General features: G+C 37.2%; 6 protein-coding genes, 2 long non-coding RNA genes and 2 pseudogenes across 20 annotated transcripts; 3 read left to right on the plus strand and 7 right to left on the minus strand.

The window, feature by feature from the left end:
- Positions 1 to 25614: 25614 nt before the first annotated feature.
- LOC147507282 (uncharacterized) lies at positions 25615 to 28508 on the minus strand. Its single transcript, XM_086601379.1, has 6 exons — positions 28342 to 28508; positions 28141 to 28290; positions 27451 to 27933; positions 27272 to 27362; positions 27000 to 27195; positions 25615 to 25955 (listed from the first exon to the last, which is right to left on the minus strand). The coding sequence occupies exons 1-6, from the start codon at positions 28506 to 28508 to the stop codon at positions 25615 to 25617; spliced, it is 1428 nt and encodes a 475-aa protein (XP_086457505.1).
- Positions 28509 to 35592: 7084 nt separating this feature from the next.
- LOC147507283 (putative LRR receptor-like serine/threonine-protein kinase At3g47570) lies at positions 35593 to 37784 on the minus strand. Its single transcript, XM_086600000.1, has 2 exons — positions 36314 to 37784; positions 35593 to 36194 (listed from the first exon to the last, which is right to left on the minus strand). Exons 1-2 carry the CDS (start codon positions 37782 to 37784, stop codon positions 35758 to 35760), a joined length of 1908 nt encoding a protein of 635 aa, XP_086456126.1. The 3' UTR covers positions 35593 to 35757.
- Positions 37785 to 37852: 68 nt separating this feature from the next.
- Positions 37853 to 38994, minus strand: LOC147507284 (uncharacterized; annotated as a pseudogene).
- Positions 38995 to 39832: 838 nt separating this feature from the next.
- Positions 39833 to 47617, plus strand: LOC147507285 (NEDD8-activating enzyme E1 regulatory subunit AXR1-like). Its single transcript, XM_086600002.1, has 14 exons — positions 39833 to 40468; positions 41127 to 41299; positions 41401 to 41564; positions 42533 to 42643; positions 43149 to 43228; positions 43423 to 43573; positions 43679 to 43772; positions 44713 to 44801; positions 45189 to 45262; positions 45358 to 45520; positions 45980 to 46065; positions 46625 to 46708; positions 46797 to 46977; positions 47071 to 47617. The coding sequence occupies exons 1-14, from the start codon at positions 40431 to 40433 to the stop codon at positions 47152 to 47154; spliced, it is 1572 nt and encodes a 523-aa protein (XP_086456128.1). The 5' UTR covers positions 39833 to 40430; the 3' UTR covers positions 47155 to 47617.
- Positions 47618 to 48371: 754 nt separating this feature from the next.
- LOC147507286 (protein RRP6-like 3) lies at positions 48372 to 54879 on the minus strand. The gene is given in 14 exon segments (XM_086600001.1): positions 48372 to 48650; positions 48947 to 49602; positions 49844 to 50342; positions 50409 to 50436; positions 50439 to 50534; positions 50537 to 50689; positions 50692 to 50899; positions 51428 to 51466; positions 51556 to 51740; positions 52437 to 52557; positions 53178 to 53264; positions 53653 to 53736; positions 54399 to 54497; positions 54575 to 54879. Coding segments are annotated over 14 exon segments (2469 nt in total). The 5' UTR covers positions 54716 to 54879; the 3' UTR covers positions 48372 to 48577.
- A 3671-nt stretch (positions 54880 to 58550) lies between these two features.
- Positions 58551 to 82040, plus strand: SS3 (starch synthase 3). 5 transcript variants are annotated; one of them, XR_015217601.1, is made up of 17 exons: positions 58551 to 58840; positions 59104 to 59167; positions 59260 to 60588; positions 63702 to 63916; positions 64237 to 64507; positions 66007 to 66182; positions 67011 to 67118; positions 67722 to 67831; positions 68323 to 68428; positions 68648 to 68818; positions 69866 to 69994; positions 76644 to 76766; positions 77450 to 77632; positions 78146 to 78277; positions 78370 to 78481; positions 78924 to 79047; positions 81673 to 82040. XR_015217601.1 is itself a non-coding variant. In XM_086599999.1 (16 exons), the coding sequence occupies exons 1-16, from the start codon at positions 58712 to 58714 to the stop codon at positions 81809 to 81811; spliced, it is 3498 nt and encodes a 1165-aa protein (XP_086456125.1). In that variant the 5' UTR covers positions 58551 to 58711; the 3' UTR covers positions 81812 to 82040. The 5 variants fall into 5 exon arrangements, 1 of the variants encoding a protein (XP_086456125.1); XR_015217602.1 differs by having other exon boundaries at positions 78159 to 78277; XR_015217603.1 differs by having other exon boundaries at positions 76647 to 76766.
- Positions 82041 to 82475: 435 nt separating this feature from the next.
- LOC147507288 (uncharacterized) lies at positions 82476 to 93013 on the minus strand. Its single transcript, XM_086596225.1, is given in 8 exon segments — positions 82476 to 82773; positions 82776 to 83442; positions 83444 to 83591; positions 83742 to 84087; positions 89220 to 89512; positions 89627 to 89747; positions 91303 to 92243; positions 92499 to 93013. Coding segments are annotated over 8 exon segments (3090 nt in total). The 5' UTR covers positions 92992 to 93013; the 3' UTR covers positions 82476 to 82692.
- A 4034-nt stretch (positions 93014 to 97047) lies between these two features.
- LOC147507289 (uncharacterized) lies at positions 97048 to 100602 on the minus strand. Of its 8 annotated transcripts, none has more exons than XR_015217611.1 (7): positions 100283 to 100602; positions 100106 to 100204; positions 99074 to 100019; positions 98749 to 98940; positions 97751 to 98109; positions 97556 to 97635; positions 97048 to 97176 (listed from the first exon to the last, which is right to left on the minus strand). It is a non-coding gene; the product is annotated as an uncharacterized LOC147507289 (long non-coding RNA). The 8 variants fall into 8 exon arrangements; XR_015217608.1 differs by having other exon boundaries at positions 99074 to 99274; positions 99832 to 100204; XR_015217612.1 differs by having other exon boundaries at positions 98749 to 98932; positions 99832 to 100204.
- Positions 100603 to 115112: 14510 nt separating this feature from the next.
- On the minus strand, positions 115113 to 117267 carry LOC147507290 (UDP-glycosyltransferase 76B1-like; annotated as a pseudogene). The gene is made up of 3 exons (XR_015217604.1): positions 116410 to 117267; positions 115711 to 116151; positions 115113 to 115672 (listed from the first exon to the last, which is right to left on the minus strand). The product of XR_015217604.1 is annotated as a UDP-glycosyltransferase 76B1-like (transcript).
- On the plus strand, positions 116116 to 116920 carry LOC147507291 (uncharacterized). The gene is made up of 2 exons (XR_015217613.1): positions 116116 to 116254; positions 116374 to 116920. It is a non-coding gene; the product is annotated as an uncharacterized LOC147507291 (long non-coding RNA).
- Positions 117268 to 121896: the final 4629 nt, after the last annotated feature.

The following is a 121896-nucleotide window of genomic DNA, read 5'->3' on the forward strand; positions in this document are numbered from 1 at the left end:
TTGCATTATTGGATACCATACAAAGTAGATGGAGTAACTCCATATCCCACTCCACGAGCATGCCCATTAGGATTAGGACCTAAAACTTGTGAGAGGGCATCTCCTCTTCCACATTCTATATCACAGTCTATTTCATTCAACTTATCCTATAACAACAACAACAGTACAACAACAACAATAATAAAAAATAGAACTAGAGTTGCATGGAAATCGAATAAGCATGCCTTTTATCTTAGAAAATATTTTATGAACAGTGAACGGCATACTATTTTCTCTTTAGCAAACTCATTTACTGGTTCTCCATTTTTCCTCTTGTGGCCTGCAACCCATATAGTGCCTCTTGTAACAGGCTTACCAATCTTACCCTTTTTACGACTTTACAAAACAAGTAAATAAAACATTTCACATATATATATTAAGTACTCTTAAGGGGAAAAATCTTCACAGGTCAAAAATAGATCATTCAATTACCAACTCATCTTCCAATTTTGCATAACCTTTACGACTACAAGTATGGGGCATCTTGTGGTGTTGAACTGCCTTCTTCCCATTTTCCCTTAGTTTCTACAAAAAAATAATATATGAGTCTTGATATGCAAAATGGATTTTATAACCCATATAATGTATGATGAATACCTTGTATCCTTCGCGTGAACAATTTGCAACAAATGCTTTCCAATCAGGTAGCTTTACATCTGTTGGGCAATGCGCAATTCTAGCTTGGTCAATATCATATGCATCATAAATTCCTAATCTCAATTTTGTTTTGAACCCACGCCAGAGCTTCCCAATAGACTTAAAAGTCTATTTTCTAGCACGTTCTGGTGCTACAAAATGTCGCTGTAAAAAGATGCATAAACAAATATTACTATATTTCTTTAATAATATATAACTTGCCATGCAAATAAAGAAATTTACCTTTATAACAGTCCACATTTTGTCCTTAATCTCAGGTGTTACTTTATGCCAAGTAAAATAGCCAATTGGAGCAGCGATCCCTTGCTACTTTGCCCAAGTAACTACTGTATAAGTTCGAATTAGGACCTATAGGTAGACCTTTTTCATTAAAGTCAAGCACAAGTTTTTTTGAGCTTTTTGGATCCAATTGATTCAGTTTTGTCGGCCCCCTGGTGTTGGTTGGCTGAGGATCATTCGAACCTTCTAATGCATTACCTTATCCTTCGTAGTCATTTTCATAGTGGTTTTCCAACCATTCGTCATCTTCCATTTCTAGGTCATGATTTCCATTTTGTTGCTCACTTGGTAGCTTTTCCATATCCTGATTTTTATTTGGTTGATCCCTTGGCAACCTTTCCACTTCTTGAACTTTCTTACCATAAACTTTATTTGGACTTTTGGAACCTTGTACATGACAAAATAAATTGGTATAATATACTCACAACCACACCTTAATGACACAATCACAACCGAAGCATAACTATTTTTCTAGGTGGAAATTAACAATATACACAAACCTGAATGTGCACGTCCACTTTTCTTAGATGCTTCTACAAGTGCTCTTTTAAACTTTTGAACCTTAGCTCTTGCCGCTTTTTGGTACTAGAAAATCAAAACAAACAAAAGAAAAAAAAAATACTACAAATACAAAGACGAATAAAAAAATTGAGAGAGAATCAAAATATCTTACCAGGGTTAGTTCTCTAGTCTTTTCCTTTGCCATTCTTCACATGCATTGAAAAGATTAGAAAATACGTATAGCAAAAAACAAAACAATCATATACATGGCACTTAGGTAAAATAAAGTACATAATTTGATCATTACCATAACACAACATGCCTTGCACTATTATAAGAAGCACTCACAAAATAGAATAAAGTCAATAACTAAATAGACAAAAACAAAAACCACATAATAATCAGTCTAAATGGACAAAATGAAAACAAACAGACCCAATTACACTCTATTTTTTTTTGTAGCACCCAAGTTCCCTCACAATCTTGACGCTTATAGACTTCGCCTTTTACGTCACCTTCGATGTCATTAACTAGCTCCACACTTGCAAAAGGTGGTGGTGCAGGCACATTGTTAAGGTCCTCCTCCGTACTACATTCAAAATCACGGAATCCACGAAAAGGTGCTTTCAAAACCACATACCAACTGCTGTCATGTGATTCTCGTGAGTAGAAAACTGGTTCAGCTTGGGATGTAAGGATAAAAGGGTCTTGCTTGTGTGTTAAACTTTGATGCAGATAAACTAACGTGAATCCCTCTTCTACTTTGATCCCACTTCCTACGTTTGCTCAATCACAATTAAATAATGGGTACTGAAAAACACCATAATCTAGCAAAATTATATGTTTTATCACACCATAATATGTCACATCTTCCTCGATTTGTCTGGTGTCTTTAGCACTTGCCCTACACAAGCTACTAGATGACAATGACACTCCAGAGTTTTGAGTTCCTTTTTCTCCATCCTTTATGTGGAAGCGGTAGCCATTTATCAAAAAACCTTTATAGCTCCAAGCATCGCAACGAGGTCCATCAGAGAGCCAATCCAACATATCAGATACATGTTTGGTTTTTTAGTCATTTTCAATCTAAAGACAAACAAAAATTAAGTCAAAGTCTTACATCGATTAAAACTTCTATAAATTTAGATAACAAAACTTGCTTCTTCACCTCAAGCTTAAACCACTCACTGAACGTTTCAGCATGTTTTGCTCCTAAAGCACCTTCATATCTTTGTAAGCGAGGTTCCTTGCGGATGAGCATTATATATATATATTTTAAGTTGTCACATTAAACATATTAACTTACTCAATATACGGCTGAACTTCCTCGAAATTGAACAAAATGCAACGATGTGCTGTTTCAACCATGTTTCTTGTTAATGTAATAATTGTCCCCTTCAATAGTGGCTTACCTTCAAGAATACTGGATTTTGTGGACTCATCATTATAGTCTTCATTTCTACTTGGTTGGTCATTATTAATATCAACTCGCTTCATATGCTCGTAAAAAAATGTTACACTCTCTTCAGCCAAGTTACATTCCGCCATGCACCTCTCGGGCCTTGCATGATTCCTTACACTTGCTTTCAAATCCTTTATATACCTATACTCGATAAATAATCAAATGTTTAGAATGCAACACTCTACAAACTAAAAGGTGTATCTTTTAGCTAAAATATATTGTAGTAATAACAGGGAAATATAAAAAAAAAATTAATACCTTTTAAAGGGATACATCTAACGAAATTGCACCAGTCCTCCAAGGCACACCTCCCGCCATTGTCACCAAGTTCGGCGTTTTTTTGAAAAAAACGCGTTTAAAACCAGAGATATTGGCAAGGTGTCTTGTTCCAGGTTTAAAACCGGGTTTTTAAAAAAAACCCGTTTTAAACGTTTTAAACTTAAAAAACGTTTAAAACCCGAGATTTTGAAAATCTCCCGTTTAATTTTTTTTTTTTTTTTCTAAAAAGAAAACACGAAGAAGAAAAAGGGGTTTTGGAGTTTACCTTTTTGAAGAGTGGGCGTTAGATTGACTTATTGAGACAGTTTTATTTTGTTTTGGACTATTAATAATTAATTATAAATTTTAAAGTTATTAACTTATTTGTAGAACTTGATTATGCCATTATGGTTGGTAATTAGTAGTATTTTATTTAGAGTTAGTTTTGGTACTGAATCTAAAACTTCTAGTATTTGGATGAGTAATGATAATTTGAAACTTTCATGTATTTGAATTTTCTTTCATTTGTATTATTTTTATTTTTATTTTATGTGTCAATTCTTTTTCCACTCTTATAAAAAAATCAAATTCTTTATCTATTATATTATTTATCATCGGTTTTTACCGTTTCTTTTACGTATTATGCGTGATATTATGCGTTTTAAACTTCGTTTTACCGCTTTTAAACCCGTTTTTTATGCCCCACGTTTTTTTTATGTTTTTTCCGTTTATTTCCCGAGACGTTCCGTTTAAAACACGAACTAAGTTTTTTTCAAATACACCGTTTTAAACCCGTACCGTACTTGGTGACAATGCCTCCCGCACAAGATGAAGCGTCAAGTGTACCATAATGTCAAAGAAAGATGGAGGAAAATATCTTTCTAGTAAACACATTGTCACTACAACTTCATCCTCCATTTGTTCCATTTTTTTCTTATCAATAGTCCTTTGACATAGTTCATTAAAGAATGAACAGAGTCGGAAAATTGCATTCCTAGGCCCTTTTGGTAAGAGATTCCGTAAGGCCAAAGGCAACAGTTGTTGCATTAATACATGGTAATCATGAGATTTCAAGTCATATATAGCATAGTCAAACAAGGAAACACGGTATGATATATTGGAACTATACCCATCATGCAACTTCAGTGCTTTCAACCTTTCACAAAAAATTTGCTTCTCACTCTTTGATAAGGTGCATTGTGATAGGGTGCAAGTCAGGTCTTAATCCCATTCTGTATAGGGTGCAAGTCAGGTCTTAATCCCATTTCTTCCAAGTCTTTCCTAGATTTAAGGTTATCATTTTTTTTTTTTTTTTTTTTTTTTTTTTTTTTTTCAGATTCAACAAAGTTCCGAGCAAACTTTCACAAATGTTTTTCTCTATATGCATAACATCTAGATTATGAGTTAACAAAAGAAATCTCCAGTATGGTAAATTAAAAAATACAGATTGTTTCTTCCACAATTTTGCACCTCCAGTTTTTTTCTGCTTACCTTGTATGCCCTTTCCACGTTTTTTTTTTTTTCCCCAATCATCTCTCAAATTCTTTTCTGGATCTTTGCCCTAATCATTTTCTATAGATTTTACCTGAGTAAAAATCTCATCAGACTTCAAAGGAACTGGCTTAGCCTCGTGTTCTTGCTTCCCATTAAACCAACTTTTCTTCAAACGATATGGATGATCATCTGGAAGGAACCTACGACTTCCCATGTAAGAGAATTTCATGTTATCCTTTAGCCAATCTGCACATGTATTAACGCCACACCTAGGACATGCTAATCTGCCCTTTGTTGCACATCCAGCTAGGTTTCCAAATGCTGGAAAATCATTAATGGTCCACATTAAAACATACCTTAATGTGAAAGTGGATTTTTCGGTATGGGTCATACGTTTCCACGCCATCTCCCCACAAAAGTAGCAAGTCATTAATCAGTGGCTTTAAATAAACATCTATGTCATTACTTGGCTGGCTAGGACCGAGGATTATCAATGTCAACATCAAATACTTCTTTCGCATGCACATCCAATGAGGTAAGTTATATATTGCCAAAATGACTGGCCAACAACTATACCTCGAGCTAAGAGTGCGATGAGGATTGACACCGTCAGCAGACAACGCTAGTCGAAGATTTTGTGCTTCATCACAAAAAGAGGGCCAACTTCTATCAATATGTTTCCATGCGGGACTATCAACTGGATGACGCATGTTTCCATCAGTACTCTCATTGGATGCATGCATGTCAACTATTTTGCCATTTTGACAGACTGAAACATCCTCTTGAACCTTGGAATAATAGGAAAGTACCTCAAAACCTTTGCTGGAACCTTCTCGTGTACTTTTTTTGTATGAGGATAAGTTTTCCATTATGTAGTCTTGCACTTTCGATAGCTCACATCATTTTTAAAATCACCAATGTATAACATGCAATCATTTACACATGCGTCGATTTGCTTATAATCCAAGCGGTAGTCAATAACATGTTGATATTATGAAAAAAATATAATGCGATAAGATAAATAATTAATTGGTCCAACTCAACTAATTAATGCATAATATTCAAAATATTTAATCAAAACTAATTAATTATCTCGAAAGATTAGCCATTGCACTTTCGACATCGTTTTGTATCAATGTAAAAGACACAACTTCCATATCAAGTGCTTCACCGTGTGCAAATTGCCAATTGAAGTCGCTCATCCGATACTCTAGTACATAGGGATGTCTATCGGTCGGGCGCTATATCCCTGGGTTCTTCTCCCCACCGCCTTCCTCCACCGTGATTCTACTTCCCTCGGTTCTTCTCCTCATCGCCAATGTCGCCTCCTGTGTTTGTCAATCATCACCCTCGAAAGGTTCAAAATGATCTATATAAAATTTCAAGAATTTAGGTAGGTTTTGTTTTTTTTTACTAAGGAGGGTTTATAATTGAGAGAAAAGTTGAAAGTGATTTAACCGCGGCTTTGGTCCCGTTATATAGAAGTATCACGCTGTGTTCAACACCACGCGGTTTTCGTGGGCTTAAGCCTGTCAGTTGGGCTTTTTAATGGCGGTTTTAGGAAAACCGCATGGTTATATGGCCGGTTTATCCAAAACCGCGTGAGTTTGATGTCGAAAATTTGATGTTGCTCCCCGGTTGTTTGTGTTTTTTTGGTAGCTCTCCTAAAGATGCTCTTAACTTCTTTCTTTTAATAACAATCATTAATGCATTTTACGTTTCTCATGGCTCGCCTCTAGGTGGCGTTTAGTCATAGCCATTGCCGCAATTGTCGAAAATACTTAGTGCAAGTCTGGCGGGGTTGACTCGATCGATGAAGTCGAAGTTAATTAAATTACCAATTCAATGAATGAGTCACATGTTGGAATGTCGATGTGGAATTTAGTCATTATGATTAGATTAGTGATTAGTCAATAAAATCTGCCAAGCAAAATGCTTAGAAGACCATCTCATAATGATGGACCCCCTGTAGTTTACTAGGAGTTTTAGTATGCATCATAATGATGGACCCCAGATTTTATTTTTGCAGTTAATCTACAACTACTGCAACTGATTTTAATTATTTGTTTTGGCCAATATGTCAAGTTCGGTTGCAAATTTGTATTTTAAAGCTTAGTTTATAGGTAAGATGTATGAATAATTACATACACAAAACTGAATTATCGGTAATATAATCGCTACGCCTCTTCCAAGTGTGTAGCTTTTATTGATTAAGAAAGACCAACCAAAGAACATTTAAATTCAAAGAAACCTTTCATTGTTAGCTTAAATCCCACTTCATTCCAAATAAGTATTTGGCCAATTAAATTCATTTTACCGCTATGTGTTTGACTCAAGTTGACTAGCTATGCAATTTGCCTTATTTCTAAGTGTTTTATAGATGTTTGGTTTTAAATTGAGAGATATTTATAAAGACCCATTTCTATATTATCTTTGTCGACTGATTTTGCTATATGATTAAACCGTTGCTTTACTCAGAATTGTGCAATTGGACCTATACATTTAGTGGCAATTCTACCATTTCACAATCGTAATGATATATATATATATATATATATATAGGTTTGTCTAGGGTGCCACTCTTAGAGTGCCACCCTTATCTCACTCTTCATTTGAGCCGTCCGATCGAGCCCTCTAGATCTGAAAATCTAATTCACCCAATTTACCGATATTTACCGATATTTCCCGATATTTCAAAATTTTCCTCATCATCTTCTCTAAAAAAAAAAACCGATCTTCACCAAAGAGTTCAAACCGATCTAACCAAAAAAAAAAAACCGAAATTTAGATTCTCTCTCTCTATCTAACCAAAAATTAAGACCAAGAGACCGATCTAACCAAAAAAAGAGACCGATCTAACCAAAAAAAGAGAGGGATCGACTAATCTGAGCGATCTACAAAAACAACCATATATTTGCTTTGTCGATTTGATTTCCATCTCTTCTTTTGCTGCGGTATGTGAACTTACTGGTCTAATTCACCACATCTAATTTAGATCTGTTTTCCGTTTATGTTGTTAGGTTCTAAAAAGGTTATTTTTTGTTGCAGCGGTATATTTGGTGGCTCAGTACGCTCGCGTTGAAATCAAAAGGTTAGAAGCGGTACTGATACTTCCTTTTTCTGATAGCATTTCATATATCTTTAACTTATATTAAACTGAACCTTATTCGTAATAAAATTAAACCAGTAATATTCTTTTTTGTTTTAAGAATGTAAATTTACTTATGAAGTGGATGTGATTTAACTTGCATCTATGTCACATGACTAGAAGCAACAACTAATAACTGATAGAAATATTGGATTCGAGCATTTTGCTTACTGTATTATTTGGAAGATCCAAATGCAATATGACTAGAAGCAACAACTAACCTATCCAATATCCTTGAATACTTTCACCACCCCCTATTTGTATTAGCTTTAGAGTCGTTTTAACTGCTGCAACTGCGAAGCTACTCTTATGCTTAGCAGTTCAAGGAGCTAAATGTGTTTAATTAGGTGTTAGCATATTTGATGAACTCTGTGTTTAATTAGGTGTTAGCATATTTTGATGAACTAAACTTCTGTCGAGTTCGTCGATTTTGAATTCTCGTCGAGTTTTGAATTCTGTCAGAGTTTTGAACTCTGTCAGAGTTCTAAATTTTGTCAGAGTTCGGTGAACTCTGTCAGAGTTTTGAATTCTGTCAGAGTTTTGAATTCTGTCAGAGTTTTGAACTCTGTCAGAGTTCTAAATTCTGTCAGAGTTCGGTGAATTCTGTCAGAGTTTTGAATTCTGTCAGAGTTTTGAACTCTGTCAGAGTTCGGTGAATTCTCGAGTTTTGAACTCTGTCGAGTTCTAAATCTGTCGAGTTCATTGAATTCTCGTCGGAGTTTTGAACTTCTGTCGAAGTTCGAATCTGTCGAGTTCTAAATCTGTCGAGTTCTAAATTTCGGTGAATTTTGAATTCAGCCGAGTTTTGAATCTCGTCGAGTTTTGAATTAAATCGAGTTCTAAATTCTGTCGAGTTTTGAATTACGTGGAGTTTTGAACTCAATGGCGAGTTCTGAAGTAGCATATTTGGTTAACTCATCGTTTTTTGAACTTCTGTCGAGTTTTTAACTCACATCGAGTTTCATGTTTAAGTTATTTACACCGCTTTATGTACATTGGGATTTTTGACTTGTTTAAGTTATTTATATTTTTAATTTTTTGATTTATAGAAATGGAGACATAGACATCAATGTTATGTTTATCCAAGTTCAAAATAAATAAATCATTAAATCAAACAATGAAGTTATGAACTTATTGTCTCTCTGTTGATATCACTAGATTTTTATTTGAGGCCATATCGACCGGCATCGCTTGCTTTTATTCAAAATAAATATATAGCTCTGTTTTGAATTTAACTGTTCTATCTTTCTATCTTTTTTTTATATATATAATGTTATGTTTGATTCAATTCTTTTGAATTCTAGACACCCATTTTGTACTTTCCCCCGTTGATATCACCCATTACGTTGATATCACCCATTCTTAAAATGAAGTTAAGAATGCATGAAAACCAAAATAAAAGGTGAACCTAGCTAGTGGTCATCCATCTAACACAAGTTTCACAAGATTTCGAAAGTATAACAAAATTTATATTTTTATAGAGTATAGCGGATATATATAGATCGTTCCGTAAGATCCACATCAAATGATATCAAAGTTTTGCATTCACCAAACTCAGGAAGGATAAATCAGTTGATAATCAGAGAAGTGAAGTTAGACAAGCTCTTTGTGACACCATTTAGAATGGTGTAATAGGAAATAAATACAAGCACAAACTTCACTTCTCTATCTAGCTTGCAGTTCTCTAAGGGGAGTGAAGCGAGGTCCCTCCTCTATCTAGAGGGAGGAGTGTAACGTCTAAGAGTATGATCTACTTTTTCTTTTGATAGCTCGATAGTGAAACCTGAGGTGCATTAGTATGAGTTAGTTGACCCGCGTAAAGGCGATCCATCTTGATGGCCAATTCCACGATAACGAGAAATAGAAATGAATGGTTCGATGTCTGCGCCGTTCTCCCCTCTTCAATTCCCAATGAACAACATGATCTTGACCTATCATTTGTTCCATTTGATCGATCGATACTTAGTTAACTCTTTTATCTTGATGTTCCCACGATACCTAATCGATAACGAACTGAATGGCTTTTTTAGGTCCAATTCCATCAATTTTGGTTGAGGCAATTCTTACTTGTTTATCGGGGAACTGATCTAGCTCCTGAGATATATGACATTCGGATCCTTCCTTTTACTAGTCTTCTCGGTGGAATCAAAAATGGGTTGGTTGTCTCCTCTCACTTCACTCCCCCGGAAAGCAAGGGAAAGAGATTACATCTCTAAAACCCTTGCCTTCCACCTGTCTGCCGTTATTTACTCAGTTGGAGGCTTATTCCGCACTTCTCTAACTAAATAAGTGAGAAAGTGCTCTTCGATAGGTCTCTCCAACCTCGTTGTTGTTTTTCTTATTTATTTATTGAAAAAAAGGAGAAGTCGAAGTTCCAGTCTCGGTTGCGTTGTTGACGTGGGCTAGTTACCTAATGACCTCAAGGCTACGCTTGCTCCGTAGCTACCGCATCTAAACAAGCATAATTTGTCTAAGCTCTATCGGTTTAGGGATTCCGATAGACTTTATCCTTAGAGGCACTTTTACCGTTATATATACATATAAGGATATATGTGTTCAAAAGTGCAATATCCGAAAGTGCCTTCAGGCACATTCTTTTAGTTGTTATTCGTGAGTTGTCTTAAAGCAAGGTTTAGCCGTCCGGACCGAGTCAAGTGAAGCCGAAACAGGCTTTTTGGCTTTGTCATTCTTGCAAAGCGTAGTTGGAGTAAGCTTTGTTGTTATTATGAGTCCTATTCAAGCAAGGCGGGGGACTCGTTAAGCGTTAAACTGTTAGGTTATCTTGTGTCGTTCTTCCCGTTGATGCGAAGCTGTATACCTCGATCTTCTTTCTGGTTAGGGAAAGAAGCTCCTGGTTTTTAGGTCATCAAGCTCTCGTTCTTTATAGACTCAATTTCTCTTGCTTTCGTGTATAAAGAGGAGTGAAACGAGAGAAAGTAGCTTGCCTGATAAAAGTAAATAGGGGGAGAACCTATTATTTCACAAAAAGGGATTTTACGAAAGAGAGCCTTCAACGTCTACCCTATTCTACTCCTCAACTCGTGCCATCCACGATGACTTCAAAATCTTAAAAGCCCGGAGAAAGGCGGTCATGACTTTTCGGTAGCTAAAGGACGACCCCACAATCACTCTTTTCGTCGTAATGTGACCGGGAACGTCACGGGGATCTTATATCTTATATAATCGACCGATCTGGATCTGTATGTAACCCATGCCGGGGCGCTTCCCTAGTTGAGCGATGGTAAGCAAGGGAGGGGCGGCGGAACAAAGCTCTTGAGAGCGAAGATAAAACGAAGCTACTAACTAATGGAGAATGGAGAACTATGCTTATACTTATAGGTCTTGAGATGAGAAGTTTTCTCATAACTCTCTCTAAAGCACTAACTTCTTAGGTCGATAGAGCAAAACGACCCTTAGGGGGGAGAGAGCGCGACTTAGATTAAAAAGAGCTTACAGACTTAGGCCCGAGCTCGCAGCTCCAACTCTAACAAAGGGGAGGGCGAACTATATTGCAGGAAATGAATCACTACTCACAATAGGAAATCGCCAAAATAAGTATAAAAAGATATAGTATCGCGCGCACTCTCTAAACCATAAAGAAAGAGAGAGTAAGCTCCTGCATTTAGCCTCATTCATATAGGCCTTCCTAAAGGTCGGGCTTAAGCCGGGCGTTTTGCTACTGGCGGATGGAAGTTGCCAAGAGTTACGTTCACCATGGCGGAGTGATCCTCTTCCTATTGATCAAAAGCGCCACACGTTGGTTTAGAATTCTATTCTAAGGGCACCCCGGCATCTCAAGTGATTAGGCAGGCTTTCAAATAAATAAGCGAACTTCGCCCGAGGGCTTTCAAAGTTGGTTTATTGATGCTTGATGACATACCTTGATTGCTAGCAGCAATATTCCACAAAGCTTTAAAGGCTTTGAAAAAGTCCCACCCTTAATAAAAGCTTATGGCCTAAGAAATTCTTTTAAGTTTAGATGTTGTAAAATTTCAACTCACACGCCACAAACTAAAAAGAGGTTACCCGACTTGCTAGTTTTCGAATCACACATGTCTTATATTGTCTTTCTCTTATGCGGCGTCGACTATTTTCGTTTACAAATGTGCTTCTTTTTTTCGATGTTCATTATCTCCATGGCGGCTTTAAAGTTTTACATGAGTCGTTCTCGCAAAAGTTTTCCTAGTCGATTTCGTGATGCTTGAATTAGATTGGGTTTTTTTGTTAGTGTGTGGAGGGGGGATTTAATAGAGGAGTATAGTTTGCCTAGATACATGCACACCTTAGATATAGATTGGCATGCACACGCCTTATTTCGTTTCTTTGTTTTTCCGTTGGTATTGCAACAATTTGAATTAGTTGAATGTCTTATTTTTAACTCCTATTTATTTTGTAGCAATGCCTCAAACAAAGAATCTGAATGTGAAGAATGCAGCAAAAGTGTTTTCCGCGGGTGCTAAGAAGTTGTTAGGTGGGGAGTAGTAGTTCGGTCGCGATGAGGAGCCCGAGAAAAAGAGAGGAAGGAGAACAACCACTTGGCATCAGTTAAGTAGGGGATCGAAAAGCGGATGATCCCAAAGAATGTTGTAAGTGGTGTAGAGTTAGGAAATCAAAAGAGAAGAAAGGGGACAATTAGAGTGATGTGATGTATGTAGATGTAGATTTAGATGTAGATGTAGATGTATGTAGATGTAGATGACCATGGCGTAAATATGGATCGTGGGAAGAGTGTAGTTCTAAGTCATGCCGATAGTGAAAGAAGAGGGTGTTGATGATCACGGAAGAGGAGACCGAGGAGGAGGGGAAGAGGGCGACGGATGGGTCGAGGAGGAGGAGGATGACGAGGATGACGAGGAAGTCCATGTACTGTACCTCCGGTGAATATTGTGAGAAAGTCTAACAATGACTTGGAGTTCAAGAGGGTGTTTATGGAGGTGGCCCTGTGTGTCACATCTATTGTATGACTATGCATTACCGCGTGGCTCGCGATGTTTGGGAGGGGCAAATAATATTATCATATAGTGTCTATTAGTATTTAAATTTTGTATTCTGAAACTTGTGCATACATTAATACTAAGTTTTGTTGTTTTAAAGCGAGCGGGGTGTTGAAGTGCCATGGGCACCTCAACAAGTTGGTACAATGGGATATCGAGGAGGAGAGTGTTCGAGACTGTTCTACTTTTCACGTGGAGCTTCAAAGGACCGGCTTATGTGCTCACAGGTCTTAGGTGTATCTGAGGCATCGATCCCGTGTTGGTCTCTGCGTTTGTGGAGAGGTGGCATCCAGAGAGACCAACACGTTTCATATATGCCGTGGGGCGAGATGACAATCACGTTGGGCGATGTTTCCCAACTCTTAGGAGTTCGATCGAGGCAAAAGCGTTGGCCGACACGATTTGACCTTGAAACGAACAAAAGACTTCTCCACAAAAATCTTGGCATACCCATGGATAAGATAGATCGGAGATGAAATCCAATAAGTTCACTTCAAAGTTAGGATGGATTTCTTGATGAAGCGGTTCTTTGGGAAGGTAAGAGATGAAGATTTACGTGATGAAAATGGAGTTGTTGTGAAGAAAGCGTCAACCCAAAAAAGAGGTGCAGTTTGCTTTGAGAGCTTATCTGTTATTTTTCTTTGGATGTACCGCCTTCACCGACATCGTCCGAACTGCGGTTCCGTTTGTTATCTGAGGCGCTTTGAAATTTGCGAGATCGGAGACTACGGCGGGGGTGCAACCTTTACCGGGCTTACTTATGCGGGGTCTTGGGACTGCCACAAGTGCCAAGGTGAAGGGTGTTTCGAGGCTATTTCACTCTCCTACGTATTAGTTTTTTGTTTTTCTTTCAATGTCAATTTTATCTATCTATTACAATATTAACTTCGGTGTCTATATTAATGTAGGCATGGATTTATGAGTACTTCCGGTGTTGGGCCATACCCAAATGAGGACTATCATTTGAGCATGTCCCGATGCTAATAGGTACTCGATTACTCGATCTTTTTATGCTAGCACAACAAATGCATTGAAGTATACCCGAGCCACCATTGATAATATGACTTATCTTGATGTAAGCATTTTTGTATGTAAATAGTTTTATTTATTAATTAATATTATTAGTATGTGATTAATGATTAATTTCCTCGATCATATGCTATTTGGCCGGGTTGAATGGTATCCCTATGTTGAAGTCCGAGCTACGGCGGTGGATGAAATAGCATTTTTCGAGGATTTATATGCTTTCTTGATAATGTCGAAGCGATTACAATGTTCGCGAGGGTTGTCGTCGATTGGGTCATATGCAGTTTTGTACCCTCGGATCCCCAAAACCAAAGACCTCGACCTTGAACTACTTCGGACGGGTATGATGTGAAATTTAATATTGCGTCTTCCCTCTTTGGAGTAATTGGCGAGAATCACTTGATTCAACTTGAACAACGGACCCATTCCGTCTTATCCATGGGAGTGTGTTAGTAGATACATGAGTTGAATACGAAAACAATAGTCATATGAGAATGATAAACCCGATCATCTTAGTCACTACTCCCTACGAGTCTTCCATATCATAATCGGTGAGTTAATATCTTACAACGTTAATTTTTGTTTTGTTTTGTTTTGTTTTGGTATTTTATAAATGTAAATGTATATACTAATGTAGTTTTGTGTTTTAATTTTGGCGGACACCCGTCGTCCGATGAAATTTCGCTTGCTCAATCAAGGCCCGCAATTGGGTGGATCTGCTTCCAGAGGATGCACAGAACGAGTTCATGGAGGCATACAATTTGACCCGGTGCAAGTTCATTGGCGGACGATATCGTGAAGGAGCATAGGATTTAGGTATGTTGAGTTTGGTTAGTTTAGGGTTTAGGGTTTAGTGGCCATATATCTTGTTTTTGGTGTGTTGAGCATAGGATTGCAGCTTGTGGCCATATATCTTGTTTTTGGTGTGTCCACTGGGCAATGAGTGGAATGGGAGAGTCTCATTGTCCTATATGTAGGTGTCCATATAGTCACTTCCCTAGTATCTGAGTCAATTGCTTCATTTTTTGCTCTTGAAAATGTTGAGCATAGGATTGCAGCTTGTGGCCCCCAAGAAAGCATATACATAGATAAAACTCATACACAATACACATATGAAGAGGGAAAATTGGAGAAAAGATAGAGATTATTAACTTCATATGATTTAGTTATCTCTAGCACCACCACTTTTGAGTTTGAAATAGACACCCGGCTGTTCAATGGCATCAACAATAGTGTTTTATGCTTAAAAGGAGGAACTTAGCACCTTTACACATTAGTTGGATCTTTTCTTAGTAGACATATAACGACAAAGTTTGAGGACTTGCTAGGGTCTTAGAAAACATAGCTAGTTTGGCAAATTGTCATTCTTGATCCTTAAATATGATAGTGTTAAGTCTTGATTAGGTCATGTAACAATGGTGTTTCTCATGATCAAACAATTACTTAATGTATTTCTGGGGTCTAGAGTGTAGTTAGTCTACTCAATGTGAAACCGCCACTTCTCATGGCGATAATTTCCCAAACTATGAGTTTGATATTTTTTGGACAATGGCATATATATGAAAATCTTAGAAATCATGATTTTGCATTTGAAATTTGAATTTTTATGTTATCTTTGTTTGTAGCTCGAAATGGAGGACGGTGATGAAATTGATGCGATCTTTGCACCCATTTGGGGGTGCTCTTGGCGGTATAATAATAGCATGATGAAAGCCGTAAAATTTGGTAGGGAAAAAGGTTGTTGATAGAGGTCTTTGTCGAAGTCTGTTATTTTTTCGGTTTTGTCAAAGATTATCTTTAAGGTATAAATTACCAAAGAAAAGGGTTAAGACATTTGTAACTTCGATACCTCCATATGGTTTTATGTTCTTGAATGGTTATTGGTTGTCCTCTCATTTGTCATTTGCAGTGAATGTGGTTTCATTTTCTGCATCGCCGGTTCTTTTGTTTCACTTCTATCAATAAAGGTTTAAATAGCAGAAGATATTTTGATCCCTCTTGCTAAGAAAATAAGTGGCCTCGGAAAATATATGCTAAAGTTGAACCAAACCTGTCTGTGAAATGATAATTCAAACAATGACCGGATATATACTGAATTACTGATCCCATTAATGGTGAAAGCTTATATGTATTGCCGATCTTACCCATTGTGAAATCTATCTCTTGTTTAGGTAGAATTTACAAATCGAGCGTTGAATATACTTTCAAATTTATTTTACTTGCTTCGGGTAACCTGTATACAAATTGGTTGTCTAATTTCGTATCTTAGCGAGCATGAGCCATGCATTGCTTGATCGGTTGAAATGCTTACAGCAATGTAGTAATCTAGCAATTGAACTTGCGTCATGGCGTATCGCGGTCCGTTTGGACTTCGAACTTGCATTAGAAAACGGCATGGCGTGTCTGTTTGGACTTCGAACTTGCGTCAAAAATGGCGTGTCTGTTTGGACTTTGTCCCAAACGGCATGGCCACACCGCTTGACACTAAGGCCAAAAGTTATGTGGCCATGCCGTTTGGGAACAAAGTTCAAACGGTTCCAAAGCGGTGTGGCCATGCCGTTTGGACTTTGAACTTTGGGAAAAAATGGTTTGTCTGTTTGGACTTAGTCCTGCCGTTTGGGACCCAACGGCATGGCGAACCGTTTGGACTTAGTCCCAAACGGCATGGCCAAAATTTGGACCGTTTGGCCTTAGTACCAAACGGTGTGTCCCATGCCGTTTGGGACTAAGTCCAAACGGTGTGGCTTTGCCGTTTGGGGACAAAGTCCAAACGGCACACCATTTTTGAAGTTCAAAGTCCAAACGGCATGGCCGCACCGTTTGGCCTTAATTCCAAAACGGTGTGGCCATGCCGTTTGAGACTAAAGGCCAACGGTCTGGCCATGTCGTTTGGACTTTGAACTTGCAAAAATAGAGTGTCTGTTTGGACTTTGTCCCCAAACGGCATGGCCAAAAACCGTTTGGACTTAGTCCCCAAACGGCATGGCCACCCGTTTGGTACTAAAAGGCCAAACGGTGTAACCATGCCGTTTGGGACTAAGTCCAAACGGTTTGGCCATGCCGTTTTGGGACAAAGTCCAAACAAACACGCCATTTTTTTTTATCCAAATTCAAATCCAAACGATATCGCCGTACTAAGTCCATATCGTTGATGTTGATGTTTTGGCAATTTATCAGTTTGGTTTGTTTGTGTTGATGTTCATTGATGATCATATGAGTTGAGGTAAATTTGTTGTTGACAAACGTTGGCATTATACTGGTGGTATAGTATCTGCATCAATACATCATATCAACTTACGGAACAAAATTGCAAGTGGGCACGCTTGTGTAACAACAGTAACATTTATAATAAGCACATCAAAATGCTTTATGCAATCCCAAATATTATTGTTCTGTATTACAACATTTAAGCACATCAGAATGAATTAGCAACAAGCATAGCCTGCCTGCACCTAGCTTTGGCTTGTTCAAGCCTTTCACTCCAAGTTTCAGCTCTCTTCAACTTCTCCACCTTCTTTCAACACTTCTGCTTCTTCTCTCGCTCTTTTCACGACAATTTCTCCCGTTATAGCTAATAACTCAATTTTGGCGCACTTTCTTCGAATGGTGCATAGTCAAGGTGGCAGTGATACTGTGGCATCTTGTGGAACTCAGAGCGATAAAAACATAACCGCAGAGAATGATGAAAAGATCAAGATCGATTGATGCAAAGTCGAGGGGCGGAAACGAAACGGATGAGTAGGCAGTATTTTTACCTAAAGCAAAGCTTTGCCTCCGATTCTCCATTTCTCCTTGAGCCATACTTCTCTTTTCTACAATATCAATGAGATTAGAACTTCGGTCTAAACCAAAGCAATATTAAAATTTGAAAATAAAAGGAGAAAGAAGTTATCAAAAAAGCACCGGTCTATCATTATGATGTTTCCTATCTAGAGCCTAGCTAGCGGACAACATTAGATACTATCCAATGGAATGATGCAATGGAACACAACCCTCGACCGCAGTTCAACTTAACAACACTTGATAAAACTCTAACAAGGCTGCCATATCTAAACCACTCTTAACAAGTCCGGACATCAATGAAGTCCATGACGCCTTGGATAAAAATATCATTAGAACTAGTGAACATTTAGAATCAAAGAGTTTTGAATAAATCTATACTTACAATCGGCCATTACGTATTATTTTTCTCCCGACAATTTCTCGAGTCATGGTTAGCAATCAGTCCACATCTGTGACACTTTCTTCCTGAATTGTTTAGGGCTATCTCTTTGGGGGATTTCCATCTATCCGCTTTCTTCTTCCCCCTCCCTTTTGTTTGAGAAATGTTGGGATTCAAAATCAATAGCTGAAATAAAGACCGAATTAAAATAAATATTTATATCAAATTAAACACCGAATTAAACACTAAATTTATATCAAATTAAACATTCAAATAAAAAAAACTTGTGATGTATTAACCGAAGGTATCGAAGGCTCTGCAACTGGAGGCTCTGCAACTTCTGCGTCTCCTTTGTAGGAAGTCTCATTAAACTTTGAAATTTCAATAGCCATTTCACCAATCTTTTCAATAAAATATGAATAACCCTCAAAAGTATGCGATGCATCGTAAGCCACTTGAGAAGCAACCTTGATAGAATGAGCCACTCTCAAAGGTTCATTTGAGACATTCCCGACCACAAATCCAGTATCAAACTCCGCTCTATAAGTGTTAGACTTTTGCATCCACCGCGTCAATCTAAAATGGTTTGGAATCTCTTCAATCCCGTGGCGCATAAAACCTTTAAGATATGACCACAAAGCAAACCCATAAACTGAAAAGTACTTGCATTCATGATCTCCTCTAAGGTTCCTCTATCGAAACTCACTCTCCAAACTGAATTCTTCAGCCGGTCTCTCCATTTCACCATGTAGCTTCGGTTTCCATACACATCAATTTGTTCCCCATCAATTTTGTACTCCATCTTTGCCTTTTCTAGTTGCTCTTTAAATTTATTGAATATTGAGATCATTATAGACCTTCGCGGCATGCATAAGGATGAAAGCATCGTTAGGCACAATCCGTGAACTATGCTTTCGGTCGCGTAATCGAGAATCTCTTTCTTTCCTAGCAAGCAAAGTCAAAGACTTCTCATTACCATGTACAAACTGCATAAACGTAGTCGTCGAATTGACAAACCGGTCATAATGAGCATTCATCGATTCACTTCGACCCGATTAGGTGTGCATACCACAAAAAGGTGCCACTGATAACAAGGAACCCATTTCTCCCGCATTGAATATATCTCTCATCAACCAAGGATTTTCAGACAACTCATACTTCTCAATGATTGTACACCATCTTCTCTCAAAATCAACAATCCTATCTAAAAGAAATAGTGTTCTTCAACTCGGTTACCAATGTCTCAAATTTGGTAAATGACATCTTCTCTTGGAATTTCTGCATAATATGCCAAAGACAAGAACGATGACGAGTATTAGGAAACACTTTGGCAATGGTCATCATCGCTCTATCCCGGTCGATTGATGATTGCGGTTGGCGACGACCACCCATGGCTGCAAGCCGGGCCTTAAATAGCCATATGAATGTATCTTCGTCTCATCAAGCAACAATCGCTAAACCAAACTGAATCGGCGATAATGATGGTTGACTCCGATAAAAGGGGCAAAAGGCATGGAATATGCATTGGTACGATATGTGGTATCAAAAGACACAACATCTCCGAAATATTCATCGCGCATCGAGACCTCCCATGAACCCGAGAAAAAGTTCACCCCAGTCCCATTTTCATCTAAATCAATAGCGTAATAGAACCGGGGATCCTCGGCAGACTCTTCGCATAAAAAATATTGCGGCCGGCGGCTTGCATCACCTTCTTTAGGCATCTTTACGGTCAAACCATAATAATGGTTCCAACAATCTTTCGTGTAAACCCAACTTCCTCTCCATGGAAAAAAAGATGCCACTTTCCCAACAGATAAACCATTATCACTAAATATCTCGGTCAAGCACTTCACGCCGGGCATATGTTTGTTAGTTTTCATGCAAATTCTCTTCGATGGGGTCACGGGACCGTGACTATGGTCATTATGAGCAACGTTGACCTCATATATCTCTTCATGCATTCTTTTTTAATAATTAATTCTAGCTTAGCAACCACACCGGATAGTTGATGTATTTCTTGATCGGACTTCATCTCTCTTAGGAGTCTTAACCCTTCACGTGAGCAAACCAAGAAACAACCACTAACCAAATCCACCTGATTTTGTTGCTTAGAAGTCGTCCGAACACGAGTCTCAAATCCCTCTTGTTGACCATACTCTTTGTAATAAGTCTTTGCCTCTCAATCAATACTTGTAAAAGTCATTCCTATATAAGGAGCAGCTAAATGTTTTGCGTGCCTTGAGCGGGGGCTTTAGTAGGCGAAGACCCAACTTCGCCTTCTTCCGATATTGATTGATGTCTCTCGTCTCCATTTCTATAAATCGAAAAATTAAAATATAAATAACTTAAACGATCAAAAATCCCAATGTACATAAACAGTGTAAATAACTTAAACATCGAAACTCTGACAGAGTTAACCAAATATGCTACTTCACCGAACTCTGTCAGAGTTCAAAACTCTGACAGAGTTCACCGAATATGCTAGTTCACCGAACTCTGATAGAGTTCAAAACTCTGACAAAGTTCACCGAATATGTTAGTTCACCGAACTCTAACAGAGTTTTAAACTCTGACAGAGTTCAATATGTTAGTTCACCGAACTCTAACAGAGTTCAAAACTCTGACAGAGTTCACCGAACTCTGACAGAGTTCAAAACTCTGAAAGAATACGGCATGAAGAATACGACAGAGTTCACCGAACTCTGAAAGAGTTCAAAACTCTGACAAGATAACGGCATGAAGAATACGACAGAGTTCAAAACTCTGACAGAGTCAAGTTCACCGAATATGATACTTCATCGAACTCGGCGAGTTCAAAACTCCGACGAGAATCACGGCATGAAGAATACGACGAGTTCACCGAACTCCGCCGATCATCTGACGAGTTCAAAACTCTGACAGAGTTCACCGAATATGCTACTTCAACGAACTCTGACAGAGTTCAAAACTCTGAAAGAGTTCAAAACTCTGATAGAGTTCACGAACTTCGGCGAGTTCAAAACTCGACGAATCACGGCATGAAGAATACGACAGAGTTCACCGAACTCTAAAAGAGTTCAAAACTCTGACAGAATACAGCATGAAGAATACGACAGAGTTCACCGAACTCTGAAAGAGTTCAAAACTCTGACAGAGTTCAACGAACTCTGGCGAATCTGGCATGAAGAATACGACGAGTTCAAAACTCGACAGTCAAAGTTCACGAATATGATACTTCAATCAACTCGACGAGTTCAAAACTCCGACGAAATCACGGCATGAAGAATCTGACGAGTTCACGAACTCACGGAGAATCACGAGTTCAAAACTTTGACAGAGTTCACCGAACTCTGGCGGAGTTTACCGAATATGCTACTTCAACGAACTCTGACAGAGTTCAAAACTCGATAGAGTTCATCGAACTCGGACGAGTTCAAAACTCGGCGAGATCACGCATGAAAGAATACGACAGTTTCACCTAACTTCGAAGAGTTTTGAACTCGGCGAATCTGATGAGTTCAAAACTTCGACGAGTTCACCGAATAAGTTACTTCAAGAGTCAAAACTTCGAAGAGTTCAAAACTCGAAGTTCAAAACTCGATAGTTCAATTCACCGAACTCGAACTCGGCGAGTTCAAAACTCTCACGAATCACGACATGAAGAATACGACGAGTTCACCTAACTCTAAAAGAGTTCAAAACTCGGCGAGTTCACCGAATATACTTTACTTCAACGAACTCGACAGAGTTCAAAACTCGATAGAGTTCACCGAACTCCCGACAGAGTTCAAAACTCTCGGCGAATCTGACATGAAGAATAATGACGAGTTCACCTAACTCTAAAAGAGTTCAAAACTTCGGCGAGTTCAAAACTTCGGCGTATCACGCATGAAGAATACGAAAGAGTTCAAAACTCGAAAGAGTTCAAAACTTCGACGAGTTCAACGAACTCCTCGGCGAATCTGGCATGAAGAATCTGACCGAGTTCAAAACTTCGGCGAGTCAAAGTTCACGAATATGATACTTCATCAACTCGACAGTTCAAAACTCTGACGTAATCACGGCATGAAGAATCATGACGAGTTCACCGAACTCGAAAGAGTTTTGAACTCGGCGAGTATCACGACAGAGTTCAAAACTCGACAGAGTTCACCGAATATGCTACTTCAACGAACTCGCCGAGTTCAAAACTCGAAAGAGTTCAAAACTCGATAGAGTTCACCGAACTCGACGAGTTCAAAACTCGACGAATCACGGCATGAAGAATACGACAGAGTTCACCAACTCCGGCGTATCACGACAAAGTTCACCGAACTCGACAGAGTTCACGAACTCGACGACTATCACTGACGAGTTCAAAACTCGACAGAATCACGCATGAATAATACGACGCGTGAAGAATCGACGAGTTCACCAAATTGTCGCCTTTTTAACGAGGGTATTAATCATAACTATAATCATAGCAACCTAAATTAAATCAAAATTCAAGTTTTTATGGTATAATGACAATCCAAGTGTCAATTAAAGCATTATTAATAGGCAAGCACCATAACCAAATGTGCACTATAGTTGAAGTGCCAAATGATACCTGTCAGAGAAGAAGAAACCTAATTGCCAAATGATGAGAAGAAGAAGCCGAGAGAGCAGATGGATAGAGAGAGAGAATCTAAATTTCGGTTTTTTTTTTTGGTTAGATCGGTTTGAACTCTTTGGTGAAGATCGGTTTTTTTTTTTTTTTTTTAGAGAAGATGATGAGGAAAATTTTGAAATATCGAAATATCGGTAAATATCGGTAAATTGGGTGAATTAGATCTTCAGATCTAGAGGGCTCGATCGGACGGCTCAAATGAAGAGTGAGATAAGGGTGGCACTCTAAGAGTGGCACCCTAGACAAACCGTATATATATATATATATAGTTCATCCCATACCTGAATTATGCATTTCTCTATTAAGCTGTTTTACCAAATGACCTTACTACGTACATCGACTTCAACTCGATGATCACTTGCCAACACCTTAGTTTCAAGAATAATTTTTCAATTGTTATGTTATCCAATTACTTGTGTTTTCCTTATTAAAAATGTTACATAGTATTTACCTATTTTCAAATGCTTTCAATGAATTAGTGACAAAAAAATTTAAAAGAAAACTACTCTTCAATCTTCATCACTAAATAAGTTGTTTTTTTTTAGCGTATTACTCTTCTCGGGTTGCCTACTTCTCAATCTCCTTTTCCAATATAATAAATGATTTGATGGGATTTTTACATTGGTGTTGGTTGAGTGATTGTGGTATTGTTAGATTTGAATTTTTAGGGTTGCATGTCATAGCTCGAGTATATTATATCTGACAAGGACTTTGGACAATTTCTAACTTGAACAGTAAGTTCATGCGTTAAACGTTGTAGTTCATTTTTGTTGAATATTTGTTTAGTGAAGCAGTCCTGTAGTAATATTAGTTACCAAAGAAAGTGAAGGTATGGTGAAACTTTAGGAATATTATTATTGATGGTCAATTCAGATGTTTTTCATTTGTAAAATTCCAACATATTCGCAAAATGTATTGTTTATTTTTTTATTTTTATTTTTGTATTTTTGTATTTTTTTCGTGGGATTACTTCGACACTTCTATTTTTCGACACTATAGGGGAATTTCCTATTCTTCGACACTCCTATTTTCATTGAGCTGCCTACTTATCAATTTTTATTTTTCGGCTCTATAGGGGAATTTTCTATTCTTCGACACTACTATTTTCATCGAGTTGCCCACTTATCAATTTTTTTTTCCCATCACAATAAATAGTAAATACATGTGAAATTTTAAATCACATTATCTATGATGTTTCTTTATGGAATCTGTACCGAAGACACGGGCATTAACTAGTACTATATGTAGGGCAGAGGAACGGGTTGGATTTGGGTCGAATATGGCTATATCCGAATCTGAACCCGATTAGTTTGACAATATCCAAACCCGAATCCGAATAAAACTGAAATCTTATATTCAAACTCGAATCGAACCCGACCAACCAGATCGGATAACACTAAAAATGCAAAAAAAGCCCAAAAAAATGTATCTGAATCCGACCCGAATAACTAAACGGATATGAAAATCGACCCGAACCCAAACTATTCAGATTCGGGTCAAACCCGACCCGATTCCTGCCCTAACTATACGCTCTTAATTGGTTTTTTTTTTATTAATAAGATTTGAATTTTTAAAATATTTAGTTTCAAACTAAATTAAATATCCAAATTACTTTACTTACCCTCATAGAATCAATATTTATTCATTATATTATTGAAAAAAAAATCAATATTCATAACTCTTAATTCTTAGAAATCAAATTTCACATTTGGTTATAACTAAGATTACTTTCCAAAACAAACCAACAAATCTTACCACTCAAAACCCTAACCATTAATTCATTCCATAATTAAACCAAATCTCCAAATCAATAAATACCAGAAAATCTCGAGAACAAGATTTACCAAAAAAAAAAAAGGGGGGACCACAAAATCAAGGGGTTTTTAGGTTTTGGTCCTCCTAATAATAGGGTAATTAGGCTTTGGTCCACCAATGATCGATTATTAGGTTTTGGTCCTCCTAACCGTGAGTTGACCGTGAGTTGACCAGGTTGACTAACGATGGACGTCCGCCCAACTCACATATTTTGCTATTACCTACAATACCCTTGACGTGCCTTACACATGACTTATTGGTTTTTGAATAAAAAATATAAGACACATGTCAAAATCTGGACAAGTAGCCGTTGGAATTCAATTACACCAATTTTCTAATTTCTGAACTAGCCGTTGGAATTCAATCCTATAAGTAAGGTTGTCCATTCAATCCTAAAAGGGAAATAGAAGAGATGAGAGAAGATGGGTGGAAGTGAGGTTGTTGCAGTCGTTGCTGCTCCTAAGGTAAAGTTAGGTTAGTTTAGAATGACTAAAACCTAAACGATGATATTAATAGAAGGACCAAAAGCTAATTTATTTTACTGTTTTGCAGGTTTGTCAATTGTGCTATGAAGAGGGCCATTATACTTCAACATGTTCATACTTTGGCATTCACTGTGATTATGCACCTTGTTGTGGCTTTATGAGAGTTGTGTTAGGTCACACAAATCAAGGTACTACGCAATTCAAGTATCTTAAGTGTTCTCGTCCTAGTTGTAAGTTTGTGAAATGGATATACTTCGACAAAGAGGTATACCACCAAGTTTGTAACCTCTGTAAGGAACAAATTGGAGTTTGTGAAGAGTGTGAGTTGTGCACTAGTTGTCATCTTCCTAATACTTGTGTCAAGAGTGCGTGAGAGTTGTGAGGAAGAGTGCTATGTGTAAGTTGTACTAAATATAGTATGTTCTACTGTGGGTGTAATCTGTGTGGATGTAGTGCTATCAAGTACTCTATTCATACCCTATAAATAAAGTTGTCTGCTTTTACATATAAAAACATAGCATTGTACTATATAAGATTCTTCAAACAAAAAACACAAAAACCATAGCACTCCAACATAGCATTGTGATAAGATTCTTGAAAACAATAAAAAATAAAAAATAAAACAAACAAAATAACACTCCAACATCTTGTGATGTGAGTGATCTCACTGAGTATGACTTAAAGGCTCATAGACGCAAGGAGCAGATGTATTCCCTAGTGTACTTGGTGTCTGAACATGACCACCATCATCATCCTCTCTACCGAACCAGTAATGAAACCCCCTTGATCCTCTTTTTCCCCTTGGCGGTCTGCTTCCCCTAGGTGCTCTCCCCCCTCTCCTAGCTCTTGGCACTTGTTGCCTAACATCTTGTTGATTAGCATTATTCTCCTGATGCTCTTGGTGCTCTTGTTGCTGCTGATGATGAACATGGTGCTCTTGCTGCTCAGCTTGGTTATGCTGATCATGCTCTTCTTCTTGGCCTCCATTTTGAGCCTTTTGTTTGACTAATCAAGATTTAAGAAACATTTATTGATGCAATCATAATTTAAAACAGATGACAATAAGTCAAACATAATTTCATTGAAACACAGTCCTAATTAATAGGATAATTCCCTCAAACATTCTTCATACAAACATAGCATAATAACATTAAAACATACCCTATACATAATAGACCCCTACAACAACATTCATCACTCAAGCATTTTTCACTCAAACATAAACTTAATAGACCTTACTTAGCATAGACATAGTTGATCACAAACATAAACACTACTTAAATTTTGGGAGCACAAATCCCTTAGCCTTTAAGGCTTGCGCAACAACTTTCTTTGGTATGTTATGGTGTTCACCACCATGAAGGCCTTCCTCCTTCCTTTTAGATCCATGATTTTTCTCCCAATTCAGCTTAACCATGTGATCCAACACCATTTTGTGTGAACACTTTGGATTAAGGTTTATGAATTGTCTACATATTTCAGCTTGTCTGGCAGAGAAATTGTTGTAAACACCAGGAAGGATGAGATCTTTTAAGTGGGGTGGGTCCAGTCCAACAATGTCAAGTCCCTTTCTTTTACCTTCTACTTTCCCTTTCCCATTGATATGTGTGTGAGAGATATGGAAACGAGAGAAGTGAGAAGTGTGTGAGAGGTATGAAAGTAATGTGTTGGTTTTATAGCCCAAAGTCAAGTATAGTCTTGGAAAACAGACAAGTTTTGAAAACAGGTCATGCTTATATGTCTAGTCTAGTCTAGTCTAGTCTTGGAAAATAGGCAAGTTTTGAAAACAGACCATGCTTATATGTCTAGTCTAGTCTAATCTTGGAAAATAGACAAGACATGGATATTTGTGTAGGTTTTGGTCTCCTTTGAAAACAGAAAACAAACAAAATCAGACAACTTTATTTATATAAAACTCTAACTTTAAAACTCTAACTCAAATAGAAAACAGACAAAATCCCAATAGAACTCCAACTAACCAATAGAAAACTCCTAACTAACCAATAGAAATCCCAATAGAAAACAAACAAACATGTTAGGGCTTGTTACCTCTTTTGCTTGGTGATGAGCTTGTCTCCTTTGTAGCCTTCTTGCAAGGTCTTGCATTATGTCCTACTTCACCACAATTCCTACATTTTATTTTGTCACTAGCCTTTTCTTCATCATTTCCCCTTATCCTTTGTTTCTTTGGCCTCCCTGGTTTTCTCTCATTTGGAGGAGGTAGTACAACATTCTTAGGTTTAATCTGTTTATAAAAAAAAATTAGAATCATATTCATTTAGATAACAAATAAATAGAACAATGTAGATTCAAATAACAACCTTGTCCCAGTGTTCGTTATTGGCAATTGGATAGATATAGCCTGCATAAATTGCTCTGAATGACTCCACAGTGTAGTAATGACTGCAGCACCTAAAAACAAAACAATTTACAAAACAATATAAGAAGATAATATGAAATACTATAAAACAAAACAATTTACAATAACATAACAACTCACTTGGCCCAACTCTCCTTCTTTGGTCTTCTTGGTCTTATCATAGCTATTGCATGGACACAGGGTATCCCTGTTATTTGCCACACAATGCATTCACATGTCATATTAGTAATGTGCACAAGGAAGGTCTTCCCATTCTTGGTATTGGTGGCCAAAAACTCATTTGGTGCAACTCCTGAAATCTTATACCTATGATACTTGGCTTCCAACTTTTCAATTACACCTTGTACAGCAGGTACCAAATCACCCTCACTTAGTCCATCACCTATCTCTCTTCTATCATACGTAAGTGACATATTTGTCAATGTATACTTATCCATAAACTGCATCAGTGGCTTGTCTTTGATCTTAAGGATCCAAGAATTAAAAGATTCACAACAGTTACTTGTGACAGCATCAGTCTTTGGTGTTAGATCAAAATATGATCTAACCCATGTCTTTCTAGATTCCTTCTCCAACCATTTTTTGGATCCTTGTCTGTCTGCTCTATTGAATCCATAAATGCCTCATGTGTAGTTATCATGTATGCTTTAGCTGCTCCCCAACATAAACTCTCCAAATAATGACCTTTAAAGATAGTCTTAAAATTCTTGTACATATGTCTAAAACAGAACCTGTGATTGAGGTGACCTAATGGTGTGAATATAGACTATAATATGAAAAAATCAAGTTTAAATATATGATGTAATATACCTGTGATATGCATATGGGAAGTTAGTTACAACATCATCAATGAGACCCTTCTGCCTGTCAGATATAAAAGTGAGTTGTCCTGTTGGATGCTTGTTCAAGTGGGGCTTAAGTAAGCTCAGCATCTTGTTCCAGGTAAACTTATTCTCACCCCTACATATAAAGATAGCAAGTGGAAAAATGTCATTCATACATCCCCCATACTTGCCCTTAAGAAAGCAACCATCAAGTCCAATGATTGGCCTACACCCATTCACAAACCCATCTAATGATGCCTTGTACGCAACAAAGAAACCCACAAACTCATCTACAGAATCCTTGTACCACTTTACAATGCTGCATTCATTCCTTTCCAAAATTTGTTTTTTCATTTATGAAATCACCATGTACCCCTCTTCATAATTACCATGCATTTTCTCTAGCAACATGATCCTTGCTCTCCAAGCAATCCAATAAGATATGTGTACACCATACTCACGATATATCTCATTAAACAAGTCAACTGGAGCAAAGGTTGGATGGGCCTTTGCAAATGCTTCCAATTCATTAGCAACCCAAAGAGCTTTGGCTTGCACAACTTTGTTCTCCTCATCAGCTTCACAAGTATGGATGTCATTATACTTCCTGAGCTTCACTGTAAGCTCATTTATCTTCTTGCTACATTTCACAAACCACTTGCAGTCCTTATCTTTACAAATAACAAAATACATTTCCTTATCATTCTTTTTCTGTTTGAAACTAAACATGTGGGAGACTACCATATCTTTTATAAATTGTCTACACTCTCCAATGTGTCTCCATTCCATATTTGTTTTCAATTTCAAGTTCTTTTTGGAGACTGTTGCTTCTGGGTTATCAGTCCTCTCAGCATCTTCTTCCACATAGCAATTTCTTGTTGATATCACAAAATTGTTCATCTCAGTATCTTCTTCTTCATTATCTGACACTAGTGAACCTTCTGAACTCTGACTTGAATGGACATCAACAGGATCCTAATCGTCATCTTCTTTATCAGATTCAGGATCACCCAAATTAAATGTATCTTGACTACAAGGGCCAAATCTAGCAACCACCTCAAACTGTCTATCATTTTCATCATCTGAGCTATCACCAAGGAACATATCATTGTTTCCATGTTCAACATCATGCTCAAATGCCTCACCACTCTCAAACAAATCATTGAATTTAGAAAGAACTTCTTCCACACATGCCTGACTACTCCCAACAACTTGTTGATCAACAACAGTTGGTTCCACACCATCTCCATCCTCACTTTGACTTTCAAAGCCAATCTCCCCCCCCCTTGATCATCCTTAAATCCTTCATCCAATGATTCATCACTTGCTTCCAGAATTGGTTCAACATTATCTTCATCACTCTGACTTTCAAAATCTGAGAAATTAGACTTGTTTTGTAAAAAAGTCTTTGGAATCCCATCTTTCAGCAATACTACTCTTCTAGGAAGTTTTGCATTTGGTTTTTTGGTTTTAGTCAGAATAGGTTGTGAAGTGGACTCATCATTTGGTTTTGGTTTTTTGGTCAGAATAGGTTGTTTTGAGGGAGTGGTTAAGTCTACAATGACATTTCTAGTTGACTCATCATTTGGCATAGGTTGTGTAGTGGTTAAGTCTACAATGATATTTTCACTTGACTCATCAATTGGTGGACTTGAATTAAGTGTGGACTCATGTGTGGGCATTGAATTAGGTTCATGTGTGGGCATTGAAGGACATACACCCATGACCCTAGGGTTTGTCTCCCAATCTTGGGTCATTCCTTGCACATTCTGGTAATCATAAGACACAAACAGATGGAATTTATTGTCACTTTCAACCATTATGTTCTCCCACATATCCATAAGTTGTTTGTCAAGATCGGTGGACACAAATACCCCCGCTAAAATGCATTGAACAGATGACACCTTTTTCCCCGAACAAACATCCTAATTTCCTGGATGAATTCCATCCAATTCAACTCATCTTCTTCTACTAAATATACTCTCCTCAATCCACCAGAGTACTCCTCCAAACCAAATAAACCAGGCATAGTATTTTTCCATGAACCTCCCAAATGAATAACAAATTTTCTTTTGTCATACCACATGACTGAACCAAAGCAAAAACACAACATTTTATATAATAAGGAATGGACATAAACATCAATAAAATACGGGGAAACTGAAATGCAAATCCACTATTCTTAAGTAATTTTTTAATGGCAACAACATGGAGAATCCCTCATTTTAAATTAAATAACATAACCAACAGACAAAAAAGGTATAACCATTGGAATAACAAAATACGTAATATTTACAGACCTAATTAGGGTTTAAATATTCAAAATAATCATTGACATGCAAATTAAACATTAGGGTTTAAATATTCAAAATAATCATTGACATACAAATTAAACATGCAAAAGAAGGAGCATTGACAACGTACCTAACCAAGTTTGCTTATTTTTTTTTATATATAAAACTCCAACTCCAACTCTTAACTAACCAAGTTTGCAAGTTTGTTTTTTTCTTTAATATATAAAACTCCAACTCCTAACTAACCAAGTTTGCAATTTTCCTTCGAAGATCCAAACTACGTCAATGAGAGACTATTAACACTTTCATTCTCTCTGTGTGGAAAATGACAGAATAGAGAAATGAGAAGGGACAGAAATGAGAGAGAGTGAAAGAAGGAAGAGAAATGGCGTGAGTTAGTAAGTTTATTCCCGCCAATTTTATCGAGATCCATAGTTAACACGTGTTTTGATAACAACGGCCAAGATCTAGAAGATCTTACCCGTTAAAAAGTGACCACGTGTCTCATCACATACCGTTGAATTGGCATCAAATTACAAAATTGGAGATGGTCAACTTGGTCAACATTGACCTCATAAGGGTATTGTAGGTAATAGCAAAATATGTGAGTTGGGCGGACGTCCATCGTTGGTCAACGTGGTCAACTCACGGTCAACTCACAATTAGGAGGACCAAAACCTAATAATTGATCATTGGTGGACCAAAGCCTAATTACCCTATTATTAGGAGGACCAAAACCTAAAAACCCCCAAAATCAATCTCTTATCTCCTTACTCCCCCACGTGTCACAAACTAATCCCGCGTTAAAACCCTAAAAAATTTCGAAAATCAAAATACACTAGCCGCTCTTTAACAACGTTTTTGTCTCATTCATTCTTTCCATTTATTTCCCGCCTTTTATTTTTCTCCATCCTTAAAACCCACCAACCAACTCCCATCTCATTTCTCCCTTTCTCTTCTTCTTCTTCTCCAACCCAACTCAGAATGAACCGCCGAGTCAGAACCGGTTCGTTTAACAAATACTTAAAACCAGGAGCACTAGCCCAACTCCGTGACTCAAAACTCAAGACAAGATCTCAAAACTTTAAAAAACCCACTCTCAAAACTCTCTACACAATCATTTCAACAACACCCGCTTCATCAAATGAGTTAGATCTTAATACAGTGATGGGTTTACCTTGTTTTTCTAAAAGGTTTTGTAGTACACCAATAAATTGTCCACAAAGGAAGAAGCTTTTTGCGTCCAAGTCGTTTTATTTTGCGCCGCCTAGTCCTGATTCGCAGTTGGATGTAGATTTTCTTTTTGGTCATTGATTAGATTTTAGTTTAGATCTTTTTTTTTTTTTTTTTGTTATGTAACTTTTATGTGAAAAAGAATAAAAAATTGGTTATGAATGAATAATATTGGCTCAAATTTATGATCTTTGATGCTTTATTTTATCAATTTATGTATGCCCCTTTGTTCTAATTAGGCTAATTTGCTATTTTGGTTGTTAGTTATTTGGTTTTATTCGTTGAATTGCGGCGATTTATTGATTACGAGCAATTTGGGCATTTCATTTTGGTGTTTGTCGTGTTGATGATTATGCCATTTCCCCTAATTAGAATTGTTTTGGTTAGTAATTAATTTAGAGTGAGTGATGAAACAAAATTGTCAATCTTAAATCGGTAGTTTTGTTTCCTTTGACGATATTGTCATAGTTTTTTGTAATTGTTAATCTAGTATTCTATGAATTAATCATTGTTTTTGTAGATTTGCGGCGATTTAATTTGTTATGAGGAATTTGTGCATTTCATTTTGTTTGTGTTGTTGTGAGTGTTTAGGCCATTTCCCTTGGTTAGATCTGTTTTGGCTAGTAATTAATTTTGAGAGGGCAATGAAAGTATATCTCAATTGGGATTTGGTTGTTTTTGATGGTTCATGAATCTGGAATGATGGTTTAGTGCATAATAGTCATGTTTATAATACTTGTTTAGTTAGGAAGTGTGTGTTTATTATGTGATTCTATCTTGTTGACAACCTTGCATTGCATGGTCTATTATATTCTTTTTTCCTTTTTAGATTATTTTGGTTCATAACTTAATTATAATACAATTGCGGTGAATTTATTCCCAATGAGAAATTTGTGCATCCCTTTTTGGTATGTTCTTATTGATTTTCAACTACTTGGTCCTAATTAGGCTAGCTTTTTTAATCAAGTCAGTTGTGTACAATTTAAGGGAAATCTCAGTTGGGGGCGTGTTTGATTATGATGTGTTTTTTCTGTTAAAGTATTAGAGTTGTTCTTGTTGATGTGTAATAAAAGTTCTGACTGCAAAAGGGGTTTTGAATATGCTAGGATGCTTATTGGATTAGGAGTAATTTAATTAGGTTATGTTTTATATTGTTTACCTAACACTAGTATTTTATGATCTATTCCTGTTTGCCAATTGTTGAGATTAGAATGTTAGGTTTCTTCTGTGCTTTCTTTAGAAATGCGGCAAATGCTATTGATGAGAAGGACTTCATGCATCTTTTTGTATTTGGTCTTGTTTATTTTCAATTCTTTTACCTAATGAGGTCTATTCCCTCTTATGGTTGAGGTGATAAATTTGTAGTTTACTATAGAGGAAAGTCTGAGCATAGGTGTTTGTATTTAATGACTAAACAGAAGTCTTGCAGATGTTTCTTTAGCAATCTGGCATGATAGTGTTACTGAGCAGTTCTTATTGGTTTGAAGAGAAGTTCATCTGTGATGCTATGTTTTCTTGAAGCTCATGTAAGTCATGTAGCTTATAGCATTGCTGTGAATTTGCTAAAGCATTTCCTTGATGTGGGCCATGCTGTCTAGTTGATTTTTTTCTGGTGTGTTACAGTGGTATGCATTTCTATGATCTTTGATAGTTGATTAGTAGTTCAACTGCAAAATGGTACGGAATATGCTAGGTGGTTCTCATTTGACTACATGTACTTTGCTACTTTAGTTATAGTATATTCAATCTTGCTGGCCTAGCATTGTATAGGAATATATAATTTGAGGTTTTGTTTTTGATGGCTAGATATCAAAAGTGTTGTAGTGGTTCCATATGATTCTATCACGATACTTTTACTCAGCAGTTCTTATTGGTTGTAACAGAAGTTCATCTGTTGTTTTGTTTTCTTAAAGCTCATGACCTGTATTAGGATTGCAGTGATGATACTGGTGGCATTTGCTTGATGCCTGGCATGCTGTCTAATTGAAATTGGTTCACTTCTGAAAAGTTGCATATTTGCATTTGATGTGCATTTCCTTGATTCCTATGCCGTCTCATTTAATTTATTCCCTTTATCTGATGATCTACTGTGGCTTAATTAATTGTGTTTACATCTTATGTTGCATTCAAGAACCCTTTTCCCAATTGTTCTTTCTATGATTTCGGATTGATATAGCCATATATGGTCATCACTGAAATCTTGTGTTCTGTACTCAGTAATGGATTAATCAAAGCTAATGTATGCATGTCCTTTGTGTATTTTGGTTCCATTTCGACACCATTGTTCAGCTTATGGATCTGTCTGAGCTATACACTTATACACATTACTAGAGCTCTAGGAGTGGAGGATTAGATTTAACTGGGGACATTTTAGGATGGCTGTAAGCTATAAATACTTTGGATGATGAACATGCTACAACTGAAATCATATATTACTTGCAATTTTCACTTTAATTCAATTTATTTCCATGATTCAGGTTGTTGGGTCATTAAAACTAGTGTGCTTAATATGGAAATGATGCATTTAATAAGTCCATGTGTTCATGACTTTGGCTGAGGTAGAATCTTTACTGGAATTCTAGTTCCCCCAACCCCTTTCTCCATTGAAAGTATGGTTGACGGTTTTATCAGTCATTGATGCTTAGTGTTTTACTGAAACTAAGGGCACTTAAACATAGGTCTTCCTTGTTGTACTTATTTTCTTTTTCCAGTGCCTACATGAAGTTGTCGTCAGAGATGAAGAATTGTTGAGAGAACACTTGATCTGAACTATCTTCTGAATATGTTACCTAGCTGGCTAGCTATACGCCTATACCTACTCAATTTTGTGGATGATTTTGATACTTGTTTAACTGTGGAAGTACAGATTAGAAATAAAGTCATCAATACTAATAGATACATGTATGATTGTTGCTCACTGTGTAGATGTGCTGAGGTTGTTCTCATTTCATTCTTATTTGTCTATATATCTTTGTCTGTGTGCATGTTTGATGACCTGCACTGCCTTGAATGTTGATTTAGAACAGGTTGTATATCATGAATATCACTTGTAATCCACTAATAAACAGAAGTGTTTACATTAGATTAATATCCTACCATAGTGAAATGTTTATAGGAAATGGAACAGAGAAACAGACCCATCAATGTCCGTAATTGATGGAAAGTTAACGCCAGTCATCCCTTCCATACAGAGAAGTAGAGAACTAATTAGTTCCCAGAAGATGGACAAGTTCAGTCCGATAATTGGCTCAGATCAAATCACCTGAACAGAATACTTATGCAGAGAACCGGAAGTAGAAATATAAGTTAGCAGAAATACTGGGAAATGTAATCAAATGTAGGCTGTTTGTTCACAATTCAGAAAGTACAAATGAAGTGGAGAAGTGAGGAGAACATTGATTCTCATAGGCGCAACAATTTGATTTCTTTGAACCAATTTAAGATGTGCAGGGCTTGGAATTCCAAACCCAAAATATTCAATTGTCGCTCAATGTCCCACAGAAAGGCTCAATTCACGAGCTTAAACCCTCTACCAGCATCATCAGTAAGATTAAGATGTGTAAATGGTGCTCTATAGGCGGGGATAATAATGTGCCATGCTATTCCTTAATTGAGGTCACCTTGGTGAGTTACCACTCTTCTTCACAATATGAGGTTAACTTTGAAGAAGCAGTGTTTTCTCACGTCCGAACTAGAGTTTAGTTGGGCACTACTGGATTATAGGAGTTAAAAATGTCTGTTTAGTTCTGGCACTTCTGGGCTTCTACTGGACTAGTGTGAGATCAACATTGATACGAGGATGATTTGAACTAGTTCCTTGCATCAGTGGTCCTCATATTAAACTCGCACAGAATAGGAAAAATAAAAAATATAAAAAATGAAAAATCTCAGTATACACATGAAAAAAGAGGGATAAAAACGATTAGTGGCAAGGATCTCTTAGGAAGTGCAAATAGGCAAATACATTCTGAGTTGACATTAAACACGAAGTACTTGCTATAATATTTACTAAATCAGCTCTGCTTTGATGACAGTCAAGTTTGGTGTGTCGGCTGTGATTTTTAGTAGAACTACTACTAGAACTCCCCATTTGCTGAATCTGTCACCGTATATGCTGATTGCAGTTTATTTTGATCATTTGTATTGGTCTCAGTTCCAGTAAGAAGTTCCTTGATCACGTGTAACTTCCTGACTACGTTGTTAATCTTCATTCTACTACCTGGTGATTCTGCAGAGCATTCAACTCCAATTTCAAGTACCGCGGTTAAGCATTCATTGATCTTGTCTCCCAGTAGTTTCCAATTCATATGATCATTTTCTTCGTCTTGAAACAAATGTGAATCCAGAATCTTATAAATTTGCCCGGGCAATGCCATTTTAGAGAATTCATGGAGAGTTAGGCCGTCTCTGAACATGCCATTAGTAGGTCCTTTTCTCGTAAACATTTCGAGCAAGAGAATGCCAAAACTGTAGACATCTCCTTGTGCAGAAACTTCACTGCCCATTCCATACTCTGTAGTTCATGTGTATGTTGCGTTAGTATAATGAAAAATAGAACAGTTAGTCCCGTAACCCTAACCCTGATCAAACATTAAAGGCGGTAAAGGAAATTAATAAAAAGAAGTTACATACCTGGAGCAACATATCCAATGGAGCCCTTAATTCCTACAATACTGGAATGTTCTACATTAGAACTGCTAGAAATCACTGAAAGGAACTTAGCCAGCCCAAAGTCACCAACGTGGGCAATCAAATCTTCATCAAGAAGTACATTACTTGGCTTTAAGTCGCAATGAACAATTGGTGTTTGACAATGGTAATGAAGATAATTCAACCCAGAAGCAACATCGATTGCTATGTCAAGTCTTTGTCCAAGAGTCAAATTCCTCAATCTTGGTTGGTCATCTTCAAGTGGCTGTAACCAGTCTTCAAGGCTACCATTTGGCATGAACTCATAAACTATGGCTTTGAAATCATTTCCTTGAAAATCTACACTTGAGCACGACGTTATCACCTTTAGGAGGTTTCGATGGCGTATCTTTCTCAAGGCATTGCATTCAGTAATGAAACTCTTAGAAGCCCCTCTTACTTGAAGATTAAATACCTTGATTGCAACAGGTACTTCATATAGGATTCCCTTGTACACAGATCCAAAACTACCCATACCAACTAACCTGCTTGAATCGAAACCATTGGTCACATTGAGGAGTTCCTGGTAAGAAACCTTTAGAAATTGATTCTTTAAGGAAGAAGTGGAGGAAGGATCCCTTTTCGAGCTCCTCAGCCAATAAAAGGCAAGAATAGATGAGATCAAAATCAAACATGCTACAACACAAGATATTATAACAATGATTTTGAGAGAGTGAGACCGAGTTCGTGTTGTAGTCTCTTGGATTTGGCAACTAGATAATTGCAGGTCAAGGACACCACCACAAAGCTTATTGTTTCCAACTATTGAAAATGCAGTTGCATTTCTGAAAACTCCTCCTGTTGGTACTTCACCCTCAAAATGATTGAAGGATATATTCAAAATGTTCAGATAGGGTAGTGACTCCAAGTACTTTGGGATTTGACCAGACAAGTTGTTATGAGAAAGATCTAAATCTTGTAAACCTCTCAAAGATTTGAAAGAAGGGGGAATATTTCCTTGGAAGGAATTACCCCTCAAATAAAGATATTCCAAGCTCAAACAAGAACCCAATGCACTGGGAATTTGGCCAGACAAATTGTTCCTTGAGACATCCAATGCTCCAAGGTTTCTCAAACTACCTACTTCCACAGGGAGAGAACCAGTGAAGAAGTTATGAGATAAGTTGAGGACTATAGATAGGGAGGAAAGACTGACAACTTGTTTTGGGATGTTTCCATCCAAATTATTTTGAGAAGCATCAAAAAATTGGAGATATCTGCAATTTTGCAGACTCGAGGGAATGTTACCTACCAAGTTGTTGCTTGCTAAAGAGAACATGCTCAACTGGGTGAGGTTGCCCAAGGACGACGGAATTTTCCCCGACAGCTTGTTCCTAGCTAAAGTGAATTCACTTAGCCTTTGAAGCTTTCCCACTCCAATAGGAATAGGACCAGTCAGTGAGTTTTGTTGCATACCTAGTTGACTCAAGTTAACAAGATTCTCTATTCCTGCGGGAATGCTTCCATATATTTGATTCCTTCCTAGTAGTAATGATGTAAGTGTAATCGAGAGATTGGCGATAGAGGGGGTAACATTCCCCTGAAGTGATTATCAGGTATAGCCAAATGCTGCAAGTTGCTACAGTTGAGCAAGGAGGTGAAAAAGCTCAAGTCATTGGTGACTCCATTGCCTCCGAGATTATTAGAACCAGCACCTAACCATGAAAGGGCATTTAAGTTGCCTAAACTAGGAGGAATTTCTCCAGTGAAGTTGTTTTGGTTGATACTCAATGTGTAAAGTCCTGAAGCATTGGATAGTGAAGCTGGAATATGTCCACTGAATTGATTCTCACCAATCATTAGTTGTAGGAGATTAGGAAGGGTAAGACCAATATCTTGTGGAAGACTTCCCTGAAGTCCGTTTCTTGCCAATGAAAGTGTCTTGATTGATGAGAGATTATAAAGCGACCGAGGAACCATACCTGAAAATTTATTTGCGCCAAGAGTAAGATATTGTAGATTTGTTAGTCGCCCAAAGATATCTGGAATACGTCCTTCCAAGCTATTGAATGGTAGAGAGATGTGATAAAGAAAAGTTAGGTTCCCCAAAGAGGCCGGAATCTGCCCTGATAGATTATTTACTGATATGAAAAATGTTCTGAGCTTGGACAAGGAGCCTAGCTCACTTGGAATTTTACCAACGAGCTTGTTATAAGATAATCTCAGGTACATGAGATTGGAGCATTGAGATATATTGACTGGAATTTCCCTTCCAAAGAATTATTCCCTAGTCCCAAGTCCTGTAATCTGATCAACGAACTGATTTCCTGTGGAATTATACCTGAGAAACTGTTGTTTTCAAGATTAAGGACTCTCAGGAATGAAAGGTTTCCAATGTCAGGTGATATAGACCCTATCAATCCTTGAGATTCTAAGTCCAAGATGGTAACTCTTCGATGCCGACGACCACAAGTAACACCACTCCATTCACAAAAATGTAAAGTACTATTCCAAGTACTAAGGACTCCATATGGAACCCGAGTTATTCCATCCTTGAAGGCAAGTAGTGCGAGCTGATCTGTCTCGTTACTTCTTAAAGCAGTGGCAGTAATGGGATTACAAACCATCACTAACAAGTATAGCATAAGATTCGGTAGCAAGATAGAGAACAATGGCAACTCCATCTCTAAATATAGAGTAGATAGTGAATATTTTTGGTGTTTTAAGAAGCTAAATCAAACCACTCTATATATATCATATCATATATATGCATGCAGAGTTTGGTTAAGTAGTGGAAGACTAGCAGCCTCAAATGTCTAAATCTTGGACATGAAGAAACATTTTGACTTTGAAATCTTTAGAATGCAATTGCAGCCGCTCATGATTCGTGAACATATAGTCATAGACTCATAGTCAGCAAAATTAGTTGGCAGTACTTCGTTTCCAAGTCTCGACACTGACTTCTGTGGTACTTGGGTTGCCTATAATGCTACAATAGCCATTCACATTACTGTGGACCACTATCTCCCATTGACTATATAGGAAAAAACTGAAAATACAAAATTCCGAAATAACGAACAAAAAAAACTTGTCCGAAAAAGACAATATTACCTTGAACTATACAGTTGGTCGGTGCATACCACGTCAATCATCACAAAGAAAATTGTATTTACAAGTATGCATACCACCTCTTGATATGCAAGATATGTACATATGTATGTGCATACTAACCATCACAAATAAAATGGTATGCACAAGTGTCAGTGCATATCACCTCTTGGTATGCGAAGTATGCACATATAGAAAACTAAAATTAGAAAGAGTTAAAAAAAAAAAAAAAAAAAAAAATCAAGTATGTCCTTATTAATAATTAAAACGTAAAATCTGGTTTTTCCGTGAGCGGAGCGAACATTTTGGGAGAAGGAGGGGTTACGCGGGCAAAAACCAACTTGGTTGGTTTCTGTCTGTCCTCATCTCTTTTCTTCTGTTTTTTCTCTTCATCTCTTTCACTCTCCCTCTCCAGACACTCTAAATCTCCACTCCTCCTTCTCCATCTCTACTCCTCCATCTTCCTCTCCCACTCCGCTCACCCCCACTGCTTAGCAGTATACTAGTCTAGTCAAGTGAGCAGAGCGAACAATCTGGACAGAAAGGAATTATGCGGACAAAACTTAAGTTGGTTGGTTTCTGTGTGTCTGTCCTCACCTATCTCTCTCTCTCCTTCTTCCTCTCAACCAAACCCTAACTCTCTCTCCTCACCCACAAACCCATCTCTCCCTCTCTCTTCTCCACCCTCCGCTCACGCCCCACTGCTTACCAGTTATCTAGTAGTTATAAGTCCCAAAAAATATCCTTATCAATGGTTTCAAAACCTAACTGTTCTAGATTATTATTAAAATTGGGAAGTTGCCCTTTCAGCTTATTTGTTGTTGACTATATAAGGTTGGGTTGGGCTGAATTTTGTATGGGCCAGATTGCTATGTGGGCCTTGGGCCCAACTATTTGAACACAGAAAGTTTATAGTCTGCGTTAAATACAAGCAGCAAAAAACTGTCTTCAATTCATCAGCTCCTTCCTCTTTTTTCACTTCTAAGCTTTTTGGTTTACAGAGACGAGAACAATGACAGAATCCAAAACTAAATACGATCGACAACTCAGGTGCCTTTTATTATTACGTACTAAATAATGCTCTAACTATTTTTACTGGGATTTTTTTTTAACTGATATATTATTACTTTTAGAAAGTTGGATTCTTTTGTGATTTTTGTAGTGTGTTTATTCATTGAGTTAGACATTATGACTTGGTTAGTTAGTGTAGTTGGTAAAGTTTGTTTGGTTTGGAACTGACCTGCATTGTTAGAAAGGAAGGAATGGGAAGAGCCAAGTAGGAGGCATATTGAGATATTATGATTTGTGCATGAGAAATTAACTGTCAATGTGGCTTTAATTCACTGAAACAAGTCCTAGAAAATAGGTTTAATAAAGGAAAGTCCTTAGTGGCTAAGTTGAAGTGGCCCCTTGTTATGAAATATGTGACTTGCTTTCTTAATAATTTATTTTTCTCGCGCTATGTTAGTGCAATTACTGTTGTAATGTCATTTTGGAAGTAAGTAAGGGATTCTTGATGTTATCAGACTGTCTAAATTCGCTTGAGTTTTTTAGTTACTTAGATGGTCAATGAACACCGTAATGTTAGAAAGGATTATGAAGTGTTTTCTTGTGACTGATTATTATCTTATAATGATAATATATTAATATAAAGACCATAATGTCCAGGTAAAATTTTCTTAATGTGAAGTTTAATCTGTGATTTCAGGATTTGGGGAGAGCAAGGACAGGCAGCCTTGGAGAAAGCTAGCATATGCTTGCTTAATTGTGGTCCTACGGGTTCTGAAGCATTAAAAAATCTTGTTCTTGGTGGTGTTGGAAGTATCACAGTGATTGATGGATCTAAAGTTGAAGAAGGCGACCTTGGGAACAATTTCATGGGTATTATCCTACACCTATTGTTTTATGCTACCCTCTTTTATTCTTTTTTCTTTTTACTCTTACTATTATCTGTAGTTACTAAATCATTAGTGTTATGGCAGTGGATGATTCGAGCGTTGGGCAATCAAAGGCGAAAAGTGTGTGTGCCTTTTTGCAAGAGCTAAATGATGCTGTCAAAGCCAAGTTTGTGGAAGAATCGCCTGAGGCACTAATTGAAACAAATCCATCATTTTTTTCTCAGTTTACATTGGTCATAGCAACTCAGGTATATAATTTTATTCATAAATAATTTTGAGATACACCATCAACTGATATAGCATGATTTGATCGAATAAAAATTTAGCTGTTAAAAATTGCCTGTCCATCCTTTCTGAAGTTCTTTTTTCTTTTTAGAGGCTATGGATGCATTATCTTAGCTTGGTTTAATGTATACAAGTATTTCCATGGTACAAGCTTCGTCAGTTTAGGGCCTTCACTTTTCTGGCTTCTTAAAATGAACGTTTTGGTTTATTATTAGGCAATGGACTGTATAAAAGAGAATTACATGATCTTCATAATAAAAATTTTGTTGCCCAAATTTGTTCCTTGTTTTGTCCTGTTATACGAACATTAAATGTCTTTCATGGGTATAAGGCTATATGCTATAATATTTCCCAGGGATAACATTTGTATTTTGATCGGTAAATGTTATCCCGGAGATAACATTTATTTTATGCCCTTTTCATTTAATAAGTTATTCTTGCTGGTATACGAAACTATGCTACACATACACATCTATCAAAATCCTAGGAGATATTGTATATGCAAAAAAATTCTTCAGATTCATGTTTAATGGATATATGCTGGGAGTGTTCTCTTCAAAGCGCTAAGGGGCAAACTTTCACACTAGTATGATGTTACCCCCATTTTTTTTTTCTTTGTTTGCAATACAAATCCTGAATAATATAGAGAGTGAGTAAAGCAAGAGTCAATTATACTCTGCATAACTATGGCCTAAACTCTAAGGGTCTATTTGATTGCGTAAGGATTTTTTTCCCTTGTAAACCCACCCTCAAGAACAAGTACAATGGGAAACTTTTGTTAAATAGGGAAATATCTCCAACCAGAAATTTTTATTTTAAGTTTCATGCTTTGAATCTTATAGTGGATTACTGACTCTTATATGAGCAGGATGTCCTTAAGTTGGTTGGTTCACTTGGTTGACTATTTTTTTTCTTTTTTTTGCAATATCAGCTGGTGGAAGCATCGGTTTTGAAGCTGGATAGAATATGTAGGCAGACAAATGTTATGTTGATATGTGCACGATCATATGGCCTAACTGGAATGGTTCGTATCAGTGTGAAGGTAATGATGATGCTCAGATGAGACTTTTGATTCCAACAAACATTGGTGTTTCTGACAAGGTTATATAGACTGAATATGTTAATGGTAATTACTGTCATACTAGATTCATATAATTTATACCACACGTGTAGAATTAGTTGTAAGAAGATCCAAATAACCTAATTTGTGACATGTATCAGTTGAGCAGAAGTTTACAAGTTGAAACTGTATATTCAAAATTATAGAATATTATGGTGTTTCCTTATTTCCATTTTTTTTCTGGCTTGCCCTTTTTCTTGTTTAAAGTGGTGGCACATTGAATATAACAATGATCTCTTAGGCTTGGAACCGTTTGTATACTTTGTTGTGTTCTATTTGCGTATGGTTTGCCTTTTGAAGTCACTTGTATCGCTATTTTGTAAATATTCTGGTGCCCTATGTAGTTCATATAGTGAAGAATGATGCATAGTTGAAGCCTTCAAATTAGTCTTCTTTGGGATTTATAGTTGTTGCAATTGTATGGCAGGAACACACAGTGATTGAGTCAAAACCTGACCATTTCTTGGATGATCTCCGATTAAACAATCCCTGGCCAGAACTTAAAAGGTATATACTGATTATTTTTTTATTTTTTATTTTTATATTTTCTTTGGATTTAATTTAACTACAGTTTCTGTTGCTATTTCACATCTGTCTTACTGTGTCTTACCTAGTTATTTTTTAATGTAACATTTTTCTTTCTATAAAATCAATAAGCCACTTAAATTAACGCATTAACTCCATGCATTATACATCCATAGGTTTGCCGAATCGATTGACTTAAATTCCACTGATCCTGTTGTCCACAAACATACTCCATATGTCGTCATTCTTGTAAAGATGGCAGAAGAATGGGCCAACTCACATGGTGGTCGACTCCCATCGACCAGAGAAGAAAAAAGGGAATTTAAGGTTGCACATACCGTCTCTTGCCTGACCTGTGCATTTTTTTAATTTTTTTTTCTTATAATTTTTTTTTCCCAATATTTAATTCTGTTAGCATCTTGAGCATGACAGGATCTTTTAAAAGGCAAGATGATTGGTTTAGACGAAGATAACTACAAAGAAGCAATTGAGGCCTCATTCAAAGTTTCTGCTTCTCGAGGCATTAGTAAGTACACGATCTACTGTTTTAGTAATTTATCAATTGTATGTTTGTAGCTATAAAAAACATATGTCCTTCACCCAGAATTGAATGGAGGCCCATGATTAATTCAGCTGACTGCAACCGTAAGGCATTCCTTGGTAATCTCTTAGTTGAATGTCAACTTCAAATTAAAATATGGCATGTGTGGTTTTTTGTGTAATCAATACAAATGTCTATACACAGTGCTACCTGAGAAAAGAGCAAGAGCCTAACTCCATGTTAGACCCTGAAACATACTAATTTTTTTCCAGATTGTCCTTGTAACCAAAAAATAACAAAAGAAAAGAAAATTAATAAAATGTAAAAATAAGAAGTTACCAGGGGAAATATATGAGCCATCAATGCATTTTGTGTACGATATCTTGGTGACAACGCTCTTTCTTTGTCTTTGTCATGATTTGGAGGTGCTTGGTTTTACCCTCAGTCCTCAAAAAATGGAAATATACAGAAGTTTGTCTTTTTGGTATTGGACCTATATATTTGTCAAAAGAAAACGTCTCATTAACAATATCACAGAAAGAAGTTATTTACTGTCTGGTCTGTCCCTTACCAGTGTTATAAGCAGAGTCAATGAGGTCATTTGTGTGCTGAGAAGAGTTGTACATGGGTGCCCAAATGCCTTAAAGCTAGTCTCTTTCGCCAGACTGATTTATCCTGTTATTTGAATCTCATAAGATGGTTTAGGAGAAGATAATTTGATTTTCGTAAGCGGAGGCAATTTAGCTGTGAGGCAAGGCCCTTGAGATGCTAATTAACGAAAATTGTGTTGCCTATGCGCACTTTTTCTCCCTGATGAATAATTGTTGACACTGTTCTGATTGTGGTATCACAAGTTTATGTAGCAGGGCCTAAGGCAGATAGCTTTTACCTATTATGTTAGTAACCAGTATAATTCCATTTACAGGTTCAGGTCTCTGTCAAATCCTCAATGATAGCTCTGCTGAAGTTGATTCAGTGTCATCAGATTTTTGGGTTATGGTAGCTGCTCTAAAGGTTGGTTAGTTCTCTTTCCTCTACTGTATTAAATATGTGTACAAGATCCTGCCCTAATTTTTGCAAATTAGGGTTAGGCTGCCAAGCCTTAGGATTCAGCCACTGCTGTCATTCCTCATACGAGTACCAATATGAACGTAAATTAATTGGATTCTTAAAGTTAGCGTTAGATAATGGTGCCATGGTTTTGACTGTAGTACTTTTAGCCATAATTCGTGAGTAGGAACCACTATAAGGCAAAGCCTTTAACCAAAAGCTATCATCGTTTCATAGATTATTTTCTCTTGTTGCTTTCCTACAGAAAAAACTTTAGCTATAATTAACCTTGTTTGATGTTTTCCTCCATATCATTAAATTAATAAATTGTTTCCTGTTCTTGCCTGGCAGGAATTTATTGCAAATGAAGGCGGTGGAGAGGCACCTCTTGAGGGATCAATACCAGACATGACATCCTTGACAGAGTCAGTGGCTAGATTTGACCCAGTGATGCTAAACTTGTTACTGTTATTTTTTCGTTTCTTCTGATAGTGATGAACCTATCTTTAGTCTCTTGCAGATATTACATAAATTTGCAAAAGATATACCAAGCTAAGGCTGAGGCAGATTTTCTTGCCGTTGAGCAACGAGTGAGGAATATTCTGAAGAGAATCGGTAGGGAACCATATTCCATTCCAAAGACAACCATAAAAAGCTTCTGTAGAAATGCTAGAAAGCTCACAGTAAGTTCATCTCACCACTTTCCATTTCTCATCAAGTTATCTTTAATTTACAACGTGGGAAGGGAAAATCACCACTTTCCATTTCTCGTCAAGGTAGTTTAGGTGTTGATGTTTATTGAAATCCCCTATAAATCACTTGAATTGCGGCTTGTTTTAGGAAAAGAAAGATTCTGTTTGTTTTAAAGGGTTAGGTACTGGATTTAAGTTTCCATCAGTTGGAGAATATTTGTTGTAATTTTCTTGGGGCAAAAGTTGGTGCCTAACGTCCTTCGTTTTCATTTTTGTCTATATATTAAAAGATGCAGAGTTAGGTAGAAATTGGAGAAAAATAAAATAGAATAACACAACGTACAAAACTAGAACTTAGTACTAAAAGGCATTTGACAGAGGATTTCCCTTGGGAAAAGTTTGTTACGTTATTAGTATGCCTATATGGTGATGGTGTGGCTCCTTGTGCAGGTATGCAGGTACCGTCCTATTGAGGAAGAGCTTAATTCTCCTGTGCTGTCAGAGTTGCAGAAGTATTTAACAGATGAGGATTACAGGTGTTTTTACATTTTTTTTTTGGCATTTGGATTCATTTTCTTGATGAATAATATGTAGAACGCTATAAGAAAATGCGTTTTGAGGTTTTCTGGAAGTGCTCAGGTGCTAAAGGGGATGTTTGAATTAGTGTGTAGTTCGATGCACACACATCCCCATAAGCTCATGATTTTGGAACTCAACAATAAATGGTTGAGTTTCGCCATTGTTGGATGTGAAGCCAATGGAAGCAGCTCACATATGGTCTTAATTTTTCCGAATTTAGCTTTAGAGTTTCTGCATTTCTCCTTACCAATAAACCTTGTTTTTAGTGTTAGTACTTACAATCCTGCAGAGGCGTCAGAATTTTAGATATTACATAATAATTTAATTATATTTTTAGCTTTAGGAAGTGGTGATGGGTGATTGGATCTTCAATCCAAGTTCAAAACCTTGACAAGACACCAACATCATCAAATACTCAAAACCTTGACAAGACACCAACATCTTCAATCCAGTATTTTTTTGGGGTTTATCACTCGGAAGTTGATTAAATTTTCTGACTTGATACTAAATTTGCAGTGCTGCGGTTGGATTCTACATTCTGCTCCGAGCTGTTGATCGCTTTGCTGCCAACTATAACAGATTTCCTGGTCTACATGTTGGGTACGTCTGATGCTATTACCTTCCACACCATGTAGTCTCATTTCTGGAGATGCTTCTGGAATTTTGATTGTATGGATATAAACTGCAGGGAAATGGATGAGGATATATCGCGTCTGAAGACTATAGCTGTTGGCCTTCTAGGTGATTTGGGTTGCAACGGTTCTGCCTTGACCGAGGACCTAATCAATGAGATGTGCAGATTTGGTGTTGCAGAACTCCATGCCGTTGCTGCCTTCATTGGAGGGGTCGCATCCCAGGAAGTGATCAAGGTTTGATTTTGGTTTACCGTAGTTATCATTTTCCAGAAAATAAGGAGGGGAAAAGATAAGTACTAATCCTCTATTTTATTGTTTTCCCTATAGCTCATCACAAAACAGTTTGTTCCTATGTCTGGGACTTTCATCTTCAATGGCATCGATCACAAGTCTCAGTTGCTGGCGTTATAATAGTGATACGTCGCCCTTTCAATGGACACGATTTCTTCATATGACTTGCGTTTTTAGATATACATTATAACCTTCCATTCATATTTGTAGATTTTCGGGAGAAAACTCAGTGCAGAACCGTGTGTCTATTAGACTATTACTGTGTGCATACAGACACTTGAAGATGCGTACAAGATTGCTCTGTCCCAGAATGAAATTCATGGCGTGCTATTCCAGATTTTGATGCCCTGATATACTTGTAAAACTCCATTAAACATAAAATTTGTCTTCTTTTGTCGGGGACTTTTCAGAGCATCGACATGGGTCCATTCTATTGCAGAGACAAAATAGGGATATACGAGAGCTTTTGGTCGGAATGGTCATATAGTTATGTAAACTTGTAAAGACAGTAATGATCATCCTTGAGAGAAAAAACATAATATTTAAATTTTTGCTGGTTATGCACGTATCCCATTCTTGCCTAGTACTTGGTTGTAAGTTATGCCGTTTTGGAGGTTTAAAAATGTAACCTTAGTAGTAAGAGTAGTAGTAGTAATACCCCAATAGCAACATAAGGAAGCACCGAAAAAGAGAAGTGTTTATGAAAGAGAGTGCATGCAAGTGAGTATGTTCATCTGAACATGCAGCAACAGGATGGAAGTTCCATAAAGTTAAAGAACACCAGGTGACTCACGACGAAGTCATTATAAGGCATGGGATTCTGCTGAAGGGTGTATTTGAAAGCAAAAATTTTAGGGGGGTAGGGGGAGAGTTTTCCCATATCTGATGGGTACTCTACCCACAAAGCCTTTTCCAATCTGAAAATGGAGCAATTTTTGACACATTGAATTTTACTTAAAGTTTTACAGCTAAAACCCTTAACTACTCTTTTGTTGCCAAATGAAGAAACCTTTATGGTGATGCAATGCTGATTTCATTTCTTCGTTTAGCAAGACTGCTTCGAGAACTCAAACTTCAATCCTGGATTCCTGGTAATCGTTGCTTAAGGTCATACACGTTTTAAAAAACTCAAGTTTGTAGAGAGAGTGTCCGTGTTCTTCAACCACCCGACCAGTCCCAGTGTATTGGAAATAGGGCATCGATGAGAGACGCACATAATAGAGAAATTTTGCACGTATGTCCTCAGTCCTCACTGCGTATGGCCTGATTGCTACCTTAGCTCCCAAAACTCGGAATCCTGCTCGTGAGCAGAATACAAATAGATAACTGCACTCATGAAACCTCCAAGTATTATATATTTATTTATAAGACGATTACAATGAATTACAAAATTCAACAGCGAAAGAGCTCCACCGTTTTGAGATTAAACATTCACACAACAAAAGCCGCAATATGCCTCTCATCTTGATCTGATCCGATAAGCATACAGTTACACCCTTAAAATGATGGGATAACCATGTTATGCAAAGACGGACGACCCCATTCAATCTGTTGCTGTAATCATAGATTTTTTAATGGGATTATACACACTGTATTCACCGAAGTCCCATCTTCCTCTGGCAAAACAGTATCCGGAAACCAAATATCAAATCCTTTGCATAAGATATCAGAAAACAAAAGGAAACATTCAGTTGCAAAACATATTCATTGACTTATAAGGGTTGTTTTCTCATGTAAAGTTGAACAAGATTATGACAAATATTAAATCATTGACAGGTCATAAAATTCTCCAAAAGAAGAAAGAGAGGAATCAAATCTTGCAAATGAAAAATCACCAGGCAAGCACACATGGCACACACACACATGTAGATTTATGGATGTGGATACACAGGGAAAAAAATGAAAATCATACCTGTGATTTACATCCCAACCAGATGGTAAGAAACGAGGATGAAGAGCTCCCACAAAGACTTGTCTCCACCTTTGGCAAAATACACGAATTATATCCTCCCCATACTTCTTTAGCAGATGATCGACAACTTGTTTTCCATGTGGTCCATGTCCTAACAATGACATTTTCTGATTGTACGTAGAAGAGACTGTTCCACTAGGTTTACACTGTGAGGAGTTATATGTGAAATCTGATAAACTTTTATCTTCAAGGTCTTCATCCGTATCCATAGCTTTTCCCTTATTCGAAATACTTGATATGTTAAAATTCAGATCCTCACCATCAGTAGTAGCAGCGTCACCTTTAACCTTTGAGTCACAACCTATATGAATATTTCTTGTACTCGCATCCATAACCATGCCCAGATTGGCTTCTGTAGCAGTTTCCGGTCCATTTTTATAGTCCCATTTAATTGCTTCTGTAAGAGTGTAGGGGCGTATGCTATCAGCATTATTGGAGTTGGCCTCATTTGAAAGATGACCCCTCATAGAATGTTTGAAAGGCAATCCTCTTTTCTTCTCATGTTTTCTTCTCTGATGAGGACTCATACCAACTAACAGAGCACTTTCTAGATCATCAGTTGATATTTTCCTCCCTCCGAAATATTTCATCATGATCTGCAAAGATACAAAGATAATAAGTAAAATAAACTAAGTAAACCCAAAAATTTCATATCCCGAATAATTAACTTGCTGAACGTCCTAGTGTAAATTAAACTATCAAGGTTATGTTTTAACATCAGATGTGAAATGGAATTAAAGGGTCTACTAATGGCTTCTCACAAAGCCATCTATCCTTCTCCAATTGCAGAGTCACTTTAAAATATTCACCTATACTAAAATATAAAAGCAATCTCACCAGGGTAAGCTCCTCCCTACGTTTTGCCGGCATATTAGGTCCATGACGTAAAAGAGCCATAGCAGCAGCTCGTAATTGCAAAGGAGACACACCTACCGCCTCAACATTTTCCTCAGACCCAGATGTCCCATCAATAATATCAGTTTGACTCGATTCAGTCACTTTTTTCACAAAAAGCGGGATACCAAATTCTGCAGCTATCTGTCTCTTATGCTTCTCTGCAACTGAATGAGCAACTTCATGGCAATCCACACAAAGAAGTACAATATCATGAGAACGATGGCTTTTCAAATGCTCAGGGAAATGCATTCTGTAGCATGAGGGTACTATTCGGTATCGTAAATAATGATTTCTTTCACCACAACCAACACATATGTTCTTCTTACTCTGGATATAGAAATCATTATCTTCATCTTCTGGACGACCTTTAGGTTCAAAAAGAAGCATTATACCTGGTGGATCATTCTCAACAAGTTTCACCAGATCTCTGCTAAGATACCTATAATTTTGAGAAGTTTGCATTTGGGAATACATGGAAACCAAAAACACAAGTCTTACCACTCACCAGTCAAGTTTTCTGCGATCACAATAGCGCTTGCATAAATCCTACAATTGTGATAGACTGGAGATTTGCATGAAATTTTCTTTACAAACAGTCGTTTAGAACGAGAAGCCTTTGGACCAAACTGTTTTTAAGAGACTTAATGCCATTTTGTTTGGCAGAGAAACCATTGGTAACTCTCAAATTCGATTTAGTCAATAAAGCATAATTGTAAATAGATAGTGGACAACACCCACTTGGACCCAGATGCTTCTGGGGAAGCGTTTGAAAAACATCGCCTAGGTTGCTAATCGATCACAGATGTCCTCGAGATGGCTACAAACAACAGGGGAAGGGGAAGGAATGGAGGAACCACCGCAGAGAAATTCCACATCCAGATCAGCTTCAGATATAGTATCATATATTTCTATTGCAGTTGTCGGAACTTTTGATGCAACAGAAACAATAGCTTGATCTGATAATACATATCTCAAACTTTCATCATGCACACGAGCCTGAAGAGAAATTTTATCAAAAGAGTGAGCTTAATTGTCTGGAACAGTCTAAGGAATATTCTCACTGTTGCACATAACAATATATCCAAGAGTTGATGTAGATGTCTATTTTTGTCGGACAATAAAACAAATATTGAAGAAGGATAGCTTGACTAATAATACAAAAAAGTGAATTAAGTTATCAATCATATTAGTTAATCCAACAGATACTTGCAGTTTACTAAATATATACACAGCCATTTATAAGCTCTTGAAAAGAGTAAAACATATAATAATGTTTCAGTTGCAAGCAAGCTAGTGTCAATATCCGAATTACTTTACTCAAAGTTTAGTTGCAATTAGTTTCAACTTCCAATTATCGGCAAATACAAAAAATACCAATTTAGAGTCCAGGCAAATTCCAACTGTAAAGTGTAAACAGTTATCCGTGATTAACCATTTGGAACCAGGTCAACGTCATAAGCATCACAGCATGTTACGGTAATAAAGTAGTCCATAATTGGATCCTACGCCTAGGACGGCACTAACCATTAAATCCCTCCACATGCACAGACACCCTACAAGCTCCTGAAACCAAAATATAAATTATAAGACATATGGCATCGAAACAAAACCAGCCAAATGATTAACAATGACAGGATGGACATACAGCACACCTTGGCTTCAGAATTTGATGAAACACCTCCTTGACCAGTAAAATTGCGTGACAATATTGATTGTGCCGCAGACTCTCCAGGGGAGGTTTCAATCTCTTTTGTGTAAAGTTGTAAACAAATCATGTTTGAACGTCGGTTAGCCTCATGAACTAAAGGGAATTCGTCGTCAAGATCCACTATATTTTCTGAGAAACATTATCAAGACAAAAATAGTATGAACATTATCAATGAAAAATTGTTCATCAATACAAATGACCAACAAAAAGGAAAAAAAGAAAAAGACTATCAACAGTTTAAGACAAATTTCAGATGAAAATTGGTTCAGAGAAGTTATTTCATCTATGTTGAAGCCAGTAGGTTAAGTAGAAAGACTACTGTAGATAGAATCAGTCATTAGTCCTTAAATTAAAAGTTTAAAGTTTCAGCCCAATGACCTCAGGATGATGTATAGCCTCAACTCCTGTGAACACTTTTTTTTTTATCAAATCTACTCTGAATATCAACGTAATTGGGCATGTCCAGTGTCCCAGCTTATCTCCAACTTGTCAGCCTCACAGCTTCGGGAAGATGCTCATTCATGCATTATGTTTTCTGATAATTTGGCTGAAATGAAGCTCCAGAAATTTTTACTTTTCAGGATAATTTTTCAGTTTTGGAGCAAGTAATCTGTAAAGTAAAAACTTCCTTGTTTATTGGGTCTTTTCTGAATAGAGTAAGAGACTTAATGAGTATTTCCTAGTACTCATCAATTGCAGTTGGATGACATATCTCCCAAAATTAACAAAATCTACAGATGGTATTTCTCGTAATGAAATTTCTTCATTATCAGAAGCATCAATACAACCACATAAAACAAAATTAAAAAATGGTGAGAGGTATACGAGTAGCCTGTTTTTTTAGCTCATTAGCCATACAACTTGCAATATACAACAGATAGTGAGCATCCGTATGAGCATATTGTATCCTTTCTTCTGAAAGTGGGCGCAACCTCCAGTCTTCACGCTGTAATCCAGAAAGACACACAATGAGCAAATCTTAGTTCTTACACTAACAATTAAGATTACAATTCAGTTGGATATCATATTTTTCAATTCCAAGGGACATTCTATAGTCATAAACAATTGAAAGGGCTGGGACGACAGGTAACCCGCAGTTGTCAGTTTGTCACGTATATCTCAATGATTTTGAATCATTATTTCGATGAAAAGAAGTAAAGAACTATGTGGAGAGAAGAAACTTTAAAATTTGAAAGGTACACAATAATGTTGAGATGCATGTTTTCAGACAACCGGAACTCTTTCTTTATTCTTTTTACGTTTTATGATTGTCATTGCCGACAACCAAACAACACAATCACAAACACAGATGCAAACACATGCATTTCGTACATATTATATATATAGTGCTTAGGCGTATATGTACACATGACAGGACATACAACTATACAAGCATTAAAAGTTGTGAATCAGTGTCCCGTGTTTCTTTAAACAATATATATAGATACTCCTAATATACAAAGGAGACCAAGCAATAAGCATGCAAAATAAATAAAAATAAAAATAAAAAAACAGGGAGGCGAAGATAGGTCAAGTAAAACTCTAAAAGGTAATTTGAAGCCAAACCTGTAACATTTTGTTTGTGGCTACACCGCAGTACGTTTCAAGTAAATATGCCAAAGATTTGTGCGGTTTTGACAACACCTCACATGCCTGCAAGGAAAACATCAACCAGCAATTTGGGATGAGTATAAAGTCTAGTCTGTGACTGCAAACTACCTATTTCTAAATAACCACCAAGGGAACACGAATAGCAAGTAAGAAAATCAATTGCAATTTAGGTCCCTTCCCTGCCATTATTTTTTTTTTCCTTTATTTTCTGTGTGTTATACACTAACTGTGAAATGAATTATTAAAGAAACTCACAATTGGCATTTAGTTCATTTGCAGGGGGGGGGAAACAAACAAACAACAACAACAACAATCGGCATTTAGCAAATCTTTAGCCACAATAAGTCCAGTACCATAACAACCTTGTTTATTTAGACATCTACTTAACACTAAATGTCAAACCTGGTATTGTCAGAACATTAAAACTAACCTTTGCCGTATCAAATACGTTCACAACATATATGTGAAAGTCTCTTTGAAGCCAGGTCACAACATTATCCGCTCCATGAAAGACCTACATTATAGGAAACTTGTCAAACGCTCGATAAACTTCCATGGACATGTAACAGGAGCTAGATGAAATCCAGATTAGCTGAAGCATAAATAATACAAAAAAAAAAACCTATTTACATGAGGATACCATACGCAACAATTACAGTGCATGACTATACATATGCTTTCAAACTTTTGTTTTTCCTATCTCTTAGTCCATTTGGTATTTACAACCAGGTAAATAACTGTATTCAATAAACAGATTGAATTATTATGCAATCTGTTAAGTTTCACTTTTTAATTCTCTCTTTTTGATAAAGTTTCATGTTAATCGGTTTCCAACGTATAAGATCCAGAGATATGTAGAACTCCTGTTATACGCACAAACAAATATAGTATCTCGTCCATAAATTTCAAGCATTTATTTCAATAAATACTAATTCTTTCACAATTACCTCCTTCATACCATCTTTGTAACATGAACTGTGGGAATGTAATTGTCAGAAAGTCATTATTCTCATACCCCAAATAAAAAAATTCTAATCAGATGCAAAACTTATCGACTTTGCAACCTGCTAGTTCAAACTTGTGCTAGCTTACATTTTCAAGTCAATTTCTTTCCTGCTGTTCTCTTTAAATAAATCTCAAAAACACTACCTAACAGAACTACTAGCTGAATATTACCTTGCAGATATTAGGATCAGAAAACACAGGGCGAAGAAGACACATTACATCATGAAGCGCAATAGTATCTACCAAATAATCTTCCTTCTGAGTAGAAATCTGTTTGAAAAATTTCATTAATCCTAAATCAAAAACACCACCACACATTTAACACACGTGATACAAAACAGACTTACTTGCAACAAAGCCATAAACCACATAAAAGACCGTAAACTATGATGTTCGATATCAACAGCAAAAACTCTTTCTTCACTCAAAACATCCACAAGCTTCACTAACTCCTCTTCACTATCCACCCAGACATAACTCTCCTTCATTTCCAAATCCAAATCAGCCCCACCATAAAAAAATACCTCGAAAACTCAACCCCATTACTTCCAATTAGCTCCATAATTTCATTCTCATAGGGATGTGAACCATTCAACACATTATCTAAAACAACAACAACAACAACAAAAGTGTAATACACTTTACAACTAACTAAACATATATAAAAAGATATTGAAAAATGCGCAAAATGTTCCGTGGTTTCGATTCAAGTGTTTGAATGGATTATATGAGTTATCAGCTAATACACGTTTAAATGAAGACTGGGGCTTGTTTAATTCTGTATTTAGGTAACAAATTTGAGGTGGATTTTTATGTTTACGATGTCTTTGATAAAATGCCACAGAGAAGAGTGAAATGGCTGTATGGGTTATTATTGTCAGTGTCAGCTTCATTTTGTCCTTAGTTTCCATCCTTGAGCTGTTTTTGGTGATTGGGGTTTTAGTTCTTTAGTTTATGTTGTGTGAGTTTTCAAGTTTTTGAGTGGAACAAGGCTTGGGGTTTAAAGGGAGGGTTTAAGAGTTTGAAGATTGGTGGGCCTTTGTTGTGGACTTCAACGGGCTTTTTCATTGTGGGCATTTGTTATGGACTTCGATGGGCTTTTAACATAACTTGTTTATTAGTAATTCGACCCAAAAACATGAAGAAATGTTATAATGTTACTTTGATAAGCTCAAACAAGTTCCATTCTGTATTAAAGATAAGTCTAATGGTGGTTGATATGATGAAAAAGAATTTCTCCCTAGTGTAGAAAGTGTGACCCTTAAAATCATTATTAACTATTGCTAATAAGCATATTTTTTTGTGTTTGCTTCTAGCGGTGATGAAAATCTTAAGAGCGAGGATCAGGAGTTTATTAAGGCATTTGATCTTGATACCGGTATGATCTCGTTATGGTAAGCCATTCCAACAGTTATTCAGGAAGGTTAGGGTTTTTTTAGACAAATAGAACTAGAAACGTATGGGATCTTTTGATGACTCATATCTTTTTGTTGTCGTAGTTTGTAGTTTGTAGTTTGCTGGCAAAAGTCTATTATGTTAAGTGTCAATGTCATCCTAGACAACTAGTAACTATTTGGATTCGATGAGGCAATATTATTGTGGGGTCAACTCCATCCTCTAGATCAAAGATACTTATATCATGTTATCTATACAATCTTCTAGAATCTTGATTTAGATAATATAAACCACTAGAAAAATAAATTGAGTTATGCGTTATGACTCAGTCACATAAAGACACAAAAATGCGCTATCACCCAGGTAAAGATTTACTTAAAAATAGACTCCACCATTATATTAGTAGAAGAGGTAATTAATCTAATGTGTTAATAGCCGGGTAGAAGTCTAGGGATTATAAGTGGTGGCATGCGATTTTAATAGAAATGGATTAATTTCACATATAATCAATAACATTCCTAATGAACATAACATTTTATCACTTAGCTTGAAAAATAATTATAAGTCACGAGCAAAACAACTTGTCATCATTCACATTGTTGAACTATTCTTCCCTTATTTTCAATCTTTGTTAGACATTCGACAATCTTGATTAAAAACAAATACATTTTTGTTTTTGTTTTTATTTTTATTTTTATTTTTTTTTTTTGTTTTTATTTATTTTTCCATATAATATGATTCTGAGTACTATAATTATTTTGCGATATTAGATGCAAGAGATATTTATAGGGATTTTTTTATTCTTTCATCATGAGAGTTGCAATATATATAAATCACTATGTTAATCTAAACACATCACACAATGTTGTGCGATATTTTTGGACGGATAATACAATAAACACATTATACAATATCTTTGGACTGACTATACAATCAACTCTTTAAAACAATTTCGAACAAATAACATTTTCAATCCAAATAGTTGATTTCAAAATGCATATTGTAACTTTGATCTCGTATAATGTTTTTGGAATGTACACCTCTTTACTATCTATATTACTTTTGTGATAAATATCAGGAAGAACATTCAAGTTATGTATGTCATATTGGAAATTTTGCATTGAGTGGTGAATGGAGTGGTTTCTCTAAAGCTCAAAATTTGGTCGAGGGAGATTATATGGTTTCCAGTTAGTCAATAACACAATTCTGGTGAAGATTGGACTTGTTTTTAAGACTAAATTATCCATGTATGGTTCTTAATTCAATGATCCTGAACTGTGTTCATGTCTTGGCTGTCCACCCCACTACTATAAAGAAGTTTATTGTTTTCACAAAAATATATGGCTTAGGTCCTTTACGAATTCAAATCTCATTCAAGAATGCTTAACATATCTCCCTTTTTTTTTTTTTTTCTACATGTATTCGTCTTTGTCATGAATGCTTCATGATTTTTGCGGGTCCTTCATCATGTTTTTGGCAGTATAATGTTTGATCTCGTAACTCAATAACATTTCAATACAAAATAAATATTTTATTGAAAATCACGAACTATTGCGCCATGCATAGAAACACGTATTTAGTCAAAGACAATACCATATTTCATAACAAAAAATGTTTATTGTGTATGATAATCAATAGAAATAAAGGGATATTTATGCAAATGGTAAAATAAAAGTTTAGGTGATATTGTGATTTACCTGGAAGAGTCCTCATATAAAATGTGATAAATTAATTTAAAAACTTGACCATTACCAAGACTTATTAGTTAAAAACACTTTCAATTTCAGAGTGCACCACAATTCATAATTAAAATTTGCTAAATTGCACCACATTCTCAAATTGGAGTCCCTTTATGGGTCTAGGTCTATAGAATGGGTGCCTAGTCTTTAGAGCAATCCCAATGTAAAGTTATATGGGTTGCTAAAGGCAAATATAGCACCCCAACTACAAAAATGTCATTCCAATGGAGTTGTTAAAAGAATCTTAAATTTGGAAGGAGTAAAAAACACAGCTAAAGTTAAGACCTTCACTAGCAGTTGCTATAATAAGTTCGGAAGACGGACGATATAGTTTTTACCGTCCGTGTGTTAAATTTCGACGGACACCAAAAACTGTCTCGTCCGTATAAAAAAATTTCAACTTAAATTACAAAATAATGGACGAACGATAGAAACTATGTCGTTCGTATCATTTAACACTACTTCAAAAACAGAAAACGCAATTGGATTGGTTTTTTGATTTTGGAGTGCCAAATTTGACTGAACAAGCTAAAAGACCTATGTGGCAAACAACCCAATTTAGCAGCTCTCTATTCAACTTGCTCTTACCCCGCCAGACTATAAGGGTTGGTTTTATCACGTTTTAGCACCCAAAAGTAGGAAATGTGAATGAAAAAAAAAAAGAGAAGACAACAAACCTGGCTGGTCCTTTCATTGTTTTAAGGCTGATAAAAAGGCCAAATTTTTAGTGGACAAGTGAAGGAAGTGAATCTTCTGCACTTGTCATCCACTGATTAAACTATCAGTTGAAACTTGAAAGCCTATCAGCTTTTTTAAGTAACAAACTCTACACTACAACAAGATACAAAATATAATAAACTAACTACACCCTCACATATCTACACGTAACCTACAACATCCAATCTTAATATCCCGAAACTAAAGTCCCGAACCTGGGTCATGACAAACGGTTCAGAATTGAGCTGTATATTTAATTTCAGTGGCTTAGTTTCACTGAATAGTTCACCTTTTAAGTAACAAACTCTACAGCGCACCACACCACAAATATCACAAACTGACTATTCAACCAAACATCTACACGTGTCCTAAACTTATAATCTTAATCCCTCCGAAACTGAAGTGTCAAACGTGGGTCATGATTAACGGTCCAGAATCGAGCTTATATTTAATTTCCATGTGTTAGTGTCACACTGAATAGTTTACACCACTGTTCCAGATTCTTCAAAAATTTGCCCACCTCAAATTTCGTAATTTTGTTATTTGTTTTATTTGCATGTGAAAAATTTATTGATAGAGAATATGAAGTGTAGAAGAAACGAAGTGTGAGAGTGGGCAAAAAAAAAAAAAAAAATGGATGTAGCAGTAGTAGTACAAAGAGCAGTGTATTGTAGAAGTAGTAGTTTTGATGGAAACTATTCAAAGTTTAAATCTTTGAATGGTGTTTTGTTTAATGGAAGAATAAACCTTTCTTCTTCCCTAGTGAGAATTTTCTCTCCCACTATTTTTTTTTGGTTAAACGAAGTAAATTTTGATTATTTATTGTGTTTGATGTTTGGAATGAAACTGGTTGTTGTTTATTTTAGATGAGTGGTGTTCTTAAGATGTTTTGGGTAAATTTTTTTATGTTATAACTCTGTGTCTCTGATGATGACTGGGTTGAGCATTCTAAACCATTGCATCATTTAATATTTTACTTGTTTCGATATTACATTGTAATTTGTTGTTGCATTTATTGGGTGCAGTTATGCTCATGGCGCAAAAAATATCAAGGAACTGGGATTTCATATCAAATTGTTTCAAATTCTGGTTAGTAGATAAATTGGGATTTTAATTCTGTTTTGTTTTTTCGTTTGTATTACTGATTTGAAAGTTATATTGCACAATTTACTTTTTGATAGATTACTCCAAGAGGAGATCAAGAAAAGGCCCACTTTCAAGGCCGAGAGGCACTGCTTCTAAGGGATTTACGCCTAGGGCTCCTGTAGGAACTAGCACCCAAAAAAGGGATCAAAGTGATGAAGAAAAAGATGACTCAGCCTCTAGTTCTGGTACTTATGGTGACAGAGAGGAAAAACAAGCCGAGACTAATGTAGACAATACAGAGGAGAAGGAAACAGATATGGCATTAACAAGAAGCAACGAGTCGGCTGTGCTCAAGGGTGTCGAAATAGAAGACAAGGATGACGATGAATCTATGCCGAAGAATCTGGAAATATCTAGGAGTAGTAATAGTGAAGATAAGGTAGATGGAAAAACAGTTGCAAGAAAGTGGTCAGATGTGATTGAGGGTGATGACATTCAAAAGAATGAAACTCGTTCTGAAATTGATGAGGATGCAAGGGAAATGAAGTCAGAAAATTTGGAAGTGTTTGATGATGGTGAAAATTTAATAGATAAAGAGGCAGAAGAAAAGGAGTCCTTGGTAAACAAGACACCAGGGTTGGATCCTCACATATATAAACAAGTTCTTGAAGACCTTGCAGAGGAGAGTTATTCAAGAGGTATCAGCATGTTTATTTATCCCCAGGTGGTGAAATCTGACCAAGAAATAGAAGTGTTTCTAAACAGGAGCTTCTCCGCTTTGAAAAATGAATCAAATGTCTTAATCATGGGTGCCTTCAATGATTGGAAATGGAAATCTTTTACCACGAAGTTGAATAAGACTGAACTTAATGGTGACTGGTGGTCTTGCCGTGTTTATGTTCCCAAGGAAGCGTACAAGATGGAATTTGTGTTTTTTAATGGGGGAAGTGTCTATGAGAACAATGACAGGAAAGACTTTTTTGTACCCGTAGAAGGTGAAATGGATGAGGTTTCCTTTGAGGATTTCTTGCTCGAAGAGAAACAGAGAGAACTTGAAAAACTTGCAGCAGAGCTAGCTGAAAGGGAGAGACAAGCAGAAGAGCAGCGGCAGATAGAAGCTGAAAAAGCAGCAATTGAAGCTATTAAAATGCAAGCACGGTTGGAGGTTGAGAAGTCAAGGGAAATGGTTCACCAAATAATGAAAAAGGCTGTGCGATCTCTTGATAATGTATGGTACATCGAGCCCAGTGAGTTTAAAGGGGAAGACATGGTTAGATTGTATTACAACAGAAGTTCTGGTCCACTTTCTCATTCCAAGGAACTCTGGATTCATGGTGGGCACAATAACTGGTGTGCTGGGATCTCTATCTCTGGAAGGCTTGTCCGCTCTGTGAGAAAGGATGGTGACTGGTGGTATGCTCATGGTATGTACAGGCCCAAACCCCTCTATGAATACATCATACTGAATCTTTGAAAACAAGAATTATTTGAAGGTGTCCAGTGACTTACTGGTTATGAGTTATGACTTGGGAGGTTGGGCCCAAGGTCTTAGGTTCGATTCTCACCTTCACTGCGGAAAGGGGATTTAAAGGGTTTAGGAAATAAAAGCTACAATTAAAAAAAAAAAAAGTAAGATTTTATCATATGATTTTTAATAGGGCTTGTGTCCTTAAATGGTAGTAATCAATACACGATACGTGTCGTATTGAAAGCAAAATGATAAGCATCTCACCATTGAGTTTTAAGTATCGCATGATACGGGGAGCGTATACTATGATATGATAATGCGATAGAGTGATACACTTCTACACATGAAATTTTAAATCGAGTTTTTAATAGTCATTTAGTTTTTCCTTTTCTTTTCTAAGCCTTGAAAAGCCATCTTAGGTTTTAGTTCTGATAAATAACAACCCTAGTCCAAAGCAATATTTACTTACTCAATTTAGAGCTAGCTTAGCTCTTCATGTGTCCAACACGGATGCGTGAATACGTATCCGACACAGATTATTTTTGAAATATGGCGTGTCCATGTTACATAGTATATAATAGTAATTTGGACCCAGTGGTTGAAAATGATGACATTTTTGTAACATGCATTTGTAGTATTGGACATGATCAAACTCCATTTTTGTATCTTTGTAGGTGAAACTTACCGACATGTGCACAAACACAAATAATATTGTAGTTAAGCATATCATAGGATAAATGATAAGATTCAATACTCAGATATGCTAAAAATGAAATACAATATATGATGCGATATATGATTTGATAACTATGGACTAATATGCTTGGCGTGCTTCAAGAAACTTGTGTCATATGAATGCTTTTGTCTACACCCTCCATCGGAGTAAGGGACAATCTGTTTGTGTAACATCTTTTTTATGTATCTTTACTTTGAGAAGTTGTTAAGGTCTACTCATTTGATCTGTCAGTTTAGTCGTCTGCTATGTGAAATAGATTTTTTTTTCACCATTGTTTACTTTTCTAAATTCTCTTTTAGGCAATTAAGATATCTGGAGGTACAAAAGAAGTTCAAAGTATAGCCTAGTTCTTTGAAAGTATCATACTTATTCTGTTGTGAACATCATTCCTGGTCAAAATATTCCCAGATAGGATGGAACTTCTCTGTAGTGACACTTTTAAGCTTTAAGTGTAAAAGAAATTGTGATCAAATTGAACTTTTGGAAAATGATGTATAAGAGATAGACCATTTTACTGGGTTATTACACAAGGTGGCTATTTCAGACTTGTCTTTGATCATGTATAATGTACAAGTTGTCAATTTCTTCTCTGCCTCCTAACGTTGGGTTTTGATTATTATGTCATAGACTCATAATTAATATTACTGAGAGCTCATCCCAAAAACTCATACGTTGTCTTGAAAGGAGGATCACAAACGAAACCTCTCAGGTGATTTGATCTCAATGTGTGAAAACGTAATCATTATTGACTTATAAACTTTTTTATAATACCAAGTTAGTACATAATTACTTTAGCAGAAGATCAAAGGTCACACACAAGCCTGAATATAACTAAATGTTTGGTAACTTAACAAAATGCGTCCATGTAAATTGAAAAAATCCCATGCAGTATAACTTGTTGTCCATATTTTATTTGCATAATCGTTTAAGACTGACTATGATGTAGAACATTACTCGAGTCTGTTAGTGTTATAGGTGTGCGCCTATGTTCCCTCTACATGTTATGGGCGTGATCCCCTTAGTTGAGTCCAAGCCCATGGTTCGAGTTCATTAGTTAGTTAGACATATGTCGTGTTCCTATTGGATTATGTTTTCTAGGTTTACTTTAATTAACGGGTTTGTAGTTAGGATTTCAGTAGTTGTATTTATGTGTGTGATTTGTGATTGAGAGATTCAATAAAAGAGTGATTTTTAGGTCGTCTTTTAGTTGTGTTTCAATTAAAGTGTAGATTCAATTAAACTGAAGTTTCCGCCAGTAAGATCTACATATGTTTGGGAAAATTTTGGGATTCACTTTGACAAATGAAGTGATTTGTTTTTCAAAAAAGCACGATTGCAGATTTGGATTTCCTTAAAGAAAGTTACATATGTTGGTGAAGTTACAAGCTTTCAAGACGAGCCATTGGTACCGAAAATTTTTGGTGCATCTTCTGGTTATTATTTTCATAATCTGTGTGCAAGAGCATGTTGTGAGTTATTGATTTTAAGCCAGGGAAGCTACTACAAAGGAAAAATTCATGGTCAGATTCCTTTCAGCTGGAGTATTGGTCGATTTCCTAAAACTTGTGGACATGGTTATCTTTACCTGAAGTTTTTGTTGATTAGAAATTCGATGACAAATTTTTTTCGATTGGGGAGAGTGATGTAGAACATTAGTCGAGTCTTGTTAGTGTCATAGGTGTGGCTATGTGTTCCCTCTACATGTTATGGGCGTGAGCCCCTTAATTGAGTCCAAGCCCATAGTTCGAGTCCATTAGTTAGTTAGACACATGTCGTGTTTCTATTGGTTTATGCTTTCTAGGTTTACTTTAAATAACGGGCTTGTAGTTAGGGTTTCAGTAGTTGTGTTTATGTGTGTGATTTGTGATTGAGAGATTCAATAAAAGAGTGATTTTTAGGTCGTCTTTTAATTGTGTTTCAATTAAAGTGTAGATTCAATTAAACTGAAGTTTCCACCAGTAAGATCTACATTAGACTGTGTCTCCTTAATTAAGGCTTAGTAATCATAAAATAATCTTGCTGTGTTTTCCCAGTATAATTTGGTTAGGCTGGAGAGAATGTTAAACACACACGGTCAAGAGCTCGTCACTGATTCATACTCACAATCACAAACCTAATGCATTATTTCATGTATTGATGGACCTACTTTATGAAGTATTAGGGTACCTTGTGTTGTTTTTTTTTGTGCAGAAAAGACATAAATATTCAGTATTAGGTCCTGACTGAAGTAAGTGGTAGTAATGGACTATGCAGTGCATTCATGATCCATCTAGTGCAGAATAGGTTTCTCAGGCAACCTTTGCATGCGTCTGATAGAATCTTCTTTTCTGTAGTTCTCATACCTCATCGAGCATTTGTATTGGATTGGGTTTTTGCGGACGGCCCCCCTGAGAGTGCCACTTTGTACGATAACAATCAATTACAGGACTTCCATGCTGTAGTCCCAATCAGCGTAGCTGAAGAACTGTATTGGTTTGAAGAAGAACAACAGATAGTCAGGAAGCTTCAAGAGGAGAAAAAGCGAAGAGAAGAGGCTCTACGTGCAAAGGTATGTTTGTTGTTATTATTATTATTTCTGTTTTGAATTATGTCCATATAGATGAATATCATCCAGTTCTGTATTGTTAAATGGTGGTGCCAAATTCAAGAGGGCATTGTCCACCTTGAGTGGCTTTTCTGTATCCCGACAACTGTACATGGATCTGTCTTCACACGTGATCTTTGTAGACTATTTTTTGTTTATTCAGATCTATAAGACAGGTTATTTATTTATTTATTCTAAATGTCCAACTGCTGTTTGTCTGTAAGAGGTTAATATACGTTTGTCATTTTTTATCCCCTGGTTTTTCACCTGTTGTTTTCTGTCAGGCTGAACGAATAGCACAAATGAAAGCTGAAGCAAAGGAAAGAACAATGAAAAAGTTTTTGCTGTCTCAAAAGCATACAGTTTACACTGAGCCTCTTGATGTCCAAGCCGGAAGCACTGCCACTGTCCTTTATAATCCTTCCAAAACTGTTCTTAATGGAAAACCTGAAGTTTGGTTTAGATGCTCATTCAACCGTTGGACCCACCGCAGAGGTCCATTACCACCTCAAAGGATGTTACCTGCAAACAGTGGCTCTCGTGTCAAAGCTTCCGGTGAATTTCTTACTGATGCTCATGAATTCTTTGTTTTGTTTCTTGTAGTATCTAATGAAATAGAAATTCACATAAATAAATCTTTCCTCTTCACTAAAACTTTCTCATATGCGAGCTGAGAATCTATCAATCAGCTCCATTTATCAGGGTATGTTTCCGTTAGTTGCATTCTTGCATATCCTATCCAGACTTCTGCAATTCATTTTTTCTGGAGATAAGGGCGTCTTAGCATTTACAGACAAAATTGGTGGTAATTTTGGTATTCGGTTTGTTGGAATTGGTTAATATTCCTTTCACAATATAGTTGGCTTTAAATAGTGTTGAATCGTCATAAATGACAAATGAAATAATGAATTTTGTTGAATCTGATTCAGATCGTCCCAATTAATCAATAAATTTATGGGATCTGTGCATCTACATACTGCGTGTTAAGATGACATCTGTTTTAGGTGTATCAAATAAGATACCCTGCATCCCTGCATACATGATTTAATTTGAGATCCCTAAATCTATCATGAGAATCTCGTGGATATATATATTGAAGAACATTCTTGGTAAGTAATTGGGTTTATATAATGATTTTACTTTTTATTTTCTTGAAAAACTATTTTAGGTGTAAAATTGCTGATTACTCTCCAAGCTGCTTGAACTTGTAGAGAGGGTGGAATTATGTGTAGATTTTTCGAGCTCTTCTCTTTAGGTATATAAATACGAAGGTGAAAGCAAGAACATTCCAGACTTTTTGAATTCTGACGTTGTGCCCCTTTACAAGTGTAAGTTTGGTGCTAGATGAAGACACAGGTAGCACTGTTCACATTGATCATCATGCTGTATACACAATTCTTAGAAGGGCAGTGTATCCTTCTTACTCCTTTTGTAGGAGTACTATAGTTAGTGGTGAGATTGTATACTGTAGTATGCATATGTAATGTCAGTGAATTGTGTTTCGGTCTATATGTTACATGGACACCATAATTTGAAAAATAATCCGTGCTGGATTCGTATCAACGTGTCCGTGTCGGACACAACAGGGACACATGTTGTATGTGATATACCTCGTTTTTAGATATTTCGCCGTGTCAGACACTTCGTAGCCGTGTCGGGTACAGACACACATATCCGTGTCAATGTAACTTATGTTTCGGTCCTATGTCCTAACTACCAGCTTGGGTGGTCTACTTATTTAATTATTTTGTATTATACAGATATCAAATATTCTTGATTAAATGAACACAATTGTGACATATTTCTAAATATCCTAAATCGAAATTCTTCAAACTTGCCTGCTATGTTTGCCTATAGAGCAAACAATGAACATGAAGATGTTCTTTCATATGTGTTGCACAGTCTATACAACATTTTATGTCTCTATATAACTTGGAGTTACCATCGGAAAAAAAAATAACTTGGAGTAACATTCTTGTTATTAAAGGTATGCATTGTTGCTGTTCTGATAAATTTTTTGACAAGAGTGTATGGCTTCCTGTGTTTTGTGGCAGTTAAGGTTCCACTGGATGCTTATATGATGGATTTTGTTTTCTCTGAGAAGGAAGATGGTGGAATGTATGACAACAACTACGGTGTGGACTACCACATACCAGTATCTGGAGGAGTAGCAAAGGAGCCACCGATGCATATTGTACATATATCTGTAGAAATGGCCCCAATCGCAAAGGTCACCTTCTGCTCAAATTATGTACTTGATGTTTGCACATAACACTTCTTGCCCTCGTTCAAATAGAATGATATGTTGGTAAACAACTATCCTAAAATTGTCTGTTGACTATTACATGTCTAGAGGTTTTTAAACTTCTAGCAATATTATAGTGATGATGCTTGGCCATGAATTTAGGCATTTAACGTCCACCTTCCTAGTGGGTTTTTAGATGTAAGCCTCAATTTATACATGGAGTCTGAAAGTTTGTGCATTTTGATTGTGACCCAATATGCACTGCTATAAAAGAGTTGCATATATGAGTACATTGCATCTTTCAAGGCATGCTAGGGCTCTAAACTAGTTAAAAAGCATAAAGAAAAACTAATTTTGTGCTTCAAAATGGTCTCATAAAAGAGGTGTGGCTGAACATAGTTGACTCAGATCTGTACCGCTGAGTTTTCTTCTTCCATTTGTCTTATTTTTCTAGGAATTGAATGCAAGATGTTCATTAAAATACAAACTAAGGTTTTGGATGATGAGATATGAAGATTGAATTGGAGAAAGTTTTTGTCACTCTGTTGTGCTGGAACACTTGCTCCGGATAGTTTGTCCATCACATCCAAGTGCTACTATCTATTTTCTCAGGATTTGTCTGGACTATGAGAAACAACCTCTGAGGTTTTATGGTGTTAGATTGATCAGCAACCAGAGTAAAGGGGAAAAAACAGGGAAAAATCTTAATTAACTGTATCCACTACCATTTCACTTTCAAAATCAATCTATATGAGATTCGAAATCGTCATGTTGTAGATTTCTGTTTTGGTGATTCCTGGATTATTCTTGCAGGTAGGAGGCCTTGGGGATGTTGTCACTAGTCTTTCTCGTGCCATTCAAGATTTGGGCCATAATATCGACATAATTCTTCCAAAGTATGACTCTTTGAAATTTGACAACGTAAGGCTCAAAGCAGCAATTAACCTTCAATTTCTCTTGCTATTTCCTTAACTGGAGTTGATCGTTCCCCGTTATATTATTATTGAGTCGGAGTCTTTGATTGATGAAAAAGGAAAAACGATAGGATGTCGTCTACTACAGTCATATACTGCCACTCCATTTTTCTGGTTAAAACTGCTCTGGAGTTCCCTTTTTCAAATGAAACTGTATTTAGTATATAGAGATTTTCATTGGAATATTGTTGTTATAGAGTCCATTAGAATACTCTATATTCATGCTGAATCTACTCATGCTCTTTCTTCATTGTCTGATGCATGTGCGGTGTGTTACTAATATAGGGATACTGTCCTTCCTGTTGTATCTAGAAAACAAATTAAATTAAGCACTTAGGTCTTCTTATTTTATTGATAAGATACATGAGTATTCTTCTGATACTTATGGTTCCAGAAATTGTCAAGTATTCTTGAACTTTGATCTATCAAAGTTGTAGTCTTCCTGGTCCCTAGAACTTGTGTTGTAGCTTTCTTTTCGATGTTAAAGCTTACTTCTTAATTATTATTTGCATATCTTATTTTATTAACTAAGAATATATCCCCTGGACAGATAAAGGAGTTTCATTTCCATAGAAGCTATTTTTGGAGTGGAACTGAAATTAAAGTATGGCTTGGAATAGTGGAAGGCCTTTCTGTCTATTTTTTGGAGCCTCAGAATGGGTAATTTCCGATTTTTGTTGCTCACCTACTATTGGTTGTGTATAAGTAAAGAATCTTGCATCAGATTCAGTCTCACAGAACCGATATAGGTGTGTCTTCACCATGCCCTCTCTCTGCCCTCCTGTACTGTTGTACAAATGTTCTGGCATATCTAGATGTTCACATCCCTTATCTCTTGCTCATTTTGGGTTCGTCAGGCACATCACAACTTTGTGCCATACACGTTATCAACAGCATGAATTGGTGCTTAATTCTTTCCTGATTGTTTTAAAAATATTAAGTTCTGATTATGGATGTTTCACTGATTGTTTTAAAAATATTAATAACAATGGCTTCTGAAAGGAATCATTTTAAGCACCTCTTGCACTTAGCACCAGTTCTCAGTGTTGTAATACACTCAGTGTTTGTGGTTGATTAAGTTACCTTTTATATGTTGCTCCCTGATGCATTTAGTTATAAATATTATGAATTTATGTTTCATTTCCGCACAGAATGTTTTTGGCCGGGTGCGTATATGGTTGTAGAAATGATGGTGAACGGTTTGGTTTCTTTTGCCACGCTGCGCTCGAGTTTATGCTTCAAAGTGGATTGAATCCTGTAAGTTTGATGCCAGGTTCCCTTTGTCGGAGTTGTTAGTTGACCTTCGTTCTTTCTGCACGATTTTGTAGTAAAAGAACTTGTTCATTCCACACACACAAACACACACGCACGCACGCGCACACACACACACACACTATTATAATATTACTTATACTATTATAATATTAATTACTTCATAATAAGTTTATATCCATTGATGGTTTTGTGACGTGGCAGGATATTCTACATTGCCATGATTGGTCTAGTGCACCTGTTGCATGGTTATTCAAGGAGCACTATAGGCATTATGGTCTCAGTAAAGCTCGGGTTGTCTTCACCATTCATAACCTTGAATTTGGTGCTCCCTTAATTGGAAAAGCAATGACGTACACAGACAAAGCTACCACGGTAAGTACGCTGTACACACAGAATTTGCAATGAGGCTTGAATGGTATTGGCATTTTGAGAGGTTTTGATGAATACTTGGTATCTATTTGATGGAATATTGATATTATAAACATAGTATAATAAGTAATTGATAATCTAGTAGGATTTACTTTATTTTTAGTTGGTTTTTATTTAGGATTCCATGTACTCAAAGGATTGATTTGTATAAATAAGGCCTATGGCCTCATAGATTAGGGTTGGTTTATTGAAAAGAATAGGGTGATTTCAGAGTAAAGTGTGTAGTTTTTTCTATCAAATTAGGGTTTTAATTTCCCTTACTCAAAGGATTGATTTGTATAAATAAGGCCTATGGCCTCATAGATTTGAAAAGAATAGGGTGATTTCAGAGTAAAGTGTGTAGTTTTTTCTATCAAATTAGGGTTTTAATTTCCCTAGTGTATCACTGGTGTTGATTGGAGTTGCTACTGCCTTCAAGAACACATCACTATTTCCTTGCTGTCAGTTTCTTGTAGCCATTTTCTCTCGTTTCTTTGGATATTATTATTAAACTTTTCTTTAAGGTTCCACCACTTTTGCTTTGCTTCAAACATTGTTCTCTTCAGAAGTGGAACTATTTTTTCTTGATAGCAGTCGATACGTCACTATTAAACCTTGGTTTTGAAAGCACTCTTACTTTATCTGTAAACTAGGAAAATACAGATTGGTCATCATGCAGCAACATATCACATTGTGTACACCCCTACTTTAACTGTAAACTAGGAAAATACAGATTTGTCATCATGCAGCAACGTATCACATTAAGTCTAGTTAAACAGAGTTGTCTGGAGGGTTCAACATTTAGGATGTTTTGGCTCTATAGACCTCATAAATTGTTTCTACTATAGGTAATTGTGGTGATCGCTATCTGAAATATAAATCAGACGAAAAAAAGAAAAAGAAAAAGAATTGTAGGTGTCCTTTTATGTATTGCCGGTATTATTTGAATTATGTAGTGTCCTTTTTTTCATTCTGGTACCCATGGGAAGGCTTGTGTATGCAATTGTACAGGTGTCTCAGACATACTCGAAGGAGGTGTCAGGAAATCCAGTAATTGCTCCGCATCTCTACAAATTCCATGGCATTGTTAATGGGATTGATCCTGACATCTGGGATCCATATAATGACAAGTTCATACCTGTAAGTAGTTATATTATTATTATTACTATCATAATTTATTTATTTATTAATTATTTTTTGAATCGTTATTTCAAAATATGGTGTGTAAAGATCCTGATAAAACATATTTCAGTCGATCAACCTTGATGATTTCAGATTTCATCCTCTGCAAGTGTTTCTTTATAGAAAACAACATGAGAATCATTCTAAACTTGATTTAGGTTCTGCCTTGGACCTCATTTAACATAATCACCAAATAGAAAATATGAATAAAGAAATACAATACTTACAAATATAATAATGCAAATTTCCTTCACAAGTTAATCAGTTTAATGCTGCTCCTTTAAGCGGCATAGTTATTTCTCAATTTTTGGACAAAGTGATTGTGGCCATCAGTAAAAACTAGAAAGTTTTGCAATGTAGCAACCAGTTAGCGTAGTTGGTAATCCACTAATCCACCAGCGCTGAGACCCACAGACCCAGCTCACCTTTAGGCAGATTACGTGGCCGCCTAGGGCCTCTCTTTATAAAGGGGCTTCATGTTCGTACAAGCCACTGTCCTTTCTCTTTATTTCTCTTGAGCCACTTGTGGAGTAATTTTATCAACTCAGCTCGCCCCGTATATTTATATGATGATCAGACCCATCTTCCGTTGGGCCAACGACCTATACTTATACCTGGTTTTCGTCCAGGTGCATCTGGAACTCCAAAGTCCCTTCTCAGGTTATTTTCTTTACATGGTTGGCCGTCCATGATAAGATCCTTACCATAGATAGCCTTAGGAAGAGGAAGAAACTGATTGTGAACTATTGATCCATTGCCCTTTGTGTATATCTGATGGGGAGTCTGTCAGCCATACCCTTACCCATTGTTCGTTCTCTTGGGTCTTTTGGTGTTATTTTTATTTTATTATTTGGGTCTTGCTTGGGTAGTCCCCGAGTTGGTGAAAGAGCTTTAAACATCTTATTTCCATAAAGAACATTTTGTAGGTGGCAGTAGATTGTGGCATATTATGCCTTTTGCAATCTTGTGGAGGACCTGGCTAGAAAAGAATAGACGACATTCCAAAATAGGATAAATTTTGTTAGGACACATGATGTTATTTTAGCACACTGCAAGTTGATCTGTGGGGATATGGATTCAGACTCTTACTTGTGTCTTCCATCTTGAATATCAGAAAGACAGGGACAAACTCCAGTCGGTTTAAACTCTAAACGCCTCAATAGTGCTGTATGCCAAATAACATCTTTTCTGCCTCCACTTTATAATGGACTTCACGATGGGCTAGAGTTTGAAGTGGTCTTTAAAAGTGGACATTTATAATCCTACTTTAAAACAGTACATCGTAAGTGACTTCTAGCATGTTCATAACGGAGTTTATAGTAACTGGTCTTTCTTCAGAACTGTTTAGCCGATAGGAGAATTCCCAAATGGGTGAATATATTACTGAGCTCACAATTTTTAGCACCCAAAATGAAGCATATAAAATGAAAAACAAATTTAGGTAGTCTCGGAATCTTGATTTGCTTTGCCAAGTCCAACACTTCGCACCCATTTCGGACTCCGATTCACGTATCGTAACCTTGCAACACGACAAATAGAATACAAAGAGCTTCAAGTGTTATGATTGGTAATTAGTGGTATGTTAGATGGATCTTTGTTAACTGTGTAAGAGAATCAATCTAAGAGAAAATAATGAATGAATTTATTCTTCTCCGTGAGGTATATATATAATACTTACATAAGTTGACATGTGCATGGCATGTGCCGACTATACTATATATATATATATCACAAATACCATATAAATGAATATACTAAAGGGATGCTTTTACACTCCCCCGCAAACTTGGTGGTCTCTGTTGAACAAGTTTGGAGTGTAGAAGCTGAAAGCGGTGCTTGTGCAACCCTTTAGTAAAGATGTCCGCAGTTTGATCAACAGAGGGAACAAAGCGAACAAGGTGAGTGCCAGAAACAACACGCTCCCTAACAAAATGGTAGTCCAGTTCAATGTGCTTTGTGTGAGCATGAAAGACTGGATTAGAAGCCATGTAGGTGGTGCTAAGATTATCACAATAGAGTGTGATTGGTCTAGAGAAAGGAAGTTGAAGATCAGATAGAAGATAACCAATCCACACTGTCTTAGCACAAACATGAGCAAGTGTACGATATTCTGATTCAGCACTAGAGCGTGAGATGGTGTGCTGCTTCTTTGCAGTCCAAGAGATGAGATTTGGACCCAAGAACACACAATAACCAGTAGTGGAGTGACGAGTATCTGGACAACCAGCCCAGTTTGCATCAGAATAGGAATGGATGGAAAGAGTACCATTAGAGGGCCGAAAAACCAAGCCAAATTCCAAGGTACCCTTAAGGTACCTCAATATCCTCTTGACAGCAAGAAGATGATCTGTACGGGGAGAACTAACAAATTGAGCAACGTGATGGACAACAAATGCGATGTCGGGCCGTGTAAGAGTGAGATACTGGAGGCAACCAACTAGATGACGGAACTCAGATGCATTTGGTAAGAGAGTACCATTAGTAGCTGAAAGTTGAGTCTTGGCACTTAGAGGAGTCCCACAAGGTTTACAATCAAGCATGTTACTTCGCTGAAGGATCTCCATAGTGTACTTAGTCTATGATAAGTGCAAGCCAGGTTTCATAGGGAGGACCTCAATACCCAGAAAGTAGTGGAGAGCACCAAGGTCTTTGATCTTGAACTCGTGCCCAAGGGTGGAGATAAAGGAAGAGATTAAGGTGGGTGTGTTTCCAGTGAGAACAATGTCATCCACGTAAAGAAGGAGAATCATAAGTTGAGTGCCTACTCGATATACAAACATGCTGTCATCTGCTCGGCTCTGTGTAAACCCAAATTGGAGTAAGAAAGTGCTGAACCTTTGAAACCATGCTTGAGGGGCTTGCTTGAGCCCATAGATGGCCTTATGTAGGCGGCACACATGATGAGGATACCGAGGGTCAACAAAGCCAGGTGGCTGGGTCATGTACACAGTCTCAGATAAAGGGCCATGAAGAAAGGCATTTTTCACATCAAGTTGACGCAAACACCAACCATTAGAGGTCGCTATACTCAAAACAGTATGAATCGTGACCGGTTTGACAACCGGACTGAAGGTCTCGTCATAATCAATACCCGGTTGTTGATGAAAGCCTTTGGCCACTAGACAGGCTTTGGGTCGCTCTATAGAACCATCTGCCTTAAGCTTCAATCTGAACACCCATTTACAGTCAACGGTGTTCTGAGTAGAAGAGGGTGGCACAAGGGACCATGTATGGTTCTTGAGCAATGCATTGAACTCATCAGTCATAGCAGATCTCCATGCAGGATGCTTCACAGCCTGAGAGTAACAGGTTGGTTCCTTAGAGGCAGTAGTGAGCTTGGCAGCAAGTGCTTTGGGGATTGGGTATCTGATTGTGCCATCTGTCCGTTGTACCTGTCGTAAGGTGTCATCATGTAACCTTGTAGCATATGGAGGTGTATGGTTCGACTCAGAAGGAGTTGTGGCGAGAGGAGCAGAGGGTGGCTCCACCGTTGTAGGAGAGTCAGCCATAACCAGAGTCAGAAGTAGAGTGTGACTGCACATATGTAGATGAAGAATCAGCCTCAGGTGAGGGAGACACTGCTCGTGTGGAAGGAACATTACGCCTCTAATAGGTAATCAAAGGGGCCGCATGGAGCGGAGGCTGATCCGGCAGTACACTTGGCGTGGAAGCAACTGGAGACACAAAAGGTTGCACTGTAGGTGTAACAATGGGAGTAAGATCTTACTCCACATACTCAGTACTAGAAGCCGAGGATTTGTACGAAGAACTCTGTGCAAATGGGAAGGAGGTCTCATCAAACCTGACATGCCGAGAGATGTAGAGACGGTTGGTCGCCAAGTCAAGACACCTGTACCCCTTATGTTGAGCACTGTAACCTAAAAAGACACACTCAACAGCTCGTGGTGAGATCTTATTAGCATTATAATTACTGATATGCGGATTGCGGATAACAAGCACAACCAAAGGTGCGGAGATCTGAGTAAGAGGGTGAGTGACCAAAAAGCCGAGCATAGGGGGTGGTCCACTGAAGGAGAGGGGAGGGAAGTCGATTAATGAGAAAAACAGCAGTGGAAATGGCCTCAACCCAAAGGTTGAGAGGGACATGAGCAGTGGCAAGAAGAGTACGGGCCATGTCAGCAATGTGACGATGCTTACGTTCGGCTAAACCATTCTGTTCTGGTGTGTGAGGACAAGAAAGTCTATGATGAATACCCATTTGTCGGCAATAGGTGCTAAATGGATTATTAACATACTCGCCACCACCATCACTTAGAAAGTATTTGACTCTAGTGTTAAAGATATTTTGAACACAATTATGGACATGGACCAAAATATTGCCGATATATATCGGTATTTTGGTACACCGACATCGATATTTCCGACATATATCCACTGAATATAGAACCCTTTTTTTTCCGATATATATCGGAGTTTCCGATATAAAATTTTATATCGCCGATATAATCGATATATATGATATTTATGATATATATCGGTTGAGTTTTTGACCATTTTTTAATATAAATCCGATATTTCCAATATATTTCCGATATTATATTTCCGATATATCTGATATTTTAAATAGTTTGGACTGGTCACCAAAAAAATGGATATATCTGATATATATCCATTTTTGGGTACACCGATATATTCATCGATATCGATATTTTGGGCCTTGATTATGGATGGTTTGAAAGTGAGTGAGTACTTCATGCTTGTGTTTCATAGGAAATATCCAAGTATAATGAGTGTAGTCATCAGTGAATAAAACATAATAACGAAAGCCAGAAACAGAAACTACTGGAGACATCCATACATCACTGTGAACAAGTGAGAAGGGAAATGTGGCACTTATTTCATTACTATTCTTAAAAGGAAGGTGTATGGATTTACCCAAAGCACAACCTTTACAAAAAGAGTGTTTAAGCTGAAAATCAGAACTTAACAATTTGTTACTACCTAAGAAAGAAATCACTTTGGTATTGGGATGATCAAGGCGATTGTGCCAAGTTGTAGATGAAAGAGCAGCTAAAGCAGTGGAATTTGATGGTGCAAGAGGAAGTGGGTATAAACCATCTTTACATGGGCCCTGAAATAGAGGAACACCAGAAGATAAATCAGTAATGTAATAGCCATGTGGGGTGAAGTGAAAGCTGACATTGTTGTCGTGAGTAAATTTAGCAACAGAAAGCAAGTTTTTGGTCATGGCAGGAACATGGTAGACATTGTGAAGGCTAACCTTACGTGTACCTAGAGTAATAGGAATGTTACCAGTGTTTTGAATGCTAAGAGAAGATTCATTACCGAGAGTGACATAATCATTACCACTATAAGGAGCACGATACTGCAAGAGGTCTGAGTTGCCTGTCATATGATGTGTAGCTCCAGTGTCAGGGTACCAATTAGGATCAACTGTGGCGTCATCTGGCATGCCATGGAGGGGTACTGAGGCTGGCCGATTGTGGGAGGAACTGTAGACCAGCAGGTATACCAGGCTGTGGGACGGTCTGTATTCCAGCGAAGGCAGGCTGAAGAGAAACGGGAGGGGAGGAGTAACGCCTACATGCAGGTGTGGTATGACCGGGTTGGCCACAATGCTGGCATATAACTGGATATGCACCTAAGATTCCAGGACCTGGAGGGCGGTACTCGGAACTCTGGTAAGACTGCTGAGAGTAGTTGTGATCTCATTGATTCTTGTTGTTTCGCTTCTTTCCCTTGTGCCAATTTTGCTGATTTTGAGGAGGACGGGGCTGAAGGGCAGCTGTAGAAGGATTGTAGGATAAAAATGCTGCCGGTGTAGGAGTAGGAGTTGAGTGGGTAATCTGAGTCTCGTAAGTGAGAAGGCGTGCCCGTAGATCCTCATACTCCGGAAGTTCCCCACCATTGAGAATAGTAGTCACAATGGTGTGAAATTCTGATCATCCACGCATAATATTTGTAACCAGTTCCCTATTCTCCGGAAGTGAGAGTCTTTGCTTCTTGCATGTATTGGGAGACAGTTTGAGTCCCACGAGAAAGAGAATAGAGTTGGAATTGCATATTACCTGCATTGGCTGTGGACTGTTGAGCAAAATGACGCTGAAGTGAACTCCATACAGCTTGTGAGGTGGTGATGTCACTTAAGAGAGCCAACATACTCTGCGTCAAAGTAGAGGTAATGTAGCTAATGATCAGCTGGTCTGTCTGGAACCATTGCATAAAGGCAGGATTAGCAATGGTGGTGCCCTCGGTAGAACCAGGAAGGGTACGAGTTGGTGTAGGATGAGAGCCATCCACATATTTCATGAAGTCATGACCATACAAAAATGGCTCCATTTGGTGCAACCAAGTGATGTAGTTGTCACCGGATAACTTCAGAAAATGACCAACATTTGGTGCCGAAAGAGAGACATGGTGTCCAGCAGAGACGGAGACATTAGGAGTCCCCAAAGAAGAGCCGGAAAGGGTGGATTCCACTGACCCAGTTGAGGTTGAGGAAAGGGTGCTGTTAGAAGCCATGGAATTTGATTCCTGATTCTTTTTGAACTTTCTTCATACAGTTCTATGCAGTTTTTTTTTTTGGCAATAAACAGAACTAACAAGAAGATTTCTGGAAAACAAGAAGAAGAACAAACAAATGGATGAAAGAGGAAACTACCACTAAAGAGAAGAAGGAGAAACTTAAGAGACAGAGGAGAAACGACGGCGGAAGCTAGGGTTTGAGAACCTAGTCTCTTGATACCATGTAAGAGAATAAATCTAAGAAAAAATAATGAATGAATTTATTCTTCTCCATGAGATATATATATAATACTTACATAAGTTGACATGTGCATGGCATGTGCCGACTATACTATATATATATATATATATATATATCACAACAGCCCTGCTCCTAAAAGGACGTTAAATAAATACCAAATCTAAAACAACCACAACTTCACCTACAAAATGATTTAAAACCTAATCTTTTGTGTATATGATCTACTAACCATAAAGAACATCTCTACAAAAATTCAACTCGTTTGATATCCTCTAATTTAGATAAAAATTGTTGTCCACTTTTGAAAAAATATCTAACGGTCCAGAAATGTCTAGTTTTTGCAATCATCTTTTGCCAATATTAAAAATTGTCAAACGAATTGAATTTTTGTAGAGATGTTCTTTATGATTAGTAGATCATATGTACAAATATTAGGTTTTAAATCATTTTGTAAGTGAAGTTGTGGTTGTTTTAGATTTAGTACTTATTTAAGGTCATTTTAGGAGCCGGGCTGTATATCACAAATACCATATAAATGAATATACTAAAGGGATGCTTTTACAAACTGTACCTGATAATGAAACTTAAATGCTTGTATATCAGTGTGTTTCATGACTTTCATCCAATCCACTACTGACAAAAGCATATAATTAACGGAATTTCAGGTGTCTTACACTTCAGAGAATGTTGCTGAGGGTAAAATGGCTGCCAAGGAAGCCTTGCAGGAGAGGCTTGGTTTGAAGAAATCTGATCTTCCTTTAGTAGGAATCATTACCCGTTTAACTGTTCAGAAAGGGATTCACCTCATCAAGCATGCTATTCGGCGTACCCTTGAACGCAATGGACAGGTTATCTTTCTTCTTATTTTTGTTGTAGTCAGAAAAAAACACTTTATGGTGACACCTTCATCCCAGTGGACAAAACTTTACTTCTTTTTGCTGTAAATCATTATACGCACCTGGCATTCCGTATCTTAACTATCTATTATCCACATACAAATTGTATGTTTTGTGTCTGATTTAACTAGCGTATCCCAGTTTTTATTTTTCTCATTTGTTATCCATGAATGTTTTGTATTGTGCAGTCCTGTTTCTGGTGTAACTGATTTCCTTCAAGTATGCCCAAACTTTCTCATGTTTTATATTGTTTGAAAGATATTAAGCTATCTTAGAAAAAGTTGAAATTTCTTTCCAGTCCTAGAATTGGGTCACAATTGTAGAGGAACAATCCAGGTGTGAGTCATAGAGTCAGGTGTGAATGACAATACATTGGTTTTTGATGCAGAAGTCTTATTTTAGTTTCAAAGTGATTTATTTTGACGTTGAGTTGTCTACATCAATGCAAAATAATGTTGATGGCAGGTTGTAATGTTAGGTTCAGCTCCAGATCCTCGTATACAGAATGACTTTGTCGGTTTGGCGAATCAATTACACTCTTCACATGGTGATCGCGTGCGCCTTTGTTTGACCTATGACGAGCCTCTTTCACATTTGGTATACTCTCATTTATAAGCTGCCTCAGAGAGGTTGGCATAAAAAACTTTATGATGTAGACAATAATACTGACAGGCAGGTTTTTCATATAGATATATGCAGGTGCAGATTTTATTCTAGTGCCATCGATCTTTGAGCCTTGTGGACTAACTCAACTGACAGCAATGAGATATGGTTCAATACCTGTAGTTCGTAAAACAGGAGGTATGTACAGACATTTTCTCAACGATAGTGTTAATACTGTATCTGAGGGCTGACTTTGGTGCAAGCTATGATTAGATCATTGTGACCTGGAGTCTGTTTTAGCAGTTATACTGTTTGAGAAGGAAATTATGTGTTCTGACTGGAGTTCCTTTTAGCAGCTAGCATGCACACTCGTCTCCAAATCCTTTTCTGGTCTTTTTAACACTATCGTTTTTGTTTTTGTATTTTTTATTAATATTTTTTTTATCACATTATTCGTTACTCTCTCCCTAGTTAACTTCTGCTTGTACTCTTTCATGTTTCTGAAGATTGTATGTCGTGTCAAGTCCAACACAAAATTTGCACATACATGTATATAATTGTTTGTTTGGAGAACGCCCAAAAATATTGGGGACAGCCCATTTTATTTTTATTTTTAAATTTGTAAATTTTCTTCTTGAAGGACTTTACGATACAGTATTTGATGTTGATCATGACAAAGAGAGAGCTCATGCGCAAGCCCTTGAGCCCAATGGGTTCAATTTTGATGGAACTGATGTTGGTGGTGTTGATTATGCTCTTAACAGGTGAGTTAAGCTACTTATTATGTAAATTGTCGGCAAACAGATGTGGTAATTTGGTTTTCTGTTACTGTAAACTTAGTCATTGTGCCCATAATAGGAGAACATGTATTGATAAGAACAAGTATTTATATATAGAGAAAGATAATGAATCCCTATGTTGATAATAAATTTAAAACAATTCATGTATACGGAGCTATGGCTTTGGAAGTTCTTAATTATAACCTAAGAATTCATTCCATTGGCCCCAAACATTTAGGATTTTTCATCACTTCTAATAGACGTGGGAAGATGGAGTACACCATCCAGTGGTTCTGCTTTAAAAAAACAAAGAAACTGTCAATGTTACCCGCGAGCTGACTAACCGGTGGTAAAGCCTTTCAACATGGTAAAGGGTCCAGAAATACACATGACTAACCTGTGGTAAATGAGGTCTAGTCAAATGTAGGACAAGAAGATGTCCGAGGTGCAACAAGCTCAGCTCTTTGTGCACCTGACTTGTTCAAATTAATTTTTTTACTAACACGTTATAGAAAAAGCATCTTTCGTACTTTATTAATTTTTTCTATGAAGTTGAGACAGAAAATGATATCTCCAAAGTTCCTTCTTTTGTCTTGGAAGAAGGAATCGATGTATGGGGAGAGTATTTAATAGGCCATTTTGTGGATAAGCGCATGCCGTTTCCTCTTGTTAAAAAAACCCTTGAGAGAGTCTGGAAAACAAAAGCCAACTATGTTATCTCTACGGACAAGGATTTTTACTATTTCCGGTTTTCTGATCAAGATGACAGAAAGAAAGCTCTTGAGGGTGGACCTGTTTTTGTGGCTGGTAGAATTTTCATCATCAGACCTTGGGCTGAAGATCTTGAAATTGGGGGAGAACACTTAAAATCTGTCTCCATTTGGGTTAAACTTTATGATATACCAAAAATCTTGTGGACCAAACAAGGTGTGAGTATGATAGTAAGCAGACTGGGAAAGCCCATTGTTGGGATGCTGCATCTCAAAATAGATCTCGATTAGACTATGCAAGAGCTATTGTAGAAGTACCAGTGGATTCTCTATATCCCACACATCTGAGGTTTGACCTAGGGGAAGGAAGAATAGTAACAGTTGGAGTGGAATATACTTGGAAGCCAAATTCATGTTCTCACTGTAAAGTTTTTGGTCACACCAATGCAAAATGCCCAAAGCTTCCCCCGAGAGCAATTCCACTGAATTCTTTACAGAGCAGGCCAATTGTGACTCAGAGAAATAATGTTTCTAATGCTCAAACCACCTGGCAACAGGTTGGTACTCAGAGAAATAGAGCTGAATCTTCAGTAGTGGTGACCACTCTAGTCGGAAGTACTATCATGCCTATAGTAAATGCATTAGATCAGAATAATGCATTAGTTCCCTATGTATGTCAGGAAGTGGATACAGAGACAAATCGTGTGAGTGAGGAAGAAACAGTTTCAACTGCTATGGTGATTCACAGTAGTCATGTTCAAACTCCAATCTCTCAGGGTTTGCTTAGAGTGAGTTTAGGGTCGGCTCCTCAGCCTCGAACTCCAAAGGACAATGAACCAATTAGATTGAGTGGAGCACAATCTAACATAAGGGTGAACTCTGCTCCCCATTTGCAGAGAGCAATTGAGAGCAACTTTTATTTGATCTCACCAGGTGTAGTGGTATGTACACATACGGAAACCGATATTGCACAGGTGCAAGGTGGTGTCATTGGGGACCAAAGAGATCTTGAAGAGAGCATTATGGTTATCACCAAGATAAGATTACTTCTCTTCCCCAACTACCTAATAGCCGAGAAAGAAATATGTATGAAGGGTTAGTTGATGAAAATGAGGAGGTAGATGATATAGATGACTTATCAGATTATGAGGAAGAAATATTTAATGACCACTTGTCTAAAAACAGGTCAGGGCATGAAACAACTTCAGAGGATTGGTTAACTGTAAAGCCAAAAAAAAGCAAAAGAATCCAAAAGCGTTCTTCTGGAGAAATTGAGCCTACTCTTGCAATGATGAAAAAGGTAAAGTCACTAACCAAAAACAAAAAGAGGTATCTTGAAGATTATACGAAAGAGTTTTGGGATGACACTATGAGACTCACATACGTGTGTTGTGCTTGCGGGTGTTTTTTCTGTGATTGAGAAAACGCAACTTCATTTTAGGAAAGATCATCCTAAGATAGTAAAGCAATTGAAGGCTAAAAAGTAAGAGATCAAATGAGACGATTCTTATGAATACTTGCTTGTGGTATGTGTAATGATTAATCTCATTTGTGTGAGGGCTTCATGCCTGCTGTAGTCTTTGTATGCTCCCTTTGTCTTTGTTTGGGGCTTGTGGATTGAAGGCAGATGGTCCCTCAGGCTATGGTTGATGGGGTTTCTGATTGTGGTTTGCTTGCCAGTGTTTGTTCTTTCGGACTGTACGTGTAGGGAGAAATCATAAGTGTTTTAGACTTGATGCCTTATGTTATGTGTACCTCCTTCTAATGACCATACTTTTAGGGAGGGTATGTAATGTTTCTCTATGTGCTATAAACAGGAACCCTAGCAAACTTTTCAATTTTTTTTTCTTTCTATGAACTACATTTTATTGTCATAAAGTGATATCGTTTCTTTGTACAGAGCAATTTCAGCTTGGTATGATGGTCGGGAGTGGTTTAATTCATTACGCAAGCAAGTGATGGAGCAAGACTGGTCTTGGAACCGACCAGCACTGGATTACATGGAGCTCTACTACGCCGCCCTCAAATTAGGCCAATAAGCAGGCAAGAATCTGGAAAAGCAATCAAGATACACTCGGATCCCATCCCACTATGTACAGGTTTAGCGATATGATTTTTTTATGTAAGTTACTCATAGGCTTAAATCTTTACATTTAATTTTCACTAGTCCGAATAATGATTGATATCAAGGTTCAGTTGAAATGATTGATCCACAACGTGTAATGGAAATAGTTCAGAAAGAATGGAAATAATATAGTTAGTTCGGAACGTCGGTCTCTGATCATAACCCTTTGGGCATACTCTTAAAATGTTTTTTTTCATTTCGTAAAGATTATAGTGACAAGTTAGCTTTACAAGTCCTCAAAGGCCCAAACACAATGCTGTAGTTGTCTTCACATAAAGAGAGGTTACAGGGAAGACTGTTAAGTTTACTTCTGACATAAGATGGCTACAGCAGTTTAACACCACATACATTAAGCTTCAAGAATGCTGAGTTGCTGACTGTCGGACATCAAATATTTTTCCAAATTGTACCGGACTTTGACAGTTGCTCTGGTTGGTACTAGGCAAAGAAACGAAGCGCGTTTTGTGGTGTAAATCTCACTCCAAAGTGATTTACAATCAACTTGTTCTTGCTGTAGTATTACTACGGAAAAGGTAATGTATTCAGTAATTTGCATTGAGATTTTTAAGCAACGAATGTTTTACTGAACACAAGGATATTAATCTTTATTACAAACAAGATAAAGTACACTGCTGAACAACATATCATTCAAACTAACCGGAATAAAGAATTCCTTTGTTGCAAGAAAGAAATATATGTATGCAAGAAATTTTTAGTTTAATTTCCATGCGAAAAATTGTACGTGAAGGATATACAGCTAAATCTTGAGGCCATTGCACGAGTAGATGTAATCTGTCACAAGCTCTCTAGTGACTTGAAAGAAGAACCTCCTTTTGTTAGACAGAGCTCTGCCATCTCCTTCATATCCTTGACCCTCACCACCATCTGTCCATCTCTTCCCTGTCTTTGTTATTCTCCTCTTGAACCATTAACCTTCTTAAAGATCTCTCTGTCTCTCCACGCTCCAATCCATTTTCCAACTGTAATCCAATCCTCCATACCTGACTCACATACCTGGCATTCACCATTTGTTCACCAAAACAAGGCCAACATAGCATTGGAACACCTTCACTTATACTCTCCAACGTCGAATTCCAACCGCTATGTGTCCAAAAGCCTCCTACGCCTGGATGGGCTAGTACTTCCTGTTGGGGTGCCCATTTCACGATGCCACCTCTTCCACTCATCATCATCTCACTGAACTTCTGCGGAAAGCGTTTAGTGAAGTTGTTGTCTTCGTCTGACCTGCAGCTACCGATGACCAATCCTGATCGTATCACCCACAAGAAGGATTGCTCACTATTAGCAACGCCCAAAGCTATCTCCACTAGTTGAGCTTCACTGATAGCGGCTATGCTACCAAAGCTAATATAGACGACATCAGAAGGAGCTTGTGTGTTGAGCCAAGAAATGCAGCTGTGATCCTGTGTCAATAAACTACTAGAAGAAGCTCGGTTGCTTTTATGGAACGGACTGAGTGGGAATATTGGTATTTGGAGTTTTTGTCTGAGACATTACAAAGCCGGTTGTTCAAGCGACTCAAAAGTTCATAATCATTCCGGATGAAGCTTTTGTTTGGTTAATCATGTCAACAACCCGTCTATAAAATACCCCTGAGTTCTGATTTTTGATCACTGGGAGGTCTTTGACTTTGAGGGGTGGAAGCTCTGGTACTTGTGCGTCCAATTCAGATTCTAGTCACATAATAAACAGAAGCATAGGATTTTATATGTGATTATGACAAGCCATTTAAGAAAAAGTGTAAGAGAATAGTTTAGCTGTATCTAACAATGTAATATGATACTGCTGTTGTTGGGCAGAGAAGAGAGCTGAGTGAGACTAACCTCTAACGGGAATGTAACCGTTTTGGCGAAGAACTGGAAAAGCAGCAAAAGCAACAAAGCATATGGCACTACTTGTTCTTAAGCAAATATTTGGGGGCTGAAGACTATCAGCAACAGGTTGAGTGAAGTGCATGATTATATCAGATATGATGCATGCAACTGGAGACTCGCGTTGTTGGGATAAAATCTTGTTAACTAAGCAATATCTAAAAGGGACAACACAGTTATGGTTGAGAAGAGAGAGCAGAGCTATAACATCTTTGGTAGAAGACTTGACTTGAGATTGAGATAAGCCATCTGATATGGGCAAGAAGGTACAGGATTTAGAAGTTGAAGTGAGTGTGAACTACGATTATTGATAAGGCTCCTTTAGATAAGGGTGGAATTCGAGCTAAACAAGCCGAGCTTTACCATGCTCAAGCTCGGCTCGCTAATTACACGAGCTTTAAATTGAGCTTGAACTCAGCTCATATAGTTAAACGAGCGAGCTCGAGCTGACCTTAAACGAGCTAATCCTGAGCTGAGCCCGAGCTGCTCGGTTATTTTACACTATAAATATGCTATTTAAGCTAAACGAGCCGAGCTTCATCAAGCTCATTTGTTACACGAGCTTTAATTTGAGCTTGAGCTTGGCTAATATAGTAAACGAGCGAGCTCGAGCCGAGCTTAAACGAGCCAACCCTAAGCCGAGCTCCGGGCCCTCGGCTCAAATTCCACCCTTACCTAGTTACCTTTAGAGTGGGAGTGAAGGAGAGTAGCTAGTTGAAGCATGGGGGGTTTATGTGGCCTTGTAATGGGCAGGGGAATAGCACTAATCTACGACGATTCTGCCGAATATCCATGAAGTTGAATGTGAATGAGTGTAATAATGGTTCTAGCTCGGTATTTATTAGACTTCCTAGGATAACAATGATGATCAGCTTGCTTACGGCACAATTGGCAACAGTGTAATAACGAGTTACATGTCAGTTTTCTGATGTCTTTTTTCTGATAATGAGATAGGTCGGCATTGATGTCTGGGATGACAACCTGTGATTACCTACGAACAAAATGACTTGTTAGGCTGCCAGCCACACATAAGTTGGAAGGTACACGCCGTTATTATATTTTGTTGTAGTGTCCTAAATATATTACTGCTAGGTAACATACGTATATAGTTAATTAGGATGCTTTTGGTAGAAAAAGTTACATCTAAGAAAACACACGATCGGTCCCCACCGGATCACTGACGCCCTGGTTTTGTGGTGGTTGAGTAAGTGATGCGGTGATGGTATCCGTGTAAAAAAGTTCCAAGGGTTTGAGAAACTTGAAAATTCTAGGAAAGAACAGTGTCGAAAGGATTCCTTTCGTAGTCCTGAAATTGCTCAGAAAGATTTCTCCCAATCTCTGCATTATGAATGATTGAGTGCCACTGAGCAGTTTGGTGCATATATTGCTATTCCAGCACCCCTTATATATATATATATTTCACTACTTGCCTGGTATATGTTTCAGAGATTTGTATTACCATTGCATCCGATCGTTATGTACTCTACCACTTGGCACCCCCCTTTGGGGACTAAATGCAGTCCTTGTGGGCAAAAAGTTACGGAGAAAGGGGCATGAGCCGCTGTGAAGATCACAAAGTCGACGGCAGCTCTTTTGGGGGTTCCTTACTTAGGGGCGGATGCAGGATTCAACAATAGGGGGGGCTACTAACACTAATTCTCACTACTCTTTTTTTTTTTTTTTGTGAACAGTTACCACTGTACTTTTGGGTTTTGAGCAAAGTAAGGGGGGGCTTCAGCCCGGGTCAGCCAACTCATAGATCCGCCCCTGCCTTACTTGCACGATTCACTCTGCGTGGATTGACTGAACGCCTTCATAGTCTTTAAGGACATCGATGTTGGAGTTTTGGATGATGCTCAAGAGTCGATGCAGACCAAAAATTTTGACAACCTGTTGTGACCATGATCGCGACCTATAACTTTATTAGTACTCTGGCTCTCATTTTGGATCGGCTGCACCAATTCGGTTGCCTACGTACCCATCTCAGGATCAAGCTGCCGTAGTTCACCTTTCTCCCTCCCCCTCTTCTATGCCTCCTCTCTCCCTTTTTCTCTCCCTCCTTAGGTTTTACTCATGGGGCATAGTATGGTCCTGGGTCTATTCTCTGGGCCCAATACATACTATGGTATGGGCCTTATCTCTTGGGCCAGTACTTATGTGATGCATCCCTAAATATGGCTACTACATTTGCCCTCTCTCGGATTCGGCGGCGATGACGACGGCGGACCCGAGAAGTCTTCAAACTTTCTTGTCTCTCTCTTTGAACTCTAGATATCCACAGTATCCTGTGACTGTACGTAGTCTTCCCCTCTTCAGGACATTTCATATCCATGTACTTCAAGCTTTGGGACCAGATGTCTCGTGAAGTACTCAATCCATTAGTTCTCGTTCATATACCCCATTAACGTATCCACGAAGGGTCTCATCCCCTTCGCTCTCTCCATTCAACTCGATACAATGCCCACAATGTGTCTCAACCCAGCCATAAGCTCTCCTTTATAAAACTCACTACTATGTCCGTGGAGTGTCTCACCTCAGCCAACATCTCTCTTTCCGAAAACTTGCCACTATGTCCGTGAAGTGTCTCAGCCCTGTCATAATCTCTCCTTCATACAACCTACTTCTATATCCGCAGAGTGTCTCACCCTTTCATTTCCCTTTCGTAGGACTCAATTGTCTCATCCCCTTCACTCTCTCTCTTCAACTCAATACAATGCCCACAATGTGTCTCAACCCAACTAGCACCTCTCACATAGAACTCACTACCATATCAGCGGTATGCCTTCTCCAGCCACCGCTCTCTCTTCTAACTTCACCGCCTGTCATGCGGAGTGTATCACCTCAGCCACCATCTCTCCTTCAGAGAACTCACCACTATGTCCGCGGAGTGTCTCAAAATACCCTGTCATAAGCTCTTTTTCACATAACTCACTACTATATCCGCAGAGTGTCTCACCCTTTCATTTCCCTTTCAGAACTCCAACTTCGCTCTCATCCCCTTCGCTATCTCTCTCTTCAACTCAATACCATGCCCACGATGTGTCTCAACCCGGCCGGACTCTCACATATAGCTCACTACCATATCGGTGATGCAGCCTCCCCGCCACCGCTCTCTTCTTCGGAACTCACAGCCTGTCTGCGGAGTGTATCACCTTAGCCTCCATCTCTCATTCGGAGAACTCACCACTATGTCCAAGGGATTGTCTCTGCCCCCCCATTTCTCCTTCTCGAAACTCACCTCCATGTCCGGAGTGTCTCCACCACCATAAGCTCTCCTTCATAGAAATCCCTATCACGTCCCTCATGGAGTGTCTCACCACTTTCATTTCCCTTTCGTGGGACTCGACATTGTATCCGCCAAGGGTCTCATCCCCGCTTGCACTTACTCATGGAATTCGATATCCCATCCCATGAGGGGCCTCCTCCCTCTATTTCTCTTTTATAGAATTCAATAGTATTGTTCCTTCCGAACTCCGCTCATGGAGGGCTCATCTCCCCCCTACTCTACGAGTGGAGTCTATTGAGGCCACCACTGTTTACCCCAAGTCCGATTAGGATCTCATGTCCCATGGGCTCATCCCCCGCTATCTCTCAAGCTATGGGTGGAGTCGATGAGGGGCAACTCGCTTGCCCCCGTGTTTGACTTCGGATCTCATGTCCATGAGGGCTCATCCCCCTTGCCTCTGCCTGGAGGTGGAGAGTCCGATGAGGGTAACTTCGGCTTGCCCCTGGTTTGACTCGGATCTCATGTTCGCGGAGGGCACATCCCCCCCTATCTCTGCTTAGGAGTGGAGTCTGATGAGGGGCAACTCAGCTTGCCCCCATGTTTGATTAGGATCTCATGTCCGGATATCTCTTGTATCTCCGACCTGCGGCTCAACCAGGCTCTGGGGCTACTCTCTTTGACCTGCCTGTCTCTTGCCTTTCTATCCCGTGAAGGGCTCATCCCACTCTGCGGGCTCGCTTGGGATCTCGCCTGTTGGGGCTCTCTTATTGCCCCATGTATCTCTAGCATCTCTGATCCGCGGAGGGCTCATCCCACTCCGCGGGCTCGACTGGGTTATCGGCGGTTGGGGCTCTCTCATTACCCCATGTATCTCTAGCATCTCTGATCCGCGAAGGGCTCATCCCACTCCACAGGCTCGAACGGGTTGTCGCCAGTTGGGGCTCTCTCATTTCCCCACGTATCTTTAGCATCTCTGATCCGCGGAGGGCTCATCCCACTCCGCGGGCTCGATCTGGTTGTCACCGGTTGAGGCTCTCTCATTGCCCCATGTATCTCTAACATCTTTGATCCGCGGAGGGCTCATCCCACTCCGCGGGCTCGACCGAGTTGTCGCCGATTGGGGCTCTCTCATTGCCCCATGTATCTCTAGCGTCTTTGATCCGCGGAGGGCTCATCCCACCCCGCACTCATTAGCCCCACGACATATCCGCGAAGGGTCTTCTCGAACCCCTCCGCTCTCCTTCGGAATGCACATCCGGGAACGGCTCGGCTTCCCGTGTTTGATTCGGACAGAGTCCGCGGAGGGCTCATCCCCCCACACTCATTCGGATAGCCCCACGACATATCATATCCGAAAGTGTCTTCTCGAACCCTCCGCTCTCGCCGGAATGCACATCCGGAACATCTCACCGCCCCATGTTTGATTCGGACACGAGGTCCACGGCGGCTCATCCCCGCACTCGTTCGGATAGCCCCACGACATATCCGCGAAGGGTCTTCTCGAACCCCTCTGCTCTCCTTCGGAATGCTTATCCGGGAACAACTCAGCCTGCCCCATGTTTGATTCAGACACGAGAGTCCGCGGAGGGCTCATCCCCTCCGCTCTCTGGCTTAGAAGTAGCTCCTCTCTATCTCTTCCCACACAAGAGTAGACCCAACATCCTCACTACATAGAGATACCAGCAGATTCCGAGGTTCCCCGTATAGCTAGTATGGGGCTAGACCCGGTCTTGCTTAATGTTATATCCTCGTAATAAACCCCGCCAATCACAAATGTCTCCGGGATCTTTCTCTTCTCTCACCACTTCGCCATGGTGTATGCCTCTATGTTTTGCCACTTTTGTGCAATCATCTTACCATCCGATTCGACGCGCTTCCACGCCAGTTGATCTCGGGCCCCAACCTATTGGTCCCATTGTTCCCTTGTCTCCAGCTTCCTCGCTGCCGATGTTGTTACATTGAATACTCTACAAAAAACTAAAATCACCACTAACACAAATGAGATGACTATGTTGCCCCTTGTTAGACCCGTCACCATTCTGGTAATACTCGGCGTAATTGTCGCACCCCTTTCAAGCTTTCGATCACCTGCTTCCTTTTCCTTCCCGTCTTTCCTCTCAGATACCCCGCCCTGACCGCTATAACTCAGCACATCCTTATCTTCGACACCATCCTCATACCCTCTAGACCAATACAATGCTTACAGCCACAGGTTCTTCTTCACGGTCAAACTTGAAATTCATGGAGTCGATCCCAGCCATACTTGGAGCATGTAATCCAACTAAACACATATCAATTCTGAAAAAGAAGATGTCCCCAATCTCAATCCCCAGAACAACTCCAATCCTTTTCCTTGTATTCACTCGAATCCCATTGTTCATCAACGTTGTATTAGCTCTTAAATCAACCCATTTATTAACAGAGCTTGTTTCCTTAGCATCTTCAAGCTGAGAAAACCTCCGTCTAAGTGCATCAAACTTCATCCTGACTTCCTCAACTGATTCAACGTCACCATTTGCCGGTGTAAAAAATCTAATCTCGTCATTTCTCTTACCTTTCTTATGCGACTTCTAACTTTACTTATTATCCGTCCACCGGCAACTCTACTTACTATCCGTCCCTCGGGGTTGCATCAAAGAAAGACATTGGAGGACTAAAAAACACATGAATGCATATTTTGGAAGAGTAATGTGGTCGTCTTGTACCCAACCTGTTAGAACAAGTATAGCTCTCTACAAACACACAAATGCAACTCCCCAGCCAAAGCAACATAAATCAATATGAGAGTCTTGGCATCCTTGAAGTTTCCAAAGCCAACCAAGAACGGCTTCTAATCCGAAGAAACACATAATATAACTGCACCACAATACCAAGATCTTACTAATGAATGGTTCGACTAATGCTACCGCAACACAAAAGTCATCACCCTATTTTCCAGCCTACACCGCCACATCAAAAACACGTAGTATCTTGCAAAACTACCAGCTACTAGTCAATACTAAAAAGTGTTTGATTTCTGCAGTTGAACTACTGAAAAATTTAAATCCTAACTATTGAAAATCCCCACCAAGGAGAATGGGAGAAATTGAGCATATTGATCTAGAAAAAACTTCAGGGCCAACGGAAATGTTGTTCTGAAAATGAATACGCAACAACCAGAGCCACCATGAACTAATAACGTACCATAATTGATTCGCTTCCTCGAACTTTTTATGCCGCACCTCTGGGGCATCACCAGCACGGCTCTGAGACTTGCTATTCAGAGTCTTCATAAAATTCTTCATTAGATAGCTCATCAAATGACCTCATATCAAGCTGGTAACCGAGGATGCCTCCAATTCCAACTACTACTGAAGCAGCAGAAGAAACAGACACACTTGAAATGGGTATTTCTTATTAAAAGACTGTTTTGTTCAAAATGGTGCAGAACCAGTTCTTCCCACTCTAAAAGACTCCATCTTTACCGTTGTCATTATACAAACCATGAACTGATCGGTTGTCGAGAGTTGAGATTTGAAACTTGAAACCACACCCATTTGTTTTGGGTTGGTTCGATCCTTGATCCTGTGTTCTCTCTGTCTTCATCAGCAAAGTCAGCCGGACCCACTGCTTTCGTAGACAAAGTCAGGTGGATTCCTCATCCTCCACGCATGAATGTAAGTCGAGTATTTGACTTTGAAAATAGTTAATCAGTTCAGCCGAAGTCCTGACATCCCCACAGACGGCGCCAATTGTTGCGACCATGATCGCGACCTATAACTTTATTAGTACTCCGGCTCTCATTTTGGATCGGCTGCACCAATTTGGTTGCCTACGTACCCATCTCGGGATCAAGCCGCCGTAGTTCACCTTTCTCCCTCCCCCTCTTCTATACCTCCTCTCTCCCTTTTTCTCCCCCTCCTTAGGTTTTACTCATGGGGCATAGTATGGTCCTGGGTCTATTCTCTGGGCCCAATACATACTATGGTATGGGCCTTATCTCTTGGGCCAGTACTTATGTGATGCATCCCTAAATATGGCTACTACACAACCCAAGAGGATCGAAAACTGAACAAAACAGTACAAAGGATTTCTCTCAAGGCGAAGAATCTCTTTATTACCAGAGTACACAACACTAATCTATTTTCTACAGCCAAATTAAAGTACACTTCTGAGTAACATCTATTTCAAACTAAGCAGTAAAAAGCATTTGTCTAGCTAGCTAGAAACTCAAAAACACATCTTTAGCTTAATTTTCATGCAGATAACAAAGAAGGTTATAGCCATATGCCCATAGTATAGCTATGCTATCTTTGGGACATTGCATGAGAAGATGTATTCTGTCAAGCCCTCTATTGACTTGAAAGAAGAACCCCCTGCTCTCCGACAAAGCTCTGCCATCTCCTTGAGATCCTTGACCCTCACCATCAGTTCTTCCCTCTCTTTGTTATTCTCTTGGATCATTAACCTTCTTAAAGATCTCTCTATCTCGCCACGCTCCAATCCATTTTCTAGCTGGAATCCCACCCTCCACACATGACTCACACACCTGGCATTCACCTTTTGATCACCAGAACAAGGCCAACATAGCATTGGAACACCTTCACATATACTCTCCAATGTCGAATTCCAACCACTATGTGTCCAAAACCCTCCCACGGACGGATGGGCTAGTACTTCCTCCTGAGGTGCCCACTTGACAATGCAACCTCTTCCACTCATCATCATTTCATTGAATTTTTGTGGAAGGAATTCAGTGAACTTGTCATCTTCGTTTTTGTCCTTGTCGTTGTCTGACCTGCAGCTACTGACGACCAATCCTGGCCGTATCACCCACAAGAAGGATTGTTCGCTGTTGGCAAGTCCCATAGCTATCTCCACCAGTTGGGCTTCACTAATAGAGGCTGAACTACCGAAGCTAATGTAGATGACAGATGAAGGAGCTTGGGCGTTGAGCCAAGAAATGCAACTCTGGTCTTGTGTCAGTAAGCTACTAGAAGAAGCTGGGCTGAATTTATGGAAAGGGCCGATTGGAAAAATCGGTACTGCGAATTCTTGACTAAGTAATTGGAAAGCCGATTGGTCCAGAGAGTCGAAGGAGTTCACAATCAATCCAGATGAAGCTTTTGTTTGTTTAATCATGTCAGCAACCCACTGATAGAATACCTCCGAGTTGTGAGTTTTGACCACTGGGAGGTCTTTGACTTTGAGGGGTGGAAGCTCCGGTACTAGTGCCTCCAGTTCAGATTCTAGTCACATTATTAAAATAAACAAAAACATTTTTTACATGTGAAATATGACAAGGCACTAAGAAGTAAGAACAAGGGAAAGAGAATCACCTGGTTGGAACTAATTAAGCAATTTTATTTATTTATTTTTTATTGAGTATGCTATGTCTGATCTATGATTTAGCAAAATTTATAAGATATAAGAATGCTTTCATCAAATTTAACACAACAGGGTTCATGTTGTTGGGCAGAAAAAGGGAGCGAGAGACGACTAACCTCTAATGGGAATATATCCTTTTTCGTGAAGAACTGGAAAGGCAGCGAACGCAACAAAGCTCATGGGACTACTAGTCCTGAAGCCAATGCATGGTAGCTGAAGACTTTCAGCAACAGGTTGAGTGAAATGCATGGTAGAATCATAAATGATGCAACCAACTTGTGGTTCATGTTTCTGGGATAAAATCTTGCTAACTAAGCAATCTCTAAAAGGGTTAACACAGTTAACGTTAAGAAGAGTCATGAAAGCTATAACATCTTCGGTGTAGGACTTCTTTTGAGATTGAGATAAACCATCTGAAATGGGCAAGAAGGTGAAGTTTGGGTAGTTAGAAGGGTTGGGAGAGTTGAAGTGAGTATGAACTATGGTTATTGATAAAGCCCCCTTAGAGTGGGAGTGAAGGATAGTAGCTAGTTGAAGCATAGGGTTTATGTGGCCTTGTAATGGGCAGGAAAATAGTACCAAGCGACGACGATGCCGCTGCTCATCCATTATATTGAATGTGTGAACGTAAACGTTCTTGCTTGGTATTTATATAGGTTTGCTAAGATAAGGATGCTGATCAGTTTGCTTACGTCTCGTATTTCAATAATATAATGGGTAAATAGATTGATGCGACAGAAAGGAAACATGGGCGGAGTGCATTTTTGCTGACAGATGTAGTGTCGTAATTTCTAAGTTGGAGTTCAATGTTTGGAGCGCTAAAACATCAGACCACAATAACCACAATACCACAATAGATACAATGAGGGGATAGTGACATTGTTTCCAAACTATGTTATGTTAGAACAATATACTTAAAAGTCCCACCTATTAAATTTTCATACGATAACACAAATTTAAGAATGTCAAAAGTTGAACTTACATGCATGCATTTGCTATAAACAAGTCTAGATTCTCAATCATTCAATCTCTTAGGTGGAGGTGGAGGTGGAGGTATAATGCAATCTCCAATTGCTATGCTTTGGACCAAGTTGAATTACTTTACTTATGGTAGAGGTATTGTTTTGGGCAAACGCAGAAATAGATTGGCAACTTTGTTCCCATGTCTTGACATAGCTAATTTCTTTTTTCACAGAGAATGAAGTAAAATCAACACGGTCATCTTCAAGATCACTAGTGGTTGGATGGAATGGATTAACACACCCAAATTGATGAAGTACTCGAAGTGGAACCATGAAGGCCAACAAGTACAAAATTTTGTCGACCTGGAATATGTAGATAAATATTGTTTTTACACAAGGGCCGCCAATCACATTCCCAATTGATGTCTGACCTCAATTTTCAAAGAATTTAAGATTGCGTACCATGCTTCTTCATCCTCAGGAATTGTACAAGGACGCTTAGTAATGCTTGTCTTGATAAGATTATATCTTCGATCTTCAACACTTTTCATTTTCACTAAGGAATTTTATAAGTGCTCATATGCCCAAACTTGAAGAAATGGAATACATCCGATCCAAAAAGTTTTGTATGTCTATTTCTAACACAATTGGTCAAATCTATCAAAAGTTCCTCTGATATCATAGGTACAATATATAGTGACGCTTCCAATTCTAACTTCTTGAATAATTTTGTATAAGGAGGCATCAATCTTGTTGGTGTTATTTGGATATGATGTCCAACAACTGCTAAGTCTATTGAATTGACTCGCCCCAATGCCACTATTTTATTGTTTGGATCACCGATATTTAAGTGTCAAGTGATAAAAAAATCAAGAGAGCAAGCTCTTTTATATAGCTTGCTTTTAGATGGGGAAAAATAGGGCTTCATTCGAGAGTCAGTCCAAGAAGGTGGGAACATTCTTCTAGTGTAGGACAAAGTTGATAGGAGCCAAATTTAAAAACCATGTCATTTCGCTCCCAATATCTAACTAGTGCTTCTATGAAAGCCCAATTGATTTTGACTTTAGCTAAACTTAGTGTGTTTCCCATACCACTCTTTTACCTCCAATCCATCCAATCACCATCATCCCAATCATCTTTAATGATTTCTAATAGATTTTTATTAGGCACTTTGGTATTCATTATCATGTTATCCACCTCTTCCTATAGAAATAGTTCAATGAGAATATGAAACAAATTTACATATGTTGATTTTACTACATGTCTAATGACATAAAAAATCAATATTTTATAAAAAACTTAATCGTTGAGACAAGAATTAATAAGCACATATATTTGAATAATTGGGATTTTGCTTTATAAAAATATTTATCTATGTTGATTATAATAAATGTCTAATGATTTAAAAAATCAATATTTTATGAAAATTAAATTAATCTTCGAGACAAATAAGGAATTGGGGTTTTGCTTTATATAAATATTTAATGTAAATATGAGACAAATTTGTCTATACTGATTTTAGGACAAAACTCTTTTTGTTATTCTTTAATACACTGGCATGGAAACGATAAATGAACTCGCAAAGGTTTATTTAATACTTGTAGATAGTTATTATTATTATTATTATTATAAAATAAAAGACTATAAATTGAGTAATAATTGCAAGTGCTTGAGTTGCAAAAGATTATAAATTAAAAGAGAATAGATCCATTTTGTTTTGCAATATATACTTATATTAATAAAAGAGTATTGTGAAATAATAAAGTTCCACAAGATAAGCCTGACTATGCAGATAATTCTACATATGAGTTTTGGTTTATGCATCTAATAAAGCTTGGTTCTTGTCACACCCCGAATTTCGACAAAATCGGAAAAATAATATTTGTTCCCGACTCTTCGATTTTCGAGGTGTGATGCACTCTCCACTTCCAAAAACCCATTATTTATTTCATTATTCTAATAATTTGAAACCAATAAATTTTTTAAATAAACAAAAGTCTTCTTCATTACCAAAAACTCACAAATATGATTAAGTTACAAATTTTCTTTTAACAACTCTTTAATTATAATTACAACTGAAAATACAAAAAACATTGTCTCAATAAAAATCTATTGCACCTCAAGGGAAAACAAAACATATCCTGTAATAAGACGATACGCGAACCACAAACAACAATCAGCCTTCTTCAACACTAATCATGTCAAGACTTATCAACTATGTTCATTTTATGAACACACCCGATAAACAAACATGCAAATCGGATCAGCATTATAAACAATGCTGGTATGAATAACCCTAAAATATAAATCATACTTTTACATATATATATACACAAACAATACGACAGTTAGTTCCTCTACCGAGGCGCCTTAACATTCCACGAATAATACAACATTCTTAAATATAATAATTAAGGCAGGTAGTTCCTCCACTTAGGCGTCTTAGCTTCTAATATAATAATAATAAGGCATTTAGTTCCTCCACTGAGGTGCCTTAGCTTCAAACAATACTAAATCAACTCGTGATCTAATAATAAAATAACCAAACTAAAACTTACTTTATATAATTACACCGGTGTAAGCCTAATCATAAATTAGTCACACTGCGTAAATAATCAATTCAACCCGCCAATTGTTGCGTCTGAAAATATTGTGAATGCAACAAAACTTACAATAAATCATTTATTATAGATTTAACGTGATTTTTTGATATATCATCACAATTATTGTTTAGAGTTTCTTCAAGTGTCTCTAGAATCACGCCGTTTTATGTCTTACCTAGTTTCCTACACCACAAATTCGCTACCAACACCCGAACATGTATGCGTACATGCCTCCCCTCACATCTTTGGACCACTACACCAAAACAGCTTTTTTGTGGCCTATTTGGCGTCATTAGAATAATATTTATGACGCCAAATAGGCCACAAAAAAAGTCGCTTTGGTGTAGTGGGTCCAAGATGTGAGGTTTGTGACTCCAAATAGGCGTCTCAATTTGCGTCACAAAAATTTATGACGGCATATTGGCGTCAGTAATTTGTGATGGCATTTTGGCGTCAGTAATTTTGTAGCGGTATTTTGAATTTGTGACGGCATTTTGGCGTCAGTAATTATGTGACAGTATTTTAAATTTGTGACGACATTATGGCGTCAGTAATTTGTGGCGGTATTTTGAATTTGTGACGGTATTATGGCGTCACTAATCATATTTTCGTTTTGCTTTTTAAAAAAACATAATAATTAAAAAAACATAATAATGCACCTGCTGCCATATATTTAGAAACTACCTGCAAGTTCTCTAATCACTACTATACAATTGTTTCCATTCATCCATCCACATCTGATTACCACACAAATAAAAGAAGAAATCTTGTATTAAAAATATTTAATATATATAACATTGTATTCTCAACAAACAATATAATTGTAACCCTACTACATGCGTAGTCCCACATAGTAAATTTCACTCAACAATTGTATTAACACGCCTACACTTACAAAGAACCAGTTCTAACACTTACAAGGAACCAATGGACAACGACAAGAAAAACCAACCCACCATAGTTTGTCTTCATAGCCTTCTTTTGAACTTCTCTCAGCCAAGCTTAATGCAGGCTCACTGCCGAATCTAACATTGAAGAATTGACTCTATACATACTGCCTTGTAACAAACTTGAATTGCGTAAAGAAGCTTTACTGGTCGAGCTTTGATCCTTTACGGTTGAAGAGTGAGATCAAAGATCAAAATATCAAGCTTTTCGCATAAGTGGGCAGAGACCAGCCGTTTTACCTTATTTGCATTGAAAAGCCTTGGATTTGTAAGACGGGTAATCTGGGTCAAGAGAGAAGAAAGAACAATGAATATGAATAGTAATGATATGATCAATTAGGGCCAAGTCTGAAAAAATAGAAAACGGACTTTAGTATGAAGCCAACATAAGAATATACCCCGACCTCCGATTGCTCAATGCTGAAAAAAAAAAAAAAAAACCCCTAGTTCAAAATACTTTACAATGAATATGTGCATCATGAAATCCCTCTATTTTAGTGGCACTTAGGAAGTTCAACTCCTTTTTGTATATTACAGCCTAGAAGGACCATCTGACCTCATATCGTCAGTCCCTAACATAACACTAGTGCTAAGGGGCACATTTTCCATATTCTATAGAAAAAATATCTTGGTTGAGCTGCGAAGAGCAGGAAGCACAAACCTGTCTTCCGCATAGTAAATGTGTTTATTTGTGAGCTGATTGTCTAGGGAATGCAGCATGGAATTCAGTTTTTCAATTTTCTGCAAAAAGTAAAAGGAAAGGAATTAAAGCAATCAATAACAAACGCTACTGTATAATAACACTAAACAAACTATGTAAGACACCAAATCCTTAGTTAATAGTAATCTCAGTTACCTTCTTTTCACTCTGTATTTTCTGAAAGACATAACCATTATCTTGGGTTTTCATCAGCACAAGTTCTTCATGAGTGTATTGTTTTGGCGTCAGTAATAAAAACACAAAAAACCAGTGTAAACGAGGAGTCGAGGAGAAACAAGGAAATGCATATATCTTAAGAACTTGAAACTTAAAAACAAGAGACAAGTATATTACTCTGATTTGTGTACTCCACCCACAGTTTTGGACTTAATCATCTTATAGTAAAACTCATCCGAGTTTCTAAACGATGCCTTCTCCTTGAGTTTCTGCACAACCAACCAAAAACCAAAGTAAAACTCATCCAGGTTTCTAAACGATGCCTTCTCCTTGAGTTTCTGCACAACCAACCAAAAACCAAAGTTATTATTAACAACGTTTAATAATTAACGTGTTAGACAAAATTGTTTTCATATTACATTTCAAACTCCTCATGTCTCCAAATTTTACTTTGGAAGAAATAAGTCATAAGTGAAACTCAATCTGGTCAGGACTTATTCATGATAGCAACTCAATCTGGTGTCCCAGCAAAGTGAGGCCATTATTGGGCTAAGCATATTCCTAGTTATGGTGCCAATAAGGAATAAGCCAGAGAATGGGTAATTTCCTTCCCGCCTCACTGTTGCCAGGACTAAGCACTCATATAATGAAGAGGAAAGTTCAGGGTCTTCGTGTGAATTGTGCACTTGCCTAAAAGAGATATAGTTGAGGTTGACCAATTTAGTGATTGTTTTGGTAAAACATGAATTACTCCCATTTCAATTAAAGTTTGATCTAGATATGATATCAAATCAGTGTTCATATATATAGTTCGGAAAGGAATCATGGTTATCATAAAATCTTCAAGCATATACCTATAAATATATAAGAGCAAGGTCTCGTCAACTCTAATGAAGATCCATCACACGCTACATATTCTTAACAAAAATATATTTGTACTACATTTCCTGTCTGAAATACCTTTGCAAGTCATATACCTAAATCTTAACACTGGATATGTCCAATTGCACCACCAACTGCCAACCGTGCATGTTGACGAGTCCATTCACAGACACCATTGGAAATGCACAAATTCCATGAAGGCCGCTGCGGAGCTCCGGAGGAAACTTTTTCGCATGACTGAGTTCTCAAGGCTATTTCATGCAGAATAAAAACAATTACCTGCAGATCTGTCATAATGTCTGAGTAATCAAGATAGAGAAAATCAAGAAAATAAATTATCAACATTAGATAGGCAGATAGGGAATCAAATTAATAGATGAACTTTATGGTATATATGCACTTACAAGGAAACCAAAATACCTTTATATAGTTTCCAATTATATAGTAAGTTCACCAAACTTATGATTTGAGCCTCCACATCAGTTGCTATGAAAGAATTGCACTTTGACTACTCAGTAATAGAAACAGAACTAGAGCTATCAATCTAGTCACCAAGAAAACCACCTTCCCCAAGCATTTTCCATTCTATTGTTGGTCCAACTTTCCATGGGCATAAAAATTCTATACGAAGAATAAATTTGTTCATTTGACGAAAAATAATAGAAATGTTAGCATTAAGAGGATTACAAACAGTAGGGATCTCACACGGCAGTTCAAACTTGAATGTGTCATATGAACCTACAACTTTATACACTAGTCCAGCACCTTTACTATTCCAAACAACAAAAAAATTTCTATAAATCCTTTAGGTTTGTAGTATGTATATAATGCCTCACAATATTTGTCCCAAACAAGAAACATACCCCCTATAACATGAGACTGAAAGAAGACCATCACCACAAAGGGGACCATCTAATATAGATATCACGCCAATAGCAATGCCACTATCTACTAATCAAAATATATAATGAGTCCCATATAGAAGCACTAAGACCCCTCCCTGGGATGATATTGATACAACGGAATCCCATCCATTGAACCTTTGTTCAGAATGGGCATCATGTTATGCAGAGAACTTTTATGCAATTTGGTTACACCATCCCCATATTGGTTAGACTCACCCATTAATATTGAATGCATTTTATCAAGAACATCAACCAATACCATAGATGATGTACTTGCCAGATGGAATTGCAGCCATAAACTTCAATTCTCCTATAGATAAACTCCCATGAAAGACAGTCCGCACAATATCTAGGCTATAAGGATCTACTATAACCACAGTACACATTACCCCAGCCCTTTTCTGTGAGGTTCTCTATCAAACTTAATCTTGCTGTTTCCAACATGCTCCATGTTCTAAAAACTACAATGTCCAATTATATTGCAAACATTATTATATATATGACCAAATTTCATCCATGTCATTATTGTATAGAAAAAAGTATATACAATTACACCCGTAAAGTGTCCTCTTTTTTGTGAAAGGCTTTTGCACGTTCGACATAATCTTTGTGCTTTTCGAGGAATCAAAACTTCCTCCTTGCTTCTCTACAGTGAAATTTCAAGTAAATATCGAAACTTTTGAATACAATGAATTGAAATAGTGATATTGGAGAAAAAACTTACGGTTGAGCTCGTTCTTTGTATGATTGGGCTTTTGAATACAATAAATTGAAATAGTGATATTGGAGAGACGTAGAGAAGAAACCAGTGACGATTGAAAAGAGGGAGATTTAGTGCTATGTTTTTTTTCCCTATTTTCAGTTTTATTTTTTGTTTTTCGATCGAGTGGTTTTGAGACCACTTTATCCACGGTAGGTGTAATTTTGGGAAAAACATGAACAGGTGGAATTCAAATAGATCGAGAAAGGTGGAGAATAAGGGTTTCTCATTTGGTGTTCTTAATTTGAGGTCGAAAAGAAATCGAAGTCTTTGGACACAGTTTCGTGTTGACGCCTCGTCCTGTTGCACATGCCCAACACGTGCGTTGGTATCTTAGTGAAATTAAATTCTTTGACGCCACCTTGTCGTCAGTATATTTTCTAAACATTTCTTAAAAAAATTAAATGAATTATTTGATTAATTGTGACCGCAAAACCCACACAGTGATGCCATAATGGCGTCATTGAATTTTTCGACCCTTTTTGGGCCACAAAACAAAAAAAGCCCCCCGTCACAAAAAAGTTGTTATGGTGTAGTGACTAACTCCGCGTAATTTACCCTAAGCGGGATATCAGATACTTAGATAACCCCTCACACGAAGCCATTATGTGAGTAATGCCACTATTCGCAAATAAAAATAACGCGTCTTGTTATAAAAGTTTAATTTGCGAACGAGATAATCAAGCCACTATTCTTCGCGTCGGAAGGGCCATTCAGATTCACTGAAACGCTAGAAGGGCCAATCAAATTACACACGCCCTACACAGGGGCTAATCACATGAGTTGTGGTAGCTAGGTTTTAAGATTTTCGTTACGTAATTTATTCAAATGTATGCATCTATGCATCTTTAAATTCCCTCTCTTCATGTGTCAATATATACACAAGATCAACGTCACATCTATATTAGATACTGACAAACAAGTTTATACAAGTGTCACCAACATCCTATCATCAGATTGGTCCATAAAATTTAATATAAAAAAAGTAACGCAATTAAACAGTTAGTAGTCCACAATCAAGGCCCAAAACCAAAGCCCAAAAGTCTAAACACTTAAAGACCCAAATTGGACCCATTTTAAGTCATATGGACATAACCCAAATAGAATAGAAACTAGCCCAAAGAACTAATAGATTTTGGCCCAACAACAACTAAGTTTTGGCCCAAACCAACTAAACAACCTTAAGCCCAAAAGTTTATAACCCGACCCACTTAGAAACATAAGACCAGCCCACAAAAAATTAGAAACCAGCCCAAAGAATACTAATTAGTTTTGGCCCAACCAAACAAAACTAAAATCTGGCCCAAAGAAAACAAATCTAAAGATGTTGGCCCAAACAAAACAAACCCACTTAGTTCCGGCCCAAGCCCAACTAAGGCCCAACTAAAGTCATCTTCCTCACCTCACCTCACCAGCAGCTCTCCTCAACCACCAGCCACCACCGACCCTCCAAAACGACTAGTTGGTTCGGCCCAACCAACAAAATGAGTTGTTCGGCCCAACCCAAACCTTAACCAAAGGGCGCCTCTCCCTCACGGCCAGACGGCTCTCTCCTCCACCGATCAGCCGCCACCAAACTCCACTCGCCACCCCTCCAAACCTAACCAAAAATATTCCCCATCAAAACCCCTAACACTTTACTTAACACAAAAAACTCAATTCATGACTTCAACAATTCTTCATCAAAACTGAATCGATATCTCGACCTCCATTAACGCCTGTTCCAAGCTTCAACCACACTCTCCAGCACCCAATCAAACCTCAACAACCAATAATCAACCAACAATTCCAAATCACAACCACAAGAATTCAAATAACAAGAAAAAAAATAATCAGAACGATTTCTTTGTTTTAGCTTTAGCCGCCATTAACGACCTCTAAGCTCCAACCATTAAATTTCATGAGTTTCACAGTTCGGAAAAAACAACGAGGAAAACAATATGCTAACCTTTAACAGTTTATCAATTCGACAAGAAAAAAAAATCGACAGTAAGCATAACCAAAACTATCTTTGGCCAGGAAACAAAACTATGACAAGCATCCGTAGGTTCGGTGCAGAAAATTTAAAAATATAACCACTCACCTTAAATTAGACGAAACAGAGTATATAGAATATGAAAGAAAATCGATTTCGAGCCAGCTAGAAGACGCACGATCCGTGTCTCTGTTCTTTCTTTTAGTTAAAATAGTTTAATTCTTAAGAAAACCTTGTTTTTCTGAAAACCCTGAATTTTATGATAAATCATTCCATTTTAAAAAATTTATATTATGATTAATATTTTAGAAACTTCTTATTTTACCAAATATCTCTATTCCTAACTATGAAATATTTTTCTCTATTATAAGTATTATATTTATTATATACCTTATATTAATATATCTTTTGAAAACTTTCCAAATATTAAAAATCTCTACACAACATTCAAAATTCAAAAATACTAATTTTCCTTTATTTCTTTTTCTATCAAAAAGTCAAGCCCACGTTTAATAGCCCGTTGACCAAGAAATAAATATCAAATTTTGAAATGCAGAATATTGTTACGAAATAATGGAAAAATAATTTGGGGTCTTACAGTTCTACATCTTCAAGCTTCCCCACAAGTGTAAACACTAATAGATCTTTAGTTGGTGATGTTGCTGGGGCTTTCGACACTGGGCCTAGCGGTGTAACCCACTAGCTGTAAGTCTACTTGCATCCCTCCTATTGGGTTATTGGGACATGACATGGTAGAATATGGGCGAATGATATATAAAAAAGTTAACACAAAAAAAGATAGAGAAAATGCCACATAATTTAGAAAGGAACAATACAAACAATCAATGCATGTTAAATACCACAATTCTGAATATAAAAAAAAAAAATTCGTAAAATGAACAAGTAAAGAAAATGGATATATAATTTAAAATGACATAACATATAATGTCAATATTTCTCATTGTAGTAATAAGAAATCTCTAAAATATCAACATTGCAGTGAATATTTTTTTAAAGCTCCTATATGCCTTCATTGAGACTATAGAAGTTCCTATGAATTTGGTCATTGTCCTTGTTACTGAAGTTCACACTCCAATCTACCCACCCATAACATTGTCGAAAAATAATCAATAGCTTTAGAAACCGATGTCTCTGAATTTGCCAACGCCAATCATAGAATTGCTAGAAATCTGATCATACTCCATTTTAAGAGAAAAATAGGAATTTGAGACAGAAACATTGGAGTCAAGACCCAATTCAATCTGAGCACTTTTGAATGCACTTGTGATCCAATCCTAGTCTAATACAGGACAACCTTGCACATGAACTTAACATGCTAAGTAACGTAAGCTTTAATAGAATTAAGTCATCACTTTTCCTCATACTACCAAAGTTTACCAATGCTCCCTCAAAGCATCCATTTTGGTCAAGACCAGATATCATTCCAGGAGATTAAATCTTTCACACTCACTAGCTAAAAAATTGCTGAAAGCGTCCTCAATGGAACCACTTTTAGCATACATGTTAACAAGCTCATTTCCAGTTGAAACCTTAGCATCATTTAACCAATTTCTAATTACTGAATCTTCATCTCTTCTTCTAAATCATAATTTAAAAGAATCACAATGTATCCTAACCAATGCAAGTCCCTTGTCTCTCAAAAAATTTATGTTGCTTCTACTCATCCATATTTATTGACCCCCAATCTCTTTAAAAATAATATTTGCCGTGTTAAGCAACCCAAATCTGGCATATGCACCAACAACATATAAGTCACCAAGAAGACCCCTAACCAATACCTCATTAAAAACTTGGCAAGCAAATTCCCGCTCGAATAAATTGCTGTTACTAAACCACCAAAAGTAGACTCAAAAGCAGAACCAACATTGCCTCGTTGAGAATAAACAGAAATCATCAAATCCCAAGATATTCCTTACCAATATCTCAGCAAAAACCTAGCGAGAAAATTTAGTAGATTCCACATAACACATTATCAACTCATGAAATCTTAGAGTATGAACCACCATAGAGTTTACAAATACAACATAATGTGTCGAAAAAGAAGGAATCATCTCACCAATGGTAAGAGAAGTTAAATTGATTTCATTCAGTCCTTAAAGAAGACAAGGGTGACATGCCCCACGGAACTGTACAGTGGGATGCCACGGAATCAAATACACCATGGAACTTTTTGTAAGAATGAGCCCATTTCTGGATTCATTTTTGCTGCAATTTTGCTAACGCTAATTTCAATTTGAATGATACTTGATAAAAGAAAGTTCAATTTCTTAAAATCCCAGTGTATATGTTGATTGATATTTAGATTTTGTGTTTGGAATTTGAGATTTGTGGTTATTAGTTCGGTGGTGGACTGGTTGGTTGTGGTAGTTGAGGTGGGAGGAGAGGGCAAAATCTATTCTAATAATAAGAAAACGAAAACCCTGAAATAACCGTTTTTTGGTTCATGTCCCAGCAGTTATTATTTCACTTCTTCAATCTTCTGTCATCTTTTTTTTTCTTCTCTACTTTTGAGCGATGGACTCGAAAATGGTAAATATTACCCCTTACTCTTTAATTCTTTATATGCCTTTTAAAATTACCTTTTAAATTTTGTTTTATATTCTTCATCGTTGCGATTGTTTCCTTACCAGAAATTTCAGATTCGTCATTCGTATCTCAATATAATTTAAGGCTTTAATTTCTTTTATGGCAGTTCGATCAATTAATGTGTTCATGCTCTTTAAATTTTTTTGTTGTTATTGATTTAACTTTTTGCACTATTTTTTTTTTGTGAGTTGTCCATCTTCCTTTCTTTCCACTGAATTATTTAATTTTTTCATTTATATTGTTGCTGATTTGTATTCATTGTTATTTTCTTCTTCTATCATTGCCAATTAACTTTTGATTTAATTTCTTCATTCATCTATTTATTTATTTATTGGTTTTTCCCTTTGTTCCTTCTTCATGTTTTATTTTTGGTGTTTCGTTGCTACTTTCATTATTTATTTATTTCTGATCTTCATTTTGTTTCAGAATTTTCTGTTTGCATTTTCATATATTTTTTTTACTTGGCTAAGGATGGATTTGATCTTTGATATAATGATAATTGAGGACCTAAGATGACACGAGAAACTGTAGCCTTTGTAACTGCTCAACAGGTTTTCTTTCTTGCCTTCATTATTATTATTATTATTTTTAATTATTGATTTTGTGTTTTCAGCCTATTCTAAGTAGTTGATTTTGTTTTCTTGGTGATGTTCAGTTGTTGTAATTGAGTAAGAAAAAGTTTATGCGTTAGCTAAATATCGCGGCAAGTAGGTTTTACATTTTTTGGAATTATTCTATGAATATGTAGCAATCAAAGTGTGGTAAAGGCTGGTTTTGTTACATTGTTGAACATTTTTTAAAATTATTTGAATGTAATAAACTATCACGTTTCACCTTTTAGGGATCTACACTTTTTTATATAATTCCAGATTGGTAGTGAGGTCACTGAATGTATATGTTAATTAGGCGTTGGCATTTGGTGCTAATTGTTTAATATGATCTATGAAGACGTAGGCCACTATTTTTTATGCCCAAAAATTTGCTCATATGAATACATTTATTTATACTAGCTAAAATGCATGGGCTTTTGCACGTGAATATTAAACAAATTTTTTTTAATGGTAGCTAGGTTGTGAAAATGATGATTAAGACATCAGAGTGAAACACAATAACTTTCTGTTGATCAAAAATATAATCTATTCCAATCAGCTTAAAGCTAAGCTCTATATAGGAAAAATAATATAAAAAAAAAATACAGATTCTTATTTAAAAAAAAAAAAAAAATTGGAAAGACAGATTGAGTATTTGCTAAAAAAATACATCAATCCATGGAAAGTCAAGCATAAGAGAGAAATCCTAGTTCAAATCAGAACGTCACTAAGAATTAAAAGTTAGAACAAAAACAAATAGCCTAAAAATATTCAACACCGTAACATCTACTGAGTGCCTAAACATACAACCAAGGCCAATGCCTTTCAAACAACAATTAAGCCTGATGGAAAACTCAGCAAAGAATAGTTTATTCTTTGGTTGACTTGTTGATGAGTGACTTGTGGATGTGAGGGATCACACCACCACTTGCAATTGTTCCCTTGATCTACGTGTCAAGCTCCTCATTCAATCCCTTCTGATAGCTAGCTACAGATGTGCCTTGGGGTGATACACTTCTTCACTTTGAGATCTTTGCTTGCATTGCGTGTCAACTCCAATACTTATGTTGTAAGGTACTCTAGTGTAGCTGTGGAGTAAACTGCAGCAGTGGCCCCTACTTGCCCATTTGCACCAATCCTTGATTTCAAATGACGATGGATACGACCCTCTTTGAAACTTCGACCATTTCGTGACATCCAATACTGCAAATTGTAATCTTGCATGAGTTGATATCGCTTCTAAACATGCATTTGCCATACTTTTCTGTAGACCTATGAACATTCAATTAAATTCACCATGATTTAACAGTTTAATGCAGATAGTGAAAGAAAGTCATTCTCTAGATCAATATATATAGTTCAGTAATCCACCAGTACAACTATCAAAACAACGAATGAAGTTTAGAGAATATCTTGACACATGGTCAACAACGAAGTATCTATAAAGAGTCGCTTTATAAAGTATCTAACCCTTTTTTAAAATTAAAATTGTTCATAAGCATGTCATGAAAGTGACACAATTATTGTGGTATTGGAAGTTTAGAGAATCGCTTTACACATCGTCAACAACAAAGTATCTATAAAATGCAAAACAGATAACCTAATTCTCTTATAAGGTTCTCAAAGGCATCCAATTAAGTACCAGTAATCAACTTCAACAAATTACTCTCGACAGTTATTCTTCCTTCTCTAGGCTAAAATGGAGGCCTATTGGTCTTGATCCTTAACAATTGGTTCACCACCATGTTCACACTGCATTGACACAAATTTCCCCAACCACAAACCCCCCTTGAACGATCGTCACAACCTTAACATCCCCTGAAGAAGCCTTAGTCCTATCATTGAACTCTGACAATCTCTCTTATTACAGGAAGAACGTTCATGAGTTTTCAACTTAGTGGCTACAGGTAGCGTCTGCTCATCACTAATAGAAACTTGAGGTTCATGTTTTCCCGCTAGTAAAATGTTCATCTCCACTCCAATAACCTAACCCTCTGCAAATACGAAACTCGGGAAGACAAATACCCCTTCAAACAATTAAAATCCAACAGTTGATCATGTGAAATTTTAAGTTCCATTCTATCACCTTAACCACATGGCTTAAATGCTAATGCTTTGATATACTCGATAAGTTTATCCGGCTCGAAAGATGTTGCTCGGGAGTTGCCTAGACCAAACCGTGTCCTTGCATCTTCCCACGTCTCAGCATTACCAAGAACGTAAGATCTTAGCTATTAGTAGTCTTCGTTTGACTATGTTCCACTACCACCATAATATTTTAAAGGCTTGAGATCTTGAATAGGAAAATACTTCAAAAGTGTTGTGAATGAATGAATGAAAACACAATCTAAGTTCCATTGTACCCAAGATAAGTGGACGCCCATGTGGAAGTGCTTCAGAACCTTAATAAAATGTGTTATGTGGAAAAGAACATCATAATGGAATACTGAATTAGCATAGAAAAGGTATTTAGTCATAGACGCAAATAAAGCAAGATCCAAAACACACAAATACATATTCATATTTTTAAAAGGGGTACATGAATCACTTGAAGGTAAAACTCATTTCCCTATAGAATTTAAAATATGTTCATGGAACTTATTTAAGATTCCAAGTCCCTCAAAAGAATATACATATAACCCAAAATTGAATTTCTATTCCAAGTAAAAAGCACAGAGATGGATGGATGTACTAACTGTTTTAAATATTCACAACCTTAAAAAGTGCAATTCAAGAAATTTAGGATGAATTGCAATACATTCATTTGATTTGTCACAATTTTTTTTTTTTTTTGATAAAGTATACATCAATTAAAAATATAAGAAATCAAAACCTTGGAAGCTTTCAATCCAACAGGAAGCTTGCTTGCAATCGTTCCTACAAAAAATTCACATCTTATCCATAATTTTTTTGGCTTCTCAGGTTATACTTAGTTACATATGGTGACTCTATGTTTCTTATTACATCCTCTTTTCAAGCCAATAGCTTACTACAACCCTCTTCAAGCATTAAACATTGAAGTAAAATCCACATTTCAGCTAAGGTAAATAGTAAACACCTCTAAATACTTAAAAATCAAGCTTAAGTAACGACATGATATCAAGACCCAAAAAAAACTAACGAAACATAACAAATTTGCTTAACAAAGAGGATATATAGTGTCAGGAAAAACTAACAGTGGGAGCTAAACAAACAAACAAACCAAAGGGAATGAGGTACATCTGATGCACCTGTTTACTCTCTTATATAGGACTATAACCATGAATAATTGTATCACATGAAATACATGAAGGTACATTTTAACATCAATGAAAAATGAAATTTATAAACAGGACTGAGTGAATTACAAACCACTGATGCCAACTTGAATGTATTGAAAATTTCCCAGTAAAGCTGAAACTCCATATATATAGCCGATGTTTGGATCAGTAGCATAAGGCATTAAGCTCCAATCCACTAACTTCGATTAAGGTAACTGTCAAAAATATGCAAGCGACACAAATATATGAGACTGAAATCTAAGGAGCTACAAACAAATACCTAGACACCTAGTGCAGGAATAGTAAGAGATTTTAAGCTTCTAGTAGATCCCTTGTGCTATCTTAAAGCAGTCATCTAGGGAAAAAAAAACAAATTATAAATAAATACCAAATTGGCAGGCTTCAAGACATCAACATATAGAGCTCAATTTTCTAAACATTTTTGAATAAGTCTAACATGCAAACCTTCAGCTCCAATTTTCAGTTTTTAATCTTCCGAGCAATTTAAACCTCCGGTAAATTGCACAGTATCTAATTGAAGTCGGAATTGAATCCAATCAATGACAAATTGAAACGAAATATTGAGAACCCAGCATTCCATGTCTCAAAATGTGGACCACTATTCTATTTTTTTTAAAAAAAAAAACAACAACGAAATATTCCCTACAACAAACGTGCTTCACAAAGTATAAGGAAAATTCAGTGAAAGAGTAAGAACAAACCGGGAGGCCAACAGCTATACTAATCTTTCATATTCATGAAGTCGGCACGATATCGATACCGAAACAGTTCAAGTCCCAAACAAACTGCTCTAGCAAAAGGACAAGAGCCAAATGGAAGACTTGATATAATGACATTGGTAAGTTGAAATCACGAAAAGTAAATGTTAATGGTTCATCAACACATGTGCCATGAGGTGCTTGAAATTGGCTTGGGTTTGCCCAACTTTTTGAATAGTGAATAGAACGTATGAACTCCTTTCTCTCATGTCCGAAAAAAAAAAAATCTCCTTGATCTCATGTGATTCTAAAGAAATCATTCTTTGGAGAATCAAAATTTTATCTGAATTAGGAACTAATAGTACATGATAACCATAACTAACTGCTCTATGCATTAGGGCTGTGAGCATATTTCAATACATCAACAGCCACCATGACGAAACCCTAACTTCGAAACCAATCCAATTCACAAATATACTTCACACCAAAATCTCAATTCTCCCTAAAAGTCCCAACCGACAGCTAGAATCACAAAAATGAAACATACCCACATCACAATTACACACAAAAACTCCAAATTTCAACAAAATAAACCGCCCCAAAATCTATAAACGTTTCACACCCATTTTCATAACAAATTAAACAACAACAAACTCACTAATCAAAGAAGAAGAAAAGACCCAAGTTTGAAAGAAGCATCGAGACATCAGTTACTTTGATTTGAAAGTAGGGATTTATATATAATAAAATTGTTTTTTTTTTGTTCTTGATGAAGAATTGGGACATACAGTCGCAAGTTGTTCCTAGTTTACCCATAAATGCATTAAAAAAAACAGAAACATGTGAAAATTTTCCCTTACCAAAGATAATATTCTGGTGAGAGTTGATGTAAACTCCTAGATATGACCATTTCAATAGTTTGGTTTTATTATCGTAAGGATGAGGAGATCAAGGAGCATGTTGCCCACAAAACAACGATTGGATATAGGTGTGATTTGAGTGTGCCATGGGATCAATACATTTGAGTCATATTCAAGGTGAATTTTTAAGACAACAATCAAGCCAGCTATGATTGATGAGATAAAATATTGGGAAATGAAGAAAGAACATTTTCATAGATTAGTAAAGCAGTATTTCAATATTGGGATATTGAGACAAATGAGAGGGAGGATTAGAAATAAATTTTACAAATGAGTATTAATGATATAGTATATGACCATGTCAATCTAAACATCTATATGTTATACCTAGAGTGTCTCAAGTTTATCTCAATAATGTATATCGGTATAAAGCACCCAAAAAGTTGTTCCCACATAAGGAAACGGAAAGTGACTTACTAATCAGATGGTTTATTGCAAAGTATAATAGATTTTCCATCAACCTACAAATACTTAGAAATAAAAGAAAAAATACAAACCAAAGCAAAATGAAAAAAAAAAACAAAATCTAACAGTTCAGGTAGTACGAACTGAGGACAGATTTGAGAAACACGGAAATCCAACATCCTTAGTGAAAACCATGTATAACCAAGCTGCTAACTAATACAATTGTTGTAAGACAGAGGAGCATGTATATAAAATGTGGCAAGGTTATCTCAGCTGAATTTAAAATATGTCCCTATAAAGATTTCCTGTATTTAAAATAACGGTGGCTGAACTTATTGTGACGAAAACCATGTCAGCACCATCAACTGTTTCCTCAATAGATTCTCTGCTTTCCTTGGCAAAGATTCATGCCAATATCCGGGTTTCCACCAGCACCAAGCCCCTAGTTAGCTTTCGGACCCGATTTGCAATCGGTTTTATGAATATGCTTGGTGACATCCTCAAGGCTTGAACATCCGTTATTAACTATCGAACTTCGGCGTCCTTCATGGAACTTTCAATCATTCTATTTACTGACATTGGAACCTCCACCCCAAGCCCAACCACTTTAATTTTGGCTTCGTTATAAGCTGTTTTGGAACTGGATGGGTCTTTTAAGTTGTCAATTGACAATCTTTGGCCGAGCTCTCCTTTCTCGGACCAGATATCGCATCATTCACCTCACTTCCTCTAAGCATCGAGACTTTGGGATGTAGATTCAAGAAAGAGTCTTTACTACTGTGATATTGTTTAACATTGTGCAAACCACCAGCCATGCATCTAAATTGTCCACTGTGACGAAAAACTCCATTCCTCTCATCAAACATCTTCACTGAACTAACACAACCCATACGATTATCCATTGAAAGTCTCCCTCCAAGAACAGTTAACACTCCCACCGAACTGTGCGGTGTAGTAGCCATGACAACAAAATGGGGAAACTCAAAAACACAAGCGATCATAATACTAATAGTAGATATGAAGATCAGATTACATCCACTAGGAAAATCGTTAGACCACATAAGAGTATGACTTTGTTACTTGTGAGTGTTAAATATATGTCAATAAGTTTGTAATGAAATGATATACCACATAATGAACTGTTTGGATAGAGAATTCATGCTTTAAAAGTCGATCTTAGGAGGAGACAATTTTTTTTGGTAAATGCTATCAGCGCAGACCACTACCTCCAAACGACAGAGCCATTACAACTTTAAAAAATTTGAGGGTTCATGTTAACTCTAAATGAACATTTTCACAACATAACCCATTTAAAGTAACACCATACAACCCACTAAAATCAGGAAATCAGACCAAGCACTCCAAAATTTAAATTTTATTGCAAATGAAAAAAACTCACCATTCTGACCAATGCCCTTGATGATACACGTGATATTAGAACACCACGATATCGTCGTTCGCGCTCTCACTCCTTTCCCTGCTTTCAATTCTCTTCCCACCCTTCTTAAAGTCGGTATTCTCCTACTTGCCTTGCTTTCTTCAAAACTGGAAGAAATCAAGAGAAATGGAAGGCAACAAAGAGTTTATCTTTTTTTTTATCAATAGAGGACGATGAGGGAGAAGTCAATACCTGATTGGAAGAGAAGAAGAAGAGAGACAGTTGGTTTTTGTTGGTTGTTGGGAGAGAGAAGAAGAAAAGAGACCGTTGGTTTCTTTGAATTTAATTTCGGTATAAAAGGTAATTATTTGGCAATTAATGAAGGGTAAGTGGCGAACAATTGAATAGGGGCGTATAGTTGATTTCCTACCTGAATTTACACATACATCCTTAAGTTACTATATAATCTTAAGGGTATAGATGGTAGTAAATTTTGAAATTACTAAGTCGTCTTTCTTAAAGGCATTGAATAATTGATTTTAATATTTTATTAAGGGTATTTCATGGTAGAAAAAAGGCTGGTCCAATTTAAATGTCTATGTTAATTATGGTATACTCTACTAATTGAGATATCCTCCCAAAAAACATTTATAAAGTGTTGTATTTTATACAAACAATATGGTTTGGTGCTCTGAGGTGAAGGGGCTGTCTATTTCTAATGTCATGGTATCTGCTACTCTCTTCTGCATAGATAACCATTGTATAGTGATCACACAACTTTTCAGATTTTTATTTAGATTCAAGTTCACGTCTCTGGTGGTGGGGTTATTCAAGGCACAACTTCTCCTTTTTTTTTTAAAAGATTTGTACCGCATAGTTGTATAGATATTCAATTTCACATTCATGTTAAATGCAAGTTAACTCATTTGGCTATTTATTTTTTTCTTCATGTATTTCGTTTTTGTACACAATCTTGTTGTTAAGCTATATATGTGGATTTTAGCTTTTCAGTACAGGTGAGAATAGTCCTACTATCCCAATGCATTAATCACTACTATTTTTAAATGCTTGGTTCAATTCTATTAATTTTGATTCTATTTTTTTTCAGTTCAAATCTTTGTTCTGATAATAGTTGTCTGAAATAGATCTATATATTATGGAGATAGCACTTTGGATTTAGTATCATATTGAATAGCTGCACTATGAATCGGGAATCATCTCTTTTGACACACCTTGATCAGAGATTTAATATGTTTCGTACATGTTGCGCTACATGGAGGGCCAATTGACGTTTGATAATTTTCTATTATAAAGTTTTTTGTTGTTCGATCGATATATTTAGACTTAATTTTTACCCTCCCATAGATCCATACTTTTAATATTTCTTTGAGTGCGATCTCTTTCAGTTTTTCCAAATTTTTTTTTGTTTACCAAAATAAGAGAAAAAAATTGTACTTATTTATTTAGGAAAAAAAAAAAGAATGAAAGAAAATTGTTCATTTATGAGATTTCTTCTTGATTATTCAAAAAGAACACATAGATTTTTTTTATTTACACTTATTTTCAGTTCTTCCATTTTCTGAATATGGAGAGATTTAAGTTCCCCTGTTTATATATTTGTTTTTGTAATTCTGTATTAATTTTTCTACTCACTCTAGAAGTCATATTTGGATCATATTTTTTTTTTGCTCGGTAATTTGGATCATATTTTACTCCCCTCTTTTCCTAATACTTTTATTACCTTAATAAAAACTGCACATTTACATGGCTCCACTACTCGATTTATACAAGTTGGTTAGTAGCAATATATTTATTTCAATATTATAACTTTGAAGATGGCTAATAGGCGAATAGTAGACTAGGTTTAATAGCATATATAAGCAACACTATATTAATATATTTTTAATTTTATAGGTTTGTTGGTTTTTTTTGCTAGATGTTCTCATCATGTTCGGTTATTTTTTCCTTCCCACTCTCTGGAATTCTCCTATTGTAATTTGTTATATTTATACATTTGTTTGTCTTTGAATAATACTTTGAACAATCTTAAATATCATCGTTATGTCTTTTCTGTTGTTTTTATCACTAAAATATTATTAAAATCATTACATTTTTAAAAATAATAACCTAAATCTTTGATCCCAAACCACGGAAAAATCGAAATTTGCTGTAATAAAAATTCGCCTTCTCCAACCTCTAAGTTTGTATTCGGCAACCAGGCCCCTAATTTAGACAAAACAATCAAAGAGATCAAGGCATAATGTGCTTATGAGCATTTGTTTATTTCTCATTATTGTATCATTTTTATCCAGTTAACGAAAGTTGCAGGTAGTCAAAAAATAATTAAAGGATCATGATTTGATATCAATGACAAAAGGTTTGCTCCCATCCAAATCTGCTGCTGAATTCTCAAGGCACTTGAACTTGGATCGGAAGTCAGCATAGATTTGAGGAAAAGGAAAGTGGCATACAATTTCTGTTCAAGTACGTTACCAAGCGGCAAGCGTGTTTAATTGGATGTGTTACTGTCAGTATAATTTGTTTGATTTATTATTCCCAGTTGTCTTTTGTATCATTGGGTACTACAAGGCAGAAGGGGTTAAAGACTGATGATGTTTTAATATTGGAATGTAAATCAATGGACAATTTGGAATTAATCTACATCTCAGTTTTGCATTCACAGGAGGTATTGCTAGGAATCACATATGTTGCTACCCTATACTAGATCTTTGCAACCGTTTCTATGTGTATCTAAACATTTTTATTCATTGGAATTGCAGTAGGAAGAAGAATGCTAACTGAGAACAGTTCCGGTTTCTACTTTAATTTTTGTTTTTGTTTACTTAACACCCGTGGTCGTGTGGCGATTAGGCCAGAAACAAACTAAGCGTTACCAAAATTGCAGCAAAAATAAATCATTGTAAGTGTGAGACCACTAAGTTTCAGCCTTCAGCAAAATTTCATTTTTTTTATCAGAAAATCAAAAGATCGAGGATCTTTAGCTTAATCTACTCCATAAGCATATAGCTAATTAGCTATCTTGAAGTCACTATTGCGTGAGAAGATGTAGTCTGTCAAGTTCTGCAGTGACTGGAAAGAAGAACCCCCTTCTCTTTGACAAAGCTCTGCCATCTCCTTGAGATCCTTGGCCCTCACCATCAGTTCTTCCCTCTCTTTGTTATTCTCTTGGATCATTAGCCTTCTTAAAGATTTTTCTATCTCGTCCCGCTCCAATCCATTTTCCAGCTGGAATCCCACCCTCCACACCTGACTCACAAACCTGGCGTTCACCTTTTGATCACCAAAACAAGGCCAACATAGCATTGGAACACCTTCACATATACTCTCCAATGTCGAATTCCAACCGCTATGTGTCCAAAACCCTCCTATGGACGGATGGGCTAGTACTTCCTCTTGCGGTGCCCACTTCACAATGCAACCTCTTCCACTCATAATTATTTCATTGAATTTTTGTGGAAGGAGTTCAGTGAACTTGTCATCTTCGTTTTGTCCTTGTCGTTGTTTGGCCTGCAGCTACCGACGACCAATCCTGATCGTATCACCCACAAGAAGGATTGTTCGCTATTGGCAAGTCCCATAGCTATCTCCACCAATTGAGCTTCACTAATAGAGGCTGCACTACCGAAGCTAATATAGACGACAGATGAAGGAGGTTGTTTATTGAGCCAAGAAATGCAACTCTGGTCTTGTGTCAATAAGCTACTAGAAGAAGCTGGGACGAATTTTCGGAACGGGCCGATTGGGAAGATTGGCACTGCGAATTCTTGACTAAGTAGTTGGAAAGCCGATTGGTCTAGAGACTCAAAGGAGTTCACAATCAATCCAGCTGAAGCTTTTGTTTGTTTAATCATGTCAGCAACCAACTGATAAAATGCCTCCAAGTTGTGAGTTTTGACCACTGGGAGGTCTTTGACTTTGAGGGGTGGAAGTTCCCGTACTGGTGCCTCCAGTTCAGATTCTAGTCACAGTAAAATAAACAAAGCTAGACGTGTTTTTACATGTGAAATATGATAATCCATTAAGAACAAGAGGAGAACTACATAGTACTTGGAACTAACACGGTAATTTTTATTTATTTTTTATTTTTTGATAGAGTATGCTATGTTGATCAATGATTTAGCAAAAAATATTAGATGAATATAATTATATAAGAGTGCTTTCATCAACTATCACACAACAGGGTTCATGTTGTTGGGCAGAAAAGGGAGGGACTGACCTGTAATGGGAAAATAACCTTTTTCGCGAAGAACAGGAAGGCAGCAAAACAACATAGCTCATGGGACTACTAGTCCTGAAGCCAATGCATGGGAGCTGAAGACTATCAGCGACAGGTTGAGTGAAATGCATGGTAGAATCATAAATGATGCAACCAACCTGTGGTTCATGTTTCTGGGATAAAATCTTGTTAACTAAGCAATCTCTGAAAGGGTTAACACAACTAAGGTTAAGAAGAGTGCCGAAAGCTACAAGATCTTCGGTGGAGGACTTCCTTTGAGACTGAGACAAACCATCTGAAATGGGTAAGAAGGTGAAGTTTGGGTAGTTAGAAGGGTTGGGAGAGTTGAAGTGAGTATGAATTATGGTTATTGATAAAGCCCCCTTAGAGTGGGAGTGAAGGATAGTAGCTAGTTGAAGCATAGGGTTTATGTGGCCTTGTAATGGGCAGGAAAATAGTACCAAGCGACGACGATGCCGCTGCTCATCCATTATATTGAATGAATGTGTATGAGCGTAAACGTTCTTTCTTGGTATTTATGTAGGTTTGCTAAGATAAGGATGCTGATGAGTTTGCTTACGTCTCATATTTCAATAATGTGATGGGTGAATAGATCGATGCGACAGAAAGGAAGCAGGGACGGAGTGCATTTTTGCAGACAGATGTAGTGTTGTAAATTTGTAATTTCTAAGGCTGAGTCCAGTAGGTTTTGTGGGTTAAAATACCAAACCACAGTAGTGGATACAATTAGGTGGACAATGCCGATCATCCATAAGGCGTAGGCGACCGCCTAAGCCCTCAGATTTAGAAGCCTCCAAATTTCTTTATTTCTCCTTACATAAATCTGATATTATCATATTTTATAAAAAAAAAAAAATAAACTAAAAAAGATACTAGGAGTCTATTTGTTTTCTCCCCACGCACTAAATCTCGAGAGTAAATTGGTTTGAAGAAAGTTTAATCCAATAGACCACTATACAATTTGCATCTCGGAGTTATAGAATGAATCTAATGGTTGCTAGTGCGTAGTTATCTTAATTTTTGTGGGAATGTCCTCATTTAGTTAGATATCTTAATTAGAAAGAATCAAACAAATATAAAATCTCACAATATATACTAGGATCTCCACATTCTATGGCGCCTTTTCCACTCTTTCTCTACTTAACTAATTAAATACATATTAAATGTATATTAACCACCTTCTCTCCTTCTCAACATCTCTCTCACACACACACACCAGTTTCAATTTTTCAATAAAGTTTTAAAGGAAAAAAGGCCTCGCTTGGACTGGTCGCCTAAGTCCACATCTAGGCTTGAGCCAACCTTGTAGGTGGATAGTGTTTAAGGATCAATAGATTTTCTTCTCCCTGCCAGAAATATCAACCCATGCTAGCCACCGTTACCAATGGTGGAAGAGAGAGAAAAAAAGGGGTTTTTAGGTCTCGGTCATAATAATAGTTTGTTTATTAAAGTTTGGTCAAGAAAAGCTTGAATATTAGAGTTTGGTCATATTTCAAGTTCTTGACTATAAGTCAACTGAGTTGACTGTGGTCAATCTACTTGTAATTTTGAAATGACAATAATACCCCTCGCGTGCAACATCACGTGAATATATAAGTTAGACTTTAATACAAGAAATAAAGTCATCTTCTAGGACTTGGTCCCTAGTGTTATTTGACAAATTAGAGTTTAGTCCTACTTGGTCACATGTTCAAGGCTCCAACAATTCTTTCCAATCTCTTCTGGTATCGATCCACCCAAAACGATTAAGACTCAGATACAATCCCCTTAACTTATGAAAGCTTCCCACAAAATTAGGTAATGTTCCATTAACTTGGTTACCAGCTAAATTCAACACCTCTAAACTAGAACAATCCGAAAGGGTAGCTAGAATTTCCCCTACAAATCTATTAAACCCAATGTTCAAAACTCAGAAACCCTTCAAACTCCCAACACCAATAGGCAAACTCCCCGATAATGAATTCCATTCAAAATCAAACACTTGAAGATTCTTCAAACCCCAAATCTCCATAGGAATTTCACCATCAAAATCGTTAAACGACATCGATAAAACTCTAAGCTCAGTTAACTTCCCAATCAAAGGCGATAATTTCCCAACCAACTTCCCATTCTTTGTAGAACAAGTCCTTCTAATACCAAATCCAAAGAAGGGAAATTACGGACATGGGAGTATAATGAGAGGTGGTGTTGTTGTTGTAGGGAAATCAGGTGGGAGTAATGCATGTGAAGTTAGTGGGGGAAGTTGTTTAGGGAATGTTCATTTTATTTGGTGGGGAAACTGTAACGGTGAAGCGAGGAATGGCGAGTTTGGATCCAGAAGAGGTGAAGAAAGCTGGGAATGAACAGTATAAGAGGGAACATTTTGGGGAGGCATTGTGTTTGTATGACAAGGCGATTGCTTTGACGTCGCTAGATAATGCAGCTTATAGGAGTAATAGGGCAGCAACATTGACTGGCCTTGGGCGGTTAATGGAGGTTGTGAATTGTGTTAGATTCAATTAATTGTTGTTTTATGATCTACAACATGTTTATCCTATGATTTTAATTGGTCATGGTGAAAATGTGGTGTTCTTTTGGTGGATTAGATCTATCAGATTGATCAATGTGTTGTTACTTTTTCTTTTGTCTATTGTGGTTCATGTAATGGCCGACTTTTTTTTTGCTACTTGCTTTGAGTTGCATAGATTAGATTAAAAGTTGTAAGCCATTATTAGAAATTCCATCTTACTTCAAAATTCTAGTAGCTGACAAGTAGGACTAAACTCTAATTTGTCAAATAACAGTAGGGACCAAGTCCTAGAAAATGACCTTATGTATTGTATCAAAGTCTAACTCATATATTCACGTGATGTTGCACGCGAGAGGTATTATTGTCATTTAAAAAATACAAGCAGATTGACCACAGTCAACTCAGTTGGGTTACAGTAAAAAAACCCCGAAGTAGGACCAAACCCTAATATTCAAGTATTTTGGACCAAACCCTAATAAACAAACTATTATTAGGACAAAGACCTAAAAATCCCAAAAAAAAACCTGGTAGCCGTCACTTACAAAGACGTGTAAAATTTCATTTTAAATCCTCTAACGGCCCAAATGGCAATTGACACATGAACCAAACAGTTTTGAGTTTTGAGTTTTGACATTTAGATAATTTATGTTTTCTCTTCTTTGGTACGATTGTTTTGCTGGACGATTGAGACGCAACTACATCTTGCATTACATTTTTGTAGTATTATTGGGTCCCCCCAAAAAAAAACTAGATGAGTCAATTAGGATTCCCTCCCCCTAGATGGGAAATTAGGGTCTCCACCCCAAACACACACAGAAACAACACAGACAAGGGGGTTTGATCCTAATTGGCTCATCTAGTGGGGGATAATACTACTTTAACCCCTTGAAGATATGGTAGGTGTTGGCCTTAATTAATGTGAGGCCAATGGCTAATGGTCGCGGTATTTACACCCCACTTTATGGGATTGACACCCCTTTGGTAAAATGGTACATTACTAATGGTTATTCTAGATCTCTATATTTCCTTTTACACCCCACATGCCCGATAGTTCCACAAAGAGTGAGTTGCCATGAGATCTCACATTCCACGACACCGGTTGCCACGTGATCCCACAATCCACTGCAAATGAAGCTGTCGGAGGATTTTTGTTATTTATTATTTTTTTTCACTTCAAATTTTGAACACACAAGGTATATAGATACCTCATCTTCTTCTTTAGAGTTTCTTTATACACTCCAAGAACAACACCAAACCAATGAAAAAAAAATGACAATCGAGGTATAATCTTGTTATTTCATGACAATTTTTTTCATACGCTCTAAGAAAAACATGTGATCAAGTTGATGAAGAAAAGTTTTGGTAATTAACACAAGCAAAGACTCTATTTAGGTGAACACAACCATCTCGTTGTAACTGACTTCTTTTTTGTAGTGGCTATAAAAAAAAATTAAAACGAAAAAAGACTCACGACAACAACCTTCCATGGATTTGCCATATTGTAGCAACTCTTTGTTGTGAGCATTACTTTTTCGCGACAACTTCTTGCCGTGGGTGATTTTTTATATGATTAATGGAGGGGTGCCAATATCTTGAAATTGGTCAAAGGGGTACCAATCCCATAAAGTGGGGTGTAAATACCATGACCCTAATGAAAATATGAAAACTAGAGTCTTGATATGTCTTTTTTCTAGTTGATAGTTTGGTTGCCATTGGAGTTTGGGAATGACAACCTTTGACTAGTATACTGCATTGTAGTGGGGGGTAAGCGAGCAAAGGCATTTCGTTAATTATGTGCTTTTTTATTATTATTTAATTATAAATTTTCTTTTGAAAAAATTAACTGGCCACCACATCTTGGACAAAAATTTAAAGACTTTGAAAAAAAAATTCAAAATGTTCAGGTAAAAGATTAGGCAAACCAGGTAACCATGTTTAGTTAAAAGATTGAAATACTATATTCAGTTAAAATTAGCCAAACCACGTAACCCTATTATTCAAACGCTTTGAAGTTAGGAAAACAATCATAAGTCTAGATTACCACTTTGGTATAATTAAACCCAGCTATACATAATGAGAAATTTTTATTTTATCATGTCCCAAATCCCTTTAACAGTCTCAACAATTACTAATGTGGTCATTGTATTGGTAGTCTGGTATGCAATGTTTTGGCTATAAATTTAATATTCTTTATCCGTAAATGAAAAAATTCAATTGGATTTCACATCATTACTTATATGTTTCCTTTTTCTAGACTATGTCATGAATAATCTATAATTCAAGTAGCCTTTCAAAATGTTCTATTTTTTTACATAGTTTCCAAACTATATTAGAACAATATATTTAAGGCTTTTTTAGACTTTGGTACCATTTTTAGTACGATATTAGGAAATAGTATTACTTTTCAAAAAAATTAGGAAATAGTACCACTTCTGTCAGTTGACCAAAGTCAAACTGTTTCAATCTGTTCAAATTTTCATAATGTCCACAATACCCTCAACGTGGTTTTCACGTGGGATTTTATTATGGGTTATTTAGACTTTGGTACCACTTTTTAGACCAATATTAGGAAATAGTACCAAATTTTACATGAGTAGGCATAAAACCGTTGGAAACCGACTTAAGACACAAATACACGTGTCAAAATCAAATATTCAATCCAATGGCCCAAAAAAAAAAAAAAGTCATTAAGAGTTAGGGGTTTACTTCTCCCTCCAAGTCAGCTTCCCTTTCTTTTAGTATCATTGTTTAGGGTACCCAAGCTTGTAATGAGAAGAAGACTACTGAGAAGAAGCTTTATACCACTCATTACTTGCTGTGGCACAACCCAACTTCTGGAAAGATAACAACACCCATTTCAATCTACTTTCTATGGGCACGTTAGTTATACCTTAATTATATGGGGGAAGATGAACTAGGACATTAGGAAGCTGTCATTTCTTGAGTTCTTCGCAGAT

The sequence above is a fragment of the Coptis chinensis genome, chromosome 3 (genome assembly GCF_015680905.1).
Source record: "Coptis chinensis isolate HL-2020 chromosome 3, ASM1568090v1, whole genome shotgun sequence".
Classification (NCBI taxonomy): Eukaryota; Viridiplantae; Streptophyta; class Magnoliopsida; order Ranunculales; family Ranunculaceae; genus Coptis; species Coptis chinensis.

Bases quoted from the DNA above. Each gene is read 5' to 3' on its own strand.
- SS3 (XM_086599999.1), top strand. From the start codon at position 58,712: ATGGATGTAGCAGTAGTAGTACAAAGAGCAGTGTATTGTAGAAGTAGT. The intron at 63,917-64,236 runs GTATGTTTGTTG...GTTTTCTGTCAG, and splicing joins AAGAGGCTCTACGTGCAAAG to GCTGAACGAATAGCACAAAT. The intron at 68,429-68,647 runs GTAAGTTTGATG...GTGACGTGGCAG, and splicing joins TTCAAAGTGGATTGAATCCT to GATATTCTACATTGCCATGA.
- LOC147507285 (XM_086600002.1), top strand. From the start codon at position 40,431: ATGACAGAATCCAAAACTAAATACGATCGACAACTCAG. The intron at 45,521-45,979 runs GTAAGTTCATCT...CTCCTTGTGCAG, and splicing joins GAAATGCTAGAAAGCTCACA to GTATGCAGGTACCGTCCTAT. The intron at 46,066-46,624 runs GTGTTTTTACAT...CTAAATTTGCAG, and splicing joins TTAACAGATGAGGATTACAG to TGCTGCGGTTGGATTCTACA.
- LOC147507283 (XM_086600000.1), bottom strand. From the start codon at position 37,784: ATGCAACAAAACTCACTGACTGGTCCTATTCCTATTGGAGTGGGAAAG. The intron at 36,195-36,313 runs GTATGTAACTTC...CATGAACTACAG, and splicing joins CATTGGATATGTTGCTCCAG to AGTATGGAATGGGCAGTGAA.
- LOC147507282 (XM_086601379.1), bottom strand. From the start codon at position 28,508: ATGAAAAAACAAATTTTGGAAAGGAATGAATGCAGCATTGTAAAGTGG. The intron at 28,291-28,341 runs GTATGGGGGATG...CTTTATATGTAG, and splicing joins GGTTGCTTTCTTAAGGGCAA to GGGTGAGAATAAGTTTACCT. The intron at 27,363-27,450 runs GTGAGTTGTTAT...TTTTGTTTTTAG, and splicing joins AAGAAGGAGAGTTGGGCCAA to GTGCTGCAGTCATTACTACA.